Source organism: Giraffa tippelskirchi, chromosome 11 (genome assembly GCF_054371585.1).
Source record: "Giraffa tippelskirchi isolate mGirTip1 chromosome 11, T2T-mGirTip1v1.2.pri, whole genome shotgun sequence".
Lineage (NCBI taxonomy): Eukaryota > Metazoa > Chordata > Mammalia > Artiodactyla > Giraffidae > Giraffa > Giraffa tippelskirchi.
In genome coordinates, this window is record NC_137285.1 from 132112885 (window position 1) to 132257063 (window position 144179).

The 144179-nt window shown below is 38.8% G+C and overlaps 1 protein-coding gene across 4 annotated transcripts; it reads left to right on the forward strand.

The window, feature by feature from the left end:
• Nucleotides 1–1165: 1165 nt before the first annotated feature.
• On the forward strand, nt 1166–48732 carry LOC145525176 (uncharacterized). 4 transcript variants are annotated; one of them, XM_081538016.1, is made up of 9 exons: nt 1255–1406; nt 1739–1817; nt 28980–30239; nt 30347–30567; nt 34525–34592; nt 40963–41110; nt 45602–45712; nt 47811–47914; nt 48597–48732. In XM_081538016.1, exons 3-8 carry the CDS (start codon nt 30158–30160, stop codon nt 47817–47819), a joined length of 639 nt encoding a protein of 212 aa, XP_081394142.1. In that variant the 5' UTR covers nt 1255–1406; nt 1739–1817; nt 28980–30157; the 3' UTR covers nt 47820–47914; nt 48597–48732. The 4 variants fall into 4 exon arrangements, 1 of the variants encoding a protein (XP_081394142.1); XR_014068076.1 differs by lacking the exons at nt 1255–1406; nt 34525–34592; nt 40963–41110; ... (1 more) ...; nt 47811–47914; nt 48597–48732 and adding exons at nt 1166–1233; nt 28668–28817 and having other exon boundaries at nt 28980–30648; XR_014068077.1 differs by lacking the exons at nt 34525–34592; nt 40963–41110; nt 45602–45712; nt 47811–47914; nt 48597–48732 and adding an exon at nt 28668–28817 and having other exon boundaries at nt 1185–1264; nt 28980–30648.
• The last annotated feature ends 95447 nt before the right edge of the window (nt 48733–144179 follow it).

Here is a 144179-nt window from a genome sequence, read left to right on the forward strand (position 1 = left end):
CGCAAAGAGTCGGACATGACTGAGCGACTGAAGTGAACTGAACTGAACTTAGTAACAGATGATGGGGGGATGATGTTGAATTACTGTGTAAGTTGAGAGTTGAAAAGTCAGTGGAATTTAGCTAAGTAAAAATATAGGAGTTGAGTTGAATTAGGGAGATTTTCATGGAAAGCAAACTGAATGCCTGCTGGGGTGACTTTGAGGAAGAAAGCCTAATTTGTAACAAAAGCTGAAAAACCAGTAAGGCTAGATCCCTAGAGAATGATGGGAGATAGGACGGGAAGATAAGCAGGGGTGAGACAAAGGAGAACTTTGCAAGTCACTGAAGTTTTAAACTGAGTGGCTAGGCACTTACTAAATATTGTGATTGAATATCAGAATAATCTCAAAATGGAAAAATAATCTCAAAATGGAAAAATAATCTCAAAATTCATATATTTTTTTGAACCTTGATATGGCAAACCCTACTGACATGATAACAGAACTCCAGTTTGTTTGTGGCTCGCAGCATACCCAAGCTCAGGATGTGAATCAAAACAAGTCTAATATGATCATGTCTGTTTTCTTCCTGTTTGCTGGCTACTTATTCTCCTAGCTTCTCTTGTGTCAAGGAATGGCCTATATCTGCCCAATCAGATGCTCAGGGCTTGCATGAATTTCCTGTCGCTGCTGTTAGTGAGTGAAAGTCGTTCATTCGTGTCCGACTCTGCGACCCCGTGGATTGTAGCCCACCAGGCTCTTCTCTGTCCATGGGATTCTCCAGGCAAGAATATTGGAGTGGGTTGCCATTCCCATCTCCAGGGTGCTGCTGGTAGAAACTACCACAAATTCAGTGCCTTAGCCCACAAATGTATCCTCTTAAAGTTCCGGAAGCCAAAAGTCCAAAGTCAGTCTTACTGGGCTAAAGTTGAGATGTTAGCAAGGCTGTTCTTTCTGGCAACTCTAGGAGACAATCTGTTTCCTTGCCTTTTCTAGCTTCTGGAGGTCATTTGCATTCTTGGCTTGTGTCTCCTTCGTATCACTCGAACTTCCCATCGGCCATTCTATGACCTATTTCTCTTCTGTGTCAAGCTTTCTTCCTCCCTCTCAGAAGGACCCTGAGAATGATTGCACACAGAGATCCCCTAGTTACTCCAGAATCATCTCCCACTCAAGATTCTTAGTCATATCTGCAAAGTCCTTTTGTTGTATAAAGTAACACCCACTGGTTCTAAGGGCTAAGAGGAGGATATGGTATGTATTAGTCCACAGACCAGGCCTTTGGGTAAGTTTTTGCTTTCTGATCATTGATGAGCCCTCTCTTCAGTTTCTCCCTTCCTTGCTAAGAATTTGTGGGGGACATTTTTTTTTGTAGCCATGGTTTTTTACTAAACTTTTTTAACTAAATATTTTCTAGCCTTATTGAGGTACGGTTAACAAATAAAAATTGTGTGTGTGTAGACTGTACAATGTGATATTTTCAAGGTTGTGATGATTATCACAATCAAGTTAATACTTTTTGGTGAGTATGTGTGTGTGTGTTGAGAACACTTAAGATCTACTCTCTTAGCCTATTTCAAGTACGTACTACAGTATTATTCACTGTAATCACCAGAACTTAACCAACAATAACAGAAAATTTGTGCCCTTTGACCAATAGGCTCTCCATTTCCCTTACCCTCCAGTCGCTGGCAACCATCTTTCTACTCTATGGTTCTTTGAATGTGATTTATTTACTTATTTATTTTAATTTTTTAAGAAACTTTTGGCTGCACTCTTCTGCATGTGGGATCTTAGTTGCCAACCAGGGATTGAAACTGCATCCCCTGTATTGGAAGGCAAGTGTGACTTTTTTAGATTCTACTTATTAGTGAGATCATACAGCACTTTTCTTTCTCTTCTTGACTTTGATCCCTTAGCATAATGTCTTCCTGGTTCATCTTTGTTGAAACTTGGATGCTTAGAGCTGCTTCAGCCATGTTATAACTGGTAAATGACATCAAGGGCTTCCCAGATGGCTCAGTGGTAAAACTCTACCTGCAATACAGGAGATGTGAATTCGATCCCTGGGTCAGAAAGATCCCCTGGAGAAGGAAATAGCAACCCACTCCAATATTATTTCCTGGGAAATTTCATGGACAGAAGAGTCTTGAGGGCTACAGTCCATGGGGTCTCAAAAGAGTTGGACACGACTGAGTGACTAAACAGCAACAACAAAATGACATCAAAGGATAAAAATCCCATACCAAGGACAGAGAGAGCCTAGGCTCTTAATAGCAATGTTGAGCCACTGCACAGAACCTTGAACAATATGCCTCCAAATTTCCTTTAGGGAAGACAATTAGCTGACTTTTCTGTTGATGCCCCAGTTAGTAGGTATTGTTATTTGAAGCTGAACACACCGTCATGGCTCTGTATGACAAATGAAGGTCACTGCTATTTGTAGCTAGGAGAGTGTTATATTATTTCAATATTATATGGATCAGACTTTAATAATATAGACCTTAATATTAATATAGAAACAGAGACTTGCACAGATAGAAGAAACTATAGATAACATTTGGTTCAACCTCTTTATTTTAAAGATTACTAATTTGAGGCTCAAAGTGGTGATAGATTTCTGCAAGGTCAACAGCCAAAATTCATTCATAACTAGGATTACAATTTCATCTTCTGGCTCCTAGTTCAACAATATTTCCTCTACCTGTGAAGCCTTGGAACAACTGAAATGATAACTTGGAGGGAAGAAAAGGGCAAAGAACAAACATTTTACACTTTCTCTGGGATGCAGGCTTTTAACCAGGTTCCATGATCTTCTAAGATAATATAATTTAATGGGAAGAGCTCTTGACGTTAAAACGCAAAATTTGTTTTTAAAAGGCTAGGATCGTGACACATTAAAGCACTTTCAGGAAGTTAGTAATGAATCCCAAGAAAAACTGATGGTTGTTATTATACAAGAACAAAGACGTTGCTCCTCTGGAATTAAAGGTGTTTCAGTGTCTTTGTTGCTCACGGGGAGGAGTAGACACCTGGATTTCTTTTTTTCTCAGGACAGCTTCATCCAAATAAAACTTCATGTGTTTCACCATCCATAATAGATAGTGCCCATCACTCCTTGAATATCATCATATGGTTGGTGGTCGACGGATAATGGAGCACTGAGTGTCAAGGTGACTGGCTTTCAATGCACACAAAACTAAAAATTATAGACCTGTCATTCCAGAGGCAGGCCACAATTAGCTGTCTATGCAACTTGAAATTTCCATTTTGCCAGCTGAGTAATCAGTTGACTGGAGTTTCTCATTTTGGATGCATTTCTAAGCCTTTTGTGTGCAGATTTTTTAAAATGTGGATGCTAAAGTAAATAAACAGTGCGTTTGATCAGATGTATCCTTTTTAGAAACATCCTTTTCCCAAACATACAGACAAACCCCAATATTGTTTTAATAGTGAGAACAATAGTGTGACAAAACAATTTAGGCCTTGAGTATTTTATTTAGTAAAACTTCAAGCTGCAAAATGAAAATCCTGCCTTAGTATCTGGGAGTCCAGGGTTGAGATAGAGAAATAGAATTTTGGGCATCAGATAAATTGATAAGGTCACCAAGTAAATGGTAAAAATCAGTCAAAACTAGGGAATTTTAGTCTTGGAAACACTTACTGACTGAAAACTCTCTGTTTACCTATTTTCTATCTAGATTTGGTTTCTAATTCTATATCTGAGTTCTTTCTTCCATCTTTGTCTTTCAGAGTTAGAGAAAATGATGCCAAAGTGAGGTCTATTGGAAACTGTACTGCAATTTCCATTCACTTGCTGAAATGCAGTAAACTCCAGGACCATACAGTCTCAGATTTGATTCTAGACCAGCTACTCGAACCTGAATCTTCTTCACCCTCCTTGTCCCTTGCTCCTCAATCCACAGTGCTGTCTGCCTCACTGGGATGATCCCTGTTTAAATTTAAATTGCCAAGTGAGGAGGACGCAAGTAAAGTTGACAATCAGTACTAATTAAGGAAAAGATCAGAAGTCTGGATCAGAATTCTTTGAGTGAAATTCTCTCGACAAGTCTTGAAAATCTCAGGATTTTATTTAACTTCCATCATGATTTTGATTATTCGGAGTGTTAGACAAGGTTATGAGGAATAGAAGAGGTTTGCTAGGCACAGTAAAAAATTGAATTTGTATTGTATTGAAATAGGTCCTAACTAGACTGTTGATGGTGAAATATTGACTATTCTGTTGCTTTGAATGATTGAGTGTCATATTTTACTGAGAATTGATTTCTGAGCCTCAGTCAAGGAGTGATTGAATTTGCAATTAGAGTCACTCTTTTGTGTAATTCAGATTATGCAAAGATCATTCTGAAACAGCAACTGAGATTTAATTCAGGATTTGGTATATGGTTTCTCTTTAATTTCTATTTGTTGTTGTGTGTTCAGTTTTTAAAGGAGCAAAAGACTTTTATTTCATCTCTTTGGAATAAAAAAAGGACATAATCTAGAATTACAGCTGGCTTGACTATCTGTTTTATAAGAATCTAAATCTAGCAATTGGTTAATATCCTGTCTCCCATTTTGAAAAATAGTAAGCTTTGTCATTGATTCTTAATGATTAAAACGAAAAAAGGGAAAGGCTTTTCAAAACCAAGATAGAATCTCGTTAATTCCAAAAGTGTCCATTTAAGAAATATAAACTGTGAAGATAAGCAAAAGGTATTTTCTCTAAAGGAAAGCATTTTCAAATGAACAGAAAAAGCAAATGTAGATTTAATTAGGTGGAGTCAGATGGGTATTAATTATTCACCTTTCCAGGGTGAGAATAGCCTTGCTAAAGAAATGAATAAGGCATCCTATTGGCTTCTTTCCTTTCCTTTCTTTCTGTTGCTGTTGCTCTGATCTGAACTGGCTGAACATGTGATAGTAGGAGGACAGAATGAAAATTTGCCCTTCCCTTCACAACTGGGGGTAGATTGTCTTTGAAAAGTGTAGTATCTTCCACCGAAATAAAATGTTATTGACTATTCACTTTGAGACATAATAAACCTTCTTATGTTTCCTTGTTAGGTCTGGAATATACACACATTCATTTGTTATACTCTCTTTAACACTTGAAAAATAGCTAAATAACATTTGTCCTTATTTTCAAAGTTCCATACATGCTAGGTAGGGATAAAATCCTAAGTGGCCAAAAATTCAAGTTGATAATGATCACACGACTAGACCTGTTTACTTCTGCACAGTCTCTTTTAAAAGCACTTGTTAAGCATCTGCTCCCTTATCCAAGAAAATTCACAATGCATATGGAATTTACTAAGGACTATACGTAAACCCAGTACAGGAAAAGATCAGCACTTATCTGAGTACAAAAAAATGTATTAGTTCCAACTGGAAAAAAAGTGGAGTCAGAAAGAACCTAAGGATAAGATTTAGCAAATTTGGGCTCTGGTCCTGACACTGTTAGTGACGAAATATTACATATCTCCCCATATTTATCAAAATATTTGTCAGTGTGTGTTGTGTTGGGTGGTGGTGAATGCATGTGACAGAACGGAACTGGAGGGAGTAGAGGCAGAGAAACCAACCTTGAAGAGTGTTTCCAGGAAGCAAAAAGACTGTTATCTTGTCTACATCCTAATTACAGGCGTACTCTACATACTTTTAATTCTTAAGTAACCTCCTGTTAACTGCCTTTTATAGTTGAGGAAACCAAAACACATGAGGACAAAGTGACTTGGCTCAAATTGGACAGCTTGTCAATAGCAAAGCTGGAACAAGACTCTAAGCCTCTGATTTTCTGTGCACTATACATTTTCCCCTTAAATGAGTTATTTTAACCATGAGTCTCTGAAAAGATACAATCTTTTTGAAGTAACTTTGCATCCCTGTAGGTTGTTGCAGATAGCTTTTAAAAAGTTGCTGTAACTATGATCATCCTAACATTAGCCATTATAAATTTTGATCTGGTATGGAAAAATATGATTTATTTATATGTTAACTGTTTTTAAATCCCATGATTATTAAAGACAAAGAATTGTAGACATATAGGAAAAGATTCCATTCTTTATTTAAAAAACATCTTTTGTAGGGAGAAGTATGTAAAGAGTTGAATAGGAGTCCAAAACAATGAATCCACTGGTGCAATTCTGTTTAGGTAAAATTCCTTGGTGAAGCTGGAAGTCACTTGAAGAAATGTTTATTTGTATACATGTGGCAGAAGCTTGTCTTATCTTGAATCAGCTGGTATTGTTTTTAAAAACAATATTCCTTTTGGTAAAGTCCAGGAATCATGTAATAAAGTGTTCCTTTCTTTGCCAGAGAAGTTAAATTAGACCAAGTTTTGTAAATGATTGAAAGTCTTATAAAAATACTGTTTAATCGCTATAAACATTCTACTTCAATGCACCTCTGTAAATGTATTTTTTCATACTAGTTGCTACATTTGTAAAGAGGTGGGTGAGTCAGAAACAAAACAAATGCTATGGGGAAGATTATTTATAGACAAATGTAATGAATAAATTAAACTCCAAATTAGTACAGTCTTAATAATGCATTCTACTTCTCTTCCAAATCTTGATTTATTACTATTTTGTAACAGACTTTCTGCATAACTCACTGATGCCTTGGTGTTGTTTTTCTGTAGAAAAGAACTTTTTTTTTGATAGAGGAGAGGTTAACCAAATTTTATAGCTTAGTTAAACTATTTTTTGCAGATGACCAGAATTATGCCATTACTATAAATTATCTTAAAACTCTATGTACATAAAGATTGGCCATTTAATGAATGTATTATTCTTTGTTAACATTATAGGTGGGCTTAAATCCCACACTAAAGTGGTCATAAATAATACAGTGACTGCTAAGTCAAGTTAATACTAAAAGCAGAGTTTCGTGGTGCATCTTTAAGTACCAGCATTCTCAGGGCTCTGGTTTAAAAAAAAAAAAAAAAGACAACACAAAGTCACGGAGCAGTAGTTTATCCCCCCCCCACCAACCCCCAATTTATCTAAGTTTTATGGGCCTTTTTCTTCTCATGAAAATTATTCTCTCATATCATGCACATGTATCTGGATCTGAACTGCCTGTGAATTACACCTTGAATAGATTCCCCAAACTGGAGAAGCGCAAATGTTCCCCTTCTGAATATTTTAGACTTGTATGAGTTCTCTAATATTTTTGTTTTTGTGCAAGGCCGCTGGTGAGGCGGCCTGGAGCCTTGAATGCTGACAGCCTCCATTAGCATTAATGCTGTTCTCTTATCTCCCCTGGCTCTCCTCCGCTCCCCCCTCGCTCTTTCTTGTCTGACGGCTCCCTGACACCGTTGACAAGGCTGACACCACCAATCAGCTTCGACTCAGCAAGGTCACTGTTCAGACTTGACTCGTGATTGGCTGCTGCGCTTCAGCGTGTTATTACTGTCTGATTTGATCGGAGGCAGGGGGTGGTCTCCAATCAAACAGAGAAAAGGTCCTAGAGAAGGTAATTAAATCCTGTCAGAGGCAATTATCGGTTCCAGGGCCATGACTCTGGCCCTGAATGCAGATGATCTGAAACTGTATTCTTGTAGAAATTCAAGAGGGCTCCTGGCATGGTTCAGCTAGGCATAAAGGAAGCAGCAGGCTTTCTGCAAACAATGCAGTTCTGTATTTTGAACCTTTCTGCCTTTTTTTCCCCCTTTACCCGAAGACTTCTGTTTTCACTGATCAAAAATATTCCTTTTCAGGTCACATTCTAATTAATTTAATAGACAAGGTTTTCCTTTCTGGTACATAAATAATGACAAGTTGTACTAAAGAACTTCTGCCCCCAACACGGGCTGTAAGAAACGGCCTTTACCAAGGCAAACCAAAGCCTTTCATGAAAGGACACTGGGCTGTATTTGGGACCAAGGGAGAGAAAAATGTAAAGCCTCTAACGTGGATATTCTGCCTGAGCTGGATCTTGCCCTGCCTGTTTATACCCTCCCATGCTCATGATGGAGTTTGTTGCTGTGACAAACCTGGAAGTTTCTCCCAGATAGTCTATGGACAGCAGTGTGCATTTAATGTGTTTAAAGAACAGGGAAAAGCTGCTGCAGTTTTCACTACATGAGGAAAAGGCCTCTCCCTAACCTTCAAAAGAATATTTAGGAGAGGTAAATTGTTTCAACTGAGCCTGGGACATAAAAACATAAAGAAAGGAATGTTGTATTTTTAATTGGGAAGAGAATGCAAAGATAAACTCCATAGGTGCCCTTCTGTTTCTGTATAGATAGAAGACTTTGGTTTTGTTCCCTGTGTGATTTCTCTTCAATTTTTATTAAATAAGCTTTGCCGTGTGGTTTTTGTCCGAAGAAACCAGCCCTAAAAAGTAAACCCCTCTCCAGTTCCTGAATCATGTTAATTGTTCTCAGTGATAGTAACCAGTTTAGCATGAAAAATATTTCAAAGGATAAAGATACATCATTAGTGTCTATATGCTCACGCTACTGGCTTTAAGAGACTTTATAAAATATGTTGCTCTCAATAAATGTCAGTCTTCCAGATAGATAGCCTTGATTTCAACCTTTGTGTTTTGTGAGCCTGGGTATTATTATTTTTTCCAGGATAAGATGCTGAAAACACCATTAAAACAATTTCTGTATTGTTGCTGATGAAACAGTTTAACCACCAGGGTTTCTCCCGAGGGAACAGTTAACTTTTCTCTAATCTTGGTTGTTTTCTTTGTTTCTAAAACACCATATTCCTTAATACGCCTAGACTTTATTTGTTTTGCTGAAACATAAACAGATGCTTTAAGCAAAACATCATTTAAAAAAGTAGTCCCTGCTACTAGTCCATTAATCAGGATGAGGTATCAGGCTGGGAAAGAAATTGGTGAGAGAAGATGTTAATAATAAGGAAAACAGCTTTGGACACTGGTTGGCTGAGTTAAAAAAATATCTTTAGTCCACATCTGCACACATGACTGTGGAAATGATGCTTAATTCATCCCATATTATATCTTTGGAGCATCAAAGGCTTCATCAACTTCCCTAATAAAGATAAAATAGATATGAAGAGAGAAGCAAACTGCTCAAGTATCTGTCAGAATATTTTAGATCATCAGGTTCACTGCTATTACAGAACCATCTCACTTTTCCTCTGAGTGACAACTCTTTCATTTTTGAACTAGAGTGTTTCTTAAAATTTTTTAAATTTATTTTTATTTTTAAAGTCTTTATTGAATTTGTTACAATACTGCTTCTGTTTCATGTTTTGTTTTTTGGCCACAAGGCAGGTGGGCTCTTAGTTCCCCGACCAGGGGTCAAACCCATACCCTCTGCATTGGAAGTTTTAACTATTGGACCACCAGGGAAGTCCGTACATTTTTTTTCTGTAATTTGAGAAACCTTTGTTTATTATTGTATAGTGAGATTATTTTATTTTGTATTGAAGTGGTAGCTATTTTACTGAAGACACCTCTTATGAAAGAAATCTCTATCTGTGCAGGAAAGAAAATTTTGTAGATAAAGCAAAAGGAAAAACATTTGAAATATGTTCCCCCTGGTGATTAAGATCAGTGTGCCTAAAAGAGAGGAAAAAGGAAAAAAAGAAAAACAAACTGGATCACCTGTGCTTGGCTTACTGGACTCCTCTATATGTCAGGCATCTTTATCCTTTTGCTCTGGATGCATCTTTCAAGCTCCCTCACTTGCCTGGGAACTGCTTAAGGACAGCAATGGTGTCCTACTCCAACTGAGGTACCCACAAGCCAATAAATTGAAGACTCTTTTATTACACAGGCTTTGTAAGATGCTCATATGAGTCTCTGTGAGATGGGACCACTCCCACGTTGAGATTCTAGAAATCTTCAATAAGTATATAGTAATGTTATTTAATCAGACAAGGGAGTTAACTATTAAACAAAGGTCAGTCTGGTCAAAGATATAGTTTTTCCAGTAGTCACGTATGGATGTGAGAGTTGGACTATAAAGACAGCTGAGCATCAAAGAGTTTATGGTTTTGAATTGTGGTGTTGGAGAAGACTTTTGAGTCCCTTGGACTGCAAGGAGATCCAACCAGTCCATCCTAAAGGAAATCAGTCCTGAATATTCATCGGAAGAACTGATGTTGAAGCTGAAACTCCAATATTTTGGCCACCTGATGCAAAGAACTGACTCATTTGAAAAGACCCCGATGCTGGGAAAGATTGAAAGCAGGAGAAGAAGGGGACGACAGAGGATGAGATGGTTGGATGGCATCACCAACTTGATGGACATTAGTTTGAGCAAGCTCCGGGAGTTGGTGATTGACAGGGAAGCTTGGCATGTTGCAGTTCATGGGGTCGCAAAGAGTTGGACACGACTGAGTGACTGAACTGAACGAAGGAAGTGGCAACCCACCCCAGGATTTTTGCCTGGAAAATTCCATGGACAGAGGAGCCTGGCGGCTACAGTCCATGGTGTCGCAAAGAGCAGCTGAACACAAAATGTCCTACTGTGGCATTATCTGATGGCTGTTATCTGTGTCAAAGTGTTTTATTTGTTTTATCCCTAAAGATGGGAGTTTTTATGCTTTTACTTAATTTTGTGACCATTTAAGTACCAACCATTAGAAAAATATCTGAGATCTTTAGAATTATGTAGGTAGGCTGTCTGCATAATGCGTCTTTAAAAAGGTTAAACAGAACTTTTCAGGGGACATTATGTTGTGTTCAATATTGAAATGTATTTTAAAATTAACAATGATTATGCAAAACATAGAAAATAATTCACATTTATCTCCTTGTGTTCATTTGCTTTGGTCAGCGTTATTGGATTGAGAAGAGCGGATTTACCTTTTAATTGGTCTTTTCCAGATTTCTGGTGAGATTCCTACCACCATTGATGGCAGGAGCACACAGCCCAAACAAAGCTCATTGAGATACATTTTCAGGATGGTGCATATGGGGGCAGTAATTTATGAACAGTAATAGAAGCTGGGTATGCAATTCCCTGCCCAACACCAGAATAAGTATACCCCACTGATTACTAATTTCACTGAAAATGCTTGAGTAAAAAAGATAAAATTCAGCTGCTGTTCACCTCATTTGTAAGTTGGAATTCCTTAAAAGCAATTGGAAAAAAAAGAATGACGTGAAAATCACGATTAACCATTACACACTAAGAACTATATATTTTTTTAAAAGAGTTGGCAGTGAAAAATTAGCTGGGCCTTGCCACATAGGAAGTGAAAAAATTAACTTTCACTGTTCTGTGATGTTGCTGCAAATTCTCTGTGTTGCAAGCCGCATTTTACCCCTCAAGGGATCTGAAAACTTATCAGATTTTATTAATTTATTGGCTCTGTGCTGAGGTGTATTGTAAACCAATTTTAAGTACTTCATTTTGCTATTTATTCAGTGCTCACTAAAAGAAGCAGCCTTTCCTACAAACCCTGAGGGTTTCCATAATCAGTTATATTATAGCTTTCCTCAACCTGAGGATATGAAATCTAAATACATTTAAATATTTTATTTGATGTTTCTTAATGGGTGTCACCTTCATTCCTGTTTTGCAAAATTAGGGACATGTTCTTTCAGCACTGGCATCAAGGTTGGGGATTGAGGGTGTGATTGAAGGAGTACCCCTCCCTTCCTATTTATAGTAGATCGCAATTTTACCTCTCCCCTTCTTCTGGAGACAAAAATCAGCAAACGAGGATCGTAAAGTAGGAATACTCATTTTACCTGTGATAAATCATAATGGAAAAGAATATGAAAAAGAATACATATATGTATATAGTACACATATATGCATGCCTGCTAAGTCGATTCAGTCATCCCTTACTCTTTGTGACCCTATGGAGTGTAACCTGCCAGGCTCCTCTGTCCATAGGATTCTCCAGGCACTAATACTGGAGTGGGTTGCCATGCCCTCCTCCATGGGATCTTCCTGACCCAAGGATTAAACCCTATCTCTTATGTGTCCTGCATTGGCAGGCAAGTTCTTTACCACTAGCGCCACCTGGGAAGTCCATACACACACATGCACATATAACTGAGTCACTTTGCTGTACAGCAGAAATTAACACAACATTGTAATTCAACACTTCTTAATAAATTAAAAAATAAGAAATGCTCATTTTAGAATGAGCATGAAGTTGACTGGCAGGGTCAGAGAACGGCGGAGAAGAGATGAGAGCTGTGGTCTGACACCTGGATATTTGAAGGCTGAGAAATGGGAAGGAAGAAAGTTGGGAGTGATGGGAGAGAGCTGAGGTCGGCGTGGAGATGGAGAGGAGCAAAAGAAAACCTCTAGTAAATGGAAATGGCTAAAGGCACCCAGCTGGAATTCCCAGGACTTGGTGGTTCTAGATCGGGTTCTATTCTAAGTAGCTGCTAGGGGTGATGGCTGTGATCAGTCCTGCTCAGCACCTGCTTCATTTTCTTGCCTCCCCCCAGGGTTGAGAGGTAAAATCCAGGGTGCTCAGTTAAATCCAAATGTCAGACAAATAAGAATAAGTTTTGTGAAAATGTGGCCCGAGTTGCATGAGACATAATAAAAAAGTATTGTGTTTATTGGATATTTTGTATTTTCTTTGCTAGATCTGGAAATTCTACCCACCTGACCCAGAGTGATATCAGGAGCTTAGTTTAAGCACATGCAGAGGTCCCCCAAAGATGGGGCCAATATCAATGTCAGTCTGAAAATTGCCCCTTGGTCAAATGTCTAAGAATCTTGAGGTTAGTTTTTTTTTCCTTTCCTCTTACCGCAGTCATCTTTAGATACCACTGCAAATATTTTCTCTTTCGTATTCTAATACCTAACTCTTCTGTCCATCTACTGCCCACCCACACCCCCACATAATCACTCCCTTCCTCTGCTTCCCTCAACTCTTCCCAGTGTCTCTAGGAGACAAAGTGATAATTGACAAAGTGATCTTTATCTAAGTGTTTGAGTTTCCTCCTCTATTAATGGAAACCTTGTTCTTCCTTGAGGATCTTACCTCCTTTGTAGCTGTCTTAAGTTGAGGCCACTCTGTGAGTTACCCCAAGAATTATGGAGCGTGGAAACAGAGGGAACTTTCTCATTGTAACTTCCAAATCTCATGAGAGCCCATTCTCTCTGTGTTTACCATGCTCTTCCCTTCTTTTTTGACAACTTCTTATCTCCTGTTCAGTCTCCACAGGTAATAAAGCCTTGCTAAACTGTCCTCAAGAGTCCATTTCCCCGCCCTTTAACCCTGAACTGGCCTTGTAAATTTTTTGGCCAATCGAATGAGCCAGAAAGTACATCAAGCTGCTGCTGAACAGAGATCTTAAGAAGTCTTGCAGCTTTCTTTGTGTCACTATCAGAACACTTCTACTTATGAACAGACTGAGGGGAGCTGATGGGAGATGGAGACCATGTGGAGCAGAAATAAGCAGACCAGCTGAGATCCAACCACCAGATGAATGGATGAGGACATTCTAGACTTTCCATCCCCAGCAGGGCTGCCAACTACAAAGATCAGCTGATTCCACTCAGGCCAGACATTTCGGGCTGTCCCAGTCATCTCAGTCAACTCACAGAACATAAGCTAGATAATAAATATTTGTGGTTTTTAGCTACTAGGTTGTGGGGCACTTGGATTGTCTTTTCCTTTTTATATAGAAATTCTGTCACTATCCTTGAGAATTTCAGTGTCCATATAGAGATTTTACAGACATCCTTTATTACATGATTTGGCTTCTTCGTCTTTGAAGAACTTGACCTTCATCTTCAAAAAAGTACAGCTTGATACCTATCTATCTGTCTCTCTCTCTATATATATATACACACACTACTATGTATACCATAGATAACTAATGAATACTAATTCATTAGTAAATAACTGCTGCTGCTAAGTCACTTCAGTCGTGTCCGGCTCTGGGCAACCCCATAGACGGCAGCCCACCAGGCTCCGCCGTCCCTGGGATTCTCCAAGCAAGAATACTGGAGTGGGTTGCCATTTCCTTCTCCAAGTGAATAACTAATGATACTAATGAATACTGTATAGCACTGGGAACTATACTCAACACTCAGTGCTCGCTTAGGCAGCACATATACTATACTCAATACTCTGTGCTGACCTAAATGGGAAAGAAGTCTAAAATAGAGGGGATATATGTATATGTGTAACTGATTCTCTTTACTGTACAGCAGAAACTAGCACAACATTGTAAAGCAACTCTACTCCAATAAAAATTTTAAAAATTACAGCTAACATTAATGATTAGGATATGGAGAAAGAGACAGAAAGGGTAAAAGGGAGCAGAAGTGATGACCAGGCAAGAGGGAAACCTTCTGTGGAAAGACAGTCAAGTTTAGACAGTTTAATCAAACTTCCCTGTCTGAAAAATATCTTCCCCTCAATCTGCCAAGGGCCGTACTTCCCCAAATAAATACCCAAGCAAAAAAAAAAAAAAAAAAGAACAAAGCTTGATTCAAATAGGTTGTAATTAAATAGTGTCTATAATAATAGGGTCTCAATCTAACAATTGTGTGATAGCAATGCATTTCTTTTCTTTGTTAAATAATCAACCCTTGCGTTCTGAAGAGATAAGATGTCGAGAGATGTATGTCAGCGCCTACCAGGGAAGAGATGGGGGTGATAATCCCCAAGTGGTGGTAAAGGTAAAAAGAAGGAAATAATATGGGAGTAATGGGAAAGGGAAGATAAATATTGCAAGCTTGTAAACCTGGTGTAGAATAGGCATTAACAGTGGCAGAAGATGCTGAAGAGAATGGACTCCATTGGGTACTTCATCAATCTTATGAATCAGTAAATTCAACTCTCTGAGCTTTGCCTCCCTCTTTTGTAAAATCAGTGAGTTAGGCTAAAAGCTGGGACAGCAGATCTTGAGGATGCTTACTAACTCTCCCTTTCCATGACAAGGTCAGAATTTGATCATCAGTTATAATCCATTGTCCTTTTTACCTTGAATGTAGCTTTTGAACATCTTTTGGTCTAGCAATCCAGGAAATTCCATCAATAGAGTAGAGGTAACATCTGAGATGAAAACCTGTTCCTTTACCCTAGACTAAATCATCACAAATAACACTTGGAGTTTTAAAATTCATTGTGCTTAGTATGGAAGAATGTCAGTGATTCTTTCCATCTCTGCTTTAGGAGATGTGACAAAGGGTGGCATATTGTAACCTGGCCACTCACATCAAATCACTTTAAGTTCTAGGAAAAAAAGTCAATATAGATATTTGTTCTCTTTCATCTATTTTTCAAAATTCTAAACATGGGAAACCAAAAAAGACATTTAAATTTAATTTTCTCAAGATCAGAGGGGAAATTGATTTTTGACATGCCTAACTACCACTTTATCGGATATATAGATTTCAAGGGGCCAACATTCAATTTCATGAGCTTTTTTCCTTTCTTGTGTATGCCATATTGTAAATCCATTTTGAAGATATCATGACAGTTTTTTAAATTTATTTTTGCTTCATTGGATTTTTCCTAAAGCAGAACCCAAATCTAGTCTTGAAACCAGGTCTCCTCAAGACACAAAAACCAACCCTTCTCTCAAAAATCATCTGTATCTCTCTTCTTTGTTCTGACAGAAAGTGGCACTTCCCAAATTGTGCATCGTGTTGGGAAATTGTAGAGTGGGTGACACACAGTCTTTTTTTTTTTTAAGCTTATTAACATATCTTGAATAATCTTACCCTCTCCCTATGACACCAAAGATTGCAGAAATGTAAGCTAAGTTGTGTTTTGAATTTTGTTCCAACAAGCAATCTTGAAAAAAGCCAGTATTCAATATATATTGAATATACAGTTGAATTATAAGAAAAATCTGACGGTATTCCTAAACTCACACTTTTTGGGGGTCATCTCACACTTTAAAAAATTTGTTTTATTCTCTTCACAAATATTATTTCAATGCTTAATGTGGAAAACTTGGAAAACACAGAAAATTGAAAAGGAAAAAAAAGCTCATTTCTTCTACCCCCAAGTTGCCATGCTTTTATGCCCTTTATCCTCACTCCCTCCCTGCCTCCCAGCTCTCAGGAATCATGAATCATCTATTGTTTTTATTGTCTCTGTTTAACCTTCATCAACATACTATGAAAATGCTTCCACATAAATGCACATTCTTTCTCAACAACTTTTATTGAAGTACATCTTACAACACATGGTACAGTTTATGAGTTTCACAAATGTATACAACCACATAACCAACACAATTCAAATATAGAACTATTCCTTCTTCCAGTCAGTTCTTAATTAACATTACCTCCTCGAAGATAAGTCAAGTTAGTTTTACCTGTCCTTGAGGTTATTTAAATGGAATCATACAGTATGTAGTCTCTTAGGTTTGCCATATTTTCCTCAACATAAAATGATTTTGTAATTTGTTCTTGCTGCTACACATAGTTCTATCTTTTTTATCACTGAGTAAAGTTTCATTGTATGAATATACCACAGTTTGATTAGATTTTCCAGTCTCAAATTAATGAACATTTATTTCCCAGTTTTTTGCTATTTTGATTAAAGCTGCTGGAAATATTCTTGTTCGAGACTTTTTTAAACATACAAATGGATTTCAGTGCTTGTGTAGGATCCCATTGAATCAGCATACTATATAAACAACTGCCATTAACTCAACCTCTATTGTTGGTCAATAAATTATTTGTTCTTTTCACAATCATAAAGAATGTTGCAGTGTAAACCTTTGTGAGTTTTTTGCCCTCTTTTTTTTTAAATGGTAAACATTCACAACATAAAATGTACCATTTTAAGTGTACAGTTCTGTGACCTTAAGTAATTCACATTTTTGTCCAAACATCACCACTATCTATCTCCAGAAATTTTTTGTCATCTCAAACTGAAACTCTATACTCATTAAACAATAACTCCCTTCCCCAGCCCCTGATAACCACTATTCTACTTTGTGCATTTTGCTATTCTAGGTACCTCATATGTGTGGAATCATACTTTGAATATGTGTTCCTTTGTGTCTGTCTTATTTCACTTTAGCATAGTGTTTTCCGGTTCATCCGACTTGCATTATGTGTCAGAATCTAATTCCTTTTCAAAGATGAATAATATGCCAATGTATGTCTATACCACATTCTGTCCATTCATTCACTGAATATTTTAGTTGTTTTCCCTTCTTAGCTATCGTGAACAGTGCTGCTATGAACAGTAGTATACAAATACCTGTTCCTAGTTTCTGCTTTCAATTCTTTAAGGTATATGCCTAGAAATGAAATTTCTGCATCATGCAGTAATTCTGTGTTTAGTGTTTGAAGAACTTCCATACTGTTTGCCACAGTGGTTATACCATTTTAATTTTTTACTTTGTGGAATACACAAGAATTCTACTTTCTCCATGTCCTTACCAATTCTTGCTACACTTGTTTTTTGCTTGTTTTTGGATGATAGCCAATCTCATTGTGGTTTCAATTTTGTGAGTCTTTGTGCGTAACTTTGAACATATCCCTGATTATGTGTTTAGGTGAAGTTTCCAAAAATGTAATTCCTGTGGACAAGGTTCTGTCTATTCTGAAGTCTCCTAACATGCATGGTCACACCTCACTCCAGAAAGGTTATGCTGATTTATTGTATCAGCAGTGATGTGCTAATGTCATTTTTAGTTTGGTTTTTCATTTCTTGTTAGATAAGTCTAAGTTATTCTGAATCATTTGCTTGATGGTTTCCAACATCTGAATATTTTGCCTTTACTGTGGCAATTATTCAGTTATTTGGAAATGTTTCATACTTTGCACGTTGGTGATCAATGATAGTTGTGATGATGACCACTAATTAACTCTTATCCATAAATAACTTGAAAGCTTTTATCAGTGAATTGTGAGTCATACATATTTTGAGGATTGTTTCTGCCTTGCCCTTTTTGTTCTCCATGTAAGACATTGTCTCCTTAAGGAATCGATAAATAATAGTAATGATAATTATTTCTTGCATTAGAATAGAATTTTAACTCTTTAAGCTTTTCCACACACACGAGTGTCATAGCAACCCTTCCAGACACAAAGGTAGGAAATGTTCCCTTTTAATCATTACTATATGTAAAGAGGCTGTAAGGCCAACAGCTAGTTAGTGGCACAGACAAGGTGGAAACTGGACTGAGTGTTTTGATTCCTATTCAGAATTCTCTCTTGGACACTTTAAAACTTTTCACAAGTATATAAAAAAAGAGTAGGTATTTTTAAAAATCACCAAATGTATAACATTTCATGTAAAAATTGAACTCCAGTAGAATTTGCCCCTCTATTTTATCAGGCTCAACACATTTAATTTTGATATGATGCCAGGGTCTAATGAGGAAAAGCATATAATTTCATCATTACGCTGAAAATAGACATTTCAAAGCAAGCACAGTGGACAAATTAACTCATCACGGACAGATGATAGTTATTATTTTCAATTACTTTGTGAGCTCTTTTCTCAGCAACTGTCTAATGTTATTCAATGTCTGGCAAGACATTTGACCTTTAGGGCAGAAAAAAATCTCTATGATACTTAGTTATGAAAAACTTTTTAATGTGAAAGTTTTCAAACCTTTAAAAATTAAATGAGATTAAAAAAAATCTAAAATTTAAAATTTACACTATTGCAGTATGAACAAAAGATAAGAGATTTTCAAATTTCAAGTAGAGGTGCTTTCTGTAGAAATGACATTCCTGCATGGGTGCCTGCTGCCTCAATTTTGACTCTGGACCCAGAAGCCCTGTAGAGGTAAAGAAGTTTGATGTTCATGGCTGTCAAACATATTTAGACATTCTTTTCTCCCTCCCAATTTTATTGAAATATGATTGACACAGCACTGTATAAGTTTAAAGTGTACAGCATAATGATTTGACTAACAAACATCATGAAACAACTATCATAAGAAGTTTAGTATGCATCCATCACCTCACACAGATACAAAATTAAAGAGATAGAAAACATTTTCTTCCTTGTGATGAGAACACTTAGGATTTACTCTCCTAACAATGTTCATATATAGCATACTGTCATGTTAATTACATTTATCATGTTGTACATTTTATCCTGAGTATTGATTTATCTTGTAATTGTAAGTTTGTACCTTTTGACCACCTTCATCCAATCCCCTCTTCCCCTGCCCGTTCCTCTGACAACCACAAATCTGGTCTCTTTTTTGTATGAGTTTGTTTGTTTTTGGAATATAGTTGCCCTATAGTACTATGTGATTTCCTGTTACACAGCATTGTGGTTTGGTATTTCCGTATATTTCTAAATGATCACCATGGTAAGTCTAGTTATGATCTGTCACCATTCAAAGATGTTACTTAATTATTGACTGTATTCCCCACACTGTACATTTCATACCTGTGACTCATTCATTTTGCAACTGGATGTCTGTATCTCTTAATCTCCCTCACCCACTGCTCTCCTTTTCCTACACCCCACCCCTTTGGCAACTATCTGTTCATTCTCTACTTATGACTGTTTCTGTTTTGTAATGTTCATTAATTTTGTTTTTTAGACTCCATACATAAGTAAAATCATATAGTATTTATCTCTGGTGTCTCAGTGATAAAGAACCTGTCTGCCAATGCAGGAGACGTGGGTTCAATCCTTGGGTTAGGAAGATCCCCTGGAGAAGGAAATGGCAACCTACTCCAGTATTCTTGCCTGAGAAATCCCATGGACAAAGGAGCCTGGTGGGCTACAGTCCATGGGGTCACAAAAGAATTGGATATAACTTAGTGACTAAACAACAACAACATATAAATAAATTCATACAGTACCTATCTTTCTCTGTCTGACCTGTTTCACTTAGCATAATATCCTCTAGGCTCATCCATATTGTCACAAATGGCACTATTTCATTCTTTTTTATGTCTGAACTATATTCCACTACACACACACACCACATCTTAATCCATATACCTATTGATGGGCATTTAGGTTGCTTCCATATCTTGGCTATGTATCTTTCCCAATTAGTGTTTTCATTTTCTTTAGGTAGATATCCAACAGATTCAAACTGGACTGCTCTGTCATACCATGCACAAAAAATAAATTTAAGGTGAATTCAAGACTTCAATGTAAGACTTGAAGTCATAATACTTATAGGAAAAATGAACGCAGTTCACTCTTTTACATCGGATCTCAGTAATATTTTTTTGGATGCGTCTCCTCAGTCAAGGGAAACAAAAGAAAAAAAATAAACAAATCAAACTACATTGAAGTAAAAAAGCTTTTGCACAGTGAAGGAAACTATCAACAAAACAAAAAGTCCACCTACTAGAATGGGAGAAGATGTTTACAAACAATATATCTGATAAGGAGTTAATATCCAAAATAGACAAAGAACTAATACAACTCACCATCCGATACTAGTCAGCTGTATGATGGTTGTAAAGGAAGTTATGAGAAAGGATCAAGTCAGCTAAGGAAAGATTAGAATGAGAAAAAGAAGGTGCCTGGGACAGACCCTAGACAAACTGCATCATTTAAGGGTCAGGTATTTAGTGGTTTTTACAGTGTATATGGCAGAAAGTGAAGAAGAACTAAAGAGCCTCTTGATGAAAGTGAAAGAGGAGAGTGAAAAAGTTGGCTTAAAGTTCAACATTCAGAAAACTAAGATCATGACATTTGGTCCCATCACTTCATGGCAAATAGATGGGGACACAGTAGAAACAGTGGCTGATTTTATTTTTCTGGGCTCCAAAATCACTGCAGATGGTGATTGCAGCCATGAAATTAAAAGATGCTTACTCCTTGGAAGGAAAGTTATGACTAACCTAGACAGTATATTGAAAAGCAGAGACATTACTTTGTCAACAAAGGTCCATCTAGTCAAGGCTATGGTTTTTCCAGTAGTCATGTATGGATGTGAGAGTTGGACTATAAAGAAAGCTAAGTGCTGAAGAATTGATGCTTTTAAACTGTGGTGTTGGAGAAGACTCTTGAGAGTCCCTTGGACTGCAAGGAGATCCAACCAGTCCATCCTAAAGGAGATCAGTCCTGGGTGTTCATTGGTAGGACTGATGTTGAAGCTGAAACTTCAGTACTTTGACCACCTGATGCGAAGAGCTGACTCATTTGAAAAGACCCTGATGCTAGGAAAGGTTGAGGGCAGGAGGAAAAGGGGACGACAGAGGGTGAGATGGTTGGATGGCATCACCGACTCAATGGACATGGGTTTGGGTGGACTCCGGGAGTTGGTGATGGACAGGGAGGCCTGGCGTGCTGCGGTTCATGGGGTCGCAAAGAGTCGGACGCGACTGAGCAACTGAACTGAACTGAACAGTGTATAACACCAAACAATGTGGCATTATAGATGTCAGATATACTACTTTCCAAGGACTGCTACCCCAGCAACTGAGTGGCTTAAAACACAAAAGTGTATTCTCTCACAGTTCAGGAGACCAGAGGTCTGAAGTTAAGGTGTCAGCATGGTTGGTTCCTTCTTAGGGGCTCAGAGAATCTATTCATGGCTGTTTCTTGGCTTGTGGTTTTTCTGCAATCCTTGGTGGTCCTTGGCTTGTAGACCCATCACTGTTATCTCTACTTCTGCTGTCACATGGAAATCTCCCTTCCGTGTCTCTGTCATTGGGTCTCTTCTTATTAAGACACAAGTCGTACTGGATTAAATGTCCCCTCTACTCTCGTATGACTTCATTTAATGAATTGCTTCTGCAAAGAACCTATTTTCAAATAAAGCCACATTTCAAGGTTTGGGACATGCAAACATTCTGTTGTTGTTGTTTAGTGGCTAAGTCATGTCCCACTCTTTTGCAATCCCATGGACTGTAGTCCTCCAGGCTTCTCTGTTCATGGGATTTCCCAGGCAAGAATACTGGAGTGGGGAGACATTTCCTTTTCCAGAGAATCTTCCCAATCCGGGGACATAAATTTTAGGAGGATACTAACCCAGTATACAAAGGGAAAAGATAAATTCCAAAAGAAGGCAATGTTAGAAGCTTGTAATATTTGCAGAAGAGAGGTCCAGAGAATGGTTTAAAACTTGTCCTAATTTGTTGGAAAGAGGAGATCTGTTGATAAAATTTTAATAGGTGATCCTTAAATCTGAATGTGCAGATTCTCTTCTTGTTTTCAGTCATTCTGGAGTCTTATTGATGACTTGTACTGGAGAGTCTGTCTTCACCTTTGAGAGATGGTGAAGTGTGTTCCTTATGTGTTCCAGGGGTCCTGGCTCTGGAGCATTGTGAGAGTACAGATGCCATCTTTGGAATTTCTCTTTTTGATCTCTGCAACCACTTGATTTCCCTTGGAGATCTTTCCTTAAGTAATATCCAAGCCCTCTCCTATTTTAGAGTGCATAAGGGCTAATGGGATCACTAGCTGAGGTGAAATGGTTGCAGATGGTAATGTGAAGATTAATTTATTTTCAGAGGCTTTTAGGAATTCATGTGCTTTTAATGATAGCTTACTATAACCACAAATCCCTCATTTTCATTCCTTAAGGGGAGAGAATATTGCCCATTATTAACAGTGGAAGAAGACAGAGTAGGCAGCTAATTGACCCAGCAAATCTGACACAATCGTGATGGGGTTATGAAAGCTAAAGAGTTTTACTACGCTTGTAGGACTTTGTCTCATTTTTTATATAGACTTCTTTGACCTCCTTGCAAACCATTTTCACCTGCTTGTCTCTCTTTCTCAGTCAAGCATCCATCTGGCAGGCCCCACGGTGAGCTTGGTTTTCTGTGATCCCTTTATTCATCAAAAGGCTGAGACAGTCTTGTGCTCCCATCATTAGGATGGTGACTTTTTCTTGGAGAGGGCAAAAATGGGAGATGGTCATTTACTCTGTTTTGGGTTCCTATTATCCACTACTTCTTAAGCCAGAGAATGACTTGTTGGCCGTCACTAGTTTGGTAGAGAAAAGGAGGGAAAAGTTCCTTTAAGTCAACTTGACTTGGTGGTATCATATGTCTATAATTCTTGAAGGCCAGAGGCCCTGAGACAATGCTCAGAAAGGTCTGAATTCTCGTTTGCTGAAAGTTCTTCCTTCCATCACCATCTCTACTGATTTTGGACTGTTTGTTTTGCTACCCAGACTTATGTTCTGCCTCTGATGAGTTTCAGGTTTGTTGTTAGTCTTTCCAGGTCTTGAAGCTTGGGTTTCTCTGAGGAGTTTTCACAAGGGTTTTATTTCTACCTCTTAGAGGCCACAATTCACCCATAGCTCTACTCTGGCTCACGCTTCACCCATTCCAGCCAGGGAAACCCTAGAGCTCCAGCATACAGGACAACAGTCTGGTTCTGAGGTCCAGAAGGAGACCTCCACTGTCTCGGAAGTACCACACCATCACTCTTGATGGGAAAGGTGTGGGTTTTGAAGGCAGGCCCCTTCAGGGATTGAACGTCAGGCTCCGACCACTTCTAGTTTTACTTTTTGAAAAAAATTCCATTAAGTACATTCTAAAAACCTCACAACAAACTTATATCTAAAATATGCATATAAAGACATAGACTGGAGCATACATATGTAATATGTGATTGTTATTGCTCCAAGGTGAATCTGGGAACCAGGTAGTACTAGAAAGGGAATGAAGGGGACTTTATGTTTATCAATAATGGCTTAGGTCTTTTATGTTTAAAAAAAAACCATGGAGGTCTGGTGAGAGAAGATTAACTTTTAAAACATTCTGATGGTAGATTACATTATTCTCCCTATTTTTCTACATTAAGCATCTTTTCATAAGTTTATTTGCCATTTTTATTTCTTGTATGAATTGTCTACTAGTAATTGCCTCCCATTTTTTCCATTGAGTTATTTATATTTTCATGTTTTCTTCAAGTGATTTGTATATTCTTATATCAATTTTTGGTTAGTTATGTGCATTGTGAGTATCTTTTCCCTGTCTATGTTTTATCATTTCCATTTATTTGGGGCATCTTTTGAGGAAAAACTGACAGAAATTATCAAAGTTGACTTATCAAACATTTCCTTGATTTCTTTGGTATGTTGCCTACAAATGTTCATCTTTATCATGAGACCATAAAGTTAGTTATGTTCGTATATTTTCTGCTAATAGACAAAGTTTATTTTCCCTAATAGGTGTCTAATCAATCAATCTGAAATTAATTTTTTGGCATGGGTAATTTACAAGTTTTTTTTTTTTCTATGTGGAAATCCAATTGTCTGTAACTAATGATTGGTTACAGGAATGCTATGGATTTTTTGTATCCAGAAAAATTGCTGCATTCTCATACATTTTAATAATCATAGATTTTATTCTGCTTTCTGTGTAAACAAATCCATAGTATTGCAAATAATGACAATTTTGTGTATTCTTTCCCAACTCTTATAGATCATATTTCTTTTTCTTGCCTGTTGTAATGTCAGAGCCTCTAGTATTACAAGGTTGAATAACTCACTAATGAAAATAGTGGGTTACCTTATCTCATTATTACATTGATGAAAATACTTTTAAACTTTTAGTATTAAGTATGAACTTTGCTATAGGCTTTTGTTAGATATTCCCTTATCAGGTTATTAAAGTTCCTTTTTATTTCTAGTGGGCTGCAAATCCGTTTTTAAAATTATAAATGAAAGGGAGAGAGTTGCTTGTTTCTCTCTTATGTAACATTTGCTGTGTGAATGGTTCAAATTGGTGGTTGAATTATGCTCCTCTCGGTTATTTAGGGACAGGCAACTGCTCTGTCTTTCCTTAGGTTATTGCTCTCATTATGAAAACAGAGAAGAAAGACTCGGAGGGGGATGCCCAAGATCTTAACACCCAGGCCCCAAAGTTATGTATAACAATTCAACCACTCTCTTTGAATTGGGGAAGAAATTGGTTACAGGGTTACACATAACTGTAAGGGAAGCCAGAAATTGTAGTGGGCAGGAGTCTTTGTCAAAAAGATTAATCTTAGGCATTTCAAAAATTCTCTATTTTTAGTTATCTTTAATTAACATTGTTGTTTGTGTTATTTTTTCCTTAATTGGTTACCGAAACTTCCCCCCCTTTTATTAGTATTTTTTTCCTTAAAGGATTCAAAATGACGTTGGTGGAAAAGCTGGCAAAATCCAAATGAAGTCTGGAGTTTAGTTAATTGTAATGTACCAATGTTGTGCCTATTACCGAATATAGAGTATTACAGAGTATATGAAGACATAAAAAAATAGTCAACATTTATAAACACTAACTATGTGCCAGACATGTTTCTAACATATTTTAATCCTCAAAAATAGCGCCATGGGGTAGTTTCTACTAGTATCCATCTGGATTTCTTTTTTTCTTCAAATTTTACTGGAGTGTATTTGGTTTACAATGTTGTATTAGTTTCTGCTGTACAACAAAATGATTCACCTATGTATATACATATATCCCCTCTTCCTTGAATTTCCTTCCCATTTATGTCACCACAGAGCACTGAGTAGAGCTCCTTGGGCTATACAGTAGGTTCTCATTAATTACCATTTGATACACAGTAGTGTATATGTATTTGTTGTTGTTCAATCGCTAAGTCATGTCTGAATCTTTGTGACCATAAGGACGGCAGCATGCCAGACTTCCCTGTCTTTCACCATCTCCTGGAGTAGATGAGGAAACTGAGATGCAGAAGTTAATAAGTTTATTCAAGATCACATGGTAGGTAAAGTGCTGGGCCATGATTTCAACCCAGGCTTTTGGACTCTCATACTAGCACTCGGAACTATTGTGCTCCGAACAACCCAACGCTGTAGTTACAAAATGATTTTGTAACCATTTTCAAAGGTCAATGCATCAGAGTTCCAGCAGGAAATGGATGACATACTCAAACTGGCTAACTGAGGCGTTTTAATAAAGGGCATATTACAGAGTTTGGGGACACAAACAAGGAAAGGTGTAATCTTAAGGGGCTAGTAACAGTGTGAAACTATCACCAATCCAACCTAAGAGAGGGAAATGAGGGAAATGGTTATTAGGATGTAGACAGACTAGATACAACCACATGTGAGGGCTGCCAGGTAAAATCTGTGGCATTTGGTTGAGGAAGGCAGCCAATCTTCTGTGACCACATAATGAGAGAGCCAGAAGAAATACTTCCCTCTCATTATCCTCCCATCCACCCATATCCTGCTGTTCCCTCCCATTGGTTAAACCCAAATGGAGCACAGACAGCCAAGAGCTCATCTGACATGATCTATAAGGCTTCGCCTCCCAGGGTCCAGAGCAGGATGGGGACTATCTTGGAAGGGTAATAGGAAATATCCAGCAGAGTAAATTTCTCTGTTAAGGAAATCTTTTTGCTCCTGGAATAGTTTTGTGCAAAACTGAAATCTACAGTAAAATTAGCATATTTAACGTGTTAAAAACTTCCCTTTTTTTCTCCTTTATTTTCTTCACTTTGGGAAGGGAGCTAGGCTTTGGTAAATGCCCCTACAAATTGTTTGCTTAGTTAAATCTCTATGACAAAAATGTTTACTTGTCTTTGAGTATGTAGATATAACTGAGTGGACAGAAGTCATATTTTGTTCCCAATCAGTTACTGACTTAGAAACAGTGAATCACTTTCTGGCTATTGTGTACAATCATCACAATACATAAAGGAACACTTTAGGGTAGAGGACTTGAAAGTCATTCATGTCTTTAGTGCTAGAAATCAGGTTGATCAAATCATAGAAGTTTTAACAGAACTTTAGAAATTGGATGAACCTTTTGGATTATCTGGTTTAACTTCCCGCTCATTGAAGCTCTCTATAAGAAATCCTGCAAGATAATTTTTAAATCTATAAACCTGTAAATTAAGGAAATAGAACTTCTGGGGACTGATCTGAATGACCTGACTGATCTGTAATTTCCATCTTTTCCAGAATGGACTTTTCCCTCTCTTCTAGTGTTATTTCTATATATCCTACTTTGCACCAATCATACAGCTAATTCAATTTTTGAAAATATTAGTTCAAGTTATCTAATTTCTTAAATGAACAGGAGCGAGAATATGGCAGTACAGAATGGAAGAGTGAATTAAAACTTTATTCATCAGTGTAAGCATTTCCTGCGAAGGCAGGAAAAAATGTTTAGATGCTATACTTAGTTCAAGCTAGCATTTTGGATGCGGCTATGTACTGGAGTATGTATCAGGCATTGTGTTTTACATATTTCATTTGATTTCTATTATAAGGTAGCTATATGGACCAACAGATATGGAAGTCAATTCATTTCCCATGAATAGTAAATAAACTTAATACTTTCCTAATTCTGTCACATTTCAACCTGTGTTTCTCAAGAGAGTAGAAGGAGAGAGCAGGAAAAATGTCTCCAGAGGAGATGCTTGAAAACACGTGTGGTTGCTGATTTACTTATTTATTTGATTGTCACATGGTTGGCCAAGGATGCCAACACAATAATGCCCAGTTAAGAAACACTGACCCATATCTAAAGTAAGGTAGAACACTGAAAATGTTTATTTTTTAAATAAATTTATAAATTTATTTTATTTGGCCACGTGGCATGTGGGAGCTTTCCTGACCAGGGATGGAACCGATGCCTCCTGCATTGAAAGTGCAGAGTCTTAACCACTGGGCCACCAGGAAAGTCTTGAAAATGTTTGGTTTAGAAATTGCTATTTGAATATTTATACATTTCTTTGGATTTTAATTATGTATATATGTCTTTTGCTTTAAAAAAATGTGGTGGGAGAAGAAGTTAGGGTTTTATAAAGAAAACTTATGGATCTGGATGAAGAAACAGAAGCCAAAAAAATTACATCATGGTTAAAGTAGGTATGAAGTATATTATCTGGATCTGCAGTATTTATTAGTGTTTCAGGCAGTACTTTTTAAGCAGCTGAACTGGTACTTGAAAGATATTTCTGGGAAGCCGTATTGTTAAGCTCATCTCCTCTCTGATAATGGGTGAGTTATAGCCCAGTCATTGGCTCATATGCTTTCTTGTTTGTGTCAAATAATGTGAATTGGCTGGGGGGTAGGGCAAACATTTTGAACTTACTAAAAGTGTTGTGTCCCTTTCGCTGTGATTCGAGAGGTGCAGACAAGGAGAAGCATCTTGGATGATTTAGTCTGTGTATTAATCTTCCCATATGAGGTTATCTAATTTTACCTGTAAAATGGGGGGAAATAATAGCACTCATGGAGTTGAGAAAATTAAATAAAATAATGGGGATAAAAGTACCTGATCTATAGTAAGCACCCAGTAAATGCAAACTATCATTATTATCCATCACCTGGCCCTTTCCTATGTCCCAGCTTCTGTTTTCTCTTGACATTTCCACATTGTATCCTCTGGTTATATTAGATGAACTAGTTGGCATTTCCAAACCACTTTCCCAATAGGGCTCATGCTGCACCTCTTTTTTTCTTTTTGAAAGCATGTTCTTCTACTTTATGGGGCATAATTCCCTGCCTTTCCAAATCCAGCTAAAAATGTCTACCCAGTTCACTTATCAGAATTAATTACACCCTATCGTGGCTTCTATGGCAGACACATAAGTGGTATCCTGTCCCCAGCTCCTCTTCACTAATATAAGCCAGACTTTGTTTAAACCAGCAATATGCCAAGTCCCAGGAAAGATCATAATTTTTCTAAGCCAATCACAGCAATACTGTTTCCTTATTTCCCAACACTCATTATAGAGAAGAGCAGTCATGTGACTCATTTCTGGCCAATAGACTCTGAGAGCATGTCTGCTGAATGAAATTCTGAGGAAAGTTTTGCTTCCCTACTAAAGGGACTTGTGTGGTTATTATTGCTTTTTTTTTTTAAACCTCCTCTCCTCTTTTCTTCATTGAAGATATTAGGTCTGTAGCAGTAGCAGCAGCCATGTGTGAAATGGATTGCAAACACAAGGAAAAGGTCTAGAGAACTGACAAGAAGTTGGCTCTAATATTATTGAGTTGCTGAACCAATGCTTGAAGCCACCTAACCTCATACTTCTTATTATGTGAGAGAATAAGCTTTTACTTTTTAAGCCATTGAAAGTCAAGTTGTCTATTATTTGCGGCTAAATGCATTTCTATTTAAATGGAAGTAAAATTACTTAAAAGTCAAAGGCTCTAATATTTTTCTTTTTCTTTTTTTTCTGGCCACGCTGTGTGGCATGTAGGATCTTAGCTCCCTGACCAGGGGTGGAGCCCAACCTATCCCTTGCCATGGAAGCACAGAGTCTTAACCACTGGACCACCAGGGAAGTACCTCTGATATTTTTCTTTTAATAAATATGATATACATTCATTGCAGAAAATTTGGAAAGTATGGGACAACTTGTGGTAGACTTTTAAAAAAATATTTGAGGCCTCTCCTTACAGGAGGAATGCAGTTGCTCACTGGGAACATTGGGCACAGCCATGTGGCTTGCTTAGATCAATAAAAGGTGAGGGAAATGGTGTGTATCATTATCAAAAAAAAGCCATTGGTTCTGACCTGAGACTGGAATGTTCCAGGTAGAGGCTTATCCTTTAGCGATGGATCAGAACGGAGGGAAAACATGGAGCAGTGCTATGTCTAACCCCGTGGTGGACGTGAGGATGAGTGACAGATCAAATTTGGGGATCATTTCTTCTTAAAGCATCAGTGAACCTAAGTTGGCTGATTTAGAACCAGGAGAAGAAGAAGAGGGAGCGGTAAAGGGAATTAGTAATTTTTGTTCTATTCATCAAAAATTATTAGTAGTAATTTTCAATACATGTTTTTCCTTGGCTACTAAAACCTTTATATTTTTCTTCATGATTATTTCACGTTCCACTGTTCAAAAACACTTCTTACAAACCGCAAAAAGGGCATTTGTACCATTGTCTTTTGGGTAAACACCTTGAGCCCGCCTTAGAATTCCTTATGTATTTACGGAGCCAAGTACCTAGCAGAGTACCTGGTGTATATGCTCTCAAAACTTCTTGTTCAAGAGAAGTAAAGAGAAGAGAAATGATAAAGTACTGTGGCAGAGATACAATAGGAGGCCTGGGAAGAGTGTCAACAACTAAACACAGGGTCAAGTGGAGAGCATCTGGGGATGTGGAGAAAGGACAGATGGCTTTAGTGTGGGACACAAGCAAAAGTCTCCTGGAGGAGGTGACCTTTGAACCGATGGCCTGATGACAAGGAGTATTCAACTATGCAAAGATGTGAGGCCTGGGTGTGCCAACCAGAGGGAACAGCAAGTGCAAAGACCCTAGAGAAAGAATGACCTTGACATACTTGAGGGGTAAAAAAGGACAATATGATGAATGAGGAGAAGATGAGGTGAGGAGGTTGGCAGAGTCCAGACTGTATTTGGTTTTACAGACGATGGTTGGCTCTTTGGATTTATTCAAGGAAAGACGGAGAAGTCAGCAGAGAGCTGCATGCATTGGAGCAAAACGAGAGTCAAGTATGGTTTATGGTCTAAAATGTTCACTTGGTGGCTCTGTGGAACACGGGTTGTAGGAGGGTAAGAACAAAAGCAGAGAGACAAGTTGAAGCTTTGCACTTCTCCAGGCAGGATACGATGGTGGCTTTATACCACGGTGATGCTGGTAAAGAGGCAGAAGAGAATGGACCAGCAGCTTGTTTTGGAAGCGGAGCCAGCAGATCTTGCGGCTACATTGTGCAAGTGTCGGGTCGCCTTTGTGTTTTGTTCCCGGGTGTGGGTGCTGGGATCAAAAGGTTTCACTCGGAATCTCGCTTCTACCTCTGACGAGCTGTGTGATTTGGCACAAGTAATTACGCTTCTGTAACTTCCACTTCTGTGTCTGCCAGATAACTCATAGGGTTGAATAAATGAGCTAATGCATGTGAAATGTTTAGCACAATACTTGGCTCATAAGCAATGCTTGAAGAAATTTTAGCTATTATCATCCTTAGAACTATGCAATCTAGAGCATTTTGTTCAAAGACAAGTGTGCTTAAACCACTTGTCTTGAAGTAGGCAGTAAAAAGAAGGTGTGGGTTGAGTAATGCAGGAGGTTTGTCTCAGGAGACTTCTGTCTCCCTGAATGATAGCCTCTGATTTGGCTCTAGACTAAATGGCTGGAGACATATCCCAATGATAATTCAGGATATAAAAGACTGTTCAGGAAGAAGCATAATACTTTTTTTTTTCATTTTGGTAATTCCCCCTAAGATCCCCCCTTTTATTCTAGCATATTATTCATCTGTAATAGAAAGGAGATAATGTTGAAATTAAAGTGCTAATTTCAGCTGTTATGGGAATCAGGCCACGGTGTGGGGATTAAGAGACAAAAGAATAGGAAAAAACATTTACCCAGCTAGGTTGCTTTGAGCCTGTGGATTTTTATGAACTATTTGACCAACATTAAATGGAAAATGCCCCTTTTGTTGGCAAATTTCTGAACACCTAGAGTTTAGTGGCACTCATAATAATTCATGGTTCCATACATGGGTTGCAAATGTTTACTGGGTAGCCTGTGAGAAAAGTTGATGGCAAGATGAGCATTCTACAGTCTGCCTTACTATTAGATTATTGTTCACTAAGAGTATAAACTGCCATTTACTGAGTGTTAACTACACACCAGGTGCTATTGTTGACATACACTATCTTATTTAACTCTTACTCTACTCCTGGAGCCTGGCTGGCTACATTCCATGGGGTCACAAAGAGTCGGAAACAGCTGAATGACTAACACTTTCACTTTCATAACCCTGTAAGATAGGTATTGTGATCTCCATCGCAGAGACGATAAAACTGAGGCTCAAAGAGGTGTAGTAACTGACTCAGAGTTACATACTGTGCTTCGTCGCTCAGTCATGTCTGACTCTTTGAGACCTCATGGACTATAGCCTGCCAGGCTCTGTCCATGGGAATCTCTAGGCAAGAATACTGGAGTAGGTTGCCATGCCCTCTTCCAGGTGATCTTCCCAACCCAGAATCCAGGTCTGCATTGCAGGCAGATTCTTTACCATCTGAGCTACCAGGGAAGCCCCAGAGTTACACAGAGTAAGGGGGAAATCTGGGATTTGAACCCAGATTCATCTCTAAATCTTGTACTTTTTTTAAAAAAAATTAAAGTATAGTAGATTTACAATGTTTCATGTGTACAGTAAAGTGATTCAATTACATATATATATGTACATGTATATATAGTCTTTTTCAGATTCTTTTCCATTATAGGTTATTACAAGATATTGAATATAGTTCCCTGTGCTACACAGTAGGTCCTTGTTGGTTATCTGTTTTATATATAGTAGTATGTACCTGTTACTACAACCTAGGTGGTACAGTGGTAAAGAAACCAGCTGTCAGTGCAGGAGATGAAGGAGATGAGAATTTGATCCCTGGGTCAGGAAGATGCCCTGGAAAAGGAAATGCCAACCCACTCCAGTATTCTTACCTAGAAAATTTCATGGACAGAGGAGCCTGGCAGGCTACAGTCCATGGGGCTGCAAAGAGTCAAACACAGCTTAGCGACTAAACAATAATGTATCTGTTAATCCCAAATCTCTAATTTCTCCTCCCCCTCTTCCCCTTTGGAAACCACAAGTTTGTTTCCTATGTCTGTCAGACTATTTTTATCTTATAAAATATGAGTGATATCATATGCTATTTGTCTGTCTGAATTACTTCAGTTAGTATGATAGTCTTTAGGTCCATCCATGTTACTGCAAATGGCATTATTTCGTTCTTTTTTATGGCTTAGTAGTATTCCATTCTACGTATATGTCACATCTTCTTTATCCATTTGTCTGTCAATGAACATTAAGGTTGCTTCCATATCTTGGCTATCATAAACAGAGCTGCTATGAACATTGGGGCACATGTATCTTCAAATTAGAGTTTTATCCAGGTATATGCTGAGGAGTGGGATTGTGGATCATATGGTAACTCTTTTTTAAGGGATAGAAATCTTGTGCTTTTAACCACTATATTTATAACACCTATATCTTCCAAATGTCTTATTAGACTTTATATAAGCTACATATGTGCCTGGTTATAAACCCATGAAAATAAAATATACTTTCTATAGGAGTAAAGGCAAAGAAATTTGCATGTCATAATTCAGGTGGCATAGGATATTTTGTTTGTGACTCATTTTTAGAATTATAGTCTTATGCTGTTTGCCACATGCAGTATCCTTGAATATGCAAAACTTTATTTTAAGTTAAAAGTTACTTGTCCCGCAGTTTAAAGACAAGTGAACAGAGGAAATAAAGCCTGAAATATTAGATTCATGTATAGCTTGGTTTTGTTTTTAAATTACGCTTCTAACCACTTTAGGCCCTGAACCTTGTCAATTTGACATTTTGTTTATTTCAGAGAGAAATCATGTAGACGCAAGTCATAATGTCAGAAGACTAAATAGAAATCCTCCCTATTCCATCTCATCCTAAAGAAATGTCTTTCACAGATTAACTCCTTCAGTTCATGAGTAGAAAATATCCTACAGCTGCACTCTCCAAAATGGTAATAGTAGCTACTTGAGCTACTGAACACTCAGTCTAAACTGAGCTGTAGTTGTAGGTGTGAAATGCATACCAGATTTTGAAGACTTAGTATCACAAAAAAGAGAATGGAAAAATTTTCAACAATTTTGTTTTATTAATTACATGTTGACATGATAATACCTTGAAAACCATGGGTTAAATAAAATAGATTATGCAAATTAATTTCACTTGCTTTTTTGTTCATTTTTTTAATTGGCTACTAAAATATTTAAAATTGCACATGTAGCTCATCTTATTTTTTGCCTGATAGCGCTGTTCTGGGGTCCTATATGTAACATTTATTTTCAGACCCATTTTGAGGTTAATAGGGGAAGATTTCCTGCCCTTAGATATACCAAGACTGAGTGCATAATGATCCACTTCTGATACAGTGTAAAATCAATATCAGACCATTGTCTAATTGCCAAGTGTAATAAACTCATACTTTATTTCCTCAAAGCCAAATCTCTTCTTGGGAACTCATTTGAATTATGGAAGACATCCAGGTCTTGCAGTCATGCAGGCCTGATTTCAAGTATTTAATAGCCTCATGATCTTGAGTATTAGCCACTTCTGTGTATCATTCCACATCCTCCCAGCCCCACTCCTTGTTTAGCCACTACTGTCCTGGTCACTGTACACAGGTGAAATAGGACAATGTGTTGTCACATTCCACCCATATCTCTAGCTTCCTGCCCAGGGCTTAGATGTGGGACACCCATGGGAATACTCTTGGCTTTGTACCTGCAAAACTAGAAGGGTTCCGGAGTTAGCACCGATGGGGCCATCTTGATCAGTCAGGGTAAAAAATGGTAAATTCTTCTCCCTTTCCAAACCTAGGGGCACAGTTTGGTGACACGCTCACAAATCTCCTTGGAAGGGCCCTGCAGAGTCAAGCACTGTCCCCTTCAAGGGTGGCCAACTTCATAATGCAACCTTGTATTGGTTTTTCCTTCTTCCCTGTCCCTCTTCCGCTGTCCCTCAGCTCTGCTCCCTGGCTCACTTCCCAGATAAACTATCTGTACATAAGCCTTTGTGTCAGTTTCTCCTTCGGGAAGGATCTAAGCTAAGGCTCCTTGCAAAAGTGAGGTGCCTTCATGGATATCAATTTTCTCATAAGTAAATTGGGATAATAATAACTATTTTTTAATGTTGTGGGAATTAAAGAGAATATATAAAACTTCTAGCAGAAACCTTTATAGCACTGATCATCTTTTCCCTTGACATTTCTTAAGTCAAAATTCCATGTGGATGGCAAAATGGGGTCCTTTAAAGAAGTTGTTTCACATAAACCCTGGAAAAGGTAAGGGTTAATTTTTTTTTTTTTCCTAGGAGGAAAGATCTCAACTAATTGTTCTAAGATATCCCAAGGGGACTAGAAATAGAAATATAGTTTTAAGGAAAAAATCTCTTGCTTGGTAAAGTAATCCATCTTGAAATGAAATGGGGAAGGAGATGATGACTCCATGGGACACAGGGTTCTGGTCTGGGGTCCATCACCCAGGATCTTTGTCTCTGTTTGAACGTGAGAAGAAGTAAAAGCACAAGTGAGAATAATTGCACATAGTGGGTTTAGACAAGACAGAAAAAGTGCTCATTCTAATTTAAAAAGTGTTGAAAATTTAATGCACATTAAATATCAGACAATAAACTCAAGGGTACCTAATGTACCTAGTGTACAAATGTACCTAATTTATATGTTGATCAGTCAGGGTAAAAAATGTCTATTGATAGTGGAAAATTAGTCTTAGTCAATTCCAAGGAGACTCAGTTGATTTGAGGTTTGCCATTTCTTTTTCACCCTGAGGCTGCATTTAAGATTGTAGGGGAATGGTGGGAACATCAAAGCACTATGTAACATAAAGTCATCGGGGTCAGGATAAAAGAGGCCATTTGGTCCTTGGCTGCCATCTTTCTGTGCTGGAAGCTATTGAAATGTACATAGCATGTGGTTTTTCATTCCTAGTCTCCACGACATTATATAAATATCCTGCTATATTCTCCTGAGTTTGACAGTACAACCTCTCTGGTTCCTCCAGTACCTACCCCATGGCATGTCCATGCTGTTCTCAACTGTATGAGAGACATTTTGCTGTTCCCGCAATACCTTGGAGACTCAGTGAAGCTATGTCGGTCATCACAAACAGCACAGCTGTAGTTGGCAGAATAATGACTTTCTGAAACTGTCCCTGTCTGAATCGCCAGAATCTGTGTTTATGTTATGTTTCATATCAAAAGGGAATTAAGGTTGCAGAAGAAATAAGATTGTCAATCAGTTTGAAATTAAAATAGGGAGATTCTCCCGCATTATTCAGATGGGCTCAGTGTAATCATGAAAGTGAAAGTTGCTCTGTCGTGTCTGACTCTTTGCGACCCAATGGACTGTACAGTCCATGGAATTCTCTAGGCCAAAATACTGGAGTGGGTAGCCTTTTCTTTCTCCAGGGGATCTTCCTAATCTAGGGATTGAACCCAGGTCTCCTGCATTGCAGGCAGATTCTTTACCAGCTGAGCCACAAGGGAAGCCCCTAAGTGTAATCATAAGGGTTCTTAAATATGGAAGAGGGAGGCAGAAGAGTCATTGTCAGAGTGATTCAGTGTGAGAAAGACTTGACTGGCCACTGCTATCTTTGAAGATGGAGGAAAGGGGCTACAAGTAAACGGAGGCAGGCAGCTTCTAGAAGCAGGAAAGCCTTGAGAGTCTTCACAAAGAAGTGAAGTCCTGTAAATACCTTGGTTTTAACATATAGAGATTCTATTTGAAATGGTGACATCTGTAGCTATAAAACAAGAAATGTTTGTTGATATAAGTCACTTTTCGTGGTAACTCAGCACTTTCACAGCATCATCTTTTAGGATTTGAAATAGGTCAACTGAAATTCCATCACCTCCACTAGCTTTGTTCGTAGTGATGCTTCCTAAGGCCCAGTTGACTTCACATACCAGGATGTCTGGCGCTAGGTGAGTGATCACACCATTGTGGTTTTCTGAGTCATGAAGATCTTTTTTGTATAGCTCTTCTGCGTATTCTTGCCACCTCTTCTTAATATCTCTGGTTCTGTTAGGTCCATACCATTTCTGTCCTTTATTGAGCCCATCTTTGCATGAAATATTCCCCTGGTATCTCTAATTTTCTTGAAGAGACCTCTAGTCTTTCCCGTTCTATTGTTTTCCTCTATGTATTTGCACTGATTACTGAGGAAGGCTTTCTTATCTCTCCTTGCTATTCTTTGGAACTTTGCATTCAGATGCTTATATCTTTCCTTTTCTCCTTTGCTTTTTGCTTCTCTTCTTTTCACAGCCATTTGTAAGGCCTTCTCAGACAGCCATTTCGCTTTTTTGCATTTCTTTTTCTTGGGGATGGTCTTGCTCCCTGTCTCCTGTAGAATGTCACGAACCTCCGTCCATAGTTCACCAGGCACACTGTCTGAAAGTGCTGTACTCAATATGCCAGCAAATTTGGAAAACTCAGTTGCCACAGGATGGAAAAGGTCAGTTTTCATTCCAATCCCAAAGAAAGGCATTGCCAAAGAATGCTCAAACTACCACACAATTGCACTCATCTCACACGTTAGTAAAGTAATGCTCAAAATTCTCCAATTCAGGCTTTAGCAATACGTGAACCGTGAACTTCCAGATGTTCAAGTTGGTTTTGAAAGGCAGAGGAACCAGAGATCAAATTGCCAACATCCGCTGGATCATCGAAAAGCAAGAGAGTTCCAGAAAAACATCTATTTCTGCTTTATTGACTATGCCAAAGCCTTTGACTGTCTGGATCACAATAAACTGTGGAAAATTCTGAAAGAGATGGGAATACCAGACCACATGACCTGCCTCCTCAGAAATCTCTATGTGGGTCAGGAAGCAACAGTTAGAATTGGACATGGAACAACAGACTGGTTCAAAATAGGAAAAGGAGTATGTCAAGGCTGTATATTGTCACCTTGCTTATTTAACTTATATGCAGAGTACATCATGAGAAACGCTGGGCTGGATGAAGCACAAGCTGGAATCAACATTGCTGGGAGAAATACCAATAACCTCAGATATGCAGATGGCACCACCCTTATGGAAGAAAGTGAAGAAGAACTAAAGAGCCTCTTGATGAAAGTGAAAGAGGAGAGTGAAAAAGTTGGCTTAAATCTCAACATTCAGAAAACAAATATTATGGTATCCGGTCCCATCACTTCATGGCAAATAGATGGGGAAACAGTGTAACCAGTGGCAGACTATTTTTTTGGGCTCCAAAATCACTGCAGATGGTGACTGCAGCCATGAAATTAAAAGACACTTACTCCTTGGAAGAAAAGTTATGACCCACATAGATAGCAGATTAAAAAGCAGAGACATTACTTTGTCAACAAAGGTCTGTCTAGTCAAGGCTATGGTTTTTCCAATGGTCATGTATGGATGTGAGAGTTGGAGTATAAAGAAAGCTGAGTGCCAAAGAATTGGTGCTTTTGAACTGTGATGTTGGAGAAGACTCTTGGGAGTCCCTTGGACTGCAAGGAGGGAGATCCAACCAGTCCATCCTAAAGGAGATCAGTCCTGGATGTTCATCGGAAGGACTGATGTTGAAGCTGAAACTCCAGTACTTTGGCCACCTGACGCGAAGAGCTGACTCATTTGAAAAGACCCTGATGCTGGGAAAGATTGAAGGCGGGAGGAGAAGGGTATGACAGAGGATAAGATGGTTGGATGGCATCACCGACTCAATGGACATGAGTTTGAGTAAACTCTGGGAGTTGGTGATGGACAGGGAGGCCTGGCATGCTGCAGTCCATGGGGTCACGAAGAGTTGGAGAGGACTGAATGACTGAACTGAACTGAACTTGTGGTAACACATTAACGCTCATACGAAACTAATATACTCAGCCATTTCTATTTTCTTGCCTCTGCCAATACTGACTGAGGGCTTTTCTTTACCCATTTGCTCCTGTGTTTTAATCCTATGGGTAAAAGGGGTGCAAAGTTCTCCTCTGCTCTCAGATCGCAATACTTAGGAGATTCTGTTTTCTTGTCCCTTTGATGGCATCATATTGGGATCTTGCCAAAACTTATGCTTTTTACTTTCCCTGTTAAGCTCTTTTCTTTCCCCAGCCCTTCACAGTTCTGGACTGGGGAAAAAATGCAACTTTGGCCGATTATGTATTCTTCAAAATCTACTAGCTATGCCAGGAAATCTGACTCATTAGCTCTATTTTCCCTTCCCTAAAGGAGAAAGTCTAGACTACCTAAGCAGTCTCTTGGATGGAAGAAGTATCCAGAAATTGAAAACAAAAGAGCACCAGTTAGTAGATTAGCTCATTATCTTATTGAAATATCAGCTAGTTATTATTTAAATAAAGCTTGGTTGAATTCAAGAGTTTTCATTGTCAATATAGTTCATCTGAGTCTCTGTGAGTGTGTGTGTGTGTTCCTATACAACAGATATAGGTGAACACACACACACTCATGACAATTAAAGAAAGAGAGAAGAAGTACAGATAGAGGAAGGCAGAAGAGCGATGATAAGAGGCAGGAGGAAATATGAGAAGTGAAAACTAAACAGGACAGAGAGAGGGAATCAAGTCATCTATCAATGACCTGCTGAGAAGCTGGCCAGAGATGCTTGTGTCAGAAGGAGGAGGAAATCAGAACCAGATAATTCCCTCCTGGGGATGGAGAGACTCCTGGGTCTCCTCTAGGGAGCCGTGACTCCCTCTTATTGCCAAATCTCATGAATGCCTTGATTTTCATCTTTTCATCCAGATTTTCTACCTCTCTTCATTTACTTTCTTCACCATGAGATTCTTGTGTTTATTTTCATCACAAAAATTTTCTGGGTGTTACCTTGGAATTTCGTGACATTTGTCAACATTCAGCAAACACTTTTTGAGCATCTTTTATGTGCCAGTGCAGTGGAGATGAGACAAGCTAATTTACTGAGTCAACTGAACAGAGGTAATTTTTTCCCTAGTAAATAAATATAAAGGTCAGAAATAATAGAAATGATCAGAATGGACTAGGGCCATTTATCTCAGTGTTCTCCCCATATTCAAAGAACTCATAGCTCTTTAATAAAGAAAATTATGAGCTACTTATACTGTAAGATAGAAGGGAAATACTTGCATAACATTCTATATTTAATATATAAAATGTTCTCTCACCAAACTGATGGTGTATTGTTATTATCATCCTTCCAGCATTACAACTAAGGAAACTGAGTCTCAAAGAAATTAAATACTTTGACCAAGCCTTTTGAAGTAGACACTGGATCCCAGATCTCTTAACTCCAAATCCCATAATTATTTTGTTATACCATCTTACTGTACCACTTACCAGATTACTAAATAACTGTGAATTATATTCTGAATTGCATTTTATTTTCATTTTGCAAGCTGTTAAAACCATGCAATTCATTCAATAGCCACTATGTATTTGGTAGCAATTTTTTTTATAGAGAATAGAGCTTTAGAATTAGTTTTAAAGAGACTGAAAGTGAAAGCCACTCAGTCGTGTCTGAATCTTTGCAACCCCATGGACTGGACTATACAATCCCTGGAATTCTCCAGGCCAGAATACTGGAGTGGGTAGCCTTTCCTGTCTCCAGGGGATCTTCCCAACCCAGGGATCAAACCCAGGTCTGTCATTGCAGGCATTAGAATTAGAAATATTCCAGAAGAGTTCACCTTTTCACATTTAATTGATAACAAATGCTCTCTTTCATTGCATGGAAGGATATTTTCAAAGTCTCAGGATACATTCTTTCAGTATACAAAAGTGTGGATCATCATATGTTAGAAGATAAATTCCAAACCTATCATCAAAGAAAAGGTAAAATAGCCTGCTGAGACTGGGCTGAAGAGCAACCACTCATAAAATAGTTGCCTAATTTCATACTCCATTATGAAGGAAGGATTATGCTGAAGAAAGAAAAATTTTTGGAGAAAAAAATTTGTCCTTCAAATTTTTGCAGGTTGACCTGTATTGTCATACAATAAAAAATAAAATTAATACTTTTAAATTAAAAAAATTAATTTTATTTTAAGATAAGCTTTGAACTCTGGTTATCTGCTAAGATCCCCTAACCTGCTGAGGTAATGACAACTTGGAAATTACTCCTCAACAGTGGATAGACTTATTTTTAAAAAGGAAGAATACAAAAACCTGGTGAGCACCAGCATCACAGGATAGGCAAAAGAAGGGAAGACAGAAAATAGCCTAAGGAAGATCATCATGGCCTAAGAGGACAAAGTTGACTGGAAGAATAAGAGGTGAAAATCTGATGAGGGATATTTAGTTAGTCATAAACTTAGAGACGGAAACAGAATAAAAGGGTTGGATTTGATATTGCCTGTGATCTCATTTGGTTCTGAAATTCTATGATTCTCACCTAGAAAGAATTCAGACACAAGACTCTGATTTATGTAACCCAGTTATCAATTTACCATATTATTTGTATTTGGGGACAGCAAGTGAGGAAACATGATACTCCTTTTTGAACCAAGGAGGAAACAAGATAGATAACTTTGAGCTCTTTACATAAACCAGAAAGAATTCTGAAATACGGTTTTTCTTCCTTTCTGCAGTGGGTGGTATGACTGTCTCTTTTCCAGTGCTGGTGGATTATCTAGGTAGGGACCAGGGACTGTAGTCAGTGGCTCTGACTGCCCCTTTTCTTTTTCTGTCAGAAGGGAAACGATGACATGTCTCACTCAGCATCTGGTGACAGCCCAAGAATACAGAGACACAAAGAGGGACCGCATGTTTCTGGACCCCTGTGGGTTGAGTCCTTGGAGTCCTTGGGAAGCCAGGATAAGCATGGAAGATTTTTATGAGGTAAACTGACAGGTTTCGATGAACTGAAAGAGAGAGAATCTTGTGTGCTATTAAAATTTTCCTTTGAAATAACAGTCAGTTTTGTTATCTAATGTACAGTTGCTTCTGATTTGGTTCACAAATAGTGGTTAAGATAGTTAAGAATCTGCCTGCAATACCAGAGACCCGGGTTCGATCCCTGGATCAGGAAGATCCTCTGGAGAAGGAAATGTCAATCCACTCCAGTATTCTTGCCTGGAGATTTCCATGGACAGAGGAGCCTGGTGGTCTACAGTCCATAGAGCCACAAAGAGTTGGACATGACTGAAGAGACTGAGCATGCGTGCATATTTCATTTACAATGTTGTGTTAGTTTCTGGAGTATAGCAAAATGATTCAGTTATATATATATTCTTTTTCATATTCTTTTCCATTATGGTTTATTAAAAGATATTGAATATAGTTCCCTGTGTTACACAGTAGGACCTTGTTGTTTATCTGGGTTATGTATGGTTATTTGCTAATCCCAGACTCTGAATTTATCCCTACTTCATCCCCTTTCCCCTTTGGTAACCATAAATTTGTTTCTATGTCTGTGGATCTGTTTCTGTTTTATAAATAAGTTCATTTGTATCATATTTTAGATTCCACATATAAGTAATATTATATAGTATTTGAATTTTCTCTTTCTGACTTACTTCACTTAGTATGATAATATCTAGGTTTATTCTTGTTGTTACAAATGGCATTATTTCATTCTTTTTTATGGCCGAGTAGTATTCCATTGTTTATATATACACTACATCCTTTAAGCCATTCATCTATCCGTGGACATTCAGGTTGCTTACACATCTTGACTATTATAAATAGTGAATCTCTGAACATTGGAGTGCATGTATCTTTTCAAATTATAGTTTTGTTCAGATACATGTCCAGGAGTAAGATTGTTGGATCATACGGAAACTCTAACTTTAGTTTTTTAAGGAGCCTCCATGCTGTATCCATATTGGCTGTACAAATTTACATTCCCACCAGCAGTGTAGGCGAGTTCCCTTTTCTCCACACCCTTTCCAGCATTTATTGTTTATAGATTTTTTGGATGATGGCCACTCTGACCAATATGAGGTAATACCTCATAGTGGTTTTGATTTGCATTTCTCTAATAATTAGTGATATTGAGCATCTTTTCATGTGCCTATTGGCCATCTGTATGTCTTCTTTGGAGAAATATCTATTTAGGTTTTCTGCTAATTTTAACTTTTTTGTTATTGAAGTGTATGAACTATCTGTATTTTTTGGAAATTAAGCCCTTGTCAGTCACAACATTTGCAAATATTTTCTCTCAGTCTGTAGGTTGTTTTTTCATTTTGCCTAATGTTTCATTTTCTGTGCAAAAGTTTATGAGTTTGATTAGGTCTCATTTGTTTACTTTTGGTTTTATTTCTATTGTCTTGGGAGATTGACCTAAGAATACACTGCCATGATTTATGTCAGAGAATGTTTTGCCTATGTTCTCTTCTAGGAATTATATGGCATCAAGTGTTATATTTAAGTCTTTTAACCATTTTGAGTTTATTTTTTGCACATGTTGTGAGGGTGTGTTCTAACTTCATTGATTTGCCTGTGGCTGTCCAACTTTCCTAACACCACTTGCTGAAAAAACTGTCTTTTCTGCATTGTATATTCATGCCTTCTTTGTCAAAGATTAATTGACCATAGGTGTGTGGGTTTATTTCTGAACTGTCTGTTCTGTACCATTTATCTATATGTCTGTTTTTGTGCCAATACCACGTTGTTTGGATTGTTGTAGCTTTGTAATATTGTCTTAAGTCTGGGAAGGTTATGCTTCCAGTTTTGTTCTTTTTCTCAGGATTGCTTTGGCAATTCTGGGTCTTTTGTGGTTTCATATAAATTTTAGCATTATTTCTTATAGTTCTGTTAAAAAAGTCATGGTAATTTGATAGAGATCACATAAATCTGTAAATTGCTTTGGGTAGTATGAGCATTTTAACAACATTAATTCTGTCAATCCAAAAGCATGGGATATCTTTCCATTTCATTGAATCATCTTCAATTTCCTTTATCAGTGTTTTATCAATAGTTCTCAGCATGTAAGTCTTTTACCTCCTTGATAAAGTTTATTCCTAAGTATTTTGTTTTATTTTTTGATACAATTTTGAAAGGATTGCTTTTTTTTTTTTTTTTTACTTTCCCTTTCTAACATTTCATTGTTAGTGTAAAGATATGCAATAGATTTCTGTATGTTAACCTTGTATCATGTGACATTACTGAATTCATCTATCAGTTCTAGTAGTTTTTATGTGAAGTCTTTAGAGTTTTCTATATATAGTATCATGTTATTTGCATATAATGACAATTTTACCTGTTCCATTCCATTTTGGTCATCTTTTATTTATTTTTCTTGTCTTATTGCCATGGCTAAGACTTTCAATACTATGTTGAATAAAAGTTGTGAGAGTGGGCGTCCTTGTCTTATTCCAGATTCTAGCGGGAAGGCTTTCAGCTTTTCACTGTTGAATATTTTGAGTATTATGTTAGCTGCAGGTAAATTGAGTGGTTTATAAATAAGAAATGTTTATTTCTCACAGTTCTGGAGGCTGGGAGGTTCAATATCATGGTGTTGGCAAATTTGGTGAATGATGAGGGCCCACTTTATAGAAGACTGTAAACTCACACTGTGGAATGTGCTAAACCTGGGGTTTCTTTTATAAGGGCACTAATATGATTCAAAAGCACTCCACCTTCATCACCTAGGCACTTCCCCAAAGTTCCTACCTCTTAATAAAATCACATTGTGCCTATGAATGTGAATTCAGTGTATGAATTTTGGGGGATACATTCAATTTATATCAAAGAGTAAATTATTAGCATAGTGACAGAAATTCTGGAAAAAGTTACCAGTCCCCTCTCTGGCAGGGCTGCAGAATGACTGATATGGACTTTGGCAATATCTGCCTTCATGGGCTCCTTCTTTCACCAGAAAAATCACAACAATTATATTTTATGACTGTGTTATTATAAAGACAAATATAATCCAGGTTGGGTTGATTATTACACATTCATTGTTATTATATCCATCTCTTTCTTCTGATTTTAAAAGAAATTAAAATGAAAAAATTTCATGAGCCTTTAAACATACTTGAGACCCCAGGCACTATGCCTACTGGATGCCAGCCCTGATGTTGGAAATATCTTCTTGTTTTTCCCAATGATGTTCAAAGACCCAACTCAGGCTCCGCCCCTCCATGAAACCATCCTGGTCCTCCTTGTGGGATTTTTTTTCAATTTACATTGCCATATGTAAAATAAATAGCCAATGGGAATTAGCTGTATGTCTCAGGAAACTCAAACAGCAGCTCTTTATCAACCTAGAGGGGTGGATGGGGAGAGAGATGGGAGGGAGGTACAAGAGGGAGGGGACATATGTCATACGTATACCTATGGCTGATCCATGTTGAGCTTTGACAGAAAAAACAAAATTTTGTAAAGCAATCATCATTCAATTAAAAAATAAATTTATAAAAATATTATTGTCTAACTCATTTTGCAATTAGTATATTCTACATTCTATTCTCATTTATCTTTTATGTATGAGTCCTTTTATTCCAAGTAGATTGTAGATTGCTCAAGGGTAGTGACCATATTTTACACCTCTTCTCCTCTTTGGCATTTACCATGTTCAGTAATAGTTACCATTTATCGAACACATGCCATGTGCCTGGCATGGTTTTGTTATATATGTGGCATAATCCTCTCTTTACAGATAAGGAAAATGAAGTGCAGGAAAGAAAAGTGACTTGCTCCAGGCTTCCCATCCATACTCAGAATTGCAACCTAACTTTCTCTGGTTCCCAAACCAGCCATCTTTCTATTCAATGCCACTGCTTCCACATGTGAATAGTGGTAATGATGATAAGGAAGATGAATCTGGAGAGCATTTTTTTTTAAGTGAAAAAACAAATGAAATCAAAGTAAAACTTAGCAGGTGTTTCATTTCTGTGTATTAGAGCAAATTTAAAAGCAGTATTTTTTAGATCTCTTTCATCGCTAACTCGGAGAAGGCAATGGCACCCCACTCCAGTACTCTTGCCTGGAAAATCCCGTGGACAGAGGAGCCTGGTAGGTTACAGTCCATGGGGTCGCTAAGAGTCGGACACGACTGAGTGACTTCACTTTCCCTTTTCCCTTTCATGCACTGGAGAAGGAAACGGCAACCTACTCCAGTATTCTTGCCTGGAGAATCCCAGGGACGGCGGAGCCTGGTGGGCTGCCGTCTATGGGGTCGCACAGAGTCGGACACGACTGAAGCAACTTAGCAGCAGCAGCAGCAGCATCGCTAACTTAAAATCTTTGTTCTAAATGTTTTGAACAAGAAGAGGGAGCTATTTATCATAGTATTTGTGATGGGTAACTTATTTCTGGTATAAAGGAATCCCTCACTTCAGATGGTGAAGATTTCACTGTTGCATCTTCTTTTTACATTTTTAATAGAGATCAAGAAAAACTACTTTCTTCTCAAGGATGACATACTCAAGCACTACTTTTTTTTCTATATGTCATGCTCATGTTCCATATTTCAGTCGATGTTGGGCAATGTCAGAGGTAAGCCAAATAACATCTATTCAGTGATTCCAAATTTGGAGTAATATTAGTTATTCATTGACAAATCCAACACCAATATATTCATATTTGACATGCTTTCATAAAGTTTCAGAGAGCACCCTGTAATTTTATCACTTTCTCTTGGTGTCCTGTAGCAATCACTGAGTAGTTAGTCACGTTCTCTTTTTTAGATATGAATATTTTTCTACCACAGCTTCAAGTGGGAGTAGATTTGAATTGTGTGCTACAGTTTGTCAATCTGAAATCTTCTCTGTCCAAAATTGAGAAACTATAAAAACCTAGAAGACAACTATTTTTGCACATGCAAAGCTTAGTATCTTGGAAAGATTGTGAGTTCTGGATCCCAGCGCATCTGGTCTTTGAACCTGCCTCTACCACTTAAAGCTGGTGTGGCCTCAGAAAAGTCACTTAATTCTGTTTGCTTATCTATAAAATAGATGATAAAAGTATATACCTTTACAAGTTAATTGCAAGAGTAGGCAATTAACTATGAAAAATACTTAGCATAGTACCTAGTACGTAGTAGGTGCTTAATAAATGCTAGCTTATTAATATTGGTACCATTGCTACCATCTCTGAATGATGCTGAAGGACCAATTAGGGAAGTTAAGAGAAAAAATGCTCTTGAATTTATTCACTTGGGCCCTGAGATGGGATAGGCTTTTTATGTTGCTGAAATAGCCAGGGGAATGTAAGTGCAAAATCACATTAAAATGTTTCATGCAGGGAAAAATAAGTGGTCCCCTAACTTGATTTTTCTCATTTATTTTTCCAGCAAGCATTAAACCATAATCAGAGTCTTAGAACTGGGAACATCTCATGGCAATTAGAGGTTCATGTGTAAGGACTGAGGTCTTTAGGGAAAGAGATGCTATCAGCACACCAGCCCATCTCTCCTCTGCAATCTAAAGCCCTCTTTGTTAACATTGAGCATTTTGTAACACAATTTTACTATCCTGAAATGAAACTCATAAATTAAACCTATCTGTGCAAAGAATGCTTTAAATGCCTTAATTATACTACTTGAAGGAAAATTAAAAGAAAAGTGATAAATAATAAAATAATATAAAATGCTTGGACTTAATGAAGTCATCAGATGCTTGTGCTTATAAGTAGAATGACTTTGACTATGATAACTATAGATATGGATTGACACAGGTGGATGAATTGGTAACTCAGATACCAAGAAATATATGGCATCATTGATGTTATTTTCTGAAATGGTGAATAACTCTTGATAAAGTTCCAAAAAAGGTGAAGTAAAACCTTTCTTTGATTTACATGGTGATTGCATTCCTGGCAAATTGAGTGTACATTAAAATTCTGCAAAAAATTTTCATATTATATGTAACATGAGGTTAGGCTCTAAACCAAGACAGTTACGTACAAGTTTTCCATTGACATGAATGTCTGAAGGGACATTCCAAACTTGTGTTGAACTTGGGACAATTTTTCATTATGCAGAATTGGCCTGCCCGTTACAGAACATCTAGCATCCTTGGCTCTTTATCACTTATAGACCAGTAGTACCCACCACTCAATGGGACCTGGTACCAAAATATCTCCATTGCTTTTTCAAAGCATCCCCTAGGGGGCGGTCCTGCCACCACTGAGAGCACTGTTTTAGTCATGCTAAGTACTTGCAGTTCTCTGAACTGCCAGCCTTTGCTTATTCTCTTCTGTCTGCAAGAGATGTTCTCCCTCTTCTTGGCATCACTACTATTCGCTTATCCCTAAGGACTCACCTCAGGTGTCTCTCAACCAGGAAATCCTCTGTAAAACTCCAGTTACTCTGTGTTACCATAGGCCCTCTGTTAAGGATTCTTATGAATTTGATTGTACTTTATTGTCAATTTTCACTTCTGTTTTCCAACATTATTCTAAGACTCCTGAGGACAAAATCAATCAAACTATTTATTTATCTTATATTGTCTTATTTTAAAATGTTATTTCTTTATCCTTAGTGCCTGACTCATGACTTCCACATGTGAAGTATAGGTGAATGGACAGATGTTTGAAAGGACTAACAAATAAATAATAATGTTTATACCAAATGCCTATTATCTATTTTTCTAAGGTACCATGATTTGGTTCTGGAGGATGCAAAAGTAGACCCTGTTTTCAAGATGTTTGTGGTCAAAGTGAGGACTTACATCACCCATGGTCATTTTCAAACACGGGGTAAGCTATAGCAGGTTAATGAGATAAGGGTTGAAAATAATTTACATGATGCCATCTACTTTATTTGGAATTAGTGGAGAAAAAAGGCTTTTTGTAAAGCCTTGAGTTTAAGAGTCATTAGTGTTATTTCAGGTGGGCTAGCTAGGTTATTCTGATATGGTGCAGAACAGCGAGAATTGTTTTTAAATAGCAGTTTTCATACTTGGGGTATTTCAAAGTACTTTAAAGTGCTTTACAAAGTAATGAGTTAAACGCTAGTAGTGAGAAACTATGTATGCTAATGGGAGAAACCTATTATGCTCTTGACAGTAGCTCAAACGGGACTGAGGAAATTAGAAGCAGTTTTATTGACATTGGCCAGGATTTGGGATTAATCCTTGCTCCTTTTGAAAATTGCCAGGGGATCTTTAAATTGCACTTGGATGGCCACTGTGTTTAATACGATTGTTTTCAGGACCTGAAACTCAACCAAAAAGTTTTTGCATTGACATTCGACAAATAAAGCACACTTGGAGATAGCATTTTTTTTTTAAATAATGAGTTTGGATAATGGAAGATTTTATAGAAGAAGAAGCAGGGAAAAAAGAATCCCCATGACCCTTCCTTAGCTTTTGGAAGTAACCTCATTGGAGGGTCTGAAATATTCAGATAAATGTGTTCCAATTTTGCCTTTGCTCTTCAGGGTTCTGGCTGAGACTGATGTAGAGATGCCAAAAATCTAATGAGAAAGCCTGTTCATGAACAATTTCCATACTACTTTCAACAGACTTGCAAGGTTAAGAAGATCTGAATAAATATGCAAACTTTATGATATCAAATGGAATAATTTCTCATGGCTTTGGCCTTTTAAAAATTTTGTATGAAATTCCATCTAAATTGTATCCAAGTACAAATGACAATTTAATTGGAAAGAGTGTAGCAATTTGAAGTTTAAAAATTATTTTAATATATTGTATTATCTATTAAGTTAATATGAAGTTAAAAGTTAACACCGTTATCAGTATGCTTGAGAAATCTCCATTATAAGCCTACAATGAAATCTACAACTTAAATGGTAGATGTTAAGCTAGTTATTAAACAAAAATTTTGTTAAAAATTTGCTTAGAATTTACTGAAAACTATGATACTGTAATGCACTATTCATTTACATTACTGTATGTAACAGATAGCCAGTGGGAATTTGTATGACACACCAGCGGTGCTGTGTGTCAATGTAGAGGGGTGGGATGGGATAGAAGGTGGTAGGGAGGTTCAAGAGGGAAGGAACATATGTATACCTGTGGCTGATTCATGTTGATATATGGCAGAAGCCAACCCAATATTCTAAAGCAATTGTCCTTCAGTTATAAATAAAAAGATAATAAAGTGAAAAAAGAAATGTTATAAGGATATATTACACAGAGAAAAAATATAGCAAATACTTTGTAATAACTTTAATCAGAGTATAATCTATAAAAATACTGAATCAATTATGTTGTGCATCTAAAACTAACATAATATTATTAATCAACTATGCTTGAATAAAAAAAAAAATTACAGATTTCTAGACCTGAGTCAAAGTCTTTGGGGATGGAGCCCAAGCATTTGCCCTTTTGTTAGGGGAAACACACTGAAACCGCCCGCCCTGGCCAGGCACCAGAGTAATCATTTGCATGAGTTACTTTATGACAGGAGGTTTTGGTAAGGAACACAGAATAAGCCACCGTCAACCAGAAGAACTCAGGAAAGGTCAAAAGGAGATGTCACATGTCCTACCAGCCTTCCAGAACCCTCCTTACTTGCACCCATCTTCACTGAGCAATGCATGAGACACCAGGAAGGACCTTGAGTCAGAACAATTGGCCAGAGACAACCCAGAAACTAATCTCATCACCATGAAATCCTAGACTGTGAGCCACGTGGCAGAGCAGTCCTCCTAGGTTACCTTACCTTACTGCTGTCTGCCTAGGCACCCTCTCACAAAAGAGTCTCTCGCTTTGTCAGCATGTGTGTTTCCTTGGACAATTCATTTCTGAGCGTTACACAAGAGCCCACTCTCAGGTCCTGGAAGTGCTACCCCACCCTTCCTGCAAAAATTTTAATGCTTTACAGACTCTTCTTATGCTCAGGAAATTTGTTCTGGAGCCATACAAATATCTTAAACAGATTTAGCTTTGACCACCCCAGGTATTCACATGCAAAGGGCAAGTGGAAAGTAAAGGTGATAACCTGAATAATTTGATTTTTGAATTCCTAACACTCTTTTCTTAAATTTATAGATATCTTATATGAGTCCTATTATCTAGAAAATTTCCTCTGTTCTTCTGTATTTTAAAGGATATAGTATTTACTTGGACTGAAAGTAAATCAAACCAACCATTGACTCCTTGGACTCCTTGGACAGCAAGGAGATCAAACCAGTCAATCCTAAAGGAAATCAGTCCTGAATATTCATTGGAAGGACTGATGCTGAAGCTGAAACTCCAATTCTTTGGCCACCTGATTGAAAGAACTGACTCACTGGAAAAGACCCTGATGCTGGGAAAGATCAAAGGCAGGAGGAGAAGGGGATGACAGAGGATGGGTGGTTGGACGGCATTACCAACTTAATGGACACGAGGTTGAGCAAGCCGGGAGTTGGTGATGGATGGGGAAGCTTGGCGTGCTGCAGTCCATGGGGTTACAAACAGTTGGACACGACTGAGTGACTGAACTGAACTGATAGTATTTACAGATTTGGTTGAAAAGCTATAACACAAATAAAATAAACTCTACTTTTTCTTTCTTCATTAAGATGCAATTTTCAAGCTGTTCATCTTTCCATTTGTAGATACACTGCTTAAATTGGATTTTGAAACATTATCCTACACACAGAAAATTTTCTTTAACTGTCAGATAAAAATATAATTGGCTTTCTCAATATTCAAACAAATCAATCTCCTAAAATGTAGATTGACAGCTACTTCTCTGGATAAGTGTTTTTTAAAATAAATATGCAATTTTAAACTCCTAAATTTAAAAGTTGGCACTTGGAGATGTATTTCATCATATTGACAATAGAAAAGGCAACCCCTTCTACTCAAATTTCTCTAAACACAGAAAGAACCAATGAAAAACAATTAAACAAAACTTGAGGTCCTTTCATTGACATTCCCAGAGGCTAAAATTAACAGCTGAATTTAGGATGCTCAATCGTTTCTTTGTTTTTCCAAACTTCATACTCTTGATGAGGTGTAGACTGATATGACTCAAGAGAAGCCAAAGCAAAGATATTTGGTTTATGTATCTGAACTCCAGTCAAAGTCAAATAGGTAGGCTGTTTAAGGTAGACCCAAGAGCTAGATTTTCAGACATCACTAGGGCAGAACTCATGTTGGTCTCTCTCTCATTCAAGTGAGTTGTCCAAACCAAACACAGTTTCAGTCGTTTCCAGTTTTTTCCATCAATGTGCATAGAGTTTCCAACTGTGGAAATAGACAATTTGCTTGACTTCATGTCAGATATCAGGCCTGCTGATCTTCAGGGAAAGCTGAGCTTGACAATGGTGAACATTGCCCAGTATATGGAAATCTGTGGTCTTGTCTCAAATATTTGCTCCTCTGCCAGAAATACAGATGGATGTAAAATAGGAACATTTTAAAGGCTTAAATTTCAGCAGTGTGCATTAAAGGACATGTTATATTGAAACATATTTTTAAAAATTCAGAACTGTAATGTATTTAAGTTGTAGGTGCAGAGGATTAAACTAGTGGAGAAGATATGGCATCCCCTCCCATATTTTAAAATATACTTTTGATTTCCGAGGCATACTGTTTCATTGAAAAACAAAGTACAAAAGAGTTCTTGGTTTCTAGCCACCATCCGACAATGAAGGGACCAAGGCTCCAAGGAGTAGTTGATCCCAGGGGCTCCAATGAGAAGCGGTTGATTTCTGAGCTGAGTCAAGAGAAACATAAGATGAACTTGGACATCTTATGGTACTAGAATATAAGGAAATGCTCAATAAAAAATGGAGCCTATTGAAATTTCTCTTTTGTTCAAGAGCCAACTTGAATGAGCTCCTCATGGCCAAAGGTGGAACAATTTAAGCAATGAAATAAAAGTGACAATATTAGATGATAACTTGTAGAATAAAATAAATATTTATGTGTCCACACTGATAAAAGTATTTGGGTAAATAAATAAATTAGGGAGAAGGAAGAATTCTTCCTTGCTGTAGAATTATAGCTAATAAATGTACAAGGCAGGAAGGAAATAGAAAATTACCAAAATGTCTTCTCCAAGATATTTACTAACTACAAAAGGAAAGATAGTAACTTTACAGTGGTGAAATGTAGCAGACACCAACTTACCGAACAGTCAAGATCAACATCGCTAACAATAAAGAGACACCAATGTCATGAAAGTTTTGATTTGACACAATGAGAAAGACACATCATTTCTGAGGTTTCCTTATCAAAAAGCATAACCTTACTCCAAACACAAGAAAATATTAGACAAACCCAACTGTTCTTCTCTTTGAGAAATATTATACAAAATATCTGATCAATACTCTTCAAAATTTCAAGGTCAAGAAAGCCAAGAAAAAGCTGAAGAACTGTTACAGAATGCAGGCAACTAAGGAGAAATAAGAAATGCAGTATGGTATTTCAAGTGAGATCCAGGATGACTTTCTGAAACACAGAGACAGTATTAGTGGAAAAACGGGTGAAATTCAAGTAAGGTCTGTAGCTAAGCTAATAATGTTCTACCAGATGTTAATATCCTGCTTCTGATCCTTGTGTTGTGGTTATGTCAGGTGTTAATAGGAGAAGCTGGGAGGCTACATGCAAACTTCATTCTGTTGTTGCAATTTTTCTGTAAATGTAAAGTAAGTTAAAAATGAAAAAAGTGAAGTGTAATGAGGGCAACTGTTTTAAAGATAACTTTTAGATGTGTCCTTCAAAAGGTTTTAAATAATTTCTATTAAAATTTATTTCCCTCCAGGTTTTTTGAGATATAATCAACATGTGCTCAGTTGCTCAGTCATGACTCTTTGCTAAGACTCTCAGCAAAGACTCTTTGCTACCCCATGGACTGCAGCCTTCCAGGCTCCTCTGTCCAAGGGAATTTTGCAGCAAGAGTACTGGAGAGGGTTGCCATTTCCTCCTCCGGGGGATATTCCCGACCCAGGGATCGAACTCATGTCTCCTGCATCTCCTGCATTAGCAGGTGGATTCTTTACCACTGCACCACCTAGGAAGCCCATACTCAAGATACAGCACAGTGCAAATTTTAAGTGTACAGCACAATGATTTGATTTATATATACCATGTAATGATTACCACAATAAGTTTAGTGAACATCTTTCATCTCACATAGATAAAAGATGAAATGAGTCTTTTTCCCTTGTGATGAGAAATCTGAGGATTTACTCTCTTAACAGCTTTCATATACAACACACAGTGATGTTAATTGTATTCATTATGCTGTATATTACATTCCTAGTACTTATTTGTACAACTTCTAACTGGAAGTTTTTACTTTTTGACTATCTTCATCCAATTTTTGAGGAGCTTATATCGTCCAGACTCTTTCCCTTGACTTGAAAAAATGTACACCATCTGGCCCTTTCTTTCATACCTCTGTTATGCCATCTCCAATTTTGTGCCACCCACACTGGTTTTCTTTCTGTTCCTTGAGCATGCCAAATGAAAGCTCAACAACACACACACACACACACACAATTTTTCCCTAGTCTTTCCAAAATTGGCTCCTTCTTATTATTCAGCAGTATTTGTTAGTCACCTTTTACCATGTTATACTGTCTCAAAAAGACAGACTCCTATTTCTTGCTTATTTTGTGGCTGATCCATGAACTATGAGTTAGCTGTGGATCTGCGCCCTCATATTTTCTTCCTTCTAGGATCCAGGCTCAAGGACCAAACCTAACCAGAAAATGTCAAACTCATGGCAGGAGAACAAGCATGCTGATGAAATCATGTGCTTGTTGTCAGAGCTGTACCATGGAGTTGGCACAGTCTCAGCTCTGTGCTCCCATTTCTTTGGTCAAAGCATATCACAGAGCCAAGTTTGATATTAACATGATAGGAAAGGAAACGCCTCCTACAGGGACACTGAACATCCTATGGTGGGAAAGTCTACTTTTCTTATAGGAAAGAGGAAGAGAACTGGGGAATTATAATGCATGCAACTTACCAGGTGACACTGGTGGTAAAGAATCCATTTGCCATTGCAGGAGTCTTAAGAGATGCGGGTTCAGTCCCTGTGTCAGAAAGATCCCCTGGAGGAGGAAATGGCAACCCATTTCAGGATTCTCCCACGGGGGAGACTCCCATGGACAGAAGAGCTTGGTGTGTCTACAGTCCATAGAGTCACAAAGAGTCGGACATGACTGAAGCAATTTAGCAGGCACCATAAGACTCAGTTCACAGGAAACCTTCTCAAAGGAAACTTCCTGTACCACCTGCACTGTCTGTCATCCCCTTTTCCCTGGTTACCTAATATTCTATTATTTTGTCTTATTTTCATATCACTTTCTGGAACTTTCTTTCTTCACATTTCCTTTTATTACTGGTGTCTATCAACAGAGTATAAATTCTATGAGAGCAGAAACCATAGAAATTGTTCACAGCAATAGTCAACAGTTCTTGACCCTTAGTTAAGTGCTCAATAAAAATTTGTTAGGTAAAAAGAAAGCACAGCCTGGGGATCCTTAATTTTCATGTCTTTACATAATGTATCATATACAATGTCTGACAATTCATAGGCCCCGGTAAATGTTTGATAAATAAGTAAATGAATACATATTTATACTGAATAAAATAAGGAGGAAATAATATACATTCATTCACACATTTTTTTACATGGCTAGGACTACAACTAGAGCAAAGAATCCCCCTGCTATGAAAGGACGTTTTTATGCTTTGCATTTTTCTCCAAGTACACTTGGATCACGCAGATGAGATTTGATTTTTCTCATGTAGTTCCAACTAACCTCACCTATGAATAAAATGTTTGAGGATTAAGTTTGGCAAATGCAAGCCGGTCTGCAGAACCAACAAATTAACAATTTGTCTTGGAAGTGGAGTGGCTGCAATACAGAGGTCGGGCGAGGGGGTGGTGGTGATGGGGCGTGGTGGTGTTGGAATCAAGGTAACAACATTCTGGTGTTAAGTGTTTCCAGTGCTTTTTCTTTTCCTTCATTCTACTGCTCAGAGCTACTTTTGGTAGCTCATTTTAAAAATGGCACTTTGCAAAAATCTCTGTCCATCTTGCCTTTCCATACTATCTGTCAAAGTTTCAGACCATTCCCTTGTTTGAATTCCCACCTCCTCCGCAAAACACGAAAGTTACATTCTAGTTTCTTTCAATGGACATGACACTATAAAGGTTGCTTCCTTTAGTAATGACTATACACAGGCCCAAAGCATTTACAGACCAGCTCAGACTGAGCCTCCTATATAAATGCAGTCAGTACTACAATTGCAGAAACTTTGAGTAAAATTTGCCTTTCCTGAGTATAAATTTTTGCTATTAATCTAGTTCATTTCCACTTGAACTAAATGTCTCAAGATATGAAGGTTGCTTTCAGTTGTAACTATCTTAATGTGAAAAATTTTTAAGTTTTTAAAACCAGGTTCCAGAAAAGAGTGCTAGAGTGAAATGTCATTGTTGGGAAAAGGGAACATGGAACACCATGGGAGTAGAACTATGAAGCTGAAAGATTCATGAAGACAAACCTTTTTTATTTTCCAAGTTTACCTTGAGCTGGCTTTGACCTTAGAGTAAATTACCCACCGTGGTAGCCATAAACCTGCAACCTGTTATTGCACAGACTGAATTAAGATGAGGCCTTTAATAAACCCTGTGAAAAGAGGTTCAGTTATGGGAAGTTATCAATGGCCAGTTATTTCGGTGGTCCTTCAGGGCTGTACAGTTTCCAGAATATTTACTTCTTTTCAATCTTTCTCAAAAGTAGCTAAATGATTCCAGCTAATAAACAATATTTACAATGGTGATGACGAACTGTAAATCTTTGAAATGAGAGATTCTGATATTTAACCATTAGTCCACCATTTATCAGCTATGTATAGTTGAGCAAGATACTTAACCTCTCTGAACCTCGGTTTCTTCATCTGGAGAATGAGTACATTAATAGTACCTATCCCAGAGCATGTTGTAAGGATTAAATGAAAACAATTTTTCACTCATGTGCTGTCAAGATATCATCAGTTGTAGGTCACAAAAATCCAACTCACACCATCTCAAACATAAAGGAGAATTTATTAGTTCATGCAATAAGGAATTGGAAGTGCAAGGCTGACTTTAGGCATGGTTGGATGGAGACAGTCAATGAATGTATTCAAAATCTGCCTCTTCTCCAACTTTTGGCTCTGCTTTTCTTTGGTTTGGCTTTATTCTCAAGTAGTCTGCCTTTATGTGTTGGCAAAGAAGATCAATAAAATAGCAAGCTCCAAACTTATATATTACAGCTTAGCAACTACAAAGAAAAAGTCCCTCTTTTTTCATGGTTCCAGCAAAAGTCCTAAGACTGAATTGCATTTCTGGGTCCTGAATCAAGTACTTCAGACTGAAGACAAGGGGAAGAATTTTCAGATAGACTTGATCCTGGAACCAGTTGGCTGTGCCAGCCCCACCCAAAACAAAATGGGCAGAAAAATAGATGTGGGATGCCTTTTTCATCCAAAAACAATGGGGCTTTGTATTGCTACAAGAAAAAATTGGGGCTAGACAAAACAGCAGATGGTCACCTCAGTATTTAAGGTATTCAACACTGTGCCTGACACAGATCAAGCCATCCATGAATGTTTGCTGTTATTAATGACGTCAATTTCCTGGAGTTAAAAATAGGTGCTAACTGTAGGCAGAGAACACTAGGGGAGAACCTGGTTGATTAAAATTTAACAAGAATGTAAAATATGAGAGCAGGACCAATTCTTCCTGAACTTTCTATTCCCAGTAACCAGCACAGTAGTTGGCACAGAACAGGTGCTCATAAACACTTGTCTAGTGAGTGAACACATGCCAAGAATCACGCTATGCACTTCCCATGTAATAGCCATCGTAACAGCAACATAACTAAGCTGCTTCTTGGTTTTTTGTCCCAGTAATCTCTCTTCAGACAGGCTTGTTGTAGGGTGCTTTAAACTTGGAAGTGCATGTGAATCACCTGGGAATTTGGTTAAAATTTAGATTCTTATTCAGGGAATCCAGGGTGGGGCTTGAGATTTTGTGTTTCTGACAAGTTCCCAGGTAGTGTCATCCTGGCTGGTCTGCAGTTCACTCTTTGAGTATCTAGGCTCTAAAGTTCTAAACTGTTCCCAGTTAGGAACTGACACAAAGGTCTTACCATGGTGGTTCAATTTTGCTGTTCAGTAGAGAAACTGCACCAGGGTGTTCTTATAGTATGTCATTTCTTTTACAAGTAAAGGGGCCAAAAGGAAAAAAACAGAGAATTTATGCTAAAAATAATTCTAAAGACAGAGAAGCAGAGAAAAACAGCATAACATGAAAACAGAGCCAACAATGTAAACTGTAGTTTTGTAGAGGTTGATGAACTCATTTCCAGTTTTTACAATTGTTTCCTATTTATGAAGCAAATAGCTGCCCTTAATTGGGTATAAACTCTATACCTGGGCATTGCGATTTACATCTACTATTTCACTTAATCTCACAACACTCCTGGGATACTGTACAGAGGGGCCTCAGTTCACAGGTGAGGAAAATCATTCTCAGAGAAGTTAAAGCCATTCAACTATGCAATGGATTTATGCATTGATTGGTACTTCAATCTCTCCGAATCTCTATTTTAATTTCTTATTTAGAATACAATGGGAATATTAGAGAATGCACCCATAGCTATTATTAACATCAGACATCATGATTTTTAGCTCTTTATTTTCTGTGGCACTTTATCTTAAACTTTGGCCTTTATCTTAACTGAATTGAATGTTGAATGTTATTCTCTCAGTCGCGTCCGACTCTTTGTGACACCATGGACTGGAGCCTGCCAGACTCCTCTGTTCGTAGAATTCTCCAGGCAAGAATACTGGAGTGGGTGGCTGTTTCCTTCTCCAGGGGATCTTCCCAACCCAGGGATCAAACCCAGGTCTCCTGCATTGTGGGCTGATTCTTTACCATCTGAGCCATCAGGAAGCCTGCATTTATTTTTTATCTTAATAAATAATATTAAAATAACTGCTGGTGGGAATGCAAACTAGTACAGTCACTATGGAGAACAGCATGGAGATTTCTTAAAAAACTGGAAATAGAAGTGCCATATGACCCAGCAATCCCACTACTGGGCATACACACCAAAGAAATAAGAATTGAAAGAGAAAGGTGTACCCCAACATTAATCGCAGCACTGTTAATGATAGCTAGGACATGGAAGCAACCTAGATGTCCATTGGCAGACAAATGGATAAGAAAGCTGTGGTACATATACACAATGGAATATTACTTAGCTATTAAAAAGAATGCATTTGAGTCAGTTCTAATGAAGTGGATGAAACTGGAGCCTATTATACAGAGTGAAGTAAATCAGAAAGAAAAACACCAATACAGTATATTAACGCATATATATGGAATGTAGAAAGATGGTAACGATGACCCTATTTGTGAGGCAGTAAAAGAGACACAGAGATAAAGAACAGACTTTTGGATTCTGTGGGAGAAGGCAAGGGTGGGATGATTTGAGAGAATAACATTGAAACATGTATGTTACCATATGTGAAACAGATTGCCAGTCCAGGTTGGATGCATGAGACGGGGAGCTCGGGGCTGGAGAACTGGGATAACCCTGAGGGATGGGATGGGGAGGGAGGTGGGAAGGGGGTTCAGGATGGGGAACACATGTACACCCATGGCTGATTCGTGTCAATGTATGGCAAAAGCCACTAAAATATTGTAAAGTAATTAGCCTCCAATTAAAATGAATAAATTAAAAAAAACTAGTCAAAGATATTTGTACAAAAATCCATTTTGCATCGCTGCCTGATAGTTGATTTTAAAGGAATTACATAAATTTATAATAAAAAATGTAGTATGATATAATTAAGTAGTGATTATGGTGAAAAATTTTTGGAAATCACAGTTTCAACTGTTCAAGTTGATTTCCTATTGTGATTGACTGCTCCAAAAATAAATATTGCATAGTTCCTCAAATGATGATATAAATTTATAAATAAATAAAATAATAAAATAAATATTAGTAAAATAAAATAACAATTAAACTATTCCATTTTAAATCCATTAACATTAAATATGATTAAAAAATAAAGCACATTTCCTTTATCTGATTTGGTGATCTCAAGTCAAAAACTGACCTTCTGAAAATTCTACAATTCTGAAACTGACTCTGATCAGCTTGTCTGAATGCACACAATCAAGAGAGAGAATATGGGGTTACTCAGACAATACAATGCAGGCTAATGATTTCATGGTCACACTGGCAGTCTTGGGTTGAAAGAGACCTGAGTTTGGTTCTTGGTTCAACCCTAGCCAACTATGGCCATTGGAAAATGGCTTACCTTTATTCTGCCTCTACTTTATCATATATAAAATATGAATGATGGAACTTCTCTGGTGGTCTAGTGGTTAAGACTTCGTGTTTCCAATGTTGGGGTACAGGTTCTATCCCTGGCTGGGGAACTGAGATCCCACATACCATGTGGCACAGAGGGAAAAAAAAAAAGAATGATTGAAATCTTTATATCACAGGATTGTTGTGAAAGTTTAATTGTGTGTGGGCCTTAGCTTGGGGGCCTGGCACTTTGTAAGCATATAAATATATATATGTAAGGAGATCTGAACATCACCAAAGGTGTCTCATTAAAGATCTATATTTTGTACTATTTCTTTTCTCTTTGGCTATAGATCCTATTTTAATAGACTCTTGTCATCCTTGATCTCTCCCCAGTCAACTCCTTTTCTAGGAGTTTGAATTCTTGGCTACACACCTGAGATTCTTAATTGCTTCCTTCTGTTTGGGCAGCTGTAAGTTCACATGAAAATAGTCTCCTTCCTCTCTCTGGATCTATGACACTGAGCATGCATTTTCCCTCCTCAGCAAATTACATGGAGGTTACATAACCTACTTGTTGAGTTGGAGTAGCATATCTAGACTAATAAAATTTTACCACTGACAGATCCTTATAGGTGATCTGTGGGTAGATGAATCAGAAAGACATATCTGCAACTGTAACATGGCTAAGCAGAAAGATTTAAATGGATCTAGACAAAGGAATCCAAGGAGAAAACAAAGTTACTCTGCAGCACACCTGGCTTCTCTAAAGCATGTTCAGGGCAGCAGGTATACCCACTGGGGTCAGGGGCTGGTATGGCAGTTTCTGTCCAGATGTGATTATGCTAAGCCCAGGTCACCTGAGCAGCTGCTTAAGTAGATAAACTTCTACCTGATACTCTCCTTCAAAAAACGACAATCTATAAATCTAGTCTCTCTTCCATTTAATTTTAGACAGACCTAAGACTTATGCTTCTTAAAGTAGACAGGAGATGACAAACAGAACATTTAGAAAATATAGAAAGGTTATAGAAAATCCTGCAGACAGACTATATTTCATAAGGAGCAACCACTAACATTTTCTGTTTGGTTTCCCTCATTTGTTTTCTGACTTTTAGTTTTGAGTATCTGTGTATATCTTTTAAAATCATATTGGGATCATACTGGAAAAATAATTGAGAATTCTGATTTTTTTTTCCCATTTAGTGCTATCAGTTCAGCTCAGTTCAGTCGCTCAGTCATGTCTGACTCTTTGCAACTCCATGGACTGCAGCACGCCAGGCTTCCCTGTGCATCACTAACTCCCGGAGCTTACTCAAACTCACACTCACTGAGTTGGTGATACCATCCAACCATCTCATCCTCTGTCGTCACCTTATCCTCCCACCTTCAGTCTTTCCCAGCATCAGGATCTTTTCAAATCAGTCAGTTCTTTGCATCAAGTGGCCAAAGTATTGGAGTTTCATCTTCAGCATCAGTCCTTCCAATGAATATTCAGGACTGATCTCCTTTAGGATGGACTGGTTGGATCTCCTTGCAGTCCAAGGGACTCTCAAGAGTCTTCTCCAACACCACAGTTCAAAAGCATCAATTCTTCAGAGCTCAACTTTCTTTATAATCGAACTCTCACATCTGTACATGACCACTGGAAAAACCATAGCTTTGACTAGACAGAACTTGCCAGCATTTCACATAAGGTACTCTGCATATAAGTTAAACAAGCAGGGTGACAATATACAGCCTTGACGTACTCCTTTCCCGATTTGGAACCAGTCTGTTGTTCCATGTCCAGTTCTAACTGTTGCTTCTTGACCTACATACAGGTTTCTCAAGAGGCAGGTCAGGTGGTCTGGTATTTCCATCTCTTTCAGAATTTTCCACAGTTTATTGTGATCCACACAGTCAAAGGCTTTGGCGTAGTCAATAAAGCAGAAATAGATGTTTTTCTGGAACTCTCTTGCTTTTTGATCATCCAGAAGATGTTGGTAATTTGATCTCTGGTTCCTCTCCCTTTTCTAAATTCAACTTGAACATCTGGAAGTTCATGATTCACATACTGTTGAAACCTGGCTTGGAGAATTTTGAGCATTATTTTGCTGGTGTGTGAGATGAGTGCAATTGTGCAGTAGTTTGAACATTCTTTGGCATTGCCTTTCTTTGGGATTGGAATGAAAGCTGATCTTTTCCAATTCTGTGGCCGCTGCTGAGTTTTCCAAATTTGCTGGCATATTGAGTGCAGCACTTTCACAGCATCATCTTTTAGGATTTGAAATAGCTCAACTGGAATTCCATCACCTCCACTAGCTTTGTTCATATTGATGCTTCCTAAGGCCCACTTGACTTCACACTCCAGGATGTCTGGCTCTAGGTGAGTGATCACGCCATTGTGGTTTTCTGGGTCATGAAGATCTTTTTTTACAGTTCTTCTGTGTATTCTTGCCACCTCTTCTTAATATCGTCTGGTTCTGTTAGGTCCATACCATTTTTTTTTTTCTTTATTCATGCCCATCTAAGCATGAAATGTTTCCTTAGTATCACTAATTTTCTTGAAGAGATCTCTAGTCTTTCCCAATCTGTTGTTTTCCTCTATTTCTTTGCACTGATAACTGAGGAAGGCTTTCTTATCTCTCCTTGCTATTCTTTGGAACTCTGCATTCAAATGTGTATATCTTTCCTTTTCTTCTTTGCCTCTAGCTTCTTTTCTTTTCTCAGCTATTTGTAAGGCCTCCTCAGACAACCATTTTGCCTTTTTGCATTTCTTTTTCTTGGGAATGGTCTTGATCATTGCCCCCTGTACAATGTCATGAACCTCCGTCCATAGTTCTTCAGGCACTCTGTCTATCAGATCTAATCCCTTGAATCTACTTGTCACTTCCACTGTATAATTGAAGGGATTTGATTTAGGTCATACCTGAATGGGCTAGTGGTTTTCCCTACTTTTTTCAATTTAAGTCTGAATTTGGCAATAAGGAGTTCATGATCTGAGCCACAGTCCACTCCCGGGCTTGTTTTTGCTGACTGTATAGAGTTTCTCCATCTTTAGCTGCAAGGAATATAATCAATCTGATTTTGGTTTTGACCATCTGGTGATGTCCATGTGTAGAGTCTTCTCTTGTGTCGTTGGAAGAGGGTGTTTGCTATGACCAGTGCATTCTCTTGGCAAAACTCTGCTAGTATTTGCCCTGCTTCATTCTGTACTCCAAGGCCAAATTTGCCTGTTACTCCAGGTGTTTCTTGACTTCCTACTTTTGCATTCCAGTCCTCTGTAATGAAAAGGACATCTTTTTTGGGTGTTAGTTCTAGAAGGTCTTGTAGGTCTTCATTGAACTGTTCAGCTTCTTCAGCATTACTGGTTGGGGCATAGACTTGGATTACTATGATACTGAATGGATATTTAGTGCTATATGAAGAGTATATTTCAACATCCTCAACAGTACATGATTTTTTTTTTCTTTCTCTCTTTTCCTTTTACCTTTCCTTACCTTTCACCTTCAGCTATTAAACATTTAAAAGAAATCTACATGGTAGTTTTGTTTTTAAGGATGTATCATAATTTATGTATTAATTCCTCTATTATTAGATACTAGACACATTTTGTATTTTTCATTACAAATCTAGGGCTGGCACAAATTTTCTACAGAGGGTTAAATGGAAAATATTTTCAGCTTTGAGGACCAAAATGTCTCTGTAACAATTACTCAACTGTGCTGTTGCACAAATAGTCATAGGCTATATGTAAATAAATAGTAACGGCTATGTTCTAATAAAACTTTGTTTGGGAAAACAGGTGGCAGGTGGAATTTGACTTGCGAGCTATAGTTTGTCCAACTTTGACAGAGACAATGCTAAGATAAACATCCTTCAATATGACATTAATAATTTTTTCTATAAAATCAATTCTTAGAAAGGGAACTATGAGTGAAAGGGAATGAACATTTTAAGGATCTTGATATACATTACTAAATTTCTCTCCCAAAATATTGCAAAAATTATACTTCTACTAAGTGAGTTAAAAGTCCTGATTTTTCTACGCATTCACCTATATAAATTACAATCATTAAAAAATAATTTGATAGATAAATTAGTGATATATCATTGGTTTCATTTATTATTTTAATTACTATGTTTAAAATGTACTTGACAGTATTCTTTCCTGGGAAATACAGCAGACAGAGGAGCCTGGCCAGCTACAGTCCATGGGGTTGCAAAAGAGTTGGACATGACTTAGGGACTAAACAACAGCAACATGATATCTATTCATAGGTAAACCACATAGTATACTATGATTACTTTATCTTTTCCAGTGCATTTTGTTTACCCTGGAGTGAAATGATCTTCTGGTGTTTTTATATTGATTTAATTTTCTAAATACTTGACAGTAATTCGAGTGGCATTGAGCTATTTCAAATCCTAAAAGATGATGCTGTGAAAGTGCTGCACTCAATATGTCAGCAAATTTGGAAAACTCAGCAGTGGCCACAGGACGGGAAAAGGTCAGTTTTCATTCCAATCCCCAAGAAAGGCAATGCCAAAGAATGCTCAAACTACCGCACAATTGCCCTCATCTCACACTGTAGTAAGGTAATGTTTAAAATTCTCCAAGCCAGGCTTCAGCAATACGTGAACCGTGAACTTCCAGATGGTCAAGCTGGTTTTAGAAAAGGCAGAGGAACCAGAGATCAAATTGCCAACATCTGCTGAATCATCAAAAAAGCAAGAGAGTTTCAGAAAAACATCTACTTCTGCTTTATTGACTATGCCAAAGCCTTTGACTGTGTGGATCACAATAAACTGTGGAAAATTCTGAAGGAGATGGGAATACCAGACCACCTGACCTGCCTCTTGAGAAACCTGTTTGTAGGTCAGGAAGCAACAGTTAGAACTGGACATGGAACAACAGACTGGTTCCAAATAGGAAAAGGAGTACGTCAAGGCTGTATATTGTTACCCTGCTTATTTAACTTATGTGCAGAGTACATCATGAGAAACGCTGGGCTAGAGGAAGCACAAGCTGGAATCAAGATTGCCGGGAGAAATATCAATAACCTCAGATATGCAGATGACACCACCCTTAATGGCAGAAAGTGAAGAAGAACTAAAGAGCCTCTTGATGAAAGTGAAAGAGGAGAGTGAAAAAGTTGGCTTAAAGCTCAACATTCAGAAAACTAAGATCATGACATCCGGTCCCATCACTTCATGACAAATAGATGGGGAAACAGTGGAAACAGTGGCTGACTTTATTTTTGGGGGCTCCAAAATCACTGCAGATGGTGATTGCAGCCATGAAATTAAAAGACACTTACTCCTTGGGAGGAAAGTTATGACCAATCTAGATAGCATATTAAGAAGCAGAGACATTACTTTGCCAACAAAGCTCCATCTAATCAAGGCTATGGTTTTCCCAGTAGTCATGTATGGATGTGAGGGTTAGACGGTGAAGAAAGCTGAGCACCGAAGAATTGATGCTTTTGAACTGTGGTGTTGGAGAAGACTCTTGAGAGTCCCTTGGACTGCAAGGATATCCAACCAGTCCAACCTAAAGGAGATCAGTCCAGAGTGTTCACTGGAAGGTCTGATGTTGAAGCTGAAACTCCAATCCTTCGGCCACCTGATGCAAAGAGCTGACTCATTTGAAAAGGCCCTGATGCTGGGAAAGATTGAGGGCAGGAGGAGAAGGGAACGACAGAGGATGAGATGGTTGGATGGCATCACTGACTCAATGGACATGAGTTTGGGTGAGCTCCGGGTGTTGGTGTTGGACAGGGAGGCCTGGCATGCTGCAGCTCATGGTGTTGCAAAGAGTCAGAACTGACTGAGCAACTGAACTGAACTGAACAGTAATTCAAACCCAAACACTTCCTTAATTACGTAAGTCTCTTTTCAAAATCTTCTGGTACATTGGGTGTCAGGTGTTAAGGTTGCCTTCTTGAAGAAATCACTCCTGCAGACTTCTCTAACAATGTGAATTCAGTGTTCTCTTGGCCTGAATCCCCATTACTTTTTATCTCAGTATTCCTTCTGAATCTGTCTTGTGTTGGGTCTTCTGAATCCTGGACCTCATATAAGTATTTATTTGATTCAAAACCTCATTTTTTGGTAGAGGACATTCTCCAGTAGCTTTCTAATAAATGGAGTTTGGGAGATGAAAAAAAATGTACTTGAATATTTATTGGATATTTCTATTTTCTGTGTGTTCAAAATATTTTTGACAAATAGGAAGTTTATATTGCGTGTCATTTACTTTTTTTTCTTTAAATTGAAGATTAAAAATCCACTCTAACACCATATTGAAAGGAGACATATCCAGAAATTGAACATAAATGGATGATACTAATCTGCAGAAGTTACCTATTGTAACAATCAAGCCTTGACACATAGGAGTTTAATACAATGAAGGTTTATTTCTCACTCATGCCACAGTCCATTGCAGGTCTTTGGTAACTGCTGTGTGGAGTTATTGAAGGAGAGAGGCTTTCAAAAGCTGTGCCATCTTTATTGCATCATTTCCCTGCACAATCCACCTTACAGTTGGGGAACCACAGTGTGGAGAAGGTGGACATTCTCTTCACTGTTTGAGCCTTCAAGTGACAATATCCTCCACTCCTGTACCATGATAATAACATCACATAGCTTCCCCTAGGAGGGATAGAGAAATGTAGATTAGTGCTACGCCCAGGGAAAGGAAATGGATCTGGTGGTCTTACCACATAACTAAAATGTAAACTCCAGGGACTTCCCTGGTAGTCCAGTGGTTAAGACTCTGTGTTCCCAATGCAGGGGGCCAGGTTTGATCCCTGGTTGGGGAACTAAGATCCTACATGGTGTGGCCAAAAAAAAAAACCCAAAAACCCCAAATTAAACTCCAGATTTCAGGACTTTAAAAAAAATTCCTTTTAGTGTGTATGGTGAAGACTAGTACTCTTCTATAGAAAATACTGGCTAATAAACATGAATATAAAATGTATATTTTTGTAAGAAAAAATTAGAGATCTGATGGTAAAACTACAAATATTTTTGTGGTTTTTTTTTGAGGGGGTCTTATACTAAAATATTAAAGTGTATCTTTGTGTTTGTAACTGGCCTCACGCTATTATAACAGTATCCCAAATTTTGCTAACTTTCTCAAGAAGATTTAGCCACTGAAGTACTTTGTTGAATGAAGCCAAATAGAAAATCAGTAGGTTAAATGGCAAACAGGAGCATCTTTGAAGAGAAAATTTAAATTTTGTCAAAACAATTTCTGTGATTAATTACCATTAAATAAAATATAATCACACTTGACATGCTAACACAATCTTCCTAACAATGAAGCCAGGAAAAGATAAGAAAGAAAGAGGAGATCATTAGAGATTTATGTATAGGATCAGAATGAGAAAACTTTTTCTTAGATAAATGTGATTGCGAATGGAAATCGTGTGCTTCCTTCTTTGATACTTATGTATGGTCTTCTCATAGAGAAAACTCAAAAGCATCGAATCACTGTATCCTTCCGCATTTTAAGATGTTTAAACGAATGCAGGACAACCAGAAAAGCACAGGAAACTGAAGAGGCAGTTCAGTGAAGGGAGGTTAGCACTAGAAATTCCAAAAGAATAGATTAACATTGTCTGCTTCTAAACTCTTCAAAGAAGACTATAATTGTGCCTTTTATATCTTACCCCGTGCTCCAACTGCAGAATTCCTCAACTCCCAGGAGGAGCCTCATAGAGATGCTGTGCTGTTTGATTTGGCACTATTCACAAACCTTGGCAGATGATCAAATAGAGGGCACAGAAGTGCAGGAAAAGCCTTAAGAAACTGTCTTCGCTGTTGTCGTTACTGCTTTCATGAATCGAAATCTCAATGGTAAGCATAAAGAAGCCATAGGTATTAACCGAGCGTGCATAACTCCAATTTAGATGTTTAACACACCTTGGCGTGGAGAAAGCATGCAAATTTACTGCTTTATGTGCTTTATCTTGAGTTGCCTTTGTCTCAACTTTCAAATAAACCTGCTTCCTTAAGATAATTATTTTTGCCACAGAGCTTTTGGACTAAGTGTGTAGGCATGATGCCTGAGCAAATCTTGGCTTTGAACTCAAAAGATTTGTGTTCTAGTCCTGGTACCACCAGCTCCTAGCTGTGTAACCTCAGGCAAGTTGCTCAACACCTTTGTTAGTGTGTCTATTATATAAATACTGCCCAGCATACTTGTCTGGATTTCTGTTAGAAGCACCAGAAATAGTTGCTTCTATAGTTGAGATCATGCAAAAAATATATAGAAAACATTTGTTAAAATGTAGGGAGAAATACTGTTGTGAGAAATTGTCAGCACCATTAAGTAAAACTTTGCAGAAATGCTGTGAGACATGGTTAAAGGATAGATATTTTAAGCAAACTATTTTACTGCAAAAGAATAATCCAGAAGAGAAACTACTAAACTGTTTCTGAATTTAAAATATAAATGTACAGGAAGCCTAAACTAAAAGAAAAAAAACACAGAAAGAAAATGGACATAGAATTGAGAAAATTTATCCATATCTATGGAAATGATTACCGGATAGTGAAATTTCTAAGCTGTGAAATTCTCAAAAGTAGATTAATTGGAAAGAAATAAATGTGGGAGATTAAGACGTACAAACATCCAGTTGCAAAATAAATGAGTCAAAGTTATGCAATGGGGAATACAGTCAACTGTTAATATGTATGGTGACATATTATACCTAGACTTCACAGTTACCAGTTTTAAGTGTATAGAGATGGCGAATCATTGTCTTATATAACAAAAACTAGTGTTGGAGGTCAATTATACTTCAAAAACAAGCTAACTCTAGGAAAAAAAAATCAGATTTGTGGTTACCAGAGGTGAGGGAATTGGAAAAAGGCAATAAAGAGGTATGAAACTTTCAGTTATAAAATAAATGAGTATTAGGGGTGTAGAGTACAACATGATAAATGTAATTAACATTGCTGTATGTTATATTTAAAAGTTAAGAGAGTAAATCCTAAAGGTTCTCATCATAAGGAAAACATTTTTTCCTATTTCTTTAATTTTGTATCTGTTTGAAATGATGGATGTTCACTAAATTTATCGTGATCATCATTTCATGGTGTGAAAATGAAAGAAAGTGAAAGTGTTAGTCACTCAGTTGTGTTTGACTCTTTGTGACCCCACAGACTGAGCCCACCAGGCTCCTCGTCCATGGGATTCTCCACTCAAGAATACAGAAGTGGGTTGATATGCCCTTCTCCAGAGGATCTTCGCAACCCAGGGGTTGAACCCAGGTCTCCTGCATTGCAGGCAGATTCTTTACCGTCTGAGTCACCAGAGCATAATGATTTGATGAAATCATTATGAAATGGTGTATATAAATCAAATCATTATGCTTTATAGCCTAAACATGCAGTGCTGTATGTTAATTATATCTCAGTAAAACTGGGAGGAAAAAACAGATTAATTGTTAAGCCAACTATACTTCAGTTAAAAATAGATTAATTATATACTTGGGAGATTGTTTTTGAGTGGATTTGGTGATCTTTAGATGGCTTTTCCCAATCTATTCATTCATTCATTTATTCTTTCATTTTTAGATTGTAAACTCTTTCTGTTGTGTTCCCTAATTTATTTTATGGGCACAGAGTATATGCTTATTAAATATTTCTGGAATGAATGAGTTGATGAATTTATGAGTTTATTAACCTACAATTCTCTTTGCTCTTCATTGTGCTAGTTGCTAGAAGTGAAAGAATTCTACTCTCAGCACACCTAGCCTAGTGAAGCAAATAGGCCCTCAGATATATAATGTAACATATGAGTCCCATGATCCTGCCCTTATTGATTCTTTTGGAAAAGAATCAAAATAATAGTAAATAAAATATTAAATAAAAAACAAATAGTATATTCATACAAGTATACAAAATATAATAATAATAAAATAATAAATAAAAATCATCACAAATTTATTTTTTGGCTTTGCAGTATGGCTTGCAGAATCTTAGTTCCCTGACCAGGGACTGAACCCCCATTTCCTCTGCATTATGAATACAGAATCTTAACCACTGGACTGCCAGGGAAGTCCCAGAAATCATCACAAGTTTAAGCTGCTCCACATTTCCACTCAAATTTCTTCAAAAATTTCTTTTGAATTCCTATTAATGTCATTCAAAATTATCATGTTACACAAATGAGAGAGTACTTTAATAGACACTCCAATCTTTGTTCTCTATCCCTTTCTCAGCAAGTAGCTATTGCTATGATTTTAGTCCATATCTTTTCAGAGATGTATGTATGTATGTACACACACACACACACACACACACACACACATATACACAAACACATACATTATTGTTTATCAAGTGTAGATTAATTAGAACAATAGCATGCATGTATAATCTTTCTAAACTTTATTTTCCTCAACAACATGTCTTAGAAATCTATCAATATTAGTACCCTTTTTTTTAATATTCAGTTCAGTTCAGTTCAGTTCAGTCGCTCAGTCGTGTCCGACTCTTTGCGACCCCATGAACCGCAGCACGCCAGGCCTCCCTGTCCATCACCAACTCCCGGAGTCTACCCAAACCCATGTTCATCGAGTCGGTGATGCCATCCAACCATCTCATCCTTTGTCGTCCCCTTCTCCTCCCACCCCCAATCCTACCCAGCATTAGGGTCTTTTCCAATGAGTCAACCCTTCGCATGAGGTGGCCAAAGTATTGGAGTTTCAGCTTCAACATCAGACCTTCCAATGAACACCCAGGATTGATTTCTTTTAGGATGGATTGATTGGATCTCCTTGCAGTCCAAGGGACTCTCAAGAGTCTTCTCCAACACCACAGCTCAAAAGCATCAATTCTGCGGTGCTCAGCTTTCTTCACCGTCCAACTCTCACATCCATACGTGACCACTGGAAAAACCATAGCCTTGACTAGACGGACTTTTGTTAGCAAAGTAATGTCTCTGCTTTTAAATATGCCATCTAGGTTGGCCATAACCTTCCTTCCAAGGAGTAAGCGTCTCTTAATTTCATGGCTGCAGTCACCACTAGCAGTGATTCTGGAGCCCAAAAAAATAAAGTCTGACACTGTTTCCACTGTTTGCCCATCTATTTCCCATGGAGTGATGGGACCAGATGCCATGATCTTAGTTTTCTGAACGTTGAGCTTTAAGCCAACTTTTTCACTCTCCTCCTTCACCTTCATCAAGAGGCTCTTCAGTTCTTCTTCACTCTCTGCCATAAGGGTGGTGTCATCTGCATATCTGAGGTTATTGATATTTCTCCCGGCAATCTTGATTCCAGCTTGTGTTTCTTCCAGCCCAGCGTTTCTCATGATGTACTCTGCATATAAGTTAAATAAGCAGGGTGACAATACACAGCCTTGACGTACTCCTTTTCCTATTTGGAACCAGTTTGTTGTTCCATGTCCAGTTCTAACTGTTGCCTCCTGACCTGCATACAGGTTTCTCAAGAGACAGGTCAGATGGTCTGGTATTCCCATCTCTTTCAGAATTTTCCACAGTTTATTGTGATCCACACAGTCAAAGGCTTTGGCATAGTCAATAAAGCAGAAATAGATGTTTTTCTGGAACTCTCTTGCTTTTTCGATGATCCAGCGGATATTGGCACACTTTAATCTAGCTCATTCTTTTAAGATGCTGCAATAGTGACCATGACAGTGTTACCATCCATACATGGCACCTGGGGGTTGTGTGGTGAACACCGCTGTGGCAGCTCTCAGCCCTGCCTATATGATATGACTACATCGCAGCTCATCTAGTTGTTTTGTTATTAATGGTCATACAGGTTATTTCCAGTTCTTCAGAATTACCAACAATGCTCTAATGAATATCTCTGTACAGACTATAATAGCTAAAATATTCAGATGAATCTAATGAAATCATTCATCTATTTCAGATTCTAGACTTGGCCTCAGAAATTCCTTCCTGAAATCTTGCTTGTATGTGTGTGTGTACACTGAACAGCAGAAATATTAAAAAAACAAAGCCAAAATGAGCCTTTTGAGAAATTGAGAGGGATGAATAGCCCTCTTTTACTCTTTAAACCCAGAAGCTTTGAAGGATTCAAGTCTTTTCCCTTTATTTTGCCATGTAGTACACAAAGAAATTAAACTTTTCTGAACCAGTCTTTTTGCCTCATTTCTGATTTGACTTAGTTGTTGGGATCTGAAGTTATAAGTATGCACTATTTGGAGCAAGCTGGGGTTTTATGTGTTTTTGAATGGCAACATTTCTTTTCCACAAAAGATAACTTTATGACAAGTTGCATTTATTTTGCAATGCTCTGACATTGTGTTCTTACAGATTCACATAGCCTGACGCACTCAGCAGAGGTAGATGCTTCTCCCATAATACCTTTGATCTTTTTTTTTCTGTGCAGAGTGCTTTTGAATATTGAGACATGTTTGTCTGAGGCATAGCCACTTGTAAACATGTAGGTGCCCCTGAGGAGCTGTGTAGCTCTCAGGTAGTGGTGCAAGGACTAGGTCTTTCTGGTGCCAAAAATAGCCTTTAGTGCAGATCCCTTAAGGAAATACAGGCTAATGAAACTGACTTGATGAAATTGCCAAGTGTTAGGAATGGCATTTTTAAAAGGGGAGAAAATGGACAAGAGGCTCCTTTGTTGTCACTTGGCTGTGATTTGTGGTATTGATTCTGGCCTTTGGCTGAATCTTGAACTATGTGCAGTGGAGGTCCAAGTACTTTAACCTCAAAGGGGATGTTTACTCTATCATGGAAGAAGCCGACTTCCTGTATATGAGGAAAGGAGGGTGGAATGGAGGCTGGGAAGGAGACAGCTAGAGAAAAAGCAGTAGGAACTACTCCCTAGGCCCGAAGGTCAGAGGCTACTTTCAAGGACTAGATGAGGCTGCTCTTCTAAGAGAGAGCTTGATAACCTGACCCCAGCTGTAGTTTTGTTTCAAGATGTTTAACAGAGGATTCTAAGGCTGCAGACAAGTCTTCTCGCCTGGTGGCTCAGATGGTAAAGAATCTGCCTGCAATACGGGAGACCCAGGTTTGATTCCTGGGTTGGGAAGATCTGGAGAAGGAAATGGCAACTCACTCCAGTATTCTTGCCTGGAGAATTCCATGGACAGAGGAGCCTGGCTGTCATTCCATGGGGTAGCAAAGAGTCAGACATGACTAAGCTGACACTTCACTTTCTAAGGCTGCAGGCAAGTCTTCTCACAGTGGTGTTATGAGACCCTATAGGGGATCGTCCTGTAGCAGGGGCAGCTTGTTTGGCTACCTCAGAAGGGTCAAAGCATAGATTCCTTCCTTCAGGTTTGCATAAATAATGAGGACTCAACTCTCTTCTCCACTTAGAGTTATTGGATTTTCAAATGGGAAGGGAGCATAAAGATGACCTATCAAAATCACTTCCACTTGAAAGATGAGGCCACCAATTGTATAAAAGACTGGGTCATTCAGCAAGTCAGTGATTCTACTAGTTGGTTTCATTTTGAGTAATTTGACAGTTTCTGACTCTTCCTCTCTCTCCTCCTCCTAACCATCATCATCTTGAGGTTTTGTTTTGAATGTGTTCTCCATATCTTCTGATTCAGGTCCCTCGGTATTAAGTAGGAAGGACCCAGCTGCATTTGTCCTCGCTGTATAAAGAAAAGAACTCCAGATTTGGAAGCAGACACACTTGGATTTAAAAACAGACTCAACCTTTTACTTTCCTCTGAGTGACCTTGAAAGTCACTTTGTTCCTCTGAGCCTATTTGTCTATAAAATGGAGACAATAATATCTGCTTCAGAGTTCCTATAAGGCTTAAATGGGGACAATACCAGGCATTAGCCTGGTGCATGGTGGGCCCTCAGTTTAGGGAAGCTGAGGGCACTATTATTATTACTATCATTATCAATATTTTCAGGAGGCTTGAGTTGGAGGGTTGGCAGAGTTGGCTCTGTTTCCTAAGCTTGAGCAAGTCAGTTCCCCTCTGAGAGCCTCATTTGTAAAGGAGGGAGTTGGACCAGGTTCTCTCTGAAGCTCAGTAGATGCATCTTGTGATAGAGTGTTTCTCCATCTATCCTGATAGATGGATATTCATCATCTGTCATGATAGAGTGGTTCTCCATCTTTGGTGTACATCCCAATCATCTGGAGTTTCCCAGGTGGCACTAGTGGTTAAGAACCTGACTGCCAATGCAGGAGATGTAAAAGATGTGGGTTCGATCCCTGGGTCAGGAAGATCACCTGGAGAAGGAAATGGCAACCTACTCCAGTATTCTTGCCTGAAGAATCCCACGGACAGAGGAGCCTGGTGGGCTACAGTCCATGGGGTCACACAAAATCGGACACAACTGAAGCGACTTAGCATGTATGCACCAATCATCTGGAGATCCCATGCATAGAGATCCTAATCCAGTGGGTCTCTGAGGGACCCAAGAATCTGCATTTTAACAAGGACTCCAAATCTTAGTTTTCTCTTACTAGAACACAGAACAGTATAATCCTAGACCATGCAGTAGAATACAGGTGAGGAGCAAATTAAATTTCATCCGTAAAGCACTTAGTATAGTTTCTGGCCTGTGGCAGTTGTCCACTAAATTACCAATTGCTGTTCTTTTCTTTCATCACTTTGTATAGCATGTGCTTCCAGTTGGTAGGCGAAATTTGGCTCATAAACTGACTTTACCATTTGTGAATTTAGATGCAGTTTTTAAAAAAGTTCTAAGATTTGTAGATTCTTTTGAAATCCCAAGAGATCTGGCAACACAAAACTTGCAACAATTCCTTGGACATTGGTTGTCTCTTTAGTCATGTGTTCCCTATTAGAAACAGTCCCCACTCACTTACTTACATTTACTGTTCCACTTATTTACATTTCCCCTTCCACTTATTTACATTTCCCCTTTGTCATCTGTAGGCATTTGGATTTGTACATTCTCACTTATAGGATCTAATTCAGCCTCTTTATGTGAAATTTGGGCCTTCCCTGGTGACTCAATAGTAAAGAATTCACCTGCCAAACCAGGAGACGCAGGTTTGATCCCTGGGTTGGGAAGGTTCCCTAGAGAAGGAAATGGCAACCCCCTCCAATATTCTTGCCTGGGAAATCCCATGGACAGAAGAGTCTGGCGGGCTACAGTCTACGGGATTGCAAAAGAGTTGGACATGAGTTAGTGACTAAACAACACCAAAAATGCAGAATTTAAGAGCTAATAGACTGTCTTTCCGTGGGGTTATTCCAGTTATTCTAGATTAATTAACAAGCTGTCCATGGACAGAGGCATGCCCCAAGTCACACCTCCCTCTTAATCTAACAAAAATAATGGAATAATGGAGAGAGTAGTTTATCTTTATAACTTTCATGATTTAGAGGCATAATTTAGAATGAGTTCCAAGGGGTAGCGTTATGAAAGTCTACTGAAATACTTTGCCAGGGAACCTAACCCAAGCTGAGATGTTGCCTAACAGAATCAAAGCAGGGTTTAAAGTCAGTGCTGCCTTTATTACATACTCAAAACTTGGCAGAGGAAGTTCTTTGGGTTGGGACCACATGAAAGAAATCAAGGCAAGTGAAGGGTGGTTGAAGAGAACAGGTGGACTTGGACATCTTACACCATCGGAGTGATGCTGTGACTTCCAAAGATACCTGCTTGGATGCTCTGAAAGTTATCATCAGCTTTGTATTTTTTCTCTTAAGCTACCGGTGTCACACATGAAAAAAAAAAAAATGAGGCAAGAAAGGACTTTATACAAAGGTATCAAGGCCACATTTGTCAAGCCCAGAATCCCACGCAGATTTGGGAACTATGTTTCAAGCTGAGCTCAAAACTTTCAACTCTCAAAAGTGCTACTTACCCCAAGTAAAAGGCAATTTTCCAGCTCAAAGAAAGGCAGTTCTGCAAGGTTCAGGAAAAAAGGTCAGAAGACTTCTTGTACATCAATCAGCTCCTGGAAAACAACATGTCAATGAGTTAAGTGAACACGAATCAGGCACATATGGATTGAATTTCCCTCAAAATACTCCTGGGGTACAAGTTTAAGGGGCAGAGTGGAGGAGGGGTAAAAATTCTTAGGAAAATACAGTGTATTTTTCTGCAGAGCTCAAGCACTTTAAAATGCTTCCAAGATGCTGACTGGCCAGGTCAAGAGTCCTGCTGGCCTGAATCAGTGTTAAGTCCAGCTGACCTTTGTTACTGGAGATTAGAATGCATGTATGGCCCATATGACAGCTCAAGACTTTCCCACCTTGATTTAAACCTCATTCCATGGTGTGGAGATAGGGAGATCTGGTAGAGGGTGACTTTGAAGTTCCAGGGAAAGGAATTAGATTTATTTGAGAGAAAAAATGAACTGTAAGAAACCTTCAAGCTTACCAGTCATTACTGCCAGTAGCCTATGTTTCTAAGCAAGTAAATCAATCCTTCTATGCTTCCCCCACCCCCCAGAATCATGAGAAAAGCAGCTGGGAATTAATATAGATGTGGGGGTAAAAAGCAAGTACAGGAGGATTTTCCTAACCCCATTCCACATGGAAGTGTGTCGTGTAGTGGAAACTGCTTTATAAATCCGGGTTCTTTTAAATTATTAAGGAATAGAGCAGTGTGGCATTGAAATCTGTTCTAACCCCAACACTGAACAATAAATGAAGTGAATAAATAACATTCAGACTTTGCATCCTATATAAGCTCATATATGTTGGGACTATTTAAAATAAATCTAATTTTAGGGTGAAATTCTAAGAATTCAGTGTCAACAATAAGCTAGTTCCATTACATTCACATGAGACCTGAAATTGACCAGTACCAAATCCTTTTCCCAGAAATCATCATAGAAAACTAAAACTGGGAATTACCCATTTTAAACTCTTTAAAAGGAAAACCTATTGAGAAACCTTATGCTATATTTTTTGTTGTTGTTTTCTAGGGCATTTAGAGGTTGAACTGTAATTTTTCTTTAGGAAGATTACCAAACAAGAAACTTCTTGCAGGCAGAGGGAACATTAAGGCCCTTTTCCTTTTTTTAAGGCAGCAGAGGTAATCAGAGATAAAAGTTAATGGTTTTTTTTTTTTAAACAAATGATGCACTGTCATGAGAAAATTTTTTCACAATTGTCAGATTGTGTAGACAGTGTTCAAATGGCTCATTCATTATCAGCAGCACCACCAAGTTGAAAACATACTTTTCCGAGTCTACAGTTGATTGATGTACATTACTTATATCAGGCTAATGGCACTTTATTTTCCAACAGTAGCAAGTAATGAGTGACCTTGAGTGCATATTGTTTTCCTGAAAGGGTTTGTTGCTCTGTTTCCCTCATAAGCACCCCAAGGAAACAAGGCCCCTGTACTGGTGTTTTGCAGCAAACCTCATTTCTTTCATGGCTTTCTGTAAAAGAATTTGATACAGGGATAGAAGCTAACCTCAGTGAGTAAATGAAATATTGATCCATGCTCCTCTGGCCTTGCCTCCACCTTGTCCCAGGGCGGTGAGTTACTGACTTTTCCGTTTTGGCTGTAATAGGAATTATTACAACAGGCCTGTGCAAGTAATTACTTGGCATGGTAAAAAAGGAGGGTCCATCATATATTTCTGTAGAGACGTTCGTTTCCATCAGCCCGCAGTCTGCTTTTTTGGCTCTGTCTTTCCTACTCTTGATTCAATTCTTTTAACCATCATTAATCACACTCCTTGTCAGCAGAAGTTTATCAAAAGTATTAAGTGAGCAAGGTTGCCTGGCCTCCTTTAAAAAAAAAAAGCAGCCAACATGGGGCAGTAAATTTCAAAATATGGAAGGTTGGTTCCGTGATATATATGAGTGTCTCTTCAGCTAGAATGAGCCGTTTGTTTTAGTGATAGATATTGTAGTTTGAGCTGTGATAGAATCCTTCTCAAGTTTATATGTCGTGGGCTATCGTTTATGAGAGACCATGTGTTTCTAAATGGTGAAGGTCATGGCTGATGGCAAAAGTAAAAGCAGTGGTGATTCATTAAAAATAGTTAATAGGGCCTGCGGCTGACAGAGATAAATAAGAACATGTGGTTTGCCAACCCACCAGCACCTAAATTGACATTGTGTTTCTTCAGCCCCAGCTCGCTGTTTCCAATTGCCAGAGAGCTATAAGTGGACAGACAGACAGTAAGCAAGATCCCCGCCTTGTGAATGACAGATGCAGAAAAACTTTTTGGAAACACAAATGCAGCTGATGCATTTAAACTCACTTGCCTCCAGTGTAGCATAGCTAATATTTTTAAATTGGTGCTGACTTTTTACTGATCACACATATGTTCATTATGTGAAATTCAAACATCCTAGAAACACATGATGTAGAAAAATGAAAAGCTTTTCTAGCATATCTGCAATGCTTAATTTCTTTAAAAAAGGATCTGAAACAAAATATGGCATGATGTTAGAATTTAATTAAGCTGAGAGAAGGTTCTAGGGTGTTTCTCATGTTAGTCCATGTTCTATCCCTGTCTGAAATAGTCACAATTAATTTTTTTTCCCCATTTTCTTAGCTAAAATGAAGCTACCCCCCATACCTATTGAATCCTATGTCCCAGAGGGAATCAGTTTTATCAGTTTTTGTATATCCCTCCAGTTTATTTTTCTTTCTCATTATATGTACATATACAAAGATAATAGGTTCAATATTATGATATATAATAGCAATATATTTAATATAATAATTTATAATATAATATATATATTTATATATAATATGGTATATAATATAGTATATATATTTATAATATAGTATATATTTAATAAAATTTGTTGTTGTTTAGTCACTAAATTGTGTCCAACTCTTTTGCAGCCCCATGAACTGTACCCTGCCAATCTCCTCTGTCCATGGGATTTCTCTGGCAAGAACACTGGAGTGGGTTGCCATTTCCTTCTCCAGGGGATCTTCCCGACCCAGGGATCCAAGCTGTGTCTCCTGCATTGGCAGGTGGATTCTTTACCACTGAGTCACCAGGGAAGCCCATTTAATACAATAATATATATTTAATACAATAATAATATATATTTAATATCAAATAATATATTCAACATAATTATTGAATATGTACAAAATAATACATGTTTAAATACTAGACCATGTTGTAATACCGTTCACAGCCTGCTTCAATAACATTCGAACATTTAAATGTGAATATTTGACAGAACACATGGATCCATTTACTCATTCAGAAAATATATAAATGGTTAACCTATAGCAAAATATGCAAACCTTGAAGGGAGCATAGGGCCAGAGGTCTACTTCCAATTTGCGTTAGCATTTATCTAATAAATGTTTCTGCTCCTGGTTTTAATTTTTTGAAGCCATACATTCTCCTTGCAAAACTTCCTGAGTAATTTGGAGACTCCTAAGAAATAGAAAACAAAAAGGATTTTGCTGATTAAGATCAATAGAATTTGACGATCCATTTAAGAAGTGTAAATCAACCCAGGAATGTGTGGAAGTGGATACAGCCCTTAGGCAATTTCTAAATGAGCAAGTATGGATTTTCTATACACTACTTCTAATGAAGAAGGTTTTAAAAACAGAACTGTTTGAGGATTTGTTGGGGTTTTGTTATTTGGGTGTTTTTGTTTTGTTTTTCCCCCTCTCTTTAACTTGAGAAGTCAGTGGAAAATGGCACAGTGGCTTGAAATAACAGTAGAAGATAAACATCTTCACTTTTCACTTTAAATTGCCTCCCCCCCCCCCAAAAAAAAACATATTGTCTGGTATAGTTAGACAGTGGTTGCTTCCTCCAATAGAAAATCATAATAACCAAATGGCACAGGGAAAACAGTTTCTGAAGTTATTAGACAAGCTTCAGTGTGTAAAACAAAAGCAAAAACTACAAAATTTTATGTAAGGATATAGGAAAGAAGGAAAAAAAAGAAGTAAAGAAAAGAAGCTGGCCTTTAACTTTCCCACTCGACAACCACAGCTTTTGCCTGCCCTGCCGGCAGAATCCTTGTAGATAATTTCAGGCAGCCCTGCCTGTGTTTGCAGTGTGGGTAGCAATTCTGCTCGAGGAACATCCATCTCACAGAGAGGACCATCCCTTTCCCTGATTTGAAAAGGAGGAGGTAATCCCACAGTACAAATAGCTGGGGTTTTGCAGACTAGGTCCTCAGCCTAAACTTCAGTTTTATATTTTGACAATTTGGGTTTTGGGGCCACAATCATTATAAGAAAACTGCCTGCATAACAGCAGTACATTCAGTTAAGAAGGGTTCAGCAATCAGAGAGCACAGTATTGTAAACAAACATGTTTACAGGGAGAAGCACTTAGCATCAACTCAGCTGGAGAGGATGGGTGAAATGCATTGTGCTTAATTCAAGGCCAAGCGGCTATGGGCATGGAGGATGTTTTTGGATACCATCATCTTGAAGAAGACAATCACAGTGGTTATAAATTGACTTTTTATGGAGAAAGTAAGACTATTCCTAACCTATTGCACTGATATTATATTTAGTTAATATTTTATGAAAGAAAAGTCCTCCCATTAGAGGTCGCAAATTGCTTTATAATTATAGTACTTCACAGAATAGACTGCTTCGTTTTATGGCAAAAGCACAAAATACAGCCGCCTTTCCCACATAACTTCTTTTGCAGAGTCCTTGTGGTAAATGATTCCTCTCATCCCTTTTTTCTTTATTTCAAATGTTAGTTTAATTTAAACAGAAAATCATGTTGCATATTTGGTATGGTTCATGACATAATGATGTAGAAATTTCACTGAAGCAGAGCAGGGGTACCTGGGGGATTAGAAGTGAGCAAAGATACCGCCTTCATCTTCCAAACTCTGGTCTGTCTCCATGCCACTCTGACAGTGACTGAAGCCATTAAACATGATGGCTATTTGGGAATCATGACGGTAATGAATTGATGGGTAGAGGAGCATCAAATTTTCATCAGAGTATGGACTGAATGGGAATGGAAATTGGACCAGTTTCTCTTCCTCCTCCTTCTTTTTCTGCTTTTCTCCATGATTTTCAATAAGTAACAGACCTAAGTTTCTAGCAAGCAAGGAACATGTTGTATTTATTTTTGAATTCCAAAGAACATCACAGGTTGGCACTAAATAAAGGTTGCCACAAAAAAGGCTTTCTTTGATTGAAATTTGCTGTGCAGAGAAGCTGTTAGTGCCCTGATATATCCCACTAGCAGTCCTTGTCCCTGTGTACACCGATGGAGTCTCACTGCAGACACCCAGGGCTCTCTTAGGGGCATTCTATGCCCACTGGACCCTGCTCCACTGGAGTATGGTGGGTGAGCATGGATGCGGAGCAGGCATGGGGAACATGGCCAGCAGGAATTAGTGCCTCAAGAAGCTACGCTCGACCAGCAATGAATGGAAGTTGGTGAATAAATGCCCCCCTGACCCCTCAGGTTGGACAACTCAGAGATGTATATTACAGACTTTTCCAGAAGTCCCCAGTAGGACTGAACTTCAGTTACACGGTAATATTCTCATGAACATTCCTGTTGTCATGTCCTCTCCTTTCTCTTTTTAAATTTTTTTTTTTAAATTGAAGCACAGTTGATTTACAATGTTGTGCCAATCTCTGCTGTACAGCAAAGTGATTCAGTTATACACATATAGATATTTTTTAAAAAATATTCTTTTCCATTATGGTTTATCACAGGATATTGAATAGAGTTCCCTATGCTATACAGTGGGGCTTCCCAGGCGGCACTAGTGGTAAAAACTCCACCTGCCAATGTAGGAGACGTAAGAGATGTGGATTTGATCCCTGGGTCGGGAAAATCGTCTGGAGGAGGACATGGTAACCCACTCCAGTATTCTTGCCTGGGCTATTCCATGGACAGAGAAGCCAGGTGGTTTAAGGTCCATAGGGTCGCAAAGAGTCATACACAACTGGAGTGACTTAGCGTGCACACATGCTATATAGTAGGATCTTGTTGTTTATCCATCCTATATACAACAGTTTACATCTGCTAATCCCACACTCCCAGACATTACTTCCCCTACCTCCCTCACCCTTGGCAACCCCAAGGCTGTTCTCAACACTAATTATTAGAGAAATACAAATCAAAACTTCCTTTCCTTTCTTGTTTCACTTCCTCATGGTGCCCCTACCACTGCTTCTAGAGATGGCATCTCAAATAAACTACTTGCACTCAAACCTTATCTTAGGTCTTGTTTCTGAGAAGCCCAACCCAAGACACGCTGCAATCCCAGGTCACCCAGGGAGTCGCTTGACAAGAAATGATGGAGAGTCTTCTGTGTGCCTAACTGTGCCATGTACAAGGTCTATCAAGCCATTTAAGATATTTACTCTTATGCTGCTCAGAAATCCCTTGCAAATTATCTTGGAAGGTAAGATGTGCACATTTAAAACAATTAGTGGGCCAGACAGCATTATATAGGGCTATAACAAAGTGTAAAGTGTGTTTTACAGATAATTGGAGACAAGGGCAGTGGAGCAAGTTTCTACAAGTGTGGTATGCATGAAAGTCATACAAGAGTGGTTTGACTTGGGAGAAGCTAATGGGAGCTGGTGCTGTGAACGATTCAGAGACGCTAGTGCATTTAGCGCATGGAATTGGGTAGATCCCCAAGAGCAGTGTTCTGCATGCAGTGGGAGCTCCATAAATGTTGTATGGATGGAGAAATAAGCAGGCAAATGAATTAGTCATCAAAAACTGAGATGAGCTATGCTATATATGATCCCTACTAAATTTTTGATTTATATTATATAAATGCATAAGTGCAATCATCTCACATTCTGGGATTTTATTTTAAGTATAAACTTTCCCACTTTTCCTCTCTTTCGCTACTCCACCTACATCAGCGTGTCTCACCCCTCAGGAGATCTGCCATTTCCTAGCTGGATGACCACAGTGATTTACTTAATCTCCTTAGTCCCAGGGTCCTTGTCTGTAAAATGTCCAAAAGTGGACTATAACCCTGTGGTTTATTTGACTCATGTCTCTCCCAACCCCCAGGAAAAGCAGAATCCCAGCTTCTCTATGTCATATTATGTTCAACCCTCCCCTATATAGTTTTATTGCCAAGCTCCTAAAAATATTGGTGGTCACCCTCATTGAATTAGATCACATAAAAAATTCTTTTTAACAAAAGGTTTGGACCTAGAATTTAATGGCCTTGAAGAAGTCACTTAGTTTTTCTGAGGCTAAATTTTCACTTTCAAAAAATGAAGCTGTTGCTTTTGTACTAGAAATAATTATGTAAAGTACTTGGCTCATGAATGCTCAAAAAATTGTACATTTTTTTTTTGATGATTTTGAAATGTGAGTACAGCCATGTGACCACTCCGGCCAACATATGGACTATCTCTATCACCTCCAAATGCTCTCTTGTTCCTCTTTGCAGTCAGTCTATCCCTTCACTCCTGGCTCCGGGCAAGCACTGATCTGCTTTCTGTCACTATAGATTACATGTCTTTTCCTAGAGTTTTGTATAAATAGAAGCACACAGCGTGTGCTCTTTTGTGTCTGATTTCTTTTGCTCAGCATAATGTTTTTGTGATTCATTCATGTTTTGGTGTGTATCAGTGGTCTGTTTCTTTTTAATAAATGGTAGATCTCATCTTGCTAATGTAGCAAGAATGTTTTTTTCTTTCTGGGGCCCTTTGGATATTAAACACTTGGTAGATAGAACCGTGGCCAGAAAGAGACACACCAAATAGGCAGAAACAGAGGCCAGGTCAGTTTAGGCTTGCACACTGTTGAAAAGAGTTTAGATGTTATTCAAAGGGCAATAGAAAGTGCTTAAAGCAGGGCAGTGGAGTGTTTCAGATTTTAGAAGATGACTCTGCCTGCTTTGTGGACAATGGTTTGAAGAGTGGCAAGGATAGGATAAGAAGACCGGTTTGGAGACTACGGCAGGAGTTCAAGCATGAGTCCAAGAAGTTGGCTGAGGGTGAGGGAACTAAGAGGAAAGGATCATTAGAGATATAAACTGGTGCTCAGAAGTATAAGATTTACCCATTGGATGTGGAAAACAAGGATGAGGAAAAAGGAAAAATCAGGGATGATGCCACTGAATTCAGAATATTCTTTCTCAAGTAATTACAAAATCCCATTTATTTTAAATATGGACTTTATCCATTATGAGACCTTCAAGCTTAGACTTCTTTGTCATTCCCAATTGCCTATAGGAAAAAATCACACCCCTTCATGAGGTAAGGCCAGTGTCAATAGGTACCCTGTTTAATTGGCCAGCCTCACCTCTTTACCTATATCTAGTCATTCTGTTCATCCTTCTGGGAATGTGGCATGACTAACAAAGCACATTCCATTCCCTCTGCCTGGAATTTCCTTCCAATTCATATCCATAAGGTCTTTTGTATCAGCAAAGTGTTTCAGCACCCCACTTACTTTGCTCCCACAGCATCCTGCATACCTCTCTGTTCTTATTCCACTGTGTGTTATTAATAATTATCTATCCCACCATACACTATATGTTCCATTAACCATGGGTCTTGTAAGATTTAAAAAAATCTAATTCCTATTCTATATCTATATTTGCTCCCAGCACTATCTCCAGCATACTACAGAGACTCAATTGAAGTTTCTCAAATGAATAACAGAGATGGGGGAGAAATGTTTGACAGTTAGTGGTAAATAGACTTATTTCTGCTGAATATCAATATTTCTCTATTTTCTCCCGAAATTAGAATCAAAGAACTCCCAACGAGCCACAGGAAAAGACAGAAATATGATTCACACACTCACTAAATGATTCATTTGACAATACTTACTGAGCACCTAATATGTGTCTATAATGGTTCTAAGTATAGGAAGTAAGATCCAGAGGGCCTGTGTATGTATGACCTTCTTTGAGAAGAGACAAAAAATTATCAAACAAAAGAAGTGAATAAGGTAACTTCAGATGGTCATAAGGGCTGTAAAGAAAATAAAACAAGGGTGATATAGTTGAGATGACAGCTCTCTGAGAGGGGATCAGAGAAGACTTCCATGAGCTAGCCATGTGGAAATCTGGGAGAAAAATTTTCCAGTCAGACAGATTCTGACTGCAAAGACCCAGACTGGGAATCACTCTGGTGTATTTGAGGGGGAAAATGTCAGTTATATACACTAAGTTCTATTCTCAAATGCCGTGGCAGGGTTTATATAAAAGAAAATCAAAACAAACAGAATTGTTAATATATTTTAAAACAAACTTGAAATGTTATTAAAATTAAACCATATGTCTATATATCTCCTACTCCCCTTTCCTAACTTACATTTTATTACCAATAAGTTTGTTTTTAAAAATGTCATGGACTGTATAGTATTTCCATATGGATACTGGTATCTCAGATGGTAAAGAATCTGCCTGCAATGCTGGAGACCCAGGTTTGATCCCTGGCTTTGGAAGATCCCCTGGAGAAGGGAATGGCAACCCACTCCAGTATTCTTCCCTGGAGAATTCCATGGACAGAGGAGCCCAGTAGGCTACAGTCCATGGTGTCACAAAGAGTTGGACACAATTGAGTGACTAATACTTTCACTTCATTTTCATAACTATAGCTTAATCAAATCTCTGTGATAAACAAACTTCTATGGTAAATATTTTTAATTCTAAATGTTTTACGTGATTGGTTTTCTTGTGACAGATTTTTAGAGGAGAAACTGCTGAGTCAAACAAAATTTAATTCACGTGACTGACTTGCCCTTTAAAAAGTTTGTGACAGTTTACTGATCCACCAGCTGTGTACACGTAGGGGGTCTTCCTTAGCAGCAATAATGGAGATTAGACTCTTGATCAGAGTTAGCTTGTTTTGTATCATATAAGGGTTTCCCAGGTGGAGCTAGAGGTAAAGAACCAGCCTGCCAATGCAGGAGACCTAAGAGAGGGAGTTCAATCCCTGGATTGGGAAGATATCCTAGAGGAGGAAATAGCAACCCATTCCAGTATTCTTGATTGGAGAATCCCATGGACAGAGGAACACTGTGGGCTACAGTCCGTATGTTCACAAAGAGTCGAACACTACTGAAGCGTTTAGCATGCACACATGTATTACATGAACAGAAGGAGAATTGGGCAAGTTACTCTCAAGCAAAGCCTCAAATGTGATTGGAGCTGCCATCATTCAGGTTGCCTTCATGGGCAACCTTGCATTAGTGATTGTTTCTATAGTCACTGAGGTTGTCGGTGCAGCCCTGAGTCATTTGAAGTAGCTCAAGATCAGCCAGATCCTTCTCAGTGGACAGAATGAGAGGAACCCCGTCGAACACAATGCTCACATGGTTGTTTTCTGATTCAACTATCAGTTTTCTTCAAGTGCGTTATTTACACTGGGTCTAAGAGTTCCTAGGGAGCTTCCTTGTTGGCTTAGGTGGTAAAGAATCTGCCTGCAGTGGAGGAGACCCAAGTTCAATCCCAGGGTAGGGAAGTCCTCTGGAGAAGGAAATGGCAACTCACTTCAGTATTCTTGCCTGGAGAATTCCGTGGACAGAGGAGCCTGAAGGGCTACAGTCCAGGGAGTCACAAAGAGTTGGACACGATTGAGCGACTTTCACTTAAGAGTTCCTCCTAAGTTTTGTGAAACTGATGACTATTAGTATAGAAAATATATGCAAAGCAATCACTGAGGGCTCAAAGTGGAGCTGTTGCTAAATCTACCAGCTTCTAGTGAAGCACTGGGGCTTTACTGCCCTTGTGCAAACAAAACAATATGTGATAGTTCTATGTTTGAGTGGGAAAAAAGTAATCAAAAGACATTGCTCCTGAAAGCTTTAAATATTAATAGGCAAGTCATATAACTTCTCTCTTGCAATTAGAAATATATAACCGGGAAGGTTTTGAAATATCATCTTTGACTTATGATTTCTTACCTTTGAAGAAGCCAAGACCCAATTTTGATGTAAAAATATTTTCTGGAATCCTGACTTGAGAGCAATAATTCTTTTAGTTTGTTGTCAGAGACCATGCATCATGGCAAAGAGTCTACAAATTCAGAAATCATGTTTAAGTTTATTTCACTATTCCAGAAGTAAATCTGCACCCCTCTTAAAAAGAAGGATGTATATGAGCTATACATATCACATATTCAGTTTACAACATGGATCACTTGCAACGAACTTCAAGCCCATTTCTTGCCCCTTCTCCTCTTTAGGAGGTTGTTGACTGCAGATTAGTAATTATTGAGCCTATAATTTAACTGATAAAGAAACTAAAGTGCATGAAAATCTTGTTAGTTATCCAAATCCCAGAGTTAGAAAGGAGAGAAGTAGAGTCAGAATGCCTGTTTTTTTCTCTAAGGCTCTTTCCTGGGATGAGATGGAACCATAACCAAACCATTTATTACCAATGTGATCTTGGGCAGGTCACTTAACTTCACTAAGTCTCATTACTTTAGTGCATGAAATGAATATTGAATTACATAAATCATGTGAGCACTTTCTCAGAAAGCACAATGTCTGACCCAGAGCAAATGCTCTGTTCAGTTCAGTTCAGTCACTCAGTCATGTCCAACTCTTTGCCACCCCATGAACCACAGCACGCCAGGCCTCCCTGTCCATCACTGATTCCCAGAGTTCATCCAAACCCATGTCCATTGAGTCAGTGATGCCATCCAACCATCTCATCCTCTGTCGTCCCCTTCTCCTCCTGCCCTCAATCTTTCCCAGCATCAGGGTCTTTTCAAATGAGTCAGCTCTTCACATCAGGTGGCCAAAGTATTGGAGTTTCAGCTTCAACATCAGTCCTTTCAAGGAACACCCAGGACTGATCTCCTTTAAGATGGACTGGTTGGATCTCCTTGCAGTCCAAGGGACTCTCAAGAGTCTTCTCCAACACCACAGTTCAAAAGCGTCAATTCTTCTGTGTTCAGCTTTCTTTATAGTCCAACTCTCACATCCATACGTGACCACTGGAAAAACCGTAGCCTTGACTAGACAGACTTTTGTTGACAAAGTAATGTCTCTGCATTTTAATATGCTATCTAGGTTGGTCATAACTTTCCTTCCAAGCAGTAAAGGTCTTTTAATTTCATGGCTGCAATTACCATCTGCAGTGATTTTGAAGCCCCCCAAAATAAAATCAGCCACTGTTTCCCCATCTATTTGCCATGAAGTGATGGGACTGAATGCCATGACCTTCGCTTTCTGAATGTTAAGCTTTAAGCCAACTTTTTCACTCTCCTCTTTCACTTTCATCAAGAGGCTCTTTAGTTCTTCTTCACTTTCTGCCATAAGGGTAGTGTCATCTTCATATCTGAGGTTATTGATATTTCTCCCGGCAATCTTGATTCCAGCTTGTGCTTCATCCAGCCCAGCGTTTCTCATGATGTACTCTGCATATAAGTTAAATAAGCAGGATGACAGTATACAGCCTTGATGTACTCCTTTTCTTATTTGGAACCAGTCAGTTGTTCCATGTCCAGTTCTAATTGTTGCTTCCTGACCTGCATACAGGTTTCTCTAGAGGCAAGTCAGGTGGTCTGGTATTCCCATCTCCTTCAGAATGTTCCACAGTTTATTGTGATCCACCCAGTCAAAGGCTTTGACATAGTCAATAAAGCAGAAATAGATGTTTTTCTGGAACTCTCTTGCTTTTTCGATGATCCAGTGGATGTTGGCAATTTGATCTCTGGCTCCTCTGCCCTTTCTAAAACCAGTTTGAACATCTGGAAGTTCACGGTTCACGTATTGCTGAAGCCTGGCTTGGAGAATTTTGAGCATTACTTTAGTAGCATGTGAGATGAATGCAATTGTGCAGTAGTTTGAGCATTCTTTGCATTGCCTTTCTTTGGGATTGGAATGAAAACTGACCTTTTCCAGTCCTGTGGCCACTGCTGAGTTTTCCAAATTTGCTGACATATTGAGTGCAGCACTTTCACTACACATCTACTATTTATTATTATTATTTTTCTGATTGTTCCTATTTCTGCAATATCTGCTTCAGGCTTCATGATGAACAAATTAAAGACCCCCAAACCTTCTTTACAATTTCCTTGCCAAGACTCTTTGTTTATCAATTTTTAAATTACCCAATGCAAATCCATATAATGTAAAGTACAGGAAGCCTTTCCTTCTCTGTGACTTACAAACTAGTCTTGCCTCCTGGATATTTACGTAAGAACACAAATTCATTTGTCTAAAACTGTGGGCATAAATTGCCTTTAACTCTTCTCCTGCAGTTACGTGATTTGTCTTTCCATCATTTGCACCTATCTCTTTGCAGAGTGAAACTGTTTTTTAAAAAGTGAAATCTTGTAGGTCTTGACTAGAAGGATCATGAACTTAGGTGAAAAAAATGCTATTATTTCAGCTATCAAAATTGGTCTATTTACTGGGTTTCCACTTACATACATAGCTAAGGCAAAACAAACAAACAAAGCATAAAACAGCAACATTCTGATTTCTCAATACCACCATTACAGCATAGGGAAATTCAGAGATTTTTTTCTCCTGTCTTTTTTGCTGTTATGGTCATTAGGACTACATATAAGCAAAGTGTGACTCTAAAACAGATTAAAGCAAGAACTAAAAACTAATTTGTTTTGAAAAAGATTCTTCTGAGTTTATTTCCAATTGTTTTTCTGTATGTACAGGTGACAATATATTTGGAGCTTTTCTTTCTGGACCACGAGTACATATCACAAATTACAAATATGTTGGAGAAGTGCTTGTCAGAGACAAAAATAGGTATGAGAGAGAAGTTTTCATTCTTCCTTTGATGTAAATCTTAAACTGACACGAGTCATATTGGTTAAAAGCTTCCTGAATCTGATGCAATAAAATAGTTTGCCAGCATGGGACGTGCGGTGAGCTCTGCGGTGACAGAGGCAAAAACTGAGTTAAGTGAGAAAAGAAAGAAAGGCCAGCTGGTGAGCACGCAGAGACAATGTGCCAGCTGTGAATTCTGGAGAAAAGGACTGTGTCTTGCCTCATACAGGAGCAATTTGATCTCAGACTAATCACTTCACCTCTTTGAACATTGTTTCCCATTTATAAAGTGGGAATAGTCATCATCTCAGCCAGTTTTACCTCTCAGGGTAGTGATGAGAATCAAAGATGATGAATATAAAAGGGTTTTGTAAATTATAAATGTTCACAAAATCATTTAAATAAAGTTATAGTGATTTGAAAGTCTCTCTTCATTTGTTTTCACATTCCAGGGAAGAAATTAGGTAGGACCTGAAAGCAGACTGAACTCTAATTATTTTCACGCACAGTGAAATACGTATCATCTGAGAGAGAAATAAAACAATGCTCTAATTCTTGCATCATAAAAAAACAAAAATAAGATCTCCTCACTCTGTACATTGTGATCTAATCGTACTTTGCTGTATTTCATTTCCTCTGTGTTGGACATTCTTATCTGACTATCAAAGGTTGGGGTCACAATGTTGAAACTCTATATTCACTTTTATCTCCCACCTCTCCAACAATCTGCTTGATGTGATCCATATCAGGTCTGCCTTATCTCCTCTCTAAAATATTTTACTGTTAATCACCAGATAATTCAATTGAGACAGTAATTGCTTCTTAAAAATAACTGAATGTATATAGTTTCCTTTTTGATGCATGTTAATACCCAAATGATAAAGTTTCTCTTTTTGTGTATATCCCTCTGTGACCTTTTAGAAATGATAAGCAGCTTTAAAAACATCACTTCTACATGTTTTAAACATAAAAAAGAGTGTCACTCAGTCGTGTCTGACTCTTTGCCACCCCATGGTCTATGCAGTCCATGGAATTCTCCAGGCCACAATACTGGAGTGGGTAGCCTTTCCCTTCTCCAGGGATCTTCCCAACCCAGGGATTGAACCCAGGTCTCCCACACTGCAGGCGGATGCTTTACCAGCTGAGCCACAAGGGAAGCCCGTTTTAAACATAAACATATAGATACAAACATAAATATAAATTGTCTAAGACAGAGTCATATGTAATTTATTAATTTTAAACTAGTGATCAACTTTAAAAAAAACAACAACAGCTTTTAAAGCATGTAATCAGGCTGGGGATCAGAGAGGGTAAGACTTATCTCTTTAACAAGAGTCAAAGTATTTGGAAATGGGAATATCATTTGGTTTTTTTTTGGGCAAATCTGAATTTTTTCATGTTCGTGACTGTCATCAGTTACACTTAATTTAAATCCCCGGTTAATATCTGGGGCCCCTGTTTCCTGGGGGACATACTGCTTTCTGAGCATTGTTTTAGAAGGATTCAAGTGCCTGTGTGTTCACAATAGACTTATTTCACGTAGCATATAGTACCTTCAAGGTCCATCACAATAGAGCAAAAATAAAATAAATAAAAGAACTGAAGAGTAAAATTTTACAGATCAGTTCCACAATGAAACACAGATACAGGGTGTTTTCTTAGTGACGCTTGCATGCTTTTAGCTTTTTGCTCAGAGGGTGACATTCATGACTGCTACTCTAGCAGCCAGTGTGCATTTGGTGGCAGCACCCACATGTTATAACTGAGCAGACCCAGCCAAAATCATCACCATGTGACTTACCGGGTCCTTTTAAGAAGAATAGTGCCTGTATGCGAAAATCATGAGGCACGCACTGTTGGGTGCCCTTGGTGGCTCATTCATTATTCTGTTTGGTGGACTGGTGAGGTGGAAGAATAAAGAGTTATTGTTCACATTTCCATGTCATTTGACTCAGGCATGTTTAAAGGGTAGTTTTTGTACCATGGAGATGAAGATTTGATCCTTCCATGGCTCCTACAGTAAATATTTATACTTAATTTTATCAAAATGGACATTGGACTCAACTACTATTTTTTTGTCCTGGTATTTTCTTGTCTCATTAAAATCTCTGATGCTGCTTTGTCATAGTTTCCACCCCAGCTCAGGGTCTCATGCTCATTATATGCTGGCTCTGGGTTTTAGGACAAAGGTCACTTTAAAAAGAGAAAATCGTGTTATATAAAACTTGGGGAGAAAATTTGAATATGGCAACAACAACTACAAATGTGTTATAACTATAATGACTTTTGACTACTTTCTCTCTAGAGAAAAATTCAAGATGTCAAAGAAAATTCTTTTACTGGTAAACTTCTATTTCATAAAGCACTGTCTTTTCACTTCCAGCTGATTTATCTTCTTTTGGAAATGTAAGTGATTGCTTGATGACATACTGACTCTTGCCCGAGCCACAAGCCAATTATTTATCTTTCCAAATAGATTTATTTTATGGAGGGTAGGGATGGGGATGTATAGAAGATATAAATAAAATTTACAATTCATTGGAAAAAATAGAATAAAAGCCATTTAAATGTGAAATCAGTTGTAAATGACAAGGTTAAAAAAGGAGGTGAGTTATATCTTTTATAGAATCAAATGTAAAAAGTGAACTAGATTAATAAGAAAGTTGTAATAGTAAAACTGTAGCAAAAAGGCAGCATCAATTTCCACTTATTGAATATCTTCTATGTGCGAGACGTATATTAAATATAGTCTTTATCCCATCTGTAGACCCATTTACAGAGCTTGTTAGGATTATAATTCAACTTCTTGAGCTATTTCATTTGTTTTCTGAGTGAGCAAATAATTCTGTCTGTTAAAAGTTTCTATTTTTAATTATATACACTTCAGATGTAAGGCATTATATTCTGACATCTGTATACTCTACAAAGTGATCACCACCAGAAGGCTAGTCATCATCCATCAACAGATCAACAGTTAATTCTTTCATTTGTTCCAGCCACCCCCTTACCCCCCTCCCCTTCTGGTAACTGCTAATCTGTTCTCTGTACCTATGAGGTTTTTTTGTTCTGTTTTTCTTTTGTGTCTGTGTGTGCCTTTTTATTTTTTTAGGTTCCATGTATGAGTGAAATCATACTGTATTTGTCTCTCTCCATCTGACTTATTTCACTTAGTATATAGTACTTTCAAGTCATCCATTTTGTCAAAATGGCAGGATTTCATTCTTTTTTATGGCTGAGTAGTATTCTACTATATACATATATATCACATCTTCTTTATCCATTCATCCATTGATGGACACTTAGGTTATTTCTATATCTTGGCAATAGCTGCAATGAGGCTGCAATGAACATGAGGGTGCATATGTCTTTTTAAATTTGTTGCTCAGTTGCTCTGTTGTGTCTGACTTTTTGCATCACCATGGACTGTAGCACGCCAGGCTTCCCTGTCCTTCACCATCTCCCAGAGTATGCTCAAACTCATGTCCTTTGAGTCGGTGATGCCATCTAACTATCTTGTCCTATGTCACCCCCTTCTCCTCCTGCCTTCAATCTTTCCCAGCGTTAGGGTCTTTTCTAATGACCTGGCTCTTCACATCAGGTGGCCAAAGTACTGGAGCTTCAGCTTCAGCATCAAATTAGAGCCATTTAATTTTATACTCCTTCTTTGGCCTAAAATGTGTCAGTTGCAATTACAGAGACTGACATGGATTCTATGTATCCCACACAACGCTGAGGGCTGAGTGGGAAGCTTTACTTCTTTACTGTCCTAAAGGTAGACCTAGTGACCTTCTGCCCCTACAAAACTTTGATTTAATATCCCCAGTAGTCTCATACATTGAGCTCTATACATTTCATTGTTTTCATGATTTCCTTTTGTACTCTTATACTTTTGTTTATTGCTTTGTTTCTTTGTTGAATTACTTAAACATTGAGTATTACATGTGATTTTATGAATGTAATCCTAATAATAGGTGCATAAGAGCTATAGAAGAATTTAACTAGAGGACAAAAAATGACCAAATTATAAAATAATTAATGAAGGTGATGCCTTGTTAGATTGCATAATGACAACCAATATTAACTATTGAACAAATTTTATTGTTATGAGTTTTGGCATTGTCTGGGCATAATATTAGAGTTCAGGAGCATATAAAACTTTATTTTTTGAAAATTAATAGGAATTTCATTTTTATTTATGGTAATGGACCCTTTTCCAGGCATAAACTCTGTAAATGAGAATAATTATCCTCATTTTTCCATATGAGGAACTAAATCACGAAGAATTTTAATGATCTGCCCAAGGTCATGCATCTGGATAAGGGGTAAAGTTGGAGTACAAACTTTTTTTGTTGGACTCCAAAGGCTAATGTTCTCAAATCTTGTTATTATAGGGACAACGCTTGTCTGACAAACAACTTGCTTACCAAATGAGAGTTTATAAACTTTTTCCAATAGTAATGCCATTGTTTAGAATACTTTTTAGAAGTTGTCTTTGAGAGCTACCTTTGGAAGCTATTTATTAAATTCTACAAAATAATGTTTTAGTATTTTATGGTCCTCTTTGAACACAATTTGACCATCTATCTTTTTGACAAGAGTTTTTAAGATGACTGCAACTTGCAAAATTCCTGAAAGGACCAAGACTTGGCACCAGTGCTATTTTTTTTTTTTTTTAAGAATGAGATGTAGGTAGGCCCTCATGCTGAAAGAGGAGTTGTCTCTCAAATGGCTTGAGCAATGACAATTGCTTTGAAGTTAAAAGCCATCAACCAGTGCTTTAAATTGTTAAGTTCCATACATGTTTTTTTTTAATTTGTCAATTATAGACCCAAAGATATTAGTATTTAGAGAATTTTTAAGAGACTATAGTAAACGTCCTATATACATATGAGTTCTGTTCTGAGAGGGAGTTCTTAAGTCCAATTTGTTTATAAATCCAACGAAGTTAGCCTAGGTACCCAACTAACACAATCAGCCATATAATACTGTACTATAATAGGCTTGTAATACTTTTCAGACAAATAATACATAAAAAACAAACAGAAAAAATAAAAGAAAACATTTTTAATCTCACAGTACAGCACCTTGAAAAGTACAGTAGTATAGTACAACAGTTGACATACAGGGTCTGGCATCAAGTGGACAGGCAAGAAGAATTACTAATTGGAGGAGGGAAAGGAAGTGGGAGATGGTAGAGCTGAAGGACCATCAGAATAGGAGATGGAGGGCAAACTGCAGTTTCACTCATACCTGATGTTGATGGCACAGGGTCTGGTTCCGTGCTGGATTCAATTCTATCTATCCTCTTGATGAGTAGTAGCTCTTTTTTTTTTTCTCATCATAGATGATACAGTAGCACCGGATTGCATTCTGAATGGCTGCTGCAAAGTTCATGTACTGTTTTACATTCGGGTCCGGAGTCTGAAAAACTAATAGTGCCTCCTCAAATAAAGAAAATTCCCTTGATATTTCCTGTGTTGTGAATCTCTTTGGTTCTTCAGTTACTTCCTCTTCCTCTTGTCTCTCTTCATCTTTTCTCTGGGCATCTAATTCCATTGTTATCGATTGGTGCTTCTTAGCAGTATCAACCACATCACTGCTGCTTTTACACTTGTTTCCAGACCACCCTAGTGGCAGAAAGCTAAGAGGAACTAAAAAGCTTCTTGATGAAGGTGAAAAAGCTGACTTAAAACTCAACATTCAAAAAACGAAAATCATGGCATCCAGACCCATCACTTCATGGCAAATAGGTGGGGAAAAAATGGAAATCATGACATATTTAATTTTCTTGGGCTCCAAAATCACTGTCAATGGTGACTGCAGCCAAGAAATTAGAAGATACTTGCTCCTTGGAAGAAAAGCTATGACAAACCTAGACAGCATATTAAAAAGCAGAGACATCACTTTGCCGACAAATGTATAGTCAAAGCTATGGTTTTTCCAGAAGTCATGTACGGATGTGAGAAATGGACCATAAAGAAGGTTGAGGACTAAAAAATGGATACTTTTGTACTGTGGTGCTGGAGAAGACTCTTGAGAGTCCCTTGGACTGCAAGGAGATCAAACCAGTCAATCCTAAAGGAAATCAACCCTAAATATTCATTGGAAGGACTGATGCTGAAGCTGAAGCTCCAATCCTTTGGCCACCTGATGTGAAGAGCTTACTCACTGGAAAAGACCCTGATGCTGGGAAAGACTGAAGACAGGAGGAGAAAGGGATGACAGAGAGTAAGATGGCATCACCAACTCAATGAACATGAGTTTGAGCAAACTTCAGGAGATAGTGAAGGACAGGGAAGCCTGGTCTGCTACAGTTTATGGGGTCACAAAGAATTGGACATAAATTTAGTTAGCAACTGAACAACCAAACATCCTGGGCTTGAAATAAAGATACTGTACTACTGTACTCTATATAGTACTGTACAATAAAGTACACAGAAGCACAGCCTCTTGTGGTGGATGCACACATGTGACAGCATATGCCAGACACATGAACTCACTTACACAACTAGACACACAAATGCATGTCTGCATCTTTGCAAGTTCACAGCTTGAAGGTCCATATGTAGGGGACTTACATACTGCTGAAAGTTAAGTATGGTTTGTATGTAGGGGACTTATACAACTTGCTGAAAGTTAAATGTAAAGACTTTGTAAAGACTAACACACTATACAAACTAACAAGGTTTATCAAGGGAAAAAGGAATAGCATGTAGACAAACAATATTAGGAATAAGAAAGATAATAATTTTAGACATTGTAGATGGCAAAACCAAAAGAAATCATGAACTTTGAAATTTTAGATAGAGCATATGACAAGAAACAAGAACATGAATCACCAAAGTAAAATCAAGAATCAGACTATTGGAATGTGCATACAATCACTGAAGAAGCTAAATTAATTGGAACTTTATTTATCAAAAAATGTCAGACCCAGACAGGTGCTTTCAGTATTGGCATATAAGCATTATCTCATAAGAAGAATTCAAAATATTAGAAGGAGAGGGAAAGCTGCCTATTCGTTCTTTCAGATCTGTCAGAACAGGACAGAAATAGTATTTAATGGGAAAATTATAGACCTATCTAATCAGTGAATGCAGATGTAAAAATCTTAATATACTAGCAGAATAAATACACTATTGTATTTAAAATACATAATGACCAAGCAGGGTCTGTTTCAAGAACAAAAATGATTATCATTGAAACTTGCTCAATTAGAAGTGTATTTAGGTTCAAGAAATAGGAAACTTGTAAACTTGTCTAGTATGGCTTGAACACATAGGCATTTTCTTTACTCATACCATAAGAATCTAGAGTTAGACGTTTGCTGGTATTGGCTCAGTGACTCTTCAACATGATCTGTGATTCTTTAAGCCTTTTTTTAATGGTCATATAAGGGCCGCTGCCAGAGCCAGCATTGGACCCAGGTCCAAGAAATTAGAAGAAAAAGTGAAGAGATCTGTCTGACATGTTTTCTCCTTTTTTCCCAGAGTCTTTCTGGCAGAATTCTACTTACAGGACTCTTGCCAGACTGGCTAGAAGGCCACTTGTAGCTGAAAGGGAGAATGAAAAACAGTGAAGAGTAAGCAATCTAAATGCTCATCAACAGAGGAATGAATAAAGATGTGGTACATATATACAATGGAATATTAGCCATAAGAAAAGAACAAAATGATGCCATTTGCAGTGACATGGATGGACCTAGGGATTATCACACTAAGTGAAGTAAGTCAGACAGAGAAAGACAGTTATCATATGATATCACTTATAAGTGGAATCAAATTTTTAAAAATGATGCAAATGAACTTATTTACAAAACAGAAACAGCCTCACAGATCTCAAAATCAAACAAGTTACCAACAGGGAAACACAGGGGGAAGTGATGAATTAAGAGATTGGGATTAACATATGCACACTACTATATACAATATATATATAAATATATATAACTGATTCACTGTACTGTGAAACTAAAACATAGCACTATAAGTCAACTATAATCCAATAAACATTAAAACAACAAAAAACTTAAGTGCATGAAGAGAAACAGTTGAAGACTGTAGTGAGAATTAACTTCTACCATTGCTGCCTTGAACAAAACCAGGACTCTGTTTGGAAGAAAAAGAAGAATGAATATTGAGTAGACAACTAGTTGTGTCTGCCTTAAATGTCTGGTAAAGAAATTCATTATATCAACAGATTAAATGACAGAAAACATATGATCATCTCATTAGTGCAAAAAAATCATTTGGTAAAATGAAAACACTTAGTGAACTTGAAACATCAGGAATCTCTTTAACATGTTAAGGGGAATATGTCAACCTCTAGCAAACACTGTATTTAATGATGAAACTTTAGAAATATTCTCTTTAAAGTGAGAAACAAAACAAGGATGTGCATAATCTCTGATATGACAGGGAATAAATAACTTATGGTCTCTTCATTCATGCATGCATTCATTCACTGAATTGTTACTCATAACGTAAATGCACTAGATTTTTACCTATCAACATTGATACATCACAGAAACATACATAAAAATATAGAGTGGTCAGAGGATGTATATTGCATGATGCAATTGATGTAAAGATTGAAAATCTAGAAAATATCACATGTTTTTTATGAACATCTGCATTTATAGTATAAGTAGAAGCCACAGGACCTTCTGTAGGGAGAGAAGGAAGGGAAAGAGATAGCAGCAGCTACAAGAAGGCTTTTATGGATTTGAAATATTTTTTCCTTTTTTTTCAAAGATGTAAAGCAAATATGTCAAAATGTCACAGTGTGCTAAATCTAGATTATGGGTACATGGTTGTGTCTTTTAACTTCTGCATATTTCTTTCACATATTTTATAAGGATAAAAACCTTGGGATTTCCCTGGTGGTCCAGGGGTTAAGACTCTGTGCTTCCAAAGTAGGGCATAACTGTTCCATCTCTGGTGGGGGAACTAGGATCCCACATGCTGCATGGCACAGCTAAAAACCAATAAAAATAAAACAAAAAATGAAAAAACCTCGAGTGTCTTTCTTTCGTCCTGAGGTCCTTGGTCTGTGACAAGCCCTAGAGTTTCGAGTATTTTGGTGGTGTGTCTGATGTCCCCTCACTGTGAGATGCCCAGACTCCTAGCTGTCAAGGAGCATGTGGATCTCAACAGCCCTGCAGGTTGTCCATGACCCTGTCCCCCTCACCTCCCACCCTCAACCAGCTGAGGCCCCTGAACTGGGAATCTCTAGTTGGTCCTGATTCTTTCTGCTTTTACAGAACATGATGATAGCTTTCCTAGGTGAAAGGAAGTTATTTATCTCTCAGTTTAACTCCCAGAAGAGCAATTTATAACAGAAACGAATTGTTTTAGGCCCCAAGTGTTATTAACTGTGTACTACCCTTATCCCTTTTGTTAGGCAGACCCATTTCCATTTTTTCCAAGACTGGCTCACATTTCCCAGATAGACCAAGCTGGGGAAGCCCTATTAGCAATGCACTGTGCCTGAAACCAGCTGCTCCTGCCCACCTGCCATGACCCCAAGACCCCAGGAAGGAGCCTGCTCTCTCTGGGGACAGATAAGTACTGATTCCTCTCTGCCTGTAAGTGCTTCCTAAAGTTGGGGAAGCTGTTGTTATCACCAGCATCGTCCAGCAAGGGGGTGACAGGAAGCAGGAAGTAAGCACAGAGAGGTTGAACACCTTACCCAAGCTCACATTGTTAGTCAGTGAGCTGGGATTTGAACTCTAGGAGTCTGATTCCAAAATGCTTACTTTTGACTATGAAGCTCTACTTCCTCTAGGCAATTCAAGATTTAAACCAATTTAGGGAGCCCAAAATCTCCTTTAGAGTTGAGGAGAACTTGTATTTCTCACCTCTTCATCATGCAAGGTGCACTGTACACCCTCTTGCTTCTAGCAATGGTACTTTGGTTCCTCTGGATACTTCACCATTAGTCAATATGGTTTGTGTTGGGGTTGATCCAGGCTTGCTTTAAAAATATACAGAGATAGACAGATTGCCTATCTCCGTCCTTGGATTGATTTGGGGATTGGAGTCAGTGTGAGAATAAATTAACTGGTGTTTCTGGGGAAAAGAAGGTTCCTTTCCCTACCATTCTAATTGGCAGACTAAGGATGTAAAGCTTGGATCTGCAGCCACCTTAAAGCTCCTTGAGGGGAAGGACTGAAATTCACAAAGCCTAAAATGGAACCAACCCACAGGAAGCAAGGGCAATAAGTCGAATACTCCTGTCTTTTCTCCAGTGACAGTCAAGCCATATCTGCACATAGGTATGGCTACCTACCTGTGGACTTTTGAGTTCCCTGAGCCAATTAATTCCTTTTTCCACCTTAATCCATTTTCAGTTGGGTTTTTGTTGTTGTTGTTGTTACTTGTAGCAGAAAAGATCCTTAACTCATGCAAAAGTAAACAAAACAAATAAAAGCAAAAATAAAATATGCTATGTTCTGTAAAGGACTTCCCTGGTGGCTCAGTGGTAAAGAATCCACCTGCAATGCAGGAGCCATAGGACATGTGCATTAGATCCCTGGGTTGGGAAGATCCCCTGGAGGAGGGCATGACAAGGCACTCCACTATTCTTGCCTGGAGAATCCCATGGACAGAGGAGCCTGATGGGCTATAGTCCATAGGGTTGCAAAGAGTAGGACACAACTGAAGCAACTTAGCATGCAGGTTCTATAAAAGGCTTATGCCTCTTATAAAGGTATACCTATTTACTTCTACTCAAGGGATGATGGTCCATTTTAATTAGTAAAATAGCTGAATTCACCTGAAACTAACACAATAATGTAAATCAACTATACTTCAATAACAAATTTTATTTTAAAATAAAAAAATTTTATTTATTTAAATACAAATATAGAAATAAATTAAAAAAGGAGTGGCGGCTGCATGGCGCAGGAGTGGCAGAGAGGAGTTACCCCACGTCCAAGGTCAGGAGCAGCAGCCATGAGTAGAAACCCCAAGTCCAAGGTAAGGAGCAGTGGCTGTGCTTTGCTGGAGCAGCTATGAAGAGACACCTCACGTCCAAGGAAAGAGAAACCCAAGTAAGATGATAGGCGCTGAGAGAGGACATCAGAGGGCAGACAGACTGAAATCACAATTACAGATAACTAGTTAGTCTGATCACAGCCTTGTCTAACTCAATGAAACTAAGCCATGCCGTGTGGGGCCACCCAAGATGGATAGGTCATGGTGGAGAGGTCTGACAGAATGTGGTCTACTGGAGAAGAGAATGGCAAACCACTTCAGTATTCTTGCCTTGAGAACCCCATGAACAGTATGAAAAGGCAGAAAGATAGGACACTGAAAGATGAAATCCCCAAGTTGGTAGGTGCCCAATATGCTACTGAAGATCAGTGGAGAAATAACTCCAGAAAGAATGAAGGGATAGAGCCAAAGCAAAAACAACACCCAGTTGTAGATGTGACTGGTGATAGAAGCAAGGTCCAATGCTGTAAAGAGTAATAGTGCATAGGAACCTGGAATGTTAGGTCCATGAATCAAGGCAAATTGGAAGTGGTCAAACAGGAGATGGCAAGAGTGAACATCGACATTCTAGGAATCAGCAAACTAAAATGGACTGGAATGGGTGAACTTAACTCAGATGACCATTATATCTACTACTGTGGGCAGGAATCCCTTAGAAGAAATGGAGTAGCCATCATAGTCAACAAAAGAGTCTGAAATGCAGTACTTGGATGCAATCTCAAAAACGACAAATGAACAGATGATCTCTGTTCATTTGCAAGGCAAACCATTCAATATCACGGTAATCCAAGTCTATGCCCCGACCAGTAACGCTGAAGAAGCTGAGGTTCTATGAAGATATACAAGACCTTTTAGAACTAACACCCAAAAAAGATGTCCTTTTCATTATAGGGGACTGGAATGCAAAAGTAGGACGTCAAGGAACACCTGGAGTAACAGGCAAATTTGGCCTTGGAGTACAGAATGAAGCAGGGCAAAGGCTAATAGAGTTTTGCCAAGAGAACACATTGGTCATAGCAAACACCCTCTTCCAACAACACAAGAGAAGACTCTACACATGGACATCACCAGATGGCCAACACTGAAATCAGATTGATTATATTCTTTGCAGCCAAAGATGGAGAAGCTCTATACATTCAGCAAAAACAAGACCAGGAGCTGACTGTGGCTAGGATCATGAACTGCTCATTGCCAAATTCAGACTTAAATTGAAGAAAAATGGGGAAAACAACTAGACCATTCAGGTATGACCTAAATCAAATCCCTTATGATTATAGAGTGGAAGTGAGAAATAAATTTAAGGGACTATATCTGATAGAGTGCCTTATGAACTATGGACAGAGGCTCAGGACATTGTACAGGAGAGAGGGAGCAAGACCATCCCCAAGAAAAAGAAATACAAAAAGGCAAAATGGCTGTCTGAGGAGGCCTTACAAATAGTGAAAAGAAGAGAAGCAAAAAGCAAAGGAGAAAAGGAAAGATATAAGCATCTGAACGCAAAGTTCCAAAGAATAGCAAGGAGAGATAAGAAAGCCTTCTTCAGCGATCATGCAAAGAAATACAAGAAAACAACAGAATGGGAAAGACTAGAGATCTCTTCAAGAAAATTAGAGATACCAAGGGAACATTTCATGCAAAGATGGGCTCAATAAAGGACAGAAATGGTAGGGACCTAACAGAAGCAGAAGATATTAAGAAGAGGTGGCAAGAATACACAGAAGAACTGTACAAAAAAGATCTTCATGATCCAGAAAATCACAATGGTGTGCTCACTCACCTAGAGCCAGACATCCTGGAATGTGAAGTCAAGTGGGCCTTGGGAAGCATCACTACGAACAAAGCTAGTGGAGGTGATGGAATTCCAGTTGAGCTATTTCAAATCCTGAAATATGATGCTGTGAAAGTGCTGCACCCAATATGCCAGCAAATCTGGAAAACTCAGCAGTGGTGACAGGACTGGAGAAGGTCAGTTTTCATTCCAATCCCAAAGAAAGGCAATGTCAAAGAATGCTCAAACTACCGCACGATTGCACTCATCTCACACGCTAGTAAAATAATGCTCAAAATTCTCCAAGCCAGGCTTCAGCAATATGTGAACCGTGAACATCCAGATGTTCAATCTGGTTTTAGAAAAGGCAGAGGAACCAGAGATCAAATTGCCAACATCCACTGGATCATTGAAAAAGCAAGAGAGTTTCAGAAAAACATCTATTTCTGCTTTATTGACTATGTCAAAGCCTTTGACTGGGTGGATCACAATAAACTGTGGAACATTCTGAAGGGGATGGGAATACCAGACCACCTGATCCACCTCTTGAGAAACCTGTATGCACGTCAGGAGGGAACAGTTAGAATTGGACACGGAACAACAGACCAGTTCCAAATAGGGAAAAGAGTACGTCAAGGCTGTATATTGTCACCTTGCTTATTTAACTTATATACAGAGTACATCATGAGAAACGCTGGGCTGGAAGAAGCACAAGCTGAAATCAAGATTGCTGGGAGAAATATCAATAACCTCAGATATGCAGATGATACTACCTTTAGGACAGAAAGTGAAGAGGAACTACAGAGCCTCTTGATGAAAGTGAAAGTGGAGAGTGAAAAAGTTGGCTTAAAGCTCAACATTCATAAAACTAAGATCATGGCATCCAGCCACATCACTTCGTGGCAAATAGATGGGGAAACAGTGGAAACAGTGGCTGACTTTAATTTTTGGGACTCCAAAATCACTGCTGATGGTGATTGCAGCCATGAAATTAAAAGATGCTTACTCCTTGGAAGGAAAGTTATGATCAACCTAGACAGCATATTAAAAAGCAGAAACATTACTTTGTCAACAAAGGTCCATCTAGTCAAGGCTATGGTTTTTCCAGTGGTCATGTATGGATATGAGAGTTGGACTATAAAGAAAGCTGAGTGCAGAAGAATTGATGCTTTGGAGCTGTGGTGTTGAAGAAGACTCTTGAGAGTCCTTTGGACTGCAAGGAGATCCAACCAGTCCATCCTAAAGGAAATCAGTCCTGGGTGTTCATTGGAAGGACTGATGTTGAAGCTGAAACTCCAATACTTTGGCTACCTGACGCGAAGAGTTGACTCATTTGAAAAGACCCTGATGCTGGGAAAGATTGAGGGTAGGAGGAGAAGGGGCCGACAGAGGATGAGATGGTTGGATGACATCACTGACTCAACGGACATGAGTTTGGGTGGACTCTGGGAGTTGGTGATGGACAAGGAGACCTGGCGTGCTGCGGTTCATGGGTTTGCAAAGAGTCAGACACAACTGAGTGACTGAACTGAACTGAAAAAATTTTACAAATTTAAACATGACTTCTTTTATGGTTATTCAATAGCAAGAACAATAACAGAACAGCACCAACTCTATTTCATTAATTTTAGGGCTATCACTATTAAAGTATTTAATGGCAAAGAGAGACATCCTGTGGATCTTAAATAACTTATGTGTGTTTTGTTTTTAAGCAAATGAGTAAGAATCATTTAACAACTGACACCATTAGTCATTGCTATAGTACAAGGGGCCCTGCTCAATGCAGTCTCATGAATTTGATAGAGCTAATCCTTAATGGTTAAAATGCATTCTCTTATATCACTGAATGAAAGTATTAGTTGCTCACTCATGTCCTACTCTGTGCAACCCCCTGGACTGTAGCCCACCAGGCTCCTCCATCCATGGGATTTCCTAGGCAGGAATACTGAAGTGGGTTGCTATTTCCTTCTCCAGGGGATCTTCCCAACACAAGGATCAAACCCCAGTCTCCTGCATTGCAGGCAGATTCGGTACCATCTGAGCCACCAGGGCAGCCACCAGGGAAGTTATATCATTAGACCTCCCTTTTAAAAAAAATAATTCTGGGGATTCTGGGGGGGCAAGAAGTTGTATTGTTGTATGATCCAAAGCTCCTATGAATTTAATAAAGTTTTTTTTTAAAGAACTATGTATTTATTCATTTATTTATTTGGCTGAGCTGGATCTTCATTTCAGCACGTGGGATCTAGTTCCTTGACCAGGAATAGAATCTGGGCCCCCTGCATTGGGAACCCAGAATCTTAACCTCTGGACCAGCAAGGAAGTCCCTCATAAAGTTTTTAAGTTAAGTTTTATTTTATCTCTCACACAACATTTATGTTCATTCAGTCCCATAGAAATCTACTCGCTCAGTTTATGGCAAAGCTTACCTCAAATACAGATTCTCAGATCTAGGAACTAACTGTATAAACTACCCCTCCCTGATGGATACTGAAGGCCAATTTCTTTCCCAGCTTTCCAGTGCTACCGTCATTGAATTGGTATGCTCTACAATGGGGATTGGCAACGCTGTCTGTAAGAGCAGGTAGTAAATATTTTAGGCTTTGTGAAGCATATGATTTCTTTCATAATTACTCAGCTGTGTGGGTGTAGCATGAAGACAACCACAGACAACAGGTAGACAAATGGGTGTGGCTGCGTTCCAATCAAGGTTTAGTTACAAGACAAGGCAACTGGACGTGTTTGGCTCAGAAGCTGTGGTTTGTCAACCCCTTGCCTAAAATAATATTTTAAGGTGTTGGGCTTCCCTGGTGGCTCAGATGGTAAAGAATCTGCCTGCAATGCAGGAGACCCAGGTTCTATCCCTGGGTTGGGAAGACCTCCTGAAGAAGGGAATGGCTACCCACTCCAGTATTCTTGCCTGTAGAATTCCACGGACAGAGGAGCCTGCCGGCTACAGTCCACGGGGTCGCAAAGAGCTGGACATGACTGAGCGACTAACCCTTTCACTTTCAAGGTGTTGGGCAGGGATTTCTGTTCCATATGTTTTAGTAGGTTTAAGTGGTCAGATCATTTGGTTTGGGGTAAAAAAGCAAATATCTTGAATACTATGGAATATTTCTCTGTTTTGCATTAATTCTACTTATTCTTCCTTGTCAAATGAAGAGAGTATAAAAATAACAACTTAATGAGTACCAATATGTGCTTTGTTTATATGACAGCCTTTAGTTTTTCCTATCACCCTAAGATGTATGTTTAGAGATAGAAGAGCCTAGTTGGAAAGAGAAAATTTATAGGTGTGAGACAGTGAATTTTGGATGGATAGACTTGATATGAAGTCCTGGCTTCACCATGATACTCCATGTGACCTTAGCCAGATTTTATACCCCTCTCAACTTTTATTTCCTCACTTTTAATCGAAAGTATAAAATGATATGATAAAATTATATTGTAATTATCACCTACATTTTAGAGAGATTGTGTGAGTTTATTGCAGACAGCAAAGAAAGCATGTAACACAAGAACATGGTAAGCACTCATTAAACGTGAGTTTTACACATGACAACATGGCAGTGATTTGCTGAAGGTCACACCGCAGGATGGGGTGAGACTAGGATTTGCTCTGCAGCCTGACTGACTTCAAAGCTTGTGAACTTTCCACTGCATTAGACTGAACCCCAGCTACACATTCAGAACGGGGGTGTTTATCTCACATATGGAAATTGCTCCAATTATTAAAATTCATAATTCCCAAATCTAGTCACATGAAGTGAATCCCCTGTGTCCATGGAATTGAGTGCGTGTTTCTGGAAGTAAATACAATGTCTCAGACATAGCTTTTGGCTGAAGCTGCCATGGAATACTTGATTTGTCTTTCCTCCTCACACAGACGCTATGGGAAATACTCTTGACCTTCTAAGTCTAGTTCAGACACTCTTGCTGCCAAATTTGAAAACAGCCATAAAATGTGACCTGCACTCTTAACCTCTCAGGAATCTCTCCGTTACCTCAGAGGATCTGGCCCCCATCAGATGAGGTGGAAACAGGCCCAGTCTCTTGATGACTGCTCTCTCGACAGAGGCCGGATAAGATCAGATCAACAGCTCCCAACTGTGGCTCAAGATATGCCTCAGGTTATGTCAAGGACATGGTCAAACAAGATGAATTTAATTTATGAATCCTACAGCTGAACATGAGCAGACAATCTATATCGACCTCCTCATTTTGCAAATGTGAGAACTGAAACCTAGAGTTGTGAATAAGAGGCCCAACACTTCTTAAATCCAGTCTTTGGCCCTTTCTCTACACCACCTGTAATTCTGCAAGAAAAAGGTCTAAATTAGGGTGGCCAGATTTAGCAAATTAAAATACAGGATATCCAATTACGGGGACTTCCCTGGTGGCTCAGTCAGTAAAGAATCCGCCTGCAATGCAGGAAACTGGGATTCGATCCCTGGGTCAGGGAGAACCCCTGGAGAAGGAAATGGCAGCCCACTCCTTTATTCTTGCCTGGGAAATCCCACGGACAGAAGACCCTGGCAAGCTACAGTTCATGGGGTCGCAAAGTCAAATACCACTTAGCAACTAAATCACCACTAGACAATTATATTTGAGCTTCAGGTAAATAGATATTTTTTTAGTATAAATACATGCCATGCAATATTTAGGACAATTTAGGGAACAGGTAATTATACTAAATAATCATTCTTTTTCAAAAATTCTAACTGATCTGAGCATGTTGGATTTTATCTAGCAAACCCACCCTAAATCGAATAAACAATGCTAAGATTTCTACTTTCTGGAAAAAAACACTTGAAAATGCTCAGTTAGAAATCTGGCTGAAGTGGCAAAAAAACTGAGTGGACAGGAAGAACTCAAAACCTCACTAAATGAAGTTGAAAACAATCAATGGCTAGAAAAGAAGTAATGGAGTATCTCCCTGGTGGTCCAGCGGTTAAGAATCCGCCTGTCACTTCAGGGGACACAGGTTCAATCCCTGGTCCAGGAAGATTCCACATGCCATGGGGCAACTAAGCCCATGTGCCAGAGACTGAACCCACACTCCAGAGCCGATGCTCCACCAGCAAGAGAAAGTATGGCAATGAGAAGCCTGCGACTAGACAGTAGCTCCCATTCTCTCCAACTAGACAGGCTGTGCGCAGCGATGACGAGCCAGGGCAGCTGAAAATAAATAAATAAATTTAAAGGGAAAACAAGTAACATGAAGCTTAAGAACAAAGAAGGAGGGAAAGAAGGAAGAACGGAAAGGAGGAAAAAAAGTGTGGAAAGCAGAAAAAAAATAGACTCTCAGTGTGGCGGTCTCTCTTCTCTCCATGTGAGCCCTGCAAAAGTAATGTTCAGCTCACTGTCTTTTCCTCCTTTGCCTGCCCTTCCTATTCCACTGCTTAGTTCTCTGCCATACACAGCTACCTTTTGTCTTCTCTACTAACAAGTATTTGTTTTAAGTTTTAAATCAAAGCCATACATGTAGGTGATTTAAAACTCAAAGATTACCCATTATATATACTACAATATATATAAGTAAAGGCTTTAGTCCTTTTCTCACCTCTTGGTTCACTCCTTTCAAGAACCATGTTTAAACCTGGCATTTGTTTCTAAGGTGACTAGTTGTCCCTGTTTTCCTAGACCAGTGGGATTTGGAAGGACTTAGGACTTTTGGTGGTAAAACAAGGACAGTTCCAAACAAACTGGGACTACTTGGGTCATTCTGTGTCGAACTTCCAAGACTTATTTATCTCTCTACATAATATCCCTTATTTTTATTTAATTTATCAATTTCCAGCATTATCGATTGATTTTGTTTGAGAGGTAAGTATTTATTTTGGTTATTTTCAAATGACTGGTAAAACAGCTTTTTCAAACAGTCCAAGTTCACCAATTTTGATCTAAAAGGCTTTAGAAAGAACCCTCAGAGGGAAAGTGTTTTCTCTAAGCAGAGAAAACAAGAATCCTGTGGTGTGTGTCAGCTGCCATTTTTATTTTCCCATTGAAATAATGTCCCCACCTAGGAATCCTTTTAAATATTCTTAACTTTAATTGCCTTTTTACCCCACAAAAAAGTCAATTTAAATTAAGCAGAATCCATCACTGTGATAATTTTTTAATGAGTAAAGATAATGTACTGTTCAGAAATGGAAATGAGGTGTTCCCAGGATCATTTACAAAGTCTCGAAAAGTCCTCCTAAGAATCAGCTGAAATTAATGAATTTCAGAGTCTCACAGTCATCCATACCTTATAACCAAGGACTGGGTTCAATGGAAAAAGAAATCCACAATAATAATAGTTACACTTTCCAATTTGAGCATTTAGCTCCTTTTATTCTGAGCTCCTGAGGAATTTTATAAACATTAATTAAGCCTCACAGGTGTGATTTATTAGATTAACTCACTGATAGCCATCAAGAACTGTATATGTACATAGTACAGATCAAGGGAGCTAGATAGAAAAGGGGAATAAATTAGCATGCCAGGAAGACTGCCATCCTGGGCTAGGTGCTCCCAGGATTGGGAGAAAGTATGCAAAGAAGAAGTGCTCCTCAGCTCAAATTTCTCCTTTCTGGGGCTTCCCGGGCGGCTCAGTGGTAAAGAATCTGCCTGCCAATGCAGGAGAAGCAGGTTCCATCCCTAGGTTGGGAAGATCCCCTGGAGAAGGAAAGGGCAATCCACTCCAATATTTTTGACTGGAGAATCCCATGGATGGAGGAGCCTGGTGGGCTGCAGTCCATGGAGTTGAAAAGAGTCAGACATGACTGAGCAACTGAGCATGCAGGCACTGTATTTTTCATTGTTTTTTTTTTAACAGATTTTTTTATTTTTATTTTAAAATTTTATTCATTTATTTTTGCTGCACTGGGTCTTTGTTGTGGCCCATGGGCTTATCTAGTCGTGGCACTCAGGCTTAGTTGCCATGCAGTTTATGGGAATCTTAGTTTCATGACCAGGGATTCAACCTGGTTTTATTTTACAGGTTATTCAGGCTTTTCTTGAAGTTGAGAGAAGGGAGAAAGAGTTGCTACACTTTGGGTACCATACTGTGAGCGATATGTTGCCTTGACACATTTCTTTGCTCAGAGGGCTGTTGCTGCTGCTGCTGCTGCTAAGTCGCTTCAGTCGTGTCCAACTCTGTGTGACCCCATAGATGGCAGCCCACCAGGCTCCCCCATCCCTGGGATTCTCCAGGCAAGAATACTGGAGTGGATTGCCATTTCCTTCTCCAATGCGTGCCCGCATGCTAAGTTGCTTCAGTCGTGTCCGACTCTGTGCGACCCTATGGATAGCAGTCCACCAGGCTCCCCTGTTCACGGGATTTTCTAGGCAAGAATACTGGAGTGGGTTGCGATTTCCTTCTCCAGCTCAGAGGGCAAATAGTTGAAAATTAAAAATAAACTCTCAAGAATAATTTTCAATAATGGATTGAGTTTATGGAGATAAAAAGGAAATTTCTATCATCCACTATGTGAATTGAGGGGTTGATTAGTTAGCATGAATAATACAAGGACAATAAACTGATGGATGTCGTGTTGTTTTGGTAAACCCTGAATTGAGAAAGGAGTCAAATGTGATGAGATTAGAGGATTGGAAAAGACAATTCCCCACAGCCTGAGACTGGACAGTAGAAATGGAGTCCTAGATGTTAAGCTTTTTCTTCCTGGATCATCAAATTCTTTTTTAAATATTTTTAAAATTAATTTATTTGGCTGCCTCAGGTGTAAGTTGTGGCATGCTGACTCTCTAGCTGTGGAGTTCAGGCTTAGTTGCTCTGAGGCATGTGGGATCTTAGTTACCTGACCAGGGATCAAACCTGCATTGCAAAGTGTATTCTTAACCACTGGACCACTAGTGGAGTCCCTGAATCATCAAATTCCATCCCATTTAGAGACCTAAAGTGACTTGAACAAGTTAAGAAAGCTAATCAGTGGCAGTCCTGGATGGGAGCCATGACTCTCCTTCCCGAATCCTGTATCTCTGCTACAAAATCACATGGACACTTTGATTACTTTCTTCTACTGCTGCACTGGATGAAAGCATTTTCTGGAGAGAGAAAAGAGCAGTCAGGAGTATCTGAAAAACATGAAACAATGGGTACAATTGCTGGACCTTCTTTGAGGGGGTGATGACTACTTTTTAAAAAATGGCCTGTTGCATACACTAAGTAATTGAGGAAGGCAGCCATATATCACAGATAATCCAGAAGGAGAATAATTCACCTTTGGGTAACACAGAATTTACTGGGATCATATTATTTATGAAAGGTTCAACATGAGCTATCAATATCTACTTATCCAGCCATCAAAAGGCCGTCCAAAATAGTCAAGTGAAAAAAAAAAAAGGTAACAGATTGCAATAGTTAGTGAAACACTGGTATGATCCCGGGGAATCAAAGAACCATAAGCAAAAATTCCATCTACAACTGCCCCCCAAAGGATAATCATCCAACTATAGTATTTGTCAAATTTCATAGGAACAGGAAGCTCACTGATTTAGGTAGCAAGCTTTTCATTGTCACGTAACTTGGATTATTGGAATGTTCTTCAGAACAATGCACTGATATGATCACTGGCATTGTATAATTGTTGTTTCATAGGGTAGCCCTACGCATATTCGGGGTTTGTTATTTTCCAGGGTGTGCTGAGTTTTCTCCACTGGTTTTCTTTTTTCCAACCTGTGTAAGATTCATTCATATGACTTACATGTGCCAGTAGGGGTCCTGGGACACTGAACTCTACGGAATTCGATACAGGGTTTCCTTACCAGTTGATTCCCATTTGAGTTGGTCAATGGGAAGCACCAAGAGGAACTTGGAGGTCGAAAGGACAGAGAAGTTAGTGATTTCTTTCCTGTACCCTCCCGACCTACATTTTGGATTGTGTTTATAGCCTTCTGTGGCTACAGCTCCTATCCAACAGTCCCTCTTCCATAAATCCCCTAACCCTGTCCATACCTCTGTATGCAGCCACTTCATTAAAGTCCTTCAGCCATCTAATCTGCTAGGACTTTTGTTGATACCCAGGTTAAAGAAAGAGCTTCTGTTTCTTGAAATTCTCAATTAATATACTTTTCTGACACTCTCATTATTTTGGTGGCTTTTATCTGAACACACTATTTGGTCAAGTCCTTCCTAAAGAGTTTAACCCTTCGTGGGCCAGGACAATTCAGATTTAACCTATTAGTTCATCACCCTTGTTAATGGTATCTTTTCTCTGTTGATTCATGCTGTATTTTTCTGGGATTTCTTTCATTTGTTTGTTTTGGCAGGTATATTAAACTGGTGCTTCATGTAGAGTTTTCATTCAGTTAAACTTCTAGATTTTTTTTCCAATGTGATTTTCTCTTAAGCCAGGTCTTCCTCATCTCATATAATTTACTCCTTGTCAGGAGACTGAATTATTTAAACTACATGTCTCTGGTATTAACATGTTGTTCCCAAATGAGCTCTGTTCCCACAGAGCACAGGGCAGAATATTTTAAAAACACTTTTAGAAAAGAACATTTTAGATTATCTTGTCCTGGACTCTATTTGCTCTCAGAGACTGCATCATAAAACTTTCATGAACCTTAACTTCCTTCAGCTTCCATGACCTTATTTGTCCTGACCACTAACTGCCCTTTCCTGGTGCTCTTCATTTCTGTTGACTAGTTTTCCTTTTTCTCCTCTTTTAGTTTTAAGTGTTTTGCAAGACTCTCTCAAAGACCTTTATCATTTCATTCTTTTCAAAACAAAGAAGACACATCTATTGAAGGCCTTTTCTGGGCTAATCATTGTGTAAATCATTTTGCAATCAATTCTCTCAAAACCCTTTTGAAATATCGGTGTCCTTATTGGATCAATAAAGAACTGAACGTATGAACACAGAAGAAGTTAAGCAAGGAGTTCTGCCTTATAGCAATAGGCCAGACCATGTAGATGTAGTCTCTTAATGTAACCAAGCAGGATCCTCTGGGGCTTTCCCAGAATAGCATCCCTCACCCCAACTCCTCTGCCTACCTTTTGTCTGTACAAAAACTTTAGTCAATGAATAAATGCAATCAGAGAAGTGAGAAGATTCATTTTAAAAAAGGAAAACAGTCAAGCAAGACAAAATAGTAATAATTTAGCCATTAAACAACTTCAAGGACCTTCAGTTCCTCCTCAAGGGCTATAGATAATATTTTGATCCATGTCCTATGAGCTTTTTTGCAGATACTGAAACCCTTGCTAAGTGGAAAAAGTTAACTGCATGCTGCCCACAAGCACATAGACCCCAGAACAGTTGGAAACAGAAGGTTGATGATGTTGACTCCTGATTACCTCACCACCAACCAATGAGAAGAATGTTTGTGAGCTGAACACATACCCTCACAATCCTCTTCCCTTACCTTATATTTAAAAACCTTTCCCTGAAAGCCTTCAGAGAGTTTTGGTCTTTTAAGCACTAGTGACCTGGATTCCTTGGTCAAACATTATTATGGTGCTCTGCAATAAATGCTGCACTTTCCTTCATCACAACGTGGGTCAGCAGCCTGACTTTACTGCCCACAGGCAAGTGGAATCAAGTTTGGTTCAGTAACATTTAGGTAGATTGCCCTGGAGGATCTTGAACTGCCCTTCTGCCTACACTGCTGAGTTTAATTGAAGGAAAGATGTTGTACACATGGATGCTATGGAGACTTCCCAAGAGGCTGCTAAGCCACCTGTATATTTACTAATTGACTGGCATAATCATTTTTTATTCGTCAAAGTGCCTTAATACTCAGCTCATTGGGCAAAAAGCCCATTTCTTATACTTCATGAGTAGATAATTAAGTATCCCCCACTTAAAGGGACTTCTTTTTTTACCACATTAATGCAGGTGAGGAAGCAACAGTTAGAAAGGACATGGAACAACAGACTGGTTCCAAATTGAGAAACGAGTATGACAAGGCTGTATATTGTCACCCTGCTTATTTATATGCAGAGTACCTCATGTGAAATACTGGGCTGGATGAAGCACAAGCTGGAATCAAGATTGCAAGGAGAAATATCAATAGGAATTCTAGTCAAAGCTATGGACTGCAAGGAGATCCAACCAGTCGATCTTAAAGGAAATCAGTCCTGAATATTCATTAGAAGGACTGATGCTGAAACTGAAGCTCCAATACTTTGGCCACCTGATGTGAAGAATCAAGATTGCTGGGAGAAATATTAATAACCTCAGATATGCAGATGACACCACCCTTATGGCAGAAAGTGAAGAACTAAAGAGCCTCTGGAAGAAAGTGAAAGAGGAGAGTGAAAAAGTTGGCCTAAAACTCAACATTCAGAAAACTAAGATCATGGCATCTGGTCCCATCACTTCATGGCAAATAGATGGGGAAACAGTGGAAACAGTGACAAACTTTATTTTTGGGGGCTCCAAAATCACTTCAGATGGTGACTGCAGCCATGAAATTCAAAGACGCTTGCTCCTTGGAAGAAAAGCTATGACCAACCTAGACAGCCTATTAAAAAGCAGAGACATTTCTTTGCTGACAAAGGTCCATCTAGTCAAAGCTATGGTTTTTCTAGTAGTCATGTATGGATGTGAGAGTTGGACTATAAAGAAAGCTGAGCACCAAAGAATTGATGCTTTTGAACTGTGGTGTTGGAGAAGACTCTTGAGAGTCCCTTGGACTGGAAGGAGATCCAACCAGTCTATCCTAAAGGAAATCAGTCCTAAATATTCATTGGAAGAACTGATGCTGAAGCTGAAACTCCAATACTTTGGTTACCTGATGTGAAGAGCTGACTCATTTTAAAAGACCCTGATGCTGGGAAAGATTGAAGGTGGGAGGAATAGACAGAGGATGAGATGGTTGGATGGTATCACCGACTCGATGAACATGAATTTGAGCAAGCTGTGGGAATTGGTGATGGACAGGGAAACCTGGTGGGCCGCAGTTGGACACCACTGAGTCACTGGACTGAACTGAACTGAACAGAATATTTTGTTAAATAAAGACTATTACAGCATTATTTATAGGAGTTACTGATATATAGATTAGTGGGAAACTATTAATTTCCCATTAGTTTATAGTTTATAAACTAAACTATAAATGCTCTTTATATAGTTAACAAATTAATTACTAAGAAAACAGAAAACTGGGAGGTGGAAAAATCCTGATGAACGAACACAAATTGAATATAGAATGAAAAACAAAGCCTTCTATAGTAAATGCACATGAGCCAATCTGGGATAATATTATTTTCCAATTGTCATATGATAAAGTGTATTTTTATAAATATTATGTTTATGTGACCCATTAAAATTGGCAAGTAATTTAGAAGCTCCAGGATTTCAATATCTCTTAAAAAAGTAAATTTAGATTCGGACAATAGCACACATACACAAGTGCGCACGCGTGTGCGCGCACACACACACACACACACACACACAATAAAACACACTACGCCATGCCCACCCTGTAATTTATCAACGGGGAAGGAAATTGGCATGTCTTTTCTTGCTGATTTATTGGTTAATTCCAACAATTCACTGTAGAAAAGGCCAACAATGAATTACAATGTGGGAAAAAAATTAAGCAGAGCATTTAGAAAGGTGTTTCCATATACAACCTTTAGAAACAACTCACCTAGCTATTTTATAGCCAGTCCCAAAGCAATTGGTACCTGTGAAAAGCAGTAGACAGCATGGGAAGTATACCAGAAAGTGTCACATGTATCACTTTTCATATTTAGAAGAATATGCCATGCCACAGGAAGATTAGAATTCCCCTTTATCTTCAAGCTAGAATCAGATAACATTAAATCCCACTTACTATTTGTTTTGAGAATCATGTTGGAAGGGCAGTAACAAATGTGAACTCTCTTCGAGGAGCCAGTGATGGACACTCTGCTTTAGTGATAGAGACATTCATCTTTGATCCAAAAGGGGCAGAAACTTGCATGAGGAGGAACAAACGCTGAAAGCTTGAATTCCTGTCACTATCTTGCATCCCATCCCCAGCTCCACCCTCAAGGATCCAGAGTTAATTGAAGAAGGGAATTTCTTCACCAAGATTCTCCATGTCTAATCTCTCAAAAATGGTTACAAGTCAGTTACTTTTGTTTGTTTTCAAACATCAGTCCCATGGAAATTACTTAAGACACATGTCGTAGTTCATTCTATGTGTTAACTTGGCTGGGTCATGGGATCAAAACTAGATATTTGTTCAAACATTATTCTGGATGTTTCTGTGAGGGTTTTTGTGTGTACGGTAGGGGGGAGATGAAATTTACATTTAAATCAATGGATAAATAAATTTGAATAAGTAAATTTATTTTGTATTTATTATTTTCATCATTTTATTTTTTAATTTATTTTAATTTTATTATTTATTTATTATAATTTGAATACATAAATGATTTTGAATAAATAAAATTTGAGTACAATAGATGGCACTTTCCAATGCAGGTGGGCCTCAGTTAATTAGTTGAAGATCCAAATAGAACAAAAGACTGATCTTACACGCACAAAAGAGAATGCTGCAGCAGACTGCCTTCAGACCTGAACCGGAACATCGGCCCTTCCTGGGGCTCCAGCTTGATGGTCTTTGTACTTCAACAGCTACAATGGTTCTTCGTTCCTAGGTCCTCAGCCCATCGGCCCACTTCATAGATTTGGACTTACTGGCCTCCGTAACTGCATCAGCCAATTACTTGAAATAAATTTCTTTCTCTCTATATATACACCAGATTTATTTTGTTTCTCTGGAGAACCCTAATAAAATGCACAAAGTAAACTGCAGCTTAAGACTATAGAAAGCATTATAGATGTAATTTAGAGTATAAATATTGGGAGGCAGGAATACTATACTTTTTATAGGCTTCTTCATCATTATTGTGCTTCAGGTGGGACAGGAGAAAATGTATATTGTGTGCTTATATTGTGCCAAGAGTTATACTAATGTATTTATTTTTATAAACAACATTGATTCTTTACAATGTTTCTATGAAGAAGATACTATCTCCGTCCTACAGACGCTTAAGCCACTTTGTGGAGGCCACACGGCTAGTGTGGAGCCTTTTTGGAGCCATTTGACTCCAGAGTAGTGCCTCTCTCTCTTTCTCTCTCTTTCTTTTTTCTTTTGTTTGAGACAATGCTTTTCCTACTCTTCTATGCCATTTTACTCAGGTAATGTAGTAAGTCCTGCTAGGAACACATCTGTATACTCCTTTGTGAAGGGAAATCATCATTGCTTGGAGCTTACTGTGCACTGGGCTTTTCTATATTGTTTGTAATCCTCATTTTAACCTTGTCAATTAAGTGTTTCCATTTGGCACCCAGAGAAACTGAGGCTTAAAGTCAAATAACAGACTTCAGGTGACACAGCTAAGCTGAGATTCACTCCAACGTTGGTTTGGCTGATTACTACACTTCACTTCTACATTACTCTGCATACTCATTTCCTAGGAATTCTATGTCAGTGCCCTCCCCAAATCAGAACTGTTGGTTTTCAGGCAGAAGAGCTTCCATGTTATTGAGTTTCCTTCTCACTAGCTGCAGGAAATAGCAGAAGGATTGCTACCCTTGCAGGATGCTATTTACTGAGTAGAAAAAAAAAAGCCAAATGTTCTGTAGAGAATGTAGAATATGTGCTATGGTTTCTATTGACATAGTATTTCTACTGACAGCAGGGTCTATGGTTGCCTCTGCCCTGACTCACTGCTTGATGTTGGAGCAGCAGATATTATGGGCAGGTCTCTTTCGGTCTTCCTGGCTCATTCTTATCATGTGATCTAGGATTAGTATCCCCCTTGTCTCTTCCTGTTCAGTGCCCTTCTTATCTGAAAAACAAAGATGGCAAAATAAGCACCATGTTGGGGTTATTGTCCCACTTTCACTGTTTCCAGGCATCACTGTCCAAAGCCAGGTACATGTCTAGAATGAAAAGGGAAACAGAACAAAATTTCAGACACACACACACACACACAAATACGAAAATGATCCTGAAAGAAGGTGAGTTCTGGTGGATGGGTGAAATGTGGACAGCTTTCCTGGATGTTTGTAAATGTGCAGAGAAACCTGTCTTGTTGCAGGAGCAACGATGTGCTTTTTGATGTATAAGCCTCTGCAGACTTCAGGAAGGTGAGCCCATTTTTTATGGAGAGAGAGTGACAGAAATCTATCAACCAGGCTTATCATCCCACAATTACAGCAATTTATAGCATGCTTTCCACAAGGTCACCTGCACCAGCAACCAAACAAAAGCTCTCTCCCCGCCTTTGTTCCGAAGAGACCTGTGCGCCCGCTGTAACTCAGGTTATCCAGGATATTTTTCAATTAATTTGCAGCCACTTGGGCTTAGCATCACAGAAACGGCGTACATGTAACATTTTTCATTGGCTGGAAACACTGTCACAAACCTCCATGTTATAGAAGAACGGCTCTTCCTGTTCGTTTTCAACTCGCTTCATTCAGCTTTTTCCTTCCTCTTGAGATAAGGAACTTGAAGGGAGAAAAAAGAAAATTCCTTGCGATTTCAAGAAGGAGCTTTCCTTTCTGATAAGCTGTCTGCATCTTTCTATCATTGTCTGAAGCAATTAAAAGCATGGTTAATTCTTCTGAAAGGATGTAGAAATCTCAGCATTCAGAATGGGGCTTCGGTCAAATGATGCTGAGTGCCAGGGACCGATTCTTCAGTCCCCAGGAACTGTTTGCGGGAGGAATGTGTGGAGACAAGGACTGGAATTTTTAGGTCAAAAATGTGCTCATGGACATCCTAAGGGAAGAGGTTAGAGAGCTCCTCAGCTGGGCCTTCTTTTCTCCTCTCTGTCTCTGGTCAGTGCTTTGCTTGTCACGCAATCTTTTCAGTGGCTACTGGCTGCGGTGCCTGTCCCCCCCCGCCCCGCCCCTCGCCCACACACAGACACTGTGCTGCTCAGTCCAGCAACAAGGGCTTCTGCTCTGTTCTCCAAAGCTCTAATGCCATCTGATTATTTCCCATCTCATGGTGCACATTTTCAGAGATTCTCGAATCCATCATCCCATTGCCCTTTAGATTGGAGGAGAAATCTGCCATTCAAACATCTCCTAGCTGAGAGGGTTTTTCAATTTATTCCACCCCCTTGGGCATAGGGAATGTCCTTCCTTTTTCTTTTCCAGTCTTGACCCACCTCTGGGCGCCCCCGCCCCTCATCCATCTTAATCTTTACCTGCTTTTGCTGCTATTTCTTCTGTCATCCTCTTTCAGCGCTTTGGCGGGATATTGCTGAGTGGTTAAGAAACAGTATGGGCTCTGGTGTCAGACCCTCCTGGGTTCAAATCCTGGTGTCACCACCTCACTTAGGCTTCGTCAGTCTCTATGCAACTGTCATAGCTTCATAGGATAGGTATGCTCAGACTTGGAAAGTGCTTAGTACAGGGCTTGGTCACATATTTTAAACAAGTACAAAGGGTGAGAATTATTACTAACCCAGAACTTTCCCTCTCATCTTCCCCTTCTCCTCTTTTTTGGTTTGTCTTTGTTTTTGTAAAATCACATGCCATGTGCCCTGTTCTATACATTAAAATACCTGTCACCTGGGAAATGCATACTGAAAATCTGGGGAGACAATGCACTGAGGCACCATTTTACAATGGAGAAAACTGATACCTGTGGACATACCCCAGTGCCAGAGTTAGACGGTGTCTTCTCCACAGATGTAAAGAACAGATATTTGGACTCTGTGGGAAAAGGCGAGGGTGGTATGATTTGAGAGAATAGCATTGAAACGTGTATATTACCATATGTAAAATAGATGACCTGTGCAAGTTCGATGCATGAAGCAGGGCACTCAAACCAGTGCTCTAGGATAACCCAGAGGGATGGGGTGTGGAGGGAGCTGGGAGTGGGGTTCCGGATAGGGGACACATGTGCACCCGTGGCTGACTCATGTCGATGTATGGCAAAAACCACCACAGTATTGTAAAGTAATTAGCCTCCAATTAAAATAAATAAATTATTATTTTTTTAACGTGTCTTCTTTCTCCAGGGTAACATCAGATGGAAGAAACAATGGGACATACTATCTTGGAGGATCTGATACTGGCAAGCAAGCTCTTTACAGGAAATGTAATTGGTGCTGTAGATCTGGGCCTACAATGAATCAAGCCCCAAAAGCTAGGTAAGTGGGGTGGGGAGGTGGGCAGCAGCCAAGGAGTTAGTGCACAGGACTGGGAGACTGGTCAAGCAAGAAGCTGTTTCCTCTCCTCTCCATTATTTGCTTGAGTTATGGACACTCTCAGCTCCATATGAATAGTAGCCAGAAACTTCATATTTTTATTAGCATGTACAATCTAAACAGCTATTAGATTCCCCAGAAATCCCATGGTCTACTTGCGAGTGCCTATTGAGGCCAAATTAAAAATCTCATACAACTCATTTACTAGTTTTTTTCATAGCCTGCTTGCAATATTCTGAAGACTTTCTAATTTCCTTTTGCATAACTCAGTAGCAATCAAACAACTTTTTCCTGATTAATTTCATTTCTCAGATACAAGGGAAAGAGAAAAGGATATTCCGACTAGAGGAGAGATGTGTTGCCACACAATATATCAAGCCTTCTTATGCGTATGCATGCCATTTTGTCCTGATGAGTTTGAACCAGATCTCAGAACCCTTCCCAACAAGTACTCAGGTATTTCCCAACAAATTGACCACAACTGGCCAGTGACAGTGCTCACTTATATTCCACGTATTCTACCTTTCTTAGCTTCTCTTGAGAAGATGGAGCCATATGGCTAGTTTTACCTAATGGACAAGTAAGTAAAAGTAATATGTCCCACTTTACTTAATTTTAACTACTTGAAGCAATCAAAGCGAATGTGACCCCTCACCTACCCTTCCTTTACTGTGGCAAACTTGGAGGTCATGTGTTCCAGGAAACATAAGTTAAAGATAGGGGATGACTGTCTCATGTGCACAAGATTTTACATAAACAAGACACACTTGCATTGGATAGCATCACTGAGGTTTAGGATTTGGCTTTGGTAGCAGAAGAATCAGGCCTAAGCTGACTAATAGAGCATCAGGATAAACCTTCTTTGTCATTCTTCCAGGTTACTAAAATGATAAAGCAGTCAGTTTTAATAAATATATGGTCAGCTGCTATAGGTATATGGAGTCAACTTTTTGGATCTCGAGGTCCAGGGAAATGCAAACCTGACACATCCTAAATCTGTGCCTGAATTACTGATGGGCTATCCTTAATGCATCTCTCTTTTACTTTCAACAGGCCTAATTTTCACAGATGAAGGAGGTCGTATGAGGTTAAATGGCTTGCTCAAGGTTGCAAATAGTGGATTAGAGCTGGGAGCCAGCTCTCCTGACTCCAGACCTAGGAATTATTCTCTCTACCTGCTGTTCTCTCTCCCTACCTCCCACCTGCTTCTGCACTGACAACAAGTGGAAGCAGTGGGAGTTCCAGTCATAGATTTGTTTCCCTCAATAATGTGGAGTAAACAGCCAAGTAACAGCAGTGCACACACTCCAAATTACAAAGACCATTAGTCTTAGGAATTATCTTTAAATCTGCAAACTCTCTGCCTCCCATTAAGGAGACCTCCTCTTTCATTCCATCTAGAACTAGTCATAGGTTTAGCAAGCTCTTGTTGCAGTATTAGGCATGACTTTCTCTCCCTCTTGATTGATTGATAAATTAGTTATGTGTACTTGGGTCCAGCAGGGAGCCCAGTGACAGCTGTGACATGAAAATTACTGGAAAGTTACAAAAATATGTAGCAGTGTTGACTTGCTGAAATGTAGTACCATGGATTGATTAGAAACAGACACAAATAACGATCACATCTTGAAATTACCTGTCACAGATGAGGCCTTGAGAAGAATCCTTTTGATTAGGATAAATTAATTCAGCTCCAATCTAATCACCTTCAAAGAAAGAAGTGAATATTCTCTATTCTTATTTCAACACTTCTTTTTTTTTTTTTTTTTTGGACTAGAATCCTGGAGTTTAGAAGCACAAAATGATCTTTGAACAACTCAAGGCCAATCACATCATTCCCTGCTTAAAAATCCTCTAATGGTCTCCTGATGCCTTAGGGATAAAACAAACTATTGAACATGACCTCGAAGGCCCCGTCTTGTCCAACCTTCAGCTTCCTCCCAGCCTCATCATATATGCCCCCTTTTCCCTACTTCTCTGTGCTTTGGTCACACTGCCTTCTCTCCTGGCCAGGTGTCATTGTGACTCCTGCCCACTCACACACCACAGGGCGTGTTGGCACATGCTGTTTCCTCTTTCTGAAATTCTCTTAGCAACTTTTTCTAATTTTTCAGGTCTCAGCTTGTATCACTATCTTAGGAAAACTTTCCCTGATCTCCTGACGAGGTCAAATTCTCTATCAAAGACTCTTGTGGCATCATGCACCTCCTGTCATAGCATTTGCCATGGATACAATTTTACTTTTGTTTTTTTGCATGTGTACAATTACAGAATTAACATTTCCTTCCCCAAATTAGAAATTCCATGAGACTGGGACTGCCTCTGTTTTCTTTCTGCTTATAATGCTTTCCTCCAGCACAATGTTCTTCTGGCCCAGAGTAGGCTCTCAATTTATATGTGATGAATAAATGAATGAATGAATAGTTAATTGATCCAATGATAGAGCCTGGTATAAATTTAATAGAAATCATAAACCAGATCTTCATCTTGTACTCTTTAGATAAAGAAAGTGTATCAGCAGATAAGAATCTCAAATGAATCCAAAGCCTGGTATGATTGCTAAGCAGCAGATATCCTAGTGCATAAATAAAATAGCAACTAAAAATTCCATCCTTCAGATCTCACCTGTGTGATTTTCAGATGGTTTAGCAAGTCTGAGACATTCATAATTCAGAAGAATCTGAGAGTTGTCTGGTGCCTTGCATGCCCAATAAAATGATTACCTTTGTGCTTGACAATCTCTTCTGACTGCATTACTATTATGAGCAGGAGGATCCATTTATTAAAAGTGGCCATTTGTTTCTGGTCTGGGCTCGTTCAAAATGGATAAACTAAGTAGTGTTCAAGGAAGAGACTATTTACAGAGGTGTGAGCAGCCCTAAAGGAAGCAACAAAACATGGCCAAGCGTCCAGGAATTGGCAGTTGTTGGAAGCTGTTACTACCCGGTGAGTCTGAGGAGAAGGAAACACTGTAGAGAAATCTAATAAGAATTGGTATTCTGGAGGAGGGGCTGCTATCAGGAGCTGAAGCCCTAATGCGGCCACCGCCAGGAGCCAGGGGTGAAGTCAGGAGGGAATCAATCCTGAATCCTCTGTCTCCTTATGCCCAGCTGAGAGCCAGAGCTGAGAGAGTTTGAGGCGGTCTATGGAGGTCAGTGGGCTCCCCAGGTGGCGCTAGTGGTAGAGAACCCACCCGCCATTACAGGAGACGTGAGAGACGTGGGTTTGATCCCTGGTTCAGGAAGATCCCCTGGAGGAGGGCATGGCAACTCACTTCTGGCGGGCTATAGTGCATACCGTCGCAAGAGTCGGACATGACTGAAGTGACTTAACATGCATGCTTAGCAGCAGCATGGAGGTCAGCTCCTGGGGCCCAGAGAAGTGTGAGGATGGCTTTATGACAGGGTAGGGAGGGCAGGCAGAGAATGGACAGTATGTCTTTGATTTTATAAAGCACTCACTATGTGCCATTATTTTAAGTTTTATGTGTATTAATTCAATCTCCACAACAACCCCATAGAGAAAACACCAATCTTTTCCCCTCTTATTGATGAAGAAATTGAACTGTAAAGAAGGTAATAACTTGGCCAAAGCCCATAACTTGTTAGTAGGTGGAGGAACTAAAGTTCAGACTCACGCATTCTGACTCCAGAGCCATTCACTTCACCAGCACATCAGAATGCCGAAGGATAGTCTCCATTTGAGGGTGAAGATTCAAGGTTTCTTTTGCCAAAAACAAATCACCAATGCAGGAATTATGTATTTTTCCCCGAAACTAGAATAAATACTAGCTAGCCCTTCAGAGATTGGGGAAAATTCAGTTACTTTTATATATACTGGGAGTATATTGGAAATCTATTTATCATCCAATAACCCCTGTTTGGGGTTGCTGACTACTAATAGCAGTGGTGATGCTCAAATACTTGAGCATTAATTAGGCACTTTAATTAAGGATGCAACTGAAACTAAACTCAGAAAAGAAAATATCTACAAGTGTGTCAGCACCATCCAGCCAGATTTTAATCTATTAGCTGCTGCTGCTGCTACTAAGTTGCTTCAGTCATGTCTGACTCTGTGTGACCCCATAGACGGCAGCCCACCAGGCTCCTCTGTCCACAGGATTCTCTAGGCAAGAATACTGGAGTGGGTTGCCGTTTCCTTCTCCTTAATCTATTAGAGATGACGTTAAAGAATTTTTAGTGGTGGGAGAGAACACCTTCAAGATCTGTAAGCATCATATTCACTCATTTGCTCTATGACTTTGAAATTCCAATACTTGATATAGATTTGATAATTGAAACTAACTCTGAAAACAGAGTAATATCCATCTTATCTTGAGTGCTTAGTTGCTCAGTCATGTCTGACTCTTTGCGACCCTTTGGACTGTAGCCTGACAGGCTCCTCTGTCCATGGGATTTTTCAGACAAGAATACTGGAGTGGATTGCCATTTCCTCCTCCAGGGTATCTTATTGACCCAAGGATCAAACCCGAGTCTCCTGCGTCTCCTGCATTGCAGGCAGTCTTTACCTGCTGAGCCATCAGGGAAGCCCATTACTATGTAAAATAACTTACTATTTAAAAAAAATTTTTTACTGTACATTAGAAAATATATATGCACAAAATAAAGAAAATAAAAACCAATTATAAATTCATCATCTAGAAAGAAATAACTCTGCACTTGCTGTGTCATCCTGTCTGTATCTGTGTGTATTTACAGAATTGAGATCCTACTAAATGTACTGCTTTGAACTTTATCAGTAGTTAACAAGCATCTTTTTGTGTCACATTAAATAATTTTTCTCATTTTATTTTCCATGATAAGACTTTCTATTATAAAAAATAGTCCCCATTTTATCTATTTAATCCCTAAACCTGGACTTTTTGGTTGCTTTCGATTTTTCTCCATTGTAAACAATGTGCTCACTGTCAAACCTTTGGGTTATTTTTGTAGGGAAAGTATCTCTGAGGTTATTCTTTCCCTATTTAACATTTCTGACACCAGTAACTTAAAGTCAGAGATTTTGTATTAATATTTGGCTGTTTTACATGGTTAATTTTGGAGGATGACAAATCTTTGAGAATTGAATGAAATTGACTCAGCTCACCAGTATACATGAGAAGCTTTCATCTATATCCAAAACTAAAATCCAGTTTTGAAATGTCAATTTCATTCTTGCTTAACTGAAGTTAATGCTGAATAATTTTTAAAAGACCCTAAAATTAAAAAAAAAATGTAGGTCAAACTTTCTGATGGGGGGAAAACAAAAACAACTACTGCATAGTGATCTGAACATTTTTAATTCAGAAAATGTGGCTCATGAAAGCAGTCCTCTTTGTTTCATTTGCCATACTAGGCAGTAGCTAGCTGTATTAGGTGGCACACACATGCACAAAACCTCACAGACCTGTAAGTCTATAAAAAGAATGTGCATGTCATGTGTTGTGGAGGCTTCTCTCTGAAGTCCTAAAGGCATTTTTAGATGCTTGAGCAGTTTAGTCATAAGAAGAAAGGACTTTGATCTCTCTTGCTAACTTAGCATGAAAAGAAATTAAGAAACCGGTCCTTTATGATGATGGTATTAATTCTAAGCAAACGCACTTGTAAAATTCAGGGACATATCAGCATCCTAAATGGAAAAGTAAAGTATGGTGGAGGTGAGAGGGGGTGCGATCTAATTTCTCAGTCTAAGGGAGAGACATCCAATTATTGAGGCAAAGGATGCACCCTCATTTAGGACAAGTGCTGAGAAAAGGGTGTTTCCTCCCAGATCCTGTTACGAGTTTCCTGTTTGCAGAATAGGGCTCAAGCGGCAGGTTACTAATTGCTATGTTTTATGTCATTTTCTCATTTCAAAGACTCTTTGTTAAAGGCTTTTAGAAAAGTCTTGCTAGGCTATTGACCATTTAAGATTCAAAATGAGGAACATATCTTCCTTTAAGAAAAATATAATAATAAATCCTACTGAGTGCCTGGGTTTGTAGGGATTAGGCCCTTAGTCTGAAAACAACTGTACGACAGAGAATCCTGAGATTCTCTGAGAATCTGAAAACGAAAAGAGCATCTGCCAGGTCACAAAGCTGGAAAGTGGCGGGGTCAGCCTTTTGACCAAGTCTGTTTGATCTTAAATCGCATGTTATTTTAAATACACTATATATACACCACAGATTGACATTCTCAAGTTGTACACACTATTATAATGTATAGTTATTATAGCAGACACTAACTCTTTATTGGCTGTCTGGTATTGAGTCATACTCTTTCCTAACTTCCTTTTGGATGTCAGTTTAATGGGAGGGCAGTTCTCACCTACTCCCCAACTATAGAAGCCTAGAAGGTCATATCATTCCCTTTCAGGCCCCCACCCTGGTACAGCTAGGAGACAGTCATGTGACCAAGGTGCCCTTCAGATGCCTGCTCTGAGAGGTTATGCTCATCAGAGCACAGATGTAGCCTGGGGATAAGCCTGTCTCCAGCCCCAAGAGTCCCTTCATTCAGATCCATTTCCTAACTCAGGTCCTCCAGCCCCTCATTGATCCTGTGAACTTATCTCTCCTTCCAAGAAATTCTCTTTCACTAAGTAGCGAGCATTAGTTTCTAAGTTTTACAACCAAGAGTCTCAACTGATATTAGCTCTCACTTTTACGGGTAACTGGGGCTTCCCTGGTGGCTCAGAGGCTAAAGCGTCTGCCTGCAATGCGGGAGACCTGGGTTCAATCCCTGGGTGGGGAAGATCCCCTGGAGAAGGAAATGGCAACCCACTCCAGTATTCTTGCCTAGAGAATCCCATGGATGGAGGAGCCTGGTGGGCTACAGTCCACGGGGTCACAAAGAGTCGGACACGACTGAGCGACTTCACTTTCACTTCATGGGTAACTGGCCAGAAAATAACCCATAGTCTTTCCTTAGTAGTGAAATCTATAAACGAGTTTCAAGGAACCCTCTGAAAATTATTTCTGGGATATTAATGGCAATATATTCATTTCGATCAATAAGAGGTAGATAAATTATCAGGGCCAAGTATGGTTCTTAATGATTACTTTCACTCTTTAACCCGTTGTATTTGGGCTGTCCCCACTGACCATTTAGAGTTTTACAACTGTGAGGGACCCTAGTGATCATCTAGACTAACACCCTCATTTCCCTTTTATGAGGCTGCTTCCTCATCAGCCATGAGAGGGATATCACATTCTCTTTACCCTTTGGACTTCAATATTCACAGTGTCACTTTCAAGGCATCCAGTCCCTTTTGAACATTAGCCCAAAGTTATTAAGCTTAATGCACAGTTGCTTAATGCACAGGGAATGACAGAAGGGTCACTGAAAGAAATCTATGCTTCTCATTTATTCTGTTTCGTGGGGTTTTAATTTTAAGCCTTCCCTGCTAAGTCTAAGGAGTTTTATTTCAAAATAATAATAATAAAGAAAGGGAGAAATACATCATCAAGAAAAAAAAAGAAATATGCAGATCATTTAAGTGATTTAGAGTGGCAAGAGATAACTAACCGAAAACCAGAAAACAGCAACAGTTCATAATTCTACCTGGCAGCATAGGGCGGTCTGAAATATGGGTCTGACAGGCTGATCCTCTTGGGAGCGCCTTATTAGGCATTTACTGAGAAATGATTATGTACTCCAGTTAAACATGCATCCATGTACTGTGATAGTAGGAGCAAGGCATGCCAGGACCAGGAGAACCAAAGTTTCTACTGAGGTTCACAAAAACTCCAGAATCTAAAAGAGAGGACCACATCTATGGTTAAATATTATTTCTGGGTGTGTCTGTGAGAGAGGTTCAGGAAAAAGCATTTGAATCACTAGACTAAGTAAAGAAGACTGCTCTTTCCAACTTGGATGGGCATCATCCAACCCACTGAGGGACTAAATAGAGCCAAAGAGCACAGGAAAGTTTAACTCTCCCTTTCTGCCTGACTGAGCTGAGACATTGTTCATCTCCTGCCTTTGGACAGGGACATAAACCATTGACACTTCCTGATTCTCAGATCTTCAAGCTCAACTGCAATTTATGCTACCAGCTTTCCTCGGTCTCCAGCTTGGCATCATGGTACTTCTCGGTCCCCATAATCACACGAACCAATTTCTTAAAAAAAAAAATCGTTATATCTAGATACATGATTGATAGATAGATGATACATAAATAGATGGAGGCTTCCTAGGAGGTGCTAGTGGTAAAGCACCTGCCTGCCAATGCAGGAGACAAAAGAGATGCGGTTCGATCCCTAGGTAAGGAAGATTCCCTGGAGGAGGAAATGGCAACCCACTCCAGTATTCTTGTCTGGAGAATCCCATGCACAGAGGAGCCTGGTGGGCTATAGTCCATGAGGTCACAAAGAGTCTGTCACGACTGAAGCGACTTAGTACACATGCAAATAGATGGAGAGATAATAGATGATAGATAAATAGATAGATATATAGACAGATAGATGGATAAATACATAGATAGATAGTCTCTTATGGGTTCCTTTTCTCTGGAGAACCCTTACTAACACACTGAGCTTTGTCAACTAGTACTCAAACAAGCAGTTGTACAGTTTGAAACACAATGTCCAAGGAGGCTTAGAAGCAGTTAGACAATTGTTCGAACGAGTCCAGAGTTGAAAATTTCAGGCTGGTTGTTGTAACCAGTTAAGGTAGAATTTTTTTCATGATTCTTGGTATTGTAGTGAATGTAGAAAGACTCCTATCTCAGGTTGGGATTCTAAGAAAGAAGAGCCCAGTTAGCAATCAGAGATACAGACAGATAAGATCCAAGCCAGTTCTGGTCCCACAGGCAGATGGGTTGCTAGGCAGTGCAGTTTTAACCATGTGAGTGCTGAAGCCACATTGCCCAATTCAAATTCCATGTCTGCCACTTATTAAGAGATTGGCTTATATACTGCTTAAACCTTTAAAAAATTAGTATTCTCATCTGAAAAGTGATAGTAAAAACAGTACTTATGTAGTTTTATGAAGATTAAATGAAGAAATGGATTTAAGGTATTAGGTACATAGTGTTTAATAAATGTTAGCTACTATATTAACAGGAAACCCTATGGAAAGGAGTAGTTGCCAGCTCTAGACTGAAGATTTGCATCTGCCCTACCTCCTCCTCCTCACCCCAGCCAAATTCATATGTTAAATTCTAGACGTGGGTCTTTCGGAATTGATTAGGTCGTGAGGGTGGAACCCTCATGAGTAGGATTAGTGCTCTTATGAAGGTGACCCCAGAGATCTCTCTGCCATGTGAGGACACAGTACAAAGATGGACATTTGTGACCCAGGAAGCAGTTCCTCATCAGACACTGAATCTGCCAGTGCCTTGATCTCGGACTTCCGAGGTTCCAGAGCCATGAGAAATAAATTTCTATTGTTTATAATCCACCCAGTCTGTGGTATTTTGTTATAGCAGCCTAAACAGATGAAGTGCCTAAATCTATAGTCTTGGTTGGATGGGATGTTATAACTCAGAGGCTTTAAATATATTTTGGGCTATCTCTGCTGTGACAGCTAGTGAGCCTGGTTGACCATATAACCTATTCTAAAGCCTCAGGCTATATATGCTTTCTGTGCTACTTCCAATTAACCCAGAAACTGGGGCAAACCTGAGGCTGTCGGTCAGGTCTGTCAGGGAATGCAGATGAGGGCAGTGAGACAAGTCAAAAGCAGAGAGACCAAGTCGGGGGCTTCCATTATGCTGTTATCTTTTTGGCTTTAGAAAAGGTACGGATAGTTTTGTTGTGATTGTTTTAAATGGATAATCACATTAATGCCTCACCTGCTACAATTAATTAGGATACTTTCATTTCGTACAATAATTCATAACTAATTTTAACCAATAGATATCATCTATCCTCAACATATCCTGGTGGGCAACGGGTTAAAATTTCCCATCTGATTTGTTGACTGAGACAGGTGAACTTGATCAGGCAATTTGTTAAGAGAGCTGAAATACAGTCAGGAAGACTCTCTTGGCTTAGAGTTTGCATTTGTTTTTCTTTTATCTTTTCCCCAGTTGTAAATCTTTGATGGAGAAGAGAGTGAAAAGGGGATGAAAAACAAAAAAAAAAAGAAGCATGGGAAAGGATCTCTCACTCCCCACACATCCTTCCTTGGAGCTGAACAGCCGAGATTACAAATCATACTACACAAATCAAAAGACTCTCACAGCTTCCACAGAGGAAACTATTTCAGAAATATATTCTTAGGGCTCTGTTCTCCCCAAATACAGCTCATCACAAGTGGGCTCTACTCAGAGGAACATGGCATTCGGACTTGGGAATCAATGAGAAATGATGAAAAGTACAATTTCCATTTTATGGTGTTGGTTTTGAAAATGACAGAACTGAGCAACGGAAGTCCACAGAATCCTCATCCCAGATGGTCTTACTGCCACTCTGGACCTCAGTATTGTGGTTCCTAAGGCAGAAGAACAAGTAGTCTTGGAGAACAAATGGTCTCTAAACCCCTTTGAGGCTATAATTTTATCTGATTTGCATGGTATAGCTTTCCTCATCATTCCCATTCAAACTCTCTGAGTCCTTATACTTAAAGCCTAAGCGATATGCAGTTGGGTCTTATTAATTTTCTTTTTTAAGTTGGAGTATTTAAAAATCTTGGCTTTATGTCTATTTATTCTTGGGTTCCTATCTACTTATTTTATCTTGGTCTCATCTGCTTTATTTTCTTTTCCCTCTCATTTCTTGACTTATTTTGAATAAATCAAACATTTGTAGTCTATGTCTTCCCTTTCTATAAGCTGCTTTGTTACATATTCTTTTACTAATGTATAGCTTTGATTTAATAAACTTAATGTAAGTACTTTCAGGACCTTGCAGATAACACAGAGACTTCATTAACTCCTTCTGACTTCTCTGGTACTGAATTATGTTTTTCTGGGCTCTTCTGGTGGCTCAGCAGTAAAGAATCCTCCTGCCAATGCAGGAGATGTAGGTCCAGTCCCTAGGTTGGGAAGATCCCCTGGAGAAGGAATTGGAAACCCATTCCAGTATTCTTGTCTGGGAAATTCCATGGATAGAGGAGACTGGCAAGCTACAGGCCACGGGGTCACAAAGAGTTGGACATGATTTAGCGACTAAATCACAGAAATATGTTATTCTATGTATTTTTTAACCCCTATGACTGTTTAGTATGTTTGATAGTCACTTATATTTATTCACCTATTTAACCATTATTTTGCTCTTCACTTTTTCCTATATTTACAGGTTTCCTTCTAGGAGCATTTACCATCTGTACGTTATTTTAGCGTAGGTCTCCTAGTGATGAATTCACTCAATTTCTATGTGTCCAGAAACCTTCAATTTTGAAGAATATTTTTACTAATTATAAAATGATGTGTTGTCACTTTTCTTTCAATACTTTAAAGATATTTTCCTACTGTCTTCTGACTTTCATCATGTCTATTGAGGAGTAACCTGGAAGTTTCAATGTAACTATTCATTTTATGACAAATTATAATAGGGCTTCCCTGGTGGCTCAACTGGTAAAGAATCCGCCTGCAGTGTGGGAGACCTGGGTTCAGTCCCTGGGCTGGGAAGATACCCTGGAGAAGGGAGCGGCTACCCACTTCAGTATTCTGGCTTGGAGAATTTCACGGACTGTATAGCCATGGAGTAGCAAAGAGTTGGACACGACTGAGCAACTTTCACTTCACTTCTATGCTATAATAAAAGTATTATATAATAATATACATAATTCATATAATTATATTACATATTAATTTACATACATACCTTTATATATATATAAATTTTAACTACTTTTTCTATTTCCTCTTTGTTTTATTCAGGAACTTTATATTCTGAACTTGGGTGAGAGGTTTTCTGTTTGTCCATAAATGCTTCTTGAGTTTCATAAGGTTTCTTGTAGCCTACATCTCTTATTAGCCTTGGAAAATGTTTACTGTTAACAAATATTTTTTCTTTCATTTTCTATTTCTCCTGTCTTCTCACCACATCCCATATGTCTTTATGCTCTTTTCTATTTTCTATCCTTTTTGCATCTCTAGGCTTCACCCTGTGTATTTTCTAGTGATCAGTCTTCCAATTTGTTAATCAACTTTCCTTCTATGACTAATCTGCTAATAAACCCACCTATTGAGACTTTGATTTTTTCTACCACATTGGAATCCTTTAATTTATTTTTAAAATAAATGCCAGGTATCTAGTGAATTTCTCCACCTCAACACCTATTATCTTGAACATATTAATTATAGCTATGTTAAAGTTCATTTCAAATAACACTGAAAAATGGATCATCTGCAGGTCTGTTTCTATTGTCAGTTTTTCTCTTGGTTCTTTTTCTTGTCATACCTGGTAATATTTTATCAATGGACAGACATTTTTTTATAAGTATTAGAGGCTCTTGATGCTATGTCCTTCCACAAAGAGTTTATTTTATCCTCCTGGTGAGCAGGTAGGTTTAATCCAAACAGGCACTGAACTAGTTCAAGATTGCATCATAGTTTTCCACACTTCTATTACCTCTAGTTTGCCCATGATCCTGACCGTCATCCTCAGAATTTTTACTGGTGTGATGGGACAGCAGGTATAGGTAGGCTATAGTGCATTACAACAGGTGGAAGACAGTACAAAAGGTCTACCCAAGTCATCAAGCAATGCAAAAAACCTCCACTATTTGGGGTCTAGAATAGCTGTGTGACATGCAGGACCCCCACGGACATCAATAGTGACCAAGGAATTCACTTAATTAGCTATGAAGTCCAGGAATGGACTAATAAAAGCAATATATACTGGCGTTTCCACTGCCTTACAGCCCCACTGTCTCCAGGCTAACTGAAAGGATGAATGGACTACTTAAACAACAGTTGAGATGAGAAATCTACTGTCAACATGTGGGCACATCTGGGGGGCAGTGTCTTCATTCTCACACCATGGCAACCAAGAGGAAGCTAGTTAACACAATCTGAGTTGACCTTTCCATTGCCAGTGATCAGTCAGGACAATAACTCGTTTTTTGCCCTTGACACAGGACCTGCAGGACAGCACTATAAAATGGCCCTGGTGGCAGGTAAGTCCCTGGTGGTTGGGGTTTGCTGCCCTATGGGGAACAAGATTAGGAAGGGACTTACAGATTTCACTGTCTTCTACCCAGCCCCATGGAAGACTACTTAGGTAATTAATGTGGGCCCCCTACTGGAGAAAGGAACATTTATATTAACCTTGTGGTCTGTTTTTATTACCACCTCTCTAGTATTTTAGCACAGGCTGTGGGGGCAGGCGGTATGCTGTTGCAGCCCAAAACAAACTACAGGCAGGGGTGGTATATTATCTCAGAATGTTATTACTGATCGTATTTTGTTTAATAGTCATGATCTTCCCTGTATTGTGCCTGTCAAACATCTTACATTTCATCCCTAGTCTGAGAGGAGGGAATCTGTTTTCAGACTGTGAACAAACAGTGGCCTCATTGTGAAATGAGTTTAATTGCTGGATCTGCAGCGAGATACAATGACATCCTTCTCTGGACATCCATGAAAAATTGACCCCCATAAGCACCTGGCTCCAAAGTTTTCCCACCTCTTAGACTCCTGATAAGAGAAGGAAATGGTGTTCTTGCCTGGAGAATCCAGTGGACAGAGGAGCCTGGTGGGCTGCTGTCCATGAGGTCGCACAGAGTCGGACACACTGAAGCGACTCAGCAGCAGCAGCAGCAGATTCCTGATATCTTTTTAGCTGCTATCTTTATTGCATTTGTGGTGTTTGGTTGCAGTGTACCTCTACATACCTGACACCAGGGATATTGTGGAAGTGGGACAGACCAAGACTGTAAGAGTCGTGCAGGGCATGTAGGGGTGGGTTGTATGGTTAGGCCAGTCACGATGGCTGTTTTCTTGCTCTTTGTACATCCCCTGCTTGGCCTGTCCCTGATTCACTCATGTGACTATCCAATCCTCTTAATTATAGGTATCTAGTAACTGATAAGCCCACCAAACATCAATTCCTTCTATAAATGGTAGCCTCCTTCTCCCCTGAGGAGCGAAGATAGCTGCCATGTCATGCCCGCCATCTACCGCACATGGTATGTGCTATTGCTCCAGGACCTCTGTATAAGATCCCTCATCTAGTTAACCATTGATGTCTCAAAAAACCAAAGTGTTACTGTGGTGGTTTTTAAAAGATGGCTATAAATCCTTTAATCCCACACCTATTGAGAAGTGAGGTCTATGATCCCTCCCCTTAAATTTGGGCAAATTTGAAACTGCTTCAACCAACAGATTACAGCAGAAGTTGTAAATGACCATTCAACTTCTGCCTTGTAATCCTGGAACACTTGCCTTAAAGCCCTGAAACACCACCTAAAATATCCAAGTGATTTCCATATTGGCTAGACCACACATAGGAGTTCTTGTGGACAGTCGTGTCTCATCCTGGCCTTTAGAGGTCCCTTCCCAGGGTCCATATACATGGTTCCATATGCATGCAGGAAGAAGCCATCTCAGAAGTTGATCTCTCCACCTTACTGCTTTTTGCTCCCCAGAGGTTTCAGTGACCCCCCCAACTGAAATCCTAGACATCAAGGAATAGAGGAGAGTCATTACTACTATGTCTTTTCTGAATTCGTGATCCATAGACTATCAGCTTTATAAATTGGCTGCTAAACATCTACCTGGTCCACTAAAAGTATACTTCCTTTGCTCTCGTTGCTTCAAGATTGTACTTTCTGCTTACCAGCTGTTAAACCAATCATGAATTATAGGAATCTATTCATCATGGAATCTTCAGTTGAAACAGGATGATCTAGTCTAACCTACCACACAAATTAGCTTTTCCCATCTCTGAAATGTTGTTACCTAACTTCTGCCAAGCAATTTATTGCCCTTGGCAAATTGAATCAGAAAATTTCAAGAAAATACAACCAGTTAGCAAAGGATACCGTAAGAATGATTTAATACTATTTACTCTTAGAGAGGGGCTGAGAAGTAAAGAAGAATGTGACTTAGTTACTGGCCTCAAGGGCCAGTGGAAAAAACATACTCACAGCTAACTATCCTCTAATGGTATAAGAGATAAAAATGCACAAAGAATCACATATCTGTCAGGAGGAATCCTTCTACATGGGTATATGGGAAAGTCCAATAGAGAAGGTGACATTTAGTTTGACTTTTTTCCTAAGTTGTTGTAGTTTGCAAGTCCTTCCATGTTCTCATTGCCACCCCTCATCTGGACATTATCTAGCTTTTCAGTTTCTTGGGAAACATAAATCTCTTAATATTTTAAAATAGTGTACCTGCATGTGTTTCTGTTTATTTTATACTATTCTAATATTTCATCAGCTTTTTTTATCAGCCAGGTCATATGAGGTCCATATATGGTTTAAAGTATATCTAAGAATCTTTTCCATCAGGGTTATTTTGAAATCAGGTTTTTGTGTCATTTGTATTTTGAACTTGCATTCAGGATTTCAGTTCTTCATCTGAGTCCAGCATTTCAGCATCTGGAGACTTTTTGGGGGGGAATGGGACAGAGTGAAATGTTCTGATCTCAGATTCTGACAAATGAGCTCTTCCAGGTCTCTGTCTGCTGCAAATTTAATGAGAAAGCTTTGTGTGACTTTCTCCAAGGTGGTGATTAAGAATGTTGACCAAGACAGAGTCATGTAATCTAGGCTTGGACAAAAAAATATATTAATGTACTTTTCCTATTATGTGACTGATTTGCATTTTAACAGTGGCCTTCTGGAGAACATATATCTTTATCCAAAGAAATGATGTAGATGATAGGAATATTAGCCATGATAGATGGCCACTTTGGGAGATATTATTAGGCATAGAGTCCTTTCGTGCTTCTTAAATCAGATGATCTGGGCAGCTTTCCATTCAGCCTATTTTGACATGTCTCCATCATTCTCAGACCCTCCTGCATACTGGAATCCCCTGGAGAGCCTTAAAAACTACAGAAGCCTGGGTCCCAACCCTAGTGGTACAGCCTGAGCTTTGTGGGGTTAACTAAGTAATTCTAATGTGCAGTGAAAGTAAAAACCCACTGCTTTTGCAGAAATTCATTACCTGTAAAAGAAAGAGTACGGGGTTAGAGGCCAAACCGGATAGATTTGAATTCTGTTAATAGGTTTTTCACTTGGACAGATTAGACAGTTTCAGCTTCTTTACCTATAAAGTTGGGACTAATAAGACCTACAACGAAAGGTTACGGGAAGGGTTAAAAGGGATACTGTGTTTAAAATAACAAGTGCATAGTAGGCAAATTATGGAGGTCACCCCTCTCTTTTCTTCCAAGAGTCCCCTGCGTTGACCTATGGAACAAGGTCAACTCTGGCTGGAAGACAGATTTGGTGCTTGAGCTCTCTTTCCTGGTGTTCTTCCAACGATCATATTACCTGACCTTTGATGACCTGTCCCTGAACTCTTCTGCTTCATGGAATGACTTATACATCATTTAAAGTGCACAGATGTAGCTTAACTGGGAAATAAAATATTTCATTGACTTTAAATTGCCAAATAGAAATGTTTCATTTTCCAGCTGTGGCAATAGAAGAGCATGCACTGCTCAAATTTCATCAATAAACCCTTCAGATGTGTCACATTATTCTTTGTTTCTCATTGGGACATGTTTTTGTGAACATGGAATTTTAGTGGGTGTGAAACTCAGCCAGAAATATATGTACTAGACAAATCTTTTATTATTATTTTAAGCTACTCCTATTGGAAATCCTAATAAAAATACTAGATAGAATAAAAGTTCTCAATATCTGAACTGCTGAATAGCTGTTTGAAAGAACTTTTTAACTGAAGTGATGTGCAACATGTGCAGTGAAAATGCATGTGTTCTTAAGTTCTCAAAATGTGACTAGAAATGTTGAGGAGTCAGAGTATAGAATTTAAATTTCACTAAAATTGTAATGCCATTAAAGCATATTGTTTCATTTACATCCTGTCCTCCACTCAAAGATACACCTGTAACTGTTTAAATGATATAAGCCAAAAAGCCCAAATTTAGTTAGTTTTATCTCCTCTCTTGCCTCTCTCCTCTCTTCTTATTTCATCTTATTCATTCTAAAAATATTTATTGATCTCCTAGTATTCCTTAGGCATTAACAGTGTAAAGATGAATGAGATACATGGTCTCTGACTTTGAAGAGCTCTAGTGTAAAAAATAATCAAAACCAAACACAGTTGATGAAAAGTGAAGAAGGTGTTTAGTCTAGTTAACGGTATTATACCAGTGTCAATTTCTAGGTTTTGATATTGTAATGAAGTTATGTAAGATGTCATCATTGAAGCTGAGAAAGTTGAAGACAGGTACTTGCTACTATTTTTGCAACTTCCTGTGAGTTTATAATTGTTAGAAAATAAAAAGTTAAAAGAAATCCAGCATGATAAGATCAATACTAGAGCAGAGCAGATTTTTTTCAGGATAACTGAATAAGGAGACCGATCCTATAAAGAGAATGATGGAAGGCTTCACAAAGTAGATGACAGGAAATTTGACTCCTGATAGATGGCTAGCAAACTCCCTAGTGTCTTAGTTCCCTGTGGCTACTATAACAAATCACCACAATCTCAGCAGTTTAAAACAACAAGAATGTCTTCTCTTAATAGTTCTGGAGGACAGAAGTTTGAATTAATCTGCTGGGCTAAAGTCAAGGTATCAAGAGTGTTGGTTGCTTCTGGAGGTTCTAGTGAAGAAACAATTGCCTTGCATCTCTAGGTAACAGAGGCTTTCTACAATCCTTGCCTTGTAACCTCTTCCTCAAATTGCTCCAACCTCTTCCTTTCACCATCACATTTCCTAGTTCATATTTTCTTTGTCTCCTTTTTAGAAAGACCCTTGTGATTACATTTGTGGCCCATGCAAATCATCTAGGATAATTTCTCCAACTCAAGATATATAGTCACAGCTGCAAATGCTCTACAGGTTAACATTTAGAGCTTCCAGGGTTTAGGATCTGGGTATGTTTGGAAGCCCTTTTTTCAGCCTATCACATTTGGCAAGGGCAGTATTCCGTGGGGTTTGCAGCTGTGGAATACAATTTTCCTGGATGAGGACTGGTTGTTAGTTTACCCTGTCTGGAATACAGAGATGGGAAGTACTGGGACATATGACTAGCAGCGTAGATTGGTCTATTGGTCAGCTTGGGCTGCAATAGCAGAACACCACAGACTGGAAGGTCAAAACAGCAGAGCTTTATTTCTCACAGTTCTTGAGGCTGGAAGTCCAAGAGCAAGGCGCTGGTGGATTTGGTTTCTCCTGGCGCCTTTCTTCGTGGCTGGCAGTTGGCCATCTTCTTGCTGTGTCTTCCTATGACCTTTTCTCTGTGCATTAATATCCCTGGTGGCTCTCCCTCTTTCTTATAAGGCCAAGAATCAAATTGGATTAGAGCCCACTCATATGACCTCATTTAATCTTCATTATCTTTAGAGGCCCAATCTACAAATATAATCACATTCTAAGATACTGGGAGTTAGAACTTCAACATATGAATTTGGGGAGGATATAATTCAGCCCATAACATTGGGAACAAGTTTTGAAAAATCTTGACTGTGACCTGACTTGGCAAGTAACCTTGATCTTGAAAGTTATCATGAAGTAAAGATAGCTTTTAAGGATTGGAATGACAAAATCAGATAGATTGTTAGGCCAGTAACCCAGAGGGTAGAACAAAGAAGGAAACAGTGACTGGTAGCAGGAATAACGCTAGAAACTTATAGTATTTAGGCAAGATAGGTCACCAGGGCAGTGCTGAGGGAGGTAGTGTTGGCACTATGTGAATGAAGACAAGGGCAATGGAAATATTAAAATCTTGCTTGTTTTCTCCGTCACAAACTCATGGAGTCCTGAGTAAAATGTTATATTAAAGCTACCTTTTTCAGGGACCACATAGCTGAATTTAAAATAAAGCCAGTTGCCAGAAATTAGGCAGGAAATCAGAGCCAGAGTGGTGAGAAGGGACTGGCACTGTACGGGTTTCAGATAAGATATTATACCTACCGTCTGGGAATGGATGTTTTAAAACCCATGTGAGGGATAGGACCCATTTTTGGGTCCAAAAGGGACATGGAGTCTATAACTCCAAGGACTTCAAAATACTGTCCTGCCTAGAACTAGAGAAACTTGGATTTGGACCCCTTATTCTGGGAAGCCATAAGAAGCTTGTGACTATCACAGAATGTAGATGGAGGAGAGTAGGAGGAATACTTTTTTAAGAAATGAAACTGCTGATCCTACTTTAAAAGACATTAAAAGGTCTGAATTTCTTTTTCACGTGTAGCAAGGGAAAACCAAACTAAGTAGTTAACTGAAAACTTCCTCAAGGACTGTTGAAACCTTAGAGCAAAAAGGATTAAAAAATGTAATGTAAAAAGAGAAAAAAAATTTTTAAATAAGATGACCAAGCAACATCCCAACATCAGAATTGTTGTCGTTTAGTCACTAAGTTGTTTCTGACTCTATGTGACCCCATGGACTGTAGCCCACGAGGCACTTCTGTCAGTGGGGTTTCCCAGGCAAGAATACTAGAGTGGGTTGTCATTTCCTTCTCCAGGGGATCTTCCTGACCCAGATATTGAACCTGCATCTCCTGAATTGGCAGGCAGTTTCTTTACCATTGAGCCACCAGGGAAGTCCCAATATCAGAACAGCAGGAGAGAAAATGGAGGACTGTCTAGCCTCAAAGAAATAAATCAAGAGAATTTTCCCAAACCAATGAGCATGAGTCAAATGGAAAGAGTCTACCAAATATTCAGAATAATGAATTTCAAACACTAGAGACCAAAGATTTTTTTTTACAAGTTTCAGGAAAGAAAAAATGGAATTCATATAAATGATCAGAATGGTTTCAGGATGTGTGTGTGTGTGTGTGTGTGTGTGTAAAACAAAAAATCCTCTTCTTTCAAGGTGCAAAGTCAATAAATAATGCTTAAAACTGGGAAATCAAAAAGTGACAATGTACATATATTGTTTAGAAATATAAAGTAGGATAACAAAAAAAAAATCATCTGAAATCCTAATAGAGTCTATTACTAGAGGCTATTAATCAATTTGCTTCTTCCTTTCCACTTTTAACTAATGATAGTGACTTTTATTTCATTCAAGAAAAAATGACAATTAAAAGAGGGAATTTTAGTTCAAATCCTAGTTTTGCCACTCACTCTCTTAGTGAACTCTGTACATGTGCTCAGTCATGTCTGACTCTTTGTGACCCCATGGACTGTAGCCTGCCAGGCTTCTCAGTCCATGGGACTTTTCAGGCAAGAATCCTGGAGTGGGTGGCCATTTCCTACTTTCGGGATTGAACCTGAGTCTCCTGCATCTCTTGCATTGGCAGGCATATTCTTTATCACTGCACCACCTGGGAAGCTGAGTGAAATACTTGGGCCAGTTACTTGCTCTCCCTAGGACTCAATTTCCTCATCTGTATAAGGAAGAAGATACTATTAACAGCATTTGCATATGAATGAGACATTGTCTATACTTGAAGAGAAAGAAACTGAAAACCTGTCTCCCCTACATTGGAAGGTAAATTCTTAACCACTGGACAGCAGGGAAGTCTCTCTTAGGTGTTTTTTATCTGTGCCTTAGATCATCCCATGAGCATACAGTTCAGTTCAGTCACTCAGCTGTGTCCAGCTCTTTGTGACCCCATGGACTGCAGCACACTAGGCTTTCCTGTCCGTTATCAACTCCCGGGGCTTACTCAAACTTATGTCCATCTTGTCGGTGATGCCATCCAACCATCTCATCTTTGGTCATCCTCTTCTCCTTCTCCCTTCAATCTTTTCAAGCATCAGGGTTTTTCCAATGAGTCAGTTCTTCGAATCAGGTGGCCAAATTATTGGAGTTTCAGCTTCAGCATCAGTCCTTCCAATGAATATTCAGGACTGATTTCTTTTAGGATTGACTGGTTGGATCTACTTGCAGTCCAAGGGTATCTCAAGAGTCTTACCCAACACCACAGTTCAAAAACATCAATTCTTCAGCACTCAGCTTTCTTTATAGTCCAACTCTCACATCCATACATGACTACTGGAAAAACCATAGCTTTAAAAGATGAACCTTTGTTGGTAAAGTAATGTCTCTGTTTTTTAATATGCTTTCTAGGTTGGTCATAGCTTTTCTTCCAAAGAGCAAGCGTCTTTTGATTCTATGGCTGCAGTCACCATCTGCAGTGATTCTGGAATCCAGGAAAATAAAGTCTCTCACTGTTTCCATTGTTTCTCCATCTATTTCCCATGAAGTGATGGGACCAGATGCCATGATCTTAGTTTTCTGAATTTTGAGTTTTAAGACAACTTTTTCACTCTCCTCTTTCACTTTCCTCAAGAGGCTCTTAAGTTCTTCACTTCTGCCCTAAGAGTGGTGTCATCTGCATATCTGAGGTTTTTGATATTTCTCCCAGCAGTCTTGATTCCAGCTTGTGCTTCATCCAGCCTGGCATTTTGCATGATGTATTCTGCATATAAGTTAAATTAGCAGGGTGACAATATACAGCCTTGACATACTCATTTCCTAATTTTGAACCAGTCTGTTGTTCCATGTCCAGTTCTAACTGTTGCTTCTTGACCTGCATACAGATTTCTGAGGAGGCAGGTCAGGTGGTCTGATATTTCCATCTCTTTCAGAATTTTCCACAGTTTGTTGTGATCCACACAGTCAAAGGCTTTGGCATAGTCAATAAAGCAGAAGTAGATGTTTTTCTGGAACTCTCACTTTTTTGATGATCCATTGGATATAGGCAATTTTATTTCTGGTTCCTCTGCTTTTTCTAAATCCAGCTTGAACATCTGGAAGTTCTTGGTTCACATCCTATTGAAGCCTGGCTTGGAGAATTTTGAGCATTACTTTGCTAGTGTGTGAGATATTTGCTGGCATATTGAGTGCAGCACTTTCACAGCATCATCTTTTAGGATTTGAAATAGCTCAACTGGAATTCCATCACCTCCACTAGCTTTGTTCTTAGTGATGCTTCCTAAGACCCATTTGACTTCGCATTCCAGGATGTCTGGCTCTAGGTGAATGATCACACCATCATGGTTTTCCGGGTCATTAAGATCTTTTTTGTATAGTTCTTCTGTGTATTCTTGCCACCTCTTCTTAATATCTTCTGCTTCTGTTAGGTCCATACCATTTCTGTCCTTAATTGTGCCCATCTTTGCATGAAATCCTCTCTTGATACCTCTAATTTTCTTAAAGAGATCTCTAGTCTTTCCCATTCTATTGTTTCCCTCTATTTCTTTGAATTGATCACTGAGGAAGTCTTTCTTATCTCTCCTTGCTATTCTTTGGAACTCTTCATTCAAATGGGTATATCTTTCCTTTTCTCCTTTGCCTTTAGCTTCTCTTCTTTTCTCAGCTATTTGTAAGGCCTTGTCAGGCAACCGTTTTCCTTTTTGCATTTCTTTTTCTTTGGGATGGTTTTGGTCAGAGCCTCTTGAACAGTGTTAGAACCTCTGACCATAGTTCTTCAGGCACTCTGTCAGATCTAGTCCTTTAAATCTATTCGTCACTTCTACTGTATAACTGTAAGGGATTTGATTTAGGTCATACCTGAATGGTCTGATGGTTTTCCCTGCTTTCTTCAATTTAAGTCTGAATTTGGAAATAAGGAGTTCATGATCTGAGCCCCAGTGAGCTCCTAGTCTCGTTTTGGCTGACTGTATAGAGCCTCTCTATCGTTGGCTGCAAAGAATATAATCAATCTGATTTGGTATTGACCATCTGGTGATGTCCATGTGTAGAGTCTTCTCTTATGTTGCTGGAAGAGGGTGTTTGCTATGACCAGTGTGTTCTCTTGGCAAAACTCTGCTAGTCTTTGACCTGCTTCGTTTTGTACTCCAAGGCCGAATTTGCCTGTTATTCCAGGTATCTCTTGACTTCCTACTTTTGCATTCCAGTCCTCTGTAATGAAAAGGGAATCTTTTTCAGGTGTTAGTTTTAGAAAGTCTTGTAGGTCTCCATAGAACCATTCAACTTCAGCTTCTTCAGCATTACTGGTCTGGGCACAGAGTTGGATTATTGTGATATTGAATGGTTTGCCTTGGAAATGAATAGAGATCATTCTGTTGTTTTTGAGAATGCATCCAAGTACTGCAAGTACTCCATAGTTTGGCCTCAAGTTAAACAACAGAGAGGGGACACAGCCCCACCCATCAACACAAAATTGGATTAATTTACTGAGCATGGCTCTGCCCATCAGAACAAGACCTGGTTTCCCCCTCTGTCAGTCTCTCCCATCAGGAAGCTTCCGTAAGCCTCTTATCCTTATCCAGCAGAGGGCAGACAGAATGAAATCCACAATCGCAGAAAACTAACCAAACTGATCACATGGACCACAGCCTTGTCTAACTCAATGAAACTATGAGCCATGTTGTGTAAGGCCACCCAAGATGGACAGGTCATAGTGGAGAGTTCTGATAAAACATGGTCCACTGGAGAAGGGAATGGCAAACCTCTTTAGTGCTCTTGTCTTGAGAACCCCATGAACAGCATGAAAAGGCAAAAAGATAGGACACTGAAAGATGAACTTTCCAGGTCTGTAGGTGCCCAATATGCTACTGAAGATAAGTGGAGAAATAACTCCAGAAAGAGTGAAGAGACGAAGTCAAAGCAAAAACAACACCCAGGTGTGGATGTGACTGGTGATGAAAGTAAAGTCCGATGCTGTAAAGAGCAATATTGCATAGGAACCTGGACTGTTAGGTCCATGAATCAAGGCAAATTGGAAGAGGTCAAACAGGAGATGGCAAGTGTGAACATCAACATTTTAGGAATCAGTGAACTAAAATGGACTGGAGTGAGTGAATTTAACTCAGATGACCATTATATCTACTACTGTGGGCAAGAATTTCTTAGAAGAAATGGAGTACCCATCATAGTCAACAGAAGAGTCTGAAATGCAGTACTTGGATGCAATCAGCATACAAGCATCCTATACTATCTCCCATCTTCAAAGTTCTCTGATATAACGGCTCTCTCCATCTGCCACTCATTTTTCTGCTTCTTTCTGTAATAAATCTTCTTGAAAGAGCTGTCTGTATTTGTTTTCCTCTTCCTCACTCTTTTGAACCAATTTCAACATTTCTTGTCAAGGTTCATCTCAGAACGTTCTAGTGAATTTCTGGCCTTCTTGTATGGAATGTTTCAGAAGCATTATCTTTCTAGGTGTCTAGATTTTACTTGGTGTCTTAGCCTTCTTCGGCTGCCAAAATAAATATCATAGGCTAGGTGGCTTAAACAACAGAAAGCTATTTTCTCACAGTTCTGGAGCCTGGGAAGTTCAAGCTCATGGTCCATGCAGGGTTCCATTTCCGGTGAGGGCTCTCTTCTTGGCTGGCATGCAGTTGCCTTCTCTCTGAGTCCTCACATGGCCTTTCCCGAGTGCCTGTGTGTGAAGAGAAAGAGGGAGCTCTCTCTCACCTTCTCAATGGAGTACCCATCCTAACAGACCCCATTCTTCTGTCCTCATTTAAACTTGTGTGCTCATAGGTGCTCAGTCATGTCCAACTGCGTGCAATCCCATTGACTGTAGCCCTCCAAGCTCCTCTGTCCATGGAATTTTCCAGGAAAGAATACTGGAGTGGGTTGCCATTCCCTTCTCCACGGATCTTCCCAACACAGGGATCGAGCTCACCTCTCGTGGGTCTCTTGCATTGGCAGGCAAATGCTTTATCACTGCACCACCAAAAGCCTTAGCTCCAAATATGGTCATTTAAGGGATAAGGGCTTCAATCCATGAATTTGGGAGGAAACAATTCAGTCCAAAGCACTTGACTGCTAAGACAACATACTGATACTTTTCTATTCTTTCTCAGTATTTGAGTTTCTACTCAAATATCACCTCTTCAAAGAGGGCTTCCCTTCCCTCACGTCTAAAGTCACTTTCATTGTATGATATCACTGTTTTCTATTCTTCAGAAGAGCATTGGGTTTAAGAGTCTGGAATCTGGAGCTGTATTCCTTGGTCGAAACCCTAGCTCCATCACTTACAAATGTTTGTGCCCTTGGCTGAGATACTTACCTTCTCCATGCCTTGGTATCCTCATCTGTAAAATGAGCATAATGATAATACCCATGTCCAGTGAGTTAAATGAGCTAGATGAATTAAAATAGGCAAAAAGCTGAGAATATTGTCTGGTGCAATTTAATGGCTCAATAAATTGTAAGCCTTACTTTTTATTCAT

Excerpts from the sequence above, each read along its gene's own strand:
- LOC145525176 (XM_081538016.1), top strand. The coding sequence starts at position 30,158 with ATGGTTGGCTCTTTGGATTTATTCAAGGAAAGACGGAGAAGTCAGCAG. Across the intron at positions 30,240-30,346 it reads TGGAGCAAAACGAGAGTCAA|GCAGGATACGATGGTGGCTT; the intron begins GTATGGTTTATG and ends GCACTTCTCCAG. Across the intron at positions 30,568-34,524 it reads AGCTGTGTGATTTGGCACAA|TCAAAATTCCATGTGGATGG; the intron begins GTAATTACGCTT and ends ACATTTCTTAAG.